The 123,349-nt window shown below is 40.0% G+C and overlaps 1 protein-coding gene and 1 non-coding gene across 10 annotated transcripts; one reads left to right on the top strand and one right to left on the bottom strand.

Moving 5' to 3' along the window:
• Window positions 1–44,351: 44,351 nt before the first annotated feature.
• On the bottom strand, window positions 44,352–116,618 carry Ino80d (INO80 complex subunit D). Of its 9 annotated transcripts, none has more exons than XM_020181144.2 (13): window positions 115,708–115,885; window positions 114,746–114,896; window positions 104,370–104,420; window positions 103,167–103,259; window positions 102,816–103,062; window positions 96,161–96,906; window positions 86,212–86,320; window positions 74,660–74,884; window positions 68,988–69,097; window positions 66,590–66,723; window positions 59,114–59,331; window positions 58,022–58,179; window positions 44,352–55,948 (listed from the first exon to the last, which is right to left on the bottom strand). In XM_020181144.2, the coding sequence occupies exons 5-13, from the start codon at window positions 103,031–103,033 to the stop codon at window positions 54,783–54,785; spliced, it is 3,084 nt and encodes a 1,027-aa protein (XP_020036733.2). In that variant the 5' UTR covers window positions 103,034–103,062; window positions 103,167–103,259; window positions 104,370–104,420; window positions 114,746–114,896; window positions 115,708–115,885; the 3' UTR covers window positions 44,352–54,782. The 9 variants fall into 9 exon arrangements, with proteins under 9 accessions (XP_020036733.2, XP_073927638.1, XP_020036738.2 ...); XM_074071537.1 differs by lacking the exon at window positions 115,708–115,885 and adding an exon at window positions 108,365–108,493 and having other exon boundaries at window positions 114,746–115,701; XM_020181149.2 differs by lacking the exons at window positions 114,746–114,896; window positions 115,708–115,885 and adding an exon at window positions 116,535–116,618.
• Window positions 78,734–78,840, top strand: LOC141422813 (U6 spliceosomal RNA). The gene has a single exon (XR_012447536.1). It is a non-coding gene; the product is annotated as a U6 spliceosomal RNA (small nuclear RNA).
• Window positions 116,619–123,349: the final 6,731 nt, after the last annotated feature.

Genomic DNA, 123,349 nt, shown 5'->3' on the forward strand with positions numbered 1-123,349 from the left:
GTTTCCCATGTTTGAGGAGATAGGCGGATTTCACGGACAGGCTTAGATACCTCTGCTTGGACAGCTGCTGCCCTGCTCCCATGTCTGAGGTCAGATTCGTCCATGGTAGAGCCCTGCAGTTCTCACTCAAGTGGGCTGAATGCATGAAAGAGTTCTCTGTTGACATTATACTGATGCTTCCAGGAGACCCCTTCGCGCCCTGTCTCAGGAAAGATTCCGCCCCTTCCCGGTGGGAGGTGGACACGATTGAAGGAATAGGGTGGATGAAAGGCCTTTCATCTGAGAGTCTGAATACTATAGAATAGTTCAAGGTCAGCCACAAGTACCAAATATGCCCCATGGCTTCCCATTCTCACCTTTATTTTCAGCAATTTGCTCCTTTTGGGTTACCATTGCTTATACAAAATCCGAAGAGAAAACGAAATGCGCTACCTTAAATCCAGCTGGGGAAAGGGAGGGGCAAACACCTTCCACTTTCTCTTTCGGTGTTCTCACAAGGTTTGTCTTTGCCTTCCAACTACACCTACAGTAGTAAAATGCTGAGTGGCCTTCAAGACTGAGCACAATGTTTAGATCCTTTAAGCTTCAATTCCACTTACTATCTTTTATGAAACAATGTATATTTTTAGAAATTATCATTTCTATAATTCATTATCATGAGACAAATATCCAAGTCCCTAATTGTATGCTTATGTGCATCATCTTAACAGTACAATATGGAGTTCCAGTTTTTTCAAAACTGGATTATAAAGAGTTGATATATTTTTAGCAATAGAGTGGATCTTTTTGTCACAACTCAGACCATATCCTCTCTTTCCTTTTTATAAATCCTAAGCTTAGTAAACACTAAAAATAATATGATGCTTAAAGCTTTCCTTGTTTGTTTGTAGTGCTGGGAGTCGAACCTTGGGCCTTAGACTATTAGGCAAGCTCTCTACCACTGAGCTACACCCAGCCTGATGCCTAAAGTTAAAGTTGGCTGCTGAGAGAGTCCTTTGTTCTGGTCTCTCACCATTCTCTAGAATTGACTCTAGGAATTGCTATATATATATATATATATCTATGCCCAAGGTAGGCTAGATCGTAATGGGGACAAAGAGGGCGACTACATGGTGACTGGAGCTGGTCAGCCACAAAGCCGTACTGAGTTGAAAATGAGATGTGTAGCAGTTAAGGAGGCATTGCTACACTTGACACTGAGACAGATCAGAGTCAGGAGCTCTCAGTGTACAAATGGCAGGCTGGTGGGAACAAGCCCAGCCTCGGCCCAGAACTCATGAACAAAAAGAAGGCACCAAATGAACTTGGAAGGAGAAAGGGAGAGAGAACTTGCAAACTTTCACATATATATTCATAAAAAAAAACTAAGGGAGGATGTGACATGGTGGTGACAGCAGTAATCTCTGTACTGGGAAGTCTGAGACAGGAGGACTGAGAGTTCAAGGTCAGCCTGAGCTACATTAGCAAGACCCTATCTCAAAAAAAATTTATGGTTAAAGAGATACCTGAAATGTGGAAAGACTGCCAGTGTCAAGTGAGTTACCTAGATGCTAGTCTTCATTCAGTCACTGCTTGAGTTCCCTAATGCTACCTGTGTCGGTCTATTTGTCCTTTCATAAGAAAATAGCACAGGCTGGGTGGCTTAAACCACAGAAATTCAGTTTTAATAGTTCTGGAATCTGGAAGTCCAAAAACAGGTTGCTAGCATAACTGGTTTCTCCAAGGCTTCCTGCCTTGGAAACTGTCAATGTACCCCTGGGTTATTGCATGGCTTCCACTGCTATTGGAGAAGGACAATAAGAAAGAGTGAGCCCTCTAATCCCTGGACCTGCTCTCTTGACCTCATCCACCCCTAATTTTCCTCAAAAGTCCCATCTTCAAATACTATCACCCTGGGGGGTTAAAGCTTCAAATACAAGTTTGGAGCACAGTCCCCAATATGACCATATGCCATAAAACAGCCAGCCACAAGGCTTCCGTGCTACACACAGCTCCTCATTTCTCAAGCACCCGTGGCTCACTGATCTCACTTAGGCACTGAGCCAGGTCTCCCTCCGCTGGCCCAGCCTTGTTATGGCATGGCAGAGAGAGAGAGAGAGAGAGAGAGATTTTCAAACATCTTGTAGTGTCACATTTGTTCATTTCCCTTTGACTGAAGCCAAGTTACATAGGGAGCCATCCTCAGAATTCACCACAGCCACTAAGTACAATTCAGATGACCGCTTCTCTCTGTAGAACCTTCCATTTCTTCTCTGAGGGGCACTGGAAAATGTATGGAATGTGCTAGGATAATTGCCCTAACATAATATTTAATGTGTAATGTCATCCTACTGATGACACAGTTCAATTGTATTTTAACGATTAAACCAAGACTTTTAGAGGCTGGGGGTGCAACTCAGTGGTAGAGCACTTGCCTAGCATGTGCAAGACCTTGGGTTCAAGCTCCAGCACCACAAAAAAAATAAAATAAACGAAAAAGTCCGAAAGTCATGCTGCTTGCTTGGGCTTCGTCTCTCTCTGCTATTCATTGCAGTCTTTCTCTGATGAGGGCTAGGAGTCAGCTTACGCAAAGCGAAGTATCCAGTGGGGTCTATTTGCAAAACCTTCTAGTTCACAAGAGAAAGACCATACCACATCCTGAAAAGCTACAAGGTGAAGGAAGGAAGAAGACAAAAGAGCTATTGTAGTGACATCCTGAGGAATTTTTTAATCTAGATGGAGATTTAAACAGAAATCTAGGGCTATGAGCTTCTGAGTTGTCAGGATAATTGAGAACAGGCAATTCCCTAAATGATAATGAACTAATGTATGAGGAAGGTAGAAACAGGTTGTACCAAAATATTACATTTAGGGAGATCCCAGAGACAGTTTGACATGTGTCACTATGGAGTGAAAATGGCATCCAACTCTATGGAGCTGAGCACTTTGACGCCTTCCCATTGCTGAGAGAGATGACACGTGGCAGATGCCAGCTGCCCTTTCTGCAGAGGAGCCCAAACTCAGCCCAGAAGGGGCCCCAGGCACAGAGCAGACAGACCTTGTAAAGAGCTGCTAAGGATATGCAGTCTGTCACTGGGGAGATAGACCTCATTATTCCTTTCGAAGTCCCCTCAGGTATGACTGCTGAGATGAGGCCAGGCCCTGTTTTAACCATGGACAAACTCTAGGACCTCCTGGAAATCCCTGACTGTGTTTCTCCATCTGTAAAATGGGGCTGTTGAAGTCAGACCAACAGAAGGCAGGCAGCCCTTCCCACCCACTGACTCTCAGATTGCATGACACAATGCCAAGGCATGGAAAAGAGGACAATATGTGATGAGCAGACTCCGTGTTAGGGTGTTTTAGGGGCAGATGTGATGACCTGGCTCACCCCATCACCTGCTCCTGCCCCACTACAGCAGGATGAGGCTCTTGGCCTGGAATGATGCGAGTGAAACTCCACATTCAGCCTCAGAGTAACTATGGGCAGAGGTCTCCAGCAGTAGGTGCTGAAGAGAAGCACCTCCCAGTCCCTGTGGCAGCCATGGCCATGCCAAATGGTGGAGAAAGTGCTTGAAAACAGAGATGAGAGACTTGAGAAGGCTGGGACTGGGAGATAAAGCAACTGGTGTGAAATCGCTTCCCACTGATGGCAGGACACAGGAGAAATTGAAAATATGCCATCAGTTGACAGGCATTCATAATTTGATTCTACACCTGGATTTCTGAGTAAAACCATGAGGAAGCAAAGGTCTATCTGAATGCAGCCAAACAAAGGTATTCCAATGCTAGGCTCATTGAGTGTTTTGTTTTGTTTTGTTTCCATTTATTTAATACAAAAAAGAAAAGAAACTAAGAAGATGGCCTTTAACTGTATCAGAAAATCACTCCAACCTAGAGGAAAACACACCCCCAGACAGGGGAGAAAAGGGGGGGGGGCCTCTCTTGGAAAGTACTGCTTTCTCCACTGCCACCCAGCATGGCCCATTCTCTCCCTTATCTGCCTGTGGCCCCTCGTCACTCACTCGGTGCATTCCATCAGCAGATGGACCCCGTACTGAACACTACAAAACAGGTTACTTTTCTGCTAAAAGGAATTCAATAAAAGTGGAATACATAAAAGCCCGGTGCTAACAGATTTTTATTATGATTCTTTAAAACCAGCCTTTCAGAAATTCTCTGATGCTGGGAGAAGTATATCCAATGTGTCTTGAAGGATGAGATGAGGTGCCAGGAAACAAAGCTGGCATGTGTACAGGAAGACAATCCCTTCCAGAACCACATTCAAGCTCAGCATCACCCCGTGTGCTTTGGGACAATGTCAACCTACTCAATAGCATCAGATACCAAGGAGGTGGTCCCTGCAAGTGGCATCTTTTTATGAATCTTGCATGGGAGGATTTCTTTTCTTAAGCAGTGGTAATCTGTTTGAAGCTCACAGAGATAGATGAGGGGCCTTGGGTGTCAGCAGAGAACCAGACAGATGGCAATTGTGACAATAAATAATCATAATGCTTTTCACTTTTGTGGCCTTGACAACTCAAGGGTCTCAGAACACAGCAGAAACTTAGAATCATTGAGAGAGAGTAACTCGTCCATCCTTCCGATGGCTTGCCCACAGCTCAGCCTGCGCGAGATGCTCCCATCAGCCCTTGCCTCTGACTGCAATGGGAAAGCCGGATTCCTGGTAAGAACTCACTCAGGGTGCAGGGTTACAGAATGTGGTTTCTTCACTGTCCCCAGGAGGGCAGAGGACACAGTGTACTCAGGAGCCCTCTCAGTGAGCTGAGAAACTGGTGGCCCAGGGCGGTTGAGGGCACAGGGCCCTTGGGCATCATCTGGCAGCCCATGGCCACTTCTGGTTCCAGGAAGAGCAGAGACAGGAGCCCGCTGTTGACACTCACCTGTCACAGCATGGAGCCATGCTGCCCTGCCTTTCCTGGAATCCACATTCTCAATGGCATACCTCTGAGAGGTCAGGCCCGGGCTCTGACACCTCCATTGCTTTTCCTGGGCTGTTAGCTAGAGGCTGGAAGAGGACACGCATGACAGCGATAGCCCCTCACCTCAACTTCCAGAGCACTGAGTGTCCAGCAGGGTGCTGGGCCTTGCATTGTGGGTGGAGACAGACAGGACTCCACGCTCAGTGCTGGACACAAAGGGTGGAGGGGCAGTAGGGAGAGGACACACAGCTGTCCTTTCAAGGACTCACAAACTCCTGTCTTTAACCCGAAAGGACTAGCTTGAGCTTGCGCCTGTAATCCTAGTTACTTGGGAGGTAGAAATCGGGAGATCACAGCTGGAGGCCAGCCCAGGCAAAGAGTTCTCGAGACCTCATCTCAACCAACAAAGCTGGGCATGGAGGCACTCTTCTGCAATCCCAGCTATGTAGGGAAGCATAAACAGGAGGAACGAGGTCCAGGCCAGCTGGGCATAAACGCAAGATCTTCTTCAAAAAATAAAGTAAAAGGGGCTAGAGCACCTGCCTAGCAAGGAGGTGGAGGGACCTGAATTCAAACCCCAGTACTGAAAACAAAACTAGTTTGAGGTGAATGTCCTGTAAACGAGTTGCAGATATTTCATTTGACTGTTCCTCATCTCAAAGGGCTCTGGCCCTTCTTGTGGGCCCGATAATCATACATATTCCAACTAAACAACAGGAGACGGTCTCCTGTTGTCATGTTTTGGCATTACTGGGGTTTGAACGTGGGGCCTTCTGAATGTTAGGCAAGCCCTTTACCATTTGGGTCACTAGCACTTTTTGGTTTAGTTTGTCTTTTAGGTAGGATATCATACTTCTGCCCAGGCTAGCCTTGGACTACAATCCTCCTACCTCTGACTCCCGTGTAGCTGGGATTACAGCTGTGTGCCACCACACCCAGCCTAAGGCTCCCGTTTCCTGTCCCTGCATCGCTCTCTTCCTTCAGGGAAACTCCCATACATTTTACTTTCCTCTTCCTTCATTCTCATCTCCTTTGAAAAAGATCATCCTTTCTTTGACTAGAAAAGCTAAAGCTCTCCCCATCCACACAGATTCTTAATCAGATCCTTCTTCTTGAGATCCAAATAGAAAAGAGGGAGATATCTTAGCATCCAAAATGAGCAATCTGAATTGAAAGAGTTTACAAAGCTCACAAATTTCTTCACTTACTCCTCCTTCAAATTAAGAAAGGAGTTGTCCAATCAGAAATTGATCTGAAACAACAAATGCTGACAAGTAAATAGCAGCAATTAACAAATCATTTGAAAAAAAATAAAGTGTTTTCTATAAAAGTCCTGTTTATGACTCAGATATACTTTCCCTAAACATAAGCATAGAAATCAATCCAGGTTTCATTAAAACAAGACAGAGGGCTGGGCAGTTTGTGCATGCCTATAATCCCAGTGCTTGGGAGGTTGAAGCAGGAAGATCATGAGTTTGAGGCCAGCCTGGGCTACATAGTGAGGCCCTGTCTCAGAAACAAAACAAGGAATAAGAACCCGATGTCCAAAGCATTCCAACACCACAACTGTCCCTGAAAGGCCCCTGCTGTTCTTCTCGCAGTCAGCCACAAGTGCCCACCACAGAGAAAACTCCAAAGATCATAGCACAGCAGTGCTCTGCCATCTGGTGACCAAAAGTGAAATGACCCCGAATGCTCAGTCTAAAGACTGAAAAATAGATGAGTAGCTCGCTGTAAAGTGCTGTGGTCACTAACAAGACAGGATTATCAAGTCTCCTGCCAAAGAGCAATGAAAGTTGGAACCCTAAGAAAACAGATCCAGTTTTGAAGAGTCTTCCCTAAGCCTCACGGGCACTAGTGAAAGGCTTTTCAACTGCTTGCTTGAGTGAGCCTGTCTGGTTTCCAAACAGAGACACAGAAACCAGCAGGTAGTAAGAATGCAAGTCCCTTCAGTCACGTAGCAACCCTGACCCCCTATCTGTGCTCTGCAGATCTCTACTGGTGAGAGATGAGGAAGGGGTGCATGGCCAGGTCACTCCGGGAGCCACTTGTGAGTGATTTAAACCATGGTGTCCCTAACGAGACCCCTGCAAAAGTGGTCACAGGCATTGGGAAAATCAGATCCCCCTTGCCTAGCGAGCACACCTGGCACTTCTCCCTCACCGGGGAATCAGAATGCACGTCAGCATCAGCGTGTTGAAGAGCCACAGTCAGGAGAGCGTGCCTCACTTTGCTTAGCTTAGCAGCTCCCAAATTTCAAGGTCTGAATAGGTTGGAGGGGTTTTTTAGGTAGTTTTTGTTCCAGAGGGGTTTTGTTTATTTTTTTGATGGTTTTGTATTTGGTTTAGATTTTTTTCTGTTTTATTTTGTTTTTGTTTGTGTGTTGTTTTGTTTTGGTTTTGACACAAGGTCTTGCTGTGTAACCCAGGCTGGCCTCGAACTCATGGTCCTCCTGCCTCAGCCTCCCAAGGGCTGCATAAACTGCCACATCTGACTGAGGGGGTTTAAATATAATCCAGAGAACCTGTAAAACACAGTTTCAACATAAATACAGTCCCAGTTCTGCAGCTTACCTGAGTTTCTTCAGACGTAAACCAAGAGGAAAAGGCATGGAGAGAAAAAATATTCTACTTCAGCTATTTCTTTTGTTTGGTTTCATTTCATTTTTGGACAGTCTCGCCATGTAACCCGAACTGACCTTGAACTTGTGATCTTCCTGCTTCAGCCTCCCAAGGGTGGGGATTAGAAGCATGAATGACCATGCCCAGACACATCAGCCATTTCTAAGCTCTGCCATTGTTTTCAACAACCTTGCATTGTAGATTATCTGAGACCACTTATTTTGCTACCCCCTCAAACATAGCCAACTTCAAGTGGTAGAGCACTTGCCCAGCAAGCACGAGGCCCTGAGTTCAAGCCCAGTACCACAAAAAAACAAACAAAAAAATCTAACTGATGGAACACATTTTTCTCCTTTCCCTCCTCAAACCCAATAAAACTGTAAAGGATATAAGGACTGTAAAGAAATAATAAAAAGATATTAACTCATAAGGACCAAAAAGAATAGGAGAAGAAACAGCCAGAGACACTCAACTTCAAAAAATGTTTAAAGACAAAGTAGGTGGACAGACAGGCTGACCTAACAGAATGGAGGAAGTTACAAAGTGAGGCACATGTTTTCACAACTAGCCAAAACACTTCCTCCATCTGTGTTCCTCTGCAGCTTGACTTCGATATTCTCTTATCAAAAAATGTAGTTCACGTCTTCTCCCCTTGAATCTGGGTCGCCTCACTGACTTTCCTATAACACCTAGTAGACTTGTCCGTGTGTCTTGGAAACCTTGTCCTCAGAACATTCTTCTGATGCCGCCTACCATGCTGTGAGGAAGCCCAAGCCAGGTGAGTAGCTGTGCGTACGCACTGGGGTTCACAGGCCTAGAAAGGGGAGCCTTTGAGATATGTCAGTGCAGGAAGCAGACAGGATAATAACGAAGTCTCAGGCAGAGACATCGCCCCTCATCCCGCCTTACTTTCACTCAGAGTCAAAACACCTTCATTCATTCACTCTAATCCTCTCATGCTAGAATATAATACTCACAAGGCAGGCAATTTTAGCTTACTTACCACTACACGGAACCCCAATTCCTAGAGTAATACATGGCACTTAAAAGGAACTCAGGCCAGGCTTGGTTCTGAGACAAGGCCTAGGTTTAATCTCCAGTTCAGATAAATAAATAAACAATTAAAGCAATCAAAAATAGGAAAAAACAGAACGAAACTCCAACAAAGTACTAATAAGAACTGGTGGAGTGGCTCAAGCAGTAGATTACCTGCCTAGCAAATATGAAACCCTTCAAACTCCAGTACTGAAAACAAACCCAAACCCACAATGGTAATTAATATGTTGAGGGAGCTGTTTACCATCCATGCAACAAATTAGAAGGTATTGGGGGGGGGGGGCAGGACAGACAAGAACACAGGGTGGGCTGGGGTAGGATGGCTCAGTGTAGAGTGCTGGCCTAGCTTGCAGGAGGCCCTGGGTTCCATCCCCAGCACAGTAAACACAAACAAGTGAACAACTATGATATAATAAAGAGCTCTCATAAATTAAAAATGGGATAGCTGCAATTAAAAATTCAATAGAAGTCTTGTTAGATAAAGCTGAAAAAAATCTTTCAGAAAGCTGAACCAAGAGAAAACAAGATGGAAAACGGGAGGGGAGGGATTAAAATTGGAGGAACAATCTAGGTCACCTTCCATCTAATGCAAATTCCAGAAAACAAAGGGAAAAAATGGAACATAGATGACCAGCAAAGACAACTCACAGCAAGATGGGTGACCCACAAGCCAGAAAGCCCTGGATCAATAGAGGCAGAGCCTGAGGATGGGGGCGGGGCAACGCAAGGGCAGCATAGAACCAGTGGGTTGTGTGATTTGAGTATTTGGAGGGTCATTACAAGGTAGTTTGTTGAAAAGATCTGTTGAAGAACTTAGAATAAAAACATATTTTTGTGTAGAAGGTCAAACTAAATAAGAGACATTTTTCAAACTTCATGAATTTATTCAGGAATGGACGTTGAATGGGAGAATGTATCCCATGGCAAAGCATAGTCAGGAAGGTGGAGGCGAGGGAGAGTTTTTAAAGGCAAAATGAGGAGGACTATATAAATTGTTGTATAAAGTTGTTTTCAAACCATATCTTGGGCTACAAGGATTAATGACAAGGTGACATCAATCCAAGGTTGCACTGGTAGTTGTTGGGCAAAATCCCAAGCGAATTGTTTTCTCAGTAAGGTGTGGTGCCCTTTGTGCAGGGTTGTGGTCCTGGCAGAGTCTTTTGTGATAGTTCTTGTTATGAGACATATATGCCCAAGATCCCCTCCTTCATTACCTCCTCTCCTTAGGTTTTGTTGTTGTTGTTGTTAGGATTTAATACAAGTGACTCCATTTTGATTCTGACAACTCTCACACTGGTAGGTCCATAGAAAATTACAAAAATTAAAAATAAATATAATTATTGACCCCAGGAAAAGCAAAACATTACACAATTTGACCTTGCAGTAGCAAGCCATGACTATCATTTAATTCCCCAATGGAGAACTCGCCATGTTGGAAGGATGGGGAGGAGAAAGGCAGCATGGAGCTGTGAGTGGTACAGAAGAGCTGAATCCTCAACTACAATGGGAAGCCAGCAGCTCAGGTCCAAAATGGATAACTAAACATATAACAATATAATAACCTCATTGCTTAGAAATATAGAGTAAATACAAAAAAAAAATCCATAAGAGTTCTACTCAACAAGAAGTGTGGGAAGCAGATAGGGAATAGGAAGAAATGGGAGAGGTGATTGTTTTCTTTTATAAACCTTTGGTACTCACTAATTTCTCAGCTATGTGTGTGCATGATTTTGACTTAAAAAAATAAATTGCAAAAGGAACAGAGATGGAGTAAAATAAAAGGGGTACATGAGAAGACACGGCAGGGTTGGACAGTAAGAACTTTGCCATTGTCTGAACTTCTTTCTCCTTTCTCACATTTTCCAAATTTTCTATAATAAAAATACACTATATCTTCAGTCAGGTGTAGTGGGACATGCCTGCCCCAGCACTTAGAAGGTTTGGGCAGGAGGATGGAGCGTTTAAGGCTAGTCTGGGCTGTGTAGTAAGATCTTGTCTCAAAAAACCAATGTGTATGTGTAAAAATTCCCAATAAACATTTTTAAAGAACATCTTTATAAATATCTGTGCTAAAATAATGGTCCCAAATATGCCTAAGAATTATCTTAAAATGTAGAAACTCGGGCCTCACTGGCTCATATTCAGGACCTTCAGAAAGGCCCTAAAAATACCAGAAGTGATTCACCACGACCAAGTAGACTTCATCCCAGGGATGCAGGGGTGGTTCAACATATGAAAATCAATAAACGTAATAAACCACATTAACAGAAGCAAAGACAAAAACCACTTGATCATCTCAATAGATGCAGAAAAAGCCTTTGATAAGATCCAACACCATTTCATGATAAAAGCTCTAAGAAAACTAGGAATAGAAGGAAAGTACCTCAACATTATAAAAGCTATATATGACAAACCTACAGCCAGCATTATACTTAACGGAGAAAAACTAAAACCATTCCCTCTAAAATCAGGAACCAGACAAGGATGCCCACTATCTCCACTCCTATTCAACATAGTACTGGAATTCCTAGCCAGAGCAATTAGGCAAGAAGAAGGAATAAAAGGAATACAAATAGGTAAAGAAACTGTCAAAATATCCCTATTTGCAGATGACATGATCCTATACCTTAAAGACCCAAAAAACTCTACTCAGAAGCTTCTAGACATCATCAATAGCTACAGCAAGGTAGCAGGATATAAAATCAACATAAAAAAAACATTAGCATTTCTATACACTAACAATGAGCAAACTGAAAAAGAATGTATGAAAACAATTCCATTTACAATAGCCTCAAAAAAAATCAAATACCTAGGTGTAAACCTAACAAAAGATGTGAAAGATATGAATAATAAAATAAAAATGAAAAAAAAAAAAAAAGATGTGAAAGATCTCTACAAGGAAAACTATACACTTCTGAAGAAAGAGACTGAGGAAGACTACAGAAAGTGGAGAGATCTCCCATGCTCATGGATTGGTAGAATCAACATAGTAAAAATGTCAATACCCCCAAAAGTAATCTACATATTTAATGTAATTCCCATCAAAATTCCAATGACATTCATTAAAGAGATTGAAAAATCTACTGTGAAATTTATATGGAAACACAAGAGGCCACGAATAGCCAAGGCAATACTCAGTCGAAAGAACAATGCTGGAGGTATCACAATACCTGACTTCAAACTATATTACAAAGCAATAACAATAAAAACAGCATGGTACTGGCACAAAAACAGACATGAAGACCAGTGGAACAGAATAGAGGACCCAGATATGAAGCCACACAACTATAAGCAACTTATCTTTGACAAAGGAGCTAAAAATATACAATGGAGAAATAGCAGCCTCTTCAACAAAAACTGCTGGGAAAACTGGTTAGCAGTCTGCAAAAAACTGAAACTAGATCCATGTATATCACCCTATACCAAGATTAACTCAAAATGGATCAAGGATCTTAATATCAGACCCCAAACTCTTAAGTTGATACAAGAAAGAGTAGGAAATACTCTGGAGTTAGTAGGTATAGGTAAGAACTTTCTCAATGAAACCCCAGCAGCACAGCAACTAAGAGCATAGATAAATGGGACCTCATAAAACTAAAAAGCTTCTGTTCATCAAAAGAAATGGTCTCTAAGCTGAAGAGAACACCCACAGAGTGGGAGAAAATATTTGCCAACTATACATCAGACAAAGGACTGATAACCAGAATATACAGGGAACTTAAAAAACTAAATTCTCCCAAAACTAATGAACCAATAAAGAAATGGGCAAGTGAACTAAACAGAACTTTCTCAAAAGAAGAAATTCAAATGGCCAGAAAACACATGAAAAAATGCTCACCATCTCTAGCAATAAAGGAAATGCAAATTAAAACCACACTAAGATTCCACCTCACCCCTGTTAGAATAGCCATCATCAGCGACACCACCAACAACAGGTGTTGGCGAGGATGCGGGGAAAAAGGAACCCTCTTACACTGTTGGTGGGAATGTAGACTAGTACAACCACTCTGGAAAAAAATTTGGAGGCTACTTAAAAAGATGGACATCGATCTACCATTTGATCCAGCAATACCACTCTTGGGGATATACCCAAAAGACTGTTACTCCAGAGGCACCTGCACATCCATGTTTATTGTGGCACTATTCACAATAGCCAAGTTATGGAAACAGCCAAGATGCCCCAGCACTGACGAATGGATTAAGAAAATGTGGTATTTATACACAATGGAATTTTATGCAGCCATGAAGAATGAAATGTTATCATTCGCTGATAAATGGATGGAATTGGAGAACATCATTCTGAGTGAGGTTAGCCTGGCCCAAAAGACCAAAAATCGTATGTTCTCCCTCATATGTGGACATTAGATCAAGGGCAAACACAACAAGGGGATTGGTCTATGAGCACATGATAAAAGTGAGAGCACACAAGGAAGGGGTGAGGATAGGTAAGACACCTAAAAAACTAGCTAGCATTTGTTGCCCTTAACGCAGAGAAACTAAAGCAGATACCTTAAAGCAACTGAGGCCAATAGGAAAAGGGGAACAGGTACTAGAGAAAAGGTAAGATCAAAAAGAATTAACCTAGAAGGTAACACCCACGCACAGGAAATCAATGTGAGTCAATGCCCTGTATAGCTATCCTTATCTCAACCAGCAAAAACCCTTGTTCCTTCCTATTATTGCTTATACTCTCTCTACAACAAAATTAGAAATAAGGGCAAAATAGTTTCTGCTGGGTATTGAGGGGGTGGGGAGGAGAGGGAGGGGGTGGAGTGGGTGGTAAGGGAGGGGGTGGGGGAGAAATGAACCAAGCCTTGTATGCACATATGAATAATAAAAGAAAAATGAAAAAAAAAATACCAGAAGTGTCATACGATCCCAACCCTTCTGTAACTCAAAATATAAAGCAATACCAAATCAGGAAGGAATTTTTTTAACTTCTTAGGCTAGCCAGTACACAATACATATGCAACAGATAGGAAGCTTACATAGGTGGTTTCTTCACTGGGTCATTTTTGCACACGTGTGTGTGTGTGTGCATGTGTGTGTGTGTGTGTGTGTGTGTGTCTGTGTCTGTTTGTGCCTCTGCATCACTACTGTTCTAAGCAGGCGCCAGGCTTGCCTAGGGGCTCATCCAACTTGGTCAGACCAGGGGACAGAAATTTGTCTTTGTATCATGCTCCCCAGGTGATATGGAAAGCATTCAATGGGGCAGAGCTCCCCCAGTCTGGTCTCCATACCTTCCACTCTACACCAGTCCACTCTAGATCCAGTTCCTTCCTCCACCCACAATTCTGGAGCCACTCCAAAACCATGAGGGCAAGAGAGATCCCTGAGGCTTTCCTGGAAAGTTGGATTTGGTTGAAAGCAGCCATAGCTAGGAAACTAAACTAAAGAAAAGCTGAAGTGACACAAATTGGAGATGTTCAAATGTTATTCCTAAAGCCCACCACCACCACCAAGAGGATGCATACGGGGCTTCCCACTCCCAGGAGGGGCTGGATCTCAACATTCCTTATAACCCTATGACAGTCACCTACAGAGGTTTTACCACCACCACCCCTTCCTCCTCACTCCTCAGAGGTATTTGATAATGTTTGGAAATGTTTTTGCTTGTTTTAATTGGGGACTAGAGGGTGAGGTGCCACAGGAATCTACTGTGGAAAGGCCAGGGTTGCTGCTAAAAGTACCCAGGAAGTTCCCCACCCCTCAATTCCAATAAGCAATTATCCAACCCAAAATGTTAATACCGCTGAGGTTGACAAACTATGTGCTAGAAACCTGTGATACAATTATTCAAATGAGATACAGAGATTACCTTTCCTCTCCTTTCACCACAACAAAGCAAAGCTCTATTATCTATAAATACTCGGCTTGGCAAATGCTTTATAGCAGAAGTGAGGGTCACGTACAGACAGGTGCATTTGCAAGAACACAAATTAACTCCTCCCAAGGAAGACCAACACACACCATTGCCCCCGCTCCTGGGCAGGCACAGATGGAATTTCGTAAAAGATGCTTTTTGATATTGATGTTGTTTCAGACAGGGTCTCACTCTGCAGCCCTGCCTCAGCCTCCCTAGTGCTGGAATTGCAAGTAGGTGCCATCATGCCTGACTATGCTTTTTTTTTTTTTTTTTAAGTTTTATTTCCTACTGGAAGTTGGAGATAGCAAAAATAAATAAATAAAATCTATATACAAAGCTAGCGAGAAACACAATTTGACAAGTGATGTTGAATGCTAAAAATAAAGAAGTGTTAGCTTCCTAGTATTAGGAGAAATCTGAAATACCATATAGCAAATTCAAGATATCAGCCCAACATTGTTAAACAAATGAACATTACATACCATTGAGACATCATGCCAGATCAAAGATCTGGCAGTAGGCTAGAGCAAGGTGTAGCGTTATGTTTCATTATTATTTGGGTAGGTTGAGGCCAAGAGATCAGGAGAGGATTGCCATTGAAATGATAACTTGTTATTCATGGTTCCCAAGAGGAAAGAGCAAGCCACACCATAAAAGGCCATCCGGGTGCTGGTGGCTCACTCCTGTAATCCTAGCTACTCAGGAGGCAGAGATCAGAAGGATCATGGTTCGAAGCCAGCCCAGGCAAATAGTTCATGAGACCCTATCTTGAAAAAACCCATCACAAGAAAAGGGCTGGTGGAGTGGCTCAAGATGTAAGTCCTGAGTTCAAACTCCAATACTGCAAAAAAAAAAAAAAAGCCATGTGAAAGCATCAGAGTGGGAAACAGTGGGCAGGAGTCTTTATTGTGGTTTCTGAGGGGAGGGATGGACAAGGCAAAGTAAGCAGGCTTGGGATTGGCTTGTTTGAATAATCGTAGTGAGCTCTGAGGCATGGCAGCTGTTCCTAGGTGTCTGGTACCTGTCCATGGGTGATAAGGGCAGGCCAACAGTGGCCCAGGGTGTGAGACCTGATAAAGGAAGTGGCTGGGGTTACGGGCTCTGGATTGGTTGGTTGGCAGTAGAAACACACATTGGAAAGCAGCTTGTTTACTACCTCTAGAAATTGGCCCTGGGAGAGGCAATCAAGGGTCACCAAGGCCCCAGCTATCAAAGCATTAAAATACAGAACATAAAAGGTACAGTTAATACACAAGGGGGTATCATCATGAATAACAAAAATATGTGACCCAGTAAACTGATACCTGTGGCCATGGGTCCATGAAAAGGATACACACGCTCAACAAAGGTGAATGGGATGGTTTTACCTAAATGGGTCAAAAATCGGATGAATAAAGTCAACCATACATACAAATGTCTACGAACTCATGAATGAATAAACAAAATATCATCTAGCTATACAATAATGTTATTTAGCAATAAAAAAGAATGAAGTACTGATACATACTACAACAGAGATGAACCTTAAAACATTATGAGATTGAAAGAACCCAGACACAAAGGGCCACATATTATATAATTTTGTTTATATGAAACATGCAGAATAAGCAAATCCACAGAGACAGAAAGTAGATTTGTGCTTTCTAGGGGCTGAGGAGAATGGGGAATAAGAATTGACTGCTAATGCGTATAAAGTTTCTTTTGGGGGTGGTGAAAATATTTTAAGATTAGTGAGTGGTGGGCTAGGTACCAATGGTTCATACCTATAATCCTTGGAAGGCGGACATCAGGAGGATAAAGTTCGAAGGCAGCCCAGGCAAATAGTTTATGAAACCTTATCTTGAAAATACACAACATAAGAAATAAAAAAGGCTGACAGAGTGGCTCAAGTGGTAGAACACCTGCATAGCAAGTGTGAAGCCCTGAGTTCAAGATCCAGTCCTGCCATAAATAAATAAATAAACAAAATTAGTTGTAGTAGTGATCAAAACTGAATATATATTTTTTAAAAACCCCTAAATGGCAGACTTTAAAGGGGTGAACTTCAGGGTATATGAATTATATCTCAACAAACCTATAATAAACAAAAAACAAACTTCTGGAAAAGCTGCTTTGTGAAGAAGGAACACAGTCCTGTGTCAGTGGTTCTCACCTGAACATGTATCAGTAGCAGTGGAAGTCTTGCTAAAACCAACCAACGAGCCTCAGTTGGTCATTTGGGGTGGAACCTAACTCAGTGTCTACATGTCTACAAGTTCCCAGATGGTGCTGAAATCAAGGCTGTCAGACAGCCAGATTTTCAGATAACCCATGTCACCTGTTTTCCAAGGTCACCTAGGCAGATGAGTCATATGAAAGATAAGCACACAAAGAGGTGCAAAAGGAAGGACTCAGAATAAAGCAGGCTGACAGGGTGGGGGCGGGGGAGACACAATAAGAAATCCATTGAAAAATAGGAGTAGAACAACAGCCAACAGTTATTGAGCACTTAGGTAATTTATGATTGATTTCACTCAAGCCAAACAACCCTATGGAGTCCGTACTATGGGTATCCCCAATTTAAATAGTTAGGAAGATAAGTAACTTGATGGTGCCAAGACTCAAGTGCCTGTACCTTTAACCACTGTGTTCTGTTCCAGAGACAGGAAGCCAGGCTGGGAACAGAAAAATCAGAATGTTCTTTCCTTCGTGAATCCTCCTGCCAGGACTTTGGGTATGCACCTCAAATATTTCAGTTAGTTTGTTTGGGAAAGAAGAATATGAAAGGAGAGTGTGTTAGCTTACAAGGGCTCTTAAACAACAGAAATTTAGTATTTCACAGTTCTGGAGGCCAGAAGTTCAAGATCAAGGTGTCAGCAGAGTTCACTGCCTCTGTTGGCTGTGAGGGAGAATCGGTTCCATGCCTCTATCCTGGCTCCTGGTGGTGTCTGAAAATCTGGTGCTCCTTGGCTGGTAGACACATTACCCTGATCTCTGCTTCATGTTCACGTGGCATTCTCTGACATGCGTTCTAGGCCCTGAACATTCTCCTAGGCTTGCCTGCACTTTCTTGCAAAATCCAGTTTTAGTAAGAACCCTGCTAAATCAGTTTAGAAAACCCTCATGCCCTCCATATCTGACCAACTTCAATATCTGATCGAGTTCCTCACCCTCCTCCCAACACCCAAGTAGTGTCTGAGAATCCAGCTTGTCCACCAAGAAAGCTTTTAAGTCAGTTACCCAGAATTCTTTGTACCTCTGATGTTTCTTCTTAGTAATCTTCCATCCTCTGCCCCCTACCTTGCTTCTTGGCTGTAAATTCCCACTTGCCTATGCTGAACTCTGAGTTAAGCCCAAGCTCTCTCCCACACTCCAAGACCCCATTGCAGATGTTTCTAAACCTGTTGTGATGGGCCTCCCTCGAATAAAGTCTTCTGTGTTGTACAAGTGTCATGGAACAGTTTTTAATATCTCCCTGTATACATATATACATGTACTAGGTCCGAATTTCCTCTTTATATAGGGGTACCAGTTATATTGGACTAGGGGCCCACCTATGCCAGTATGACCTCAACTTAACTAATTACATCTGTAATGACCTTATTTTCAAATAAGATCACATTCTGCGACAGGGTTTAGAACTTTAACATAGCAATTTGGTGAGATGGAGGCACAATCCACCCATAACAGGAAGTAAAAATCTTTCAGGAACTAACTAAAGACATAAAAAATACCTCCCTGAGGGCTGATGGCAGGTCTCAGAGGTACAGAATCTGCCCAGTAAGCACAAGGTCCTGAGTTCGAACCCAAGTGTTACCCAAAAAAACACCTCCTTGGACAGGGCCAACTGCCACATAGTATACACAAAGCAAAAAAGGCTCATTTTCATCCAGAACATTAAAAGCATCACCTATGGCATTGGAAAAGTAGGAGCACAATGAGGGTTCTCTTTTTTGCCTTATACTCCACTTCAACTTCAATGTTCCTCTTTCACATTTACCTGCCATCCAATTATAAGGCAGAAATACAGCAAGTCAGGAGAAAATGGTCTGTAGGACCTGCCACTCTTCAGGGTATGAACCTTTTCTCTTTGAACAGCATCCATATAAAAGCTTGGCTCATTTTGAAGAGTAAAGCTGAATTAAAGGAGATGGATATGAAGATTTCTCTGAAGAGAAGTCAGAGAATAAGGGAACTGGTCTCTGGTTTCTGCCTAGGAAAGACATAGCAGTCTACTGATTTCATTTCCAGAGATTTCCACCTCTTTCCATCCCCCTTGTGGGACAGGCCAAAGAGAAAGATGCAGGATCTAAATCATACAAGACTAGGGATGGGAAAAACCTTTCTTTGGGTACAGAATGCTGTGTCCTAATTAATTGGAGGCAATAACAAGGCCATTCTGGAGAATGACAATCCACAATCATTGCAGAATTCAATTTGGTTTCATGTATACTATACTTGCTTAGAAAGAGGCTTGGTTCCAGCCTCAGTTCTAATTACCTCATTCACTCCTTTCATTATTCAGTGGTAACTGAACTCCTATAATATGCCAGGCATTGTCAAGACTAACATGCTCCTCCCCTCACAGAGCTCTGCGACCTTAACTAAGTACTCTTTTTTGGGGTGTGGGGTGGGAGGGTTAAACTCAAGCCCTTATGTTTCCTAGGCAGTTGCTCTACCACTTGAGCCAAGCCTCTAGCCCTTTTTATTTTTTAGTTATTTTTCTAATAGAATCTTTCGTTTATGCCTGGGCAAGGCTGGACCTCAATCCTCCTAGTTATGCTTCCCACTTAGTGGTGTGACAGGTGCACACCATTGAGCCTAGTTTTTATTGGTTAAGATGGGGTCTTGCTATCTGTTTACCCAGGCTGGCCTTGAACCTTGATCCTCCCAATCTACACCTCCCAAGTGGCTAGGATTACAGGTGTGGGCCACCTGCAACTGGAACAAGTACTCTTCTTTATGTGTTGTTTTCTCACCCAATAATATGAAAACAGAAAACTGAATTCTCCTAAAGAGTTAAATTCAATTCAACCAATGTCTAGCCAGCCCTTGGCTTGATGGCAGACAGTATGTTCTGGGATAGATAGCTAGAGAGCTGGAAGAGGCATGGAGTCCAAAGGTGATGTAGATGGACCCCAGCCTTGTAATAAGCCAGAGAAGGTGTGTAAAGCTTGAGATCGATGCTCAACAGAGACACAGGCACCAAACAATTGGGGATTAGCCTGAGAACAGGACAAGGCCCCAAGGGGGTGACATGCATCGTTAACACTGGGTTTTGAAGGAAGACTGACTTCTCTGGTGAAGAACTGAGGAAGGACAGTCCAGGTCAAGGTACAGCATGAGGAAAGATCCAGGCCATGAAACGCTAAGCTGATGAGATGGCAGATGTGGTGATCCTGAGTGACCTGACTCCTATCTCCAGAGCTGTTCACTCTGTTCTCAGGAATTCAAATCTGCCATTCAGCAGAGAGTCAGGGAACAACTGGGTCTCCAAAAGCCACAGAACAACTCAGATAAGTCCATAGCTGAAAGCTAAAATAATAACATGGGTTGGGGTATTACCAGAATTAAAGGTCTGGGCTGTCTGCCACTTAAAGGCCAACATGCAGGAAATCAGAATTGGTGGGAAGTAAGATTTATTCAAGAGCCAGCAATCTTGCAAAGACTGAGGGCTACTGCCTCATCTTAGGGAACTCATGAGTGCAAGGGCTTTTATAGAGAGGGAAAGGAGTTACAGCAAGATGGCAGGAAAGCCATGAGCTGAGTGGGGTCTTCCTCATTTAGGGCGTGTCTCCTTTGTTCTCCAGAACTTTGCATGCACTTCGACCGGAGCTAGCTTCAGTAGCTCTTTTTAGTCAGACATATTCATAGAATATAGGCTATATTCATAGCCTTTTTCAAAGGCTGTAAATTTGAAAAAAGACTTAGCAGTCAACATCTTAGCTATCTAGGTGGGATTTCTCTTCAGCAAAAGAATTAGGGACAGGTAACAACTTTGCAGAACCCCGCTCAGGACAACTCCCCCAAAAAGCTGCCCTGTTACAGGGGGTAGGAACAAAGAGCATGCCAACTAAAAGAGACCCACTGTTCAACTCAGCCTAAGTGTTTCCTTGAAAGAAAGTCACAGCAGCCAAATTTTGGAGATTTTTTTCAGAGAAGGTAAAAATGTAAATAGATATACGCATATATAAATGTGTATTTATTTATTTATTTACATATCCACACATAAATACATAAATATATACATACATTATTTTTAGATAGATAGATAGATAGGATAAGTAACTTGCGTAAGTACATGGCTAGTCAGTGGAGAAGTCATGTTAAAATCTTGGACTGCTGGACTCCAAAGCTGAGCTTTTGAAAGGGCCAGATGGGGAAAAAAGGAATCACTCAGGCTATGGATCTTGAAATACTAGTGTGCTCATCTAGGTAGACATGAGCAACCATGAGGAAATGTTTCAGGCTGTAAGAGTCCCTTCATCTACCAGGAGGTAGAATCACAAAACCCCAGATGGCCCAAACACTGGACCAATGATTACAATAATGGCCCCTGTCCTCCTTATAGAGCCCACACCCCATATCAACTTCAAGAATTCTCCTTGCGAATGGCTGATATGCAACCTTGCATAGATGGCCTTAACCTACTGGGAAGGGTGGAGAGAATCAAATGCTCAAGCATCTACCCTCATCTTCTCAAAAGTGCAAGTGTATGACTTCCCACATCCCTCAGCAGCCACGGAGCAGTTGTCAAACCATTTGGGGAAGGGTCTCAAGGGGAGGGTCCTAGTAACCCCACCCCATTGGATAATAAAATCCCCAAACCCCCTCAGCTTCCTGCAGTGCAGTCAGTCCTTATCCAAACTGCCTGCCTCACCTCTTGAGGTGTACTTTGACTTTAACAGAAAATCCTTCATCTGCCTTCTTACTCTTGGTGATTTGTTTACTGCACCTGGGGAAATGTCAATGTTAGACATTGCACCCAAGGAACACCCCGCCCATCCCCTGGTAACACCCATCCCCTGGAGGGAAGAGGGAAGGAAGCTAGAAAGGCACAAACCAGGATAAGGGTCAGTAATGTACAGATCAGACACTAGCAGAAAATATTTTTAAATGACTATGAAAGTCAAAACACACAGACACACTGACATCTGAAGACTGGCATGAGCACTTGGCAAGATTTGTAATACTTTGGTATGGAAATCAACCAGAGAATAGAAAATGACAGAATACTCAGAGCCACTGCAACTACTGACATGAAATTCTAATGGGTTAGTACTAACCAATGGTGGCTTCAAGTGATAAAATGAAAACTTATTACCAATTGAAGAAAAACACTGACCTGCCCAAAATAAACCCAAACTGAGACACAGAATCCATGCCCAGGCCTTCCTACCAGCCATGTTTCTTTCTATCAATAATTGAAACATCCTCCAGGCATATTAAAGAAGCCAGAAGTCAAGCTCTGCCCTGCAGGGTGCCACAGGTGAACATTTGCATATGTCAAAGTAAAAAGCATTTCCACCAAACCTCCCTTGTTCTCCAGAGAAAAGCCCCAGGGCCTTGCAAGCCTTGGCAGGTTTCTGTGACCTTGTGTGCAAAGCAGAAGGTGAGATGCAAACACTTGCACACTTTCACTGTGTGTGTGTGTGTGTATGTCTGTGACCAGTTGGGTTTACACTACTAAGTAAGGCAATGGTAAGGGGAGAGGCAAGGAGGAAAGAAAGAAAAAGGAGTGTTAAGAGAAAAGAAGACGGAGATTTCTGCACATAATTTTTCAATTATGCTTCTTTTTTGCCAAAGCCATCCAGCTACTGAGTGACACAGCTATTCTTAATGCAGTTACACCTTAAGAGAATTTTTTATTGAAAATATGTGTTCTTTTCAAGAATCAAGAGAAAAGCCCCTATGTAGGTGCATGATACAAAGCCATTAGGCCTAAAGACACAGCAGGATGTACCTTACTGGGTATGAATGTGCCAGGAAAGCCTTGTCCTTGTCAGGTCTTTATAATATTTACACATACCCTGAGTGATTTCAATGGAAATGAAGCCTGGAGGAGTTCATGGGGACAATTCACAACAGCCACAAAGCAAATCTCTTGACTCAGACCAGTAAGTATCAGGTAGTAAGGGACACCCTAGGCTTGATTTATGGGGAATAAAAAGGAAATGACTTAAATTAATCTTCAGTATTTGCAAAAGGAGAATCTTAAGAATCTGCAAAGTCTCCACAGAAACAATCTTCTACAGGTTTTCTGTTCTACAAATGATCAGCTGCAAAGGTTGAGCTGCAGGAAATTTAAAACACAACGAACCATAATTCAAAGCAGTTCCCTGGAGGAGAGAGGGTTAGAAGGAATGAAGCATTTGACCCAGATGAAAAACTAAAGCCCAGCTGTCCATTGCCCACTGTTACAGAGCCTCCCCCACCGAGGCCAGGCTCACAAATACTAAGTTTTCCCCCTGAGATTTCAAGAGGGTTCTTTCATCCCACTTCTTGAAAAAAAAAAAAAATTTCTATCTGATAACTGTTTTTAAAACTTTTTTCTTTTTTCTTATGCACTGAGTGCTTGGGCCAAAAAATTCATTCAGTCCTCTTTCCAAACACCTGTGTGGTACACCTATTTGCATACATGACACAGGTGCTGGTCACTGGGCTGTGGGCCTGCCCAAACTTATTTTGCAATAGCAAGGAATGAGAAAAGACCAATGAGTGATGGATAGCAATGGGCAGGGGGACCAACATGACTTCCTAACAGTGACTATAAGTTCAAGGGATTTGGAACTTCATGGTACTTCTGACAACCACAGTTCAGGCAGAAGCCTGGATGCACAAAATTTAAAGCATACTGGATTACAGGAAGGCTCATTTCCTGGTCTCAGTGATGAAGCACTTGCCTGACATGCTAAGGCCCTGGGGTTGCACTCCCCCAGCAGCTGAAAGGAAGGGCAGGGCAGGGAAGAAGGGAAGGGAAGGGGAAGAGAAGGAAAAGGAAGAAAAGAAAAACCAGGAATATCACTAACCCTTCTGTAGTGGATTTTGGAGCCATGGATTAATAAAAGAATTTACCAAGATGGGAGAGTGGGAAAAAGCAAAGATTTATAAAGATGTCATCAGAAGGGGAAAAAATGGCAAGCAGCTGGGCAACTGAGCATAGTGCACCAAAGACAGGTCAAGAGTAGGTTTTATACCTTGAATAGTTAGGCAACTTTTGATTGACTGTCTCCCTTTTTGATGCCTCTCCTGATTGGTTGTCTCTTCCAGGGATCATGGTTTGAATTTCATAGGCAGGAACATTTTGGGAGCTTGGCCATATTTCCTCATTTCAGTATTCCATGCACTTGGCCAATCCTTTTCCATTCCACCTGACTCTTGGTATTTTACTCCCAACATGCCTCCATATGTGGGGGGCTTTCCTCTACACCTTCCTCCACTCTTTTCTTTTTGCATAGGCTTATGAAAGAGAGACTAAATGTCCTGTCAGGAAACAACTAAGGGACAGAAGACATTTCTACCTAGCCAAGAAGAAAATACACACACATATATAAATGAAAGAAGCATTTGCATACATCAAGCATGTATTTCTTTATTAGGTTATGAAGAAACGGCACAGAGGAAGTGTTAAGTCATATCTCATTTTCCACTGGAAGCACTTATTGGACATGTGCAAGTATGGGTCTGCTCCTTTATGCTTATTAATTTCTCCATTTTCACTTCTGATTTTTATTGCATGTTATTTGTTTTCCTTATCAAACTGTCATTTTGCTTTTGGCAGGGCTGGGTTTAAACTTAGAGCTTCATACTTGTTAAGCAGGTGCTCAATCCACTTGAGTCACACCCCAACCCTCATTTTTTTATACACGGTAACATATCTGTGATTAGTTTGCCTGCAAGTTTCTTAATTCTTTTTTTCTAAATAGCAACAGATGTTTATTTGTTTATTCGATGAAAACTCCATTTTCCAAGTGTAAAATGAAGAGTGTATTATGAGAGGAGTTATTTGGAAAAAGAGAATCTTCAAATCTAGATTCGTGTAATGAGTCTTCTGCTACAGTTTACTCTGAAGAGAAATGGGAAACCTGGAGTAATATCACAGTAACTGAAAAATTCTCTGGGAAAATATTTTTTTGCTCCGAAAGAATGTTGAAAAACAGCATTTCACATTAAGGCTGAATCAAACTATAAGTCAAAAGCAGACATCCACAATTTCTCCTGATTCAATCTGACACAAAAAGACTAAGAAAATATCATTACTTTCATACTTGGTTATAATAAAAATTCCACTCAAATTATACAGTTAAAATGGATGATTTTTATGGCCTGTAAAATATAACTCAATAAAGCTGTTAAGTATTCTACTTGAGTCATTTTTTCATTAGTATTTTCAAAACATAAATCCATAATTTATAGGTGGGATAGCTGTGTTTCTGTGAAGCTAAATGACTCCACTTATCCAAAGAAGGTGAGAAAAATCAGGCCCCAAATGAAAAGCCCAGACCTTTCTGTACTTTCTTCCTCAGGTTTGGGTATAAAAGAACCCAATCTATTTCCAATGTCTGCAATTTTCCAAGACAGGAGGATAATTAAACCAAGTCTGCATGACTTTTTAAGAAAAAGAACCAGAAACTAAAGTCCACAGTCTCAAGCACTCCTTTCTCCACTTCCAGTTAACCATTAACTGGAGTGCACAAACACGGACTTCGGCTTCTTCTCCGCGCTTCCCTATGTCCCATGGCACACCTTTTTCTTCCCCACGTCTACCTCCCAACCCAACCTGCTAAATGTTATCAGATGCCAACCTTTCACAGGAAGTTCAACTCAACTGAACAGTGGGTATTAGAAGATAGAAAAAAATTCTGCAGCAACATTTTGAAAACGCTGTAGCTGTTCAGCAGGCCATTATGCAGTGATTATGCTAGAATGCAGCCCTGGTAGCAGACAGATCTGCTAAACCAAAAGAAAGTCCTCTAATGAGACTGTGCTCAAACTTGTATTCACACTGGAACCCCTTGGGAGCTGGTTAAAATGCAAATTCTGATCCTTTATGTGTGAGGTGGGCTCTGAAGTTCTGCATTGTGTGTGTGTGTGTGTGTCTGTGTGTGTGTGTGTGTGTGTGTCTGTGTGTGTGTGTGTGTGTGTGTGTGTGTCTGTGTGTGTAAAGACAGGGTCTTGCTACGTAGCCTAGGATGGCCTCAAATTCACGATCCCCCTGCCTCCTGAGGAGAGGTTTCAAGCTCTCATAAGGCACTGCTGCTGTCCCTGCTGCAGTGACGATGCCGTAAGTAACAAGGTTCCAGAGTAGACAGAAACATCGGGCAAGGCCACACACGTGATTTAACGTTTCCTGGTCCCCAGCATAAAAAAAAGTAAAAAGAAAAAGGCAAAATTAATTTTAATGATATATTTTCATTTAATATAGTTTCGGTCACTAGTTAAAAATATTATCATTTCAATATGGAAGAACCAACATAAAGAATTTATTCATGAGATATTTTACAATTATTTTTTCATACTAAGTATTCAAAATCTGGCCTGACTTTGCCCTTACAGTACATTGCAGTTCCAACAAGCTATGTCCCGTGGCCTGACTGTCCCCTGAGACCAGGGGGACCAGAACAGCACAGTTCTGGACCTACTCAGCCAACACAAAGGGGAATGATTCTTGTTCTGCTCTGTTCATTCCCACTGAGTCTGCCAAGAAGCCATGGAGTCTCAGAAAGGAAGAGGAGAAACACCATGGCTTTTGAGGTCCACTTACCAGAAGGAGGGAGGGGACAGAGGGTGCCTATCATTGGAGAGCGAGAGGTGGTCAAGCCCTAGGGCTGAGAGAAAGAGGCAGCTCAACAAAGAAGCCCCCAGAACTCCACAATGGCTTCCCCATGCCTGATTCCTTGGAGCCTTTCTAGCCCCTGAGCTATTGGTTTGGTGCCCCAGACCCTTGGTCCCCCACCAAACTCACCAGTCCTGTGGCCTGAATTTAGAGTCAATAGTGAAGACAAAGAGGGAAAGAAAGGGCTTGGGAGTGGCTCAAATGATAGAGGACCTGCCTAGCAAGTTCAAGATCCTAAGTTCAAACCCAAGTCCTGTCCAAAAAATAAATGAGAGAAAGGAAAGGAGAAAAGTAATTAAAAGAAAAAACAAAGAGGAAAGAGAATGTGGACCCCACTATTATGTATAACTAATACCTGGTAATCAAAAATAAAGTCTAAAAAGAAAGAGGAAAAGGTATCTTGCTTTCTCACTGCCTTAAGCTTGGCTTTCCGACTTTACACAGAAGATAAAATTTGGAAACTCAGTTTTCCTACTTAGCCTAGAGACAAGAGGCTTCAAGCTATGACATTTACCCTCATAAAGCCAGCATAAGAGTCACACTAGACTCGTCTACAGAATGTGCTTTTGGACACCAGGAATTACAGTAGCATTTACTGCACACTTCTGAAAGGAGGACCACCAGCCCTTCCTTGAAAATTTCCCCGGAGAATTCCAAGATGGCGGCTAGAGGTAGGAAGCAGAAAGCGAGCCTCCTATAGTGAAATCTTGGAGAGACGCTGGAGACACACTTTGCAGGCATAATCACCGAGAAAAGGCATAACTGTGACCCCTCCACATCTCCAGCCGGCGCAGAGAATCTCCACTTCACGTTAAATGGAGAAACGAGGAGGCCCCCGGGCCGCCAGTGGCCGGCGCCCATATGGCTTGGGAAGACGCGGACCAGGTGAGCTTCGCGGTACCGCGGTAGCCCCACAGACAAGCCTGGGCCAGAGCAGCATAGCCCCCTGGACAGACTGACCTCCACCCGGGAAAAAAAGAGAAACTGAGTACTAAGCAATAAGAACAGTTAAGACGCTGGAAAGAGGGTGGGGCGCCCTGAGCGCTGAAGATTGGGGGAAAGGCATCCTTCCCGGGACTGTAAATAAACGAGCCGGGCGGGCTGGAGAGGCTCTGGCGGGAGCGGGGCGCGCCAGCAACCAGGAGCGGGGACGCTTGTGAGAGGAGGGAAGACCCACTTCCCACGTGAACTGTAAATAAACACGCAGGCCTGACAACGCGGGGCAGTGTCGCCTTTCCCAGTGCTTGGAAAGGGGAAAGGCTGTAGCAGAGGCCGCCGCACAGGAGAACTCTGAGCAAACAAAGCCTGTGGGACCAGGTGAGCGCTAAGCTCACCCCAGAGATCTGCATAAATAACGCCGCCAGCTACAGGCTGAGAGCAGCAGGCAGGCGAGCCACAGTTGCAGATACCACTCTCAGAACTGCCTCCAGACGCTTTTTTTTCTTTTTCTCCCTACCTTTGATGAGAGAACAACCGAATTACACCTGCAAGCCGAAAAACTTACTGAAACTGTATTGCATTTGAACTGGGGACACTTGGTGGGGCTTTTTTTTTTATTTTTTCTTCTGTGTGTGTGTGAGTGTAGTTTTGTTCTACTTTATGCATCCCCTTTGATGAGACAACTACAGAACAACATCTGAGGCACCAACTCCAGGACTGGAGATTAAGACGGACATCCAAGTTATTAAGACTGAAATTGCATTGCATATAAACTTGGAAGTTTTTTGGGTTTTTTTTTTTTTAATTTCCTATTTTCCATTTTATTTTAATTCATTTTTATAAATAGATATTACTTTCATATACTTATTTTTTATTTTTTTTATCTTTGATTTTCAATCCTCTCTCTGTCTCTCTATTGTCTGTTCAGCTTACTGTCGATTAGTACACTAACACTCCCTGTTTATACCTTTGAAACTCTCTTGTCTGATACCTTGTTCTGCTTTCTCCCTCTTGTCTGTATATTTGTTTTCCCCTTTTCTTTAACTTCTTGCTTTCCATCTCAGCTCACTCTTCCATTCTCAATATTACCATTGTTATTATTACAAGCTAGAAAATACTTAATTACACACAGTACAGGGACAGTAACAACACCAAGAACAATGATAGGAAGACAGAAAAAACAAGGAAACCAGTTTCCCCACAGCAAAAAATTAGTACAGGAACCAGAGGGGAATGAAGAGAACAGAAACTCAGAGCCAGACTCCAACAAAATGAAGATAAACTATGCCAAAGGACCCAATGAAGCCTACAAGAATAATTTAAAAGAAGACATACTACAAGAACTCAATGAGAATTTTATAGAGATGATACTGGATAGGGTCAACCAAAATGTACAGGAGACACTCAAGAAATTCCAAGACAATAAAAATAGAGAATTTGAAAAAGCAAAAGAAGAAATAAAGGAAACCATAGAAGCACTGTATAAACACCAAAGTGAAAGAGAGAACACAATGAATAAATGGATAAATGAACTCAGGACAAAAATAGACAACAATAAAGAAGAAAACAGCCAGGATATGGAAAACCTCAGAAAAAAGAACGAAACAGAACTGCAAAACAAAACGGAAGGCCAATCCAGCAGAATAGAACAAACAGAAGACAGAATCTCAGAACTTGAAGATGAAATGGTAATTAAAGGAAAAACCGAAGAACTATTAATTAAACAACTCAAGACCTGTGAAAAGAAAATGCAAGAACTCACCGACTCCATCAAAAGACCAAACTTGAGAATCATGGGCATCGAAGAAGGAGAAGAGGTGCAAGCGAAGGGAATGCGTAATATATTCAACAAAATAATAACGGAAAATTTCCCAAACCTAGAGAAAGATATTCCCATACAAATGCAAGAGGCCTCCAGGACACCAAACAGACCAGATCAAAATAGAACTACTCCACGACATATCATCATTAAAACAACAAGTTCAGAAACTAAGGAAAGAATATTGAAGGCTGCAAGAGAGAAAAAACAAGTAACATACAAAGGTAAACCCATCAAAATCACAGCAGACTTCTCAACAGAAACATTAAAAGCAAGAAGAGCGTGGGGTGAGATCTTCCGGGCACTGAATGAAAATAACTTCAACCCCAGGATACTCTACCCAGCAAAGCTATCATTCAAAATAGATGGAGCAATAAAAGTCTTCCATGATAAGCAGAAACTAAAACAATATGTGACCACAAAGCCACCATTACAAAAGATTCTGCAAGGGATCCTGCACACAGAAAGTGACACCCAACTTAACCATGAAAAGGCAGGCAGCACCAAACCACAGGATAAGAAAAAGCAAGACAGTAGAGAGTAACATCAAGTTAGGTACACACAATCAAACCTTCAAACAACTAAGATAATTAAATGGCAGGAATCACCACATACCTATCAGTACTAACACTTAATGTTAATGGACTTAATTCACCCATCAAAAGACACCGTTTGACAAAATGGATTAAAAAAGAAGATCCAACAATTTGTTGCTTACAGGAGACTCATCTCACCGACAGAAATAAGCATATGCTTAGGATGAAAGGCTGGAAGAAGATTTACCAAGCTAATGGCCCCCGAAAACAAGCAGGAGTAGCAATACTTATCTCTGACAAAGTAGACTTCAAACCTACATTGATCAAACGAGACAAAGAAGGACATTCCATACTAATAAAAGGGGAAATAGACCAAAAGGAAATAATAATCATCAATCTGTACGCACCCAATGTCAACGCACCCAATTTCATCAAACATACCCTGAAAGACCTAAAAGCATATATAAACGCCAACACAGTGGTTGTGGGAGACTTTAACACTCCATTATCATCAATAGATAGGTCATCCAAACAAAAACTCAATAAAGAAATCCAAGATCTAAAATATGCAATAGATCAAGTGGACCTAGTAGATGTCTATAGAACATTTCATCCAACCTCTACACAATATACATTCTTCTCAGCAGCCCATGGAACCTTCTCCAAAATAGATCATATCCTAGGGCACAAAGCAAGCCTCAGCAAATATAAGAAAATAGAAATAATACCATGCATACTATCTGACCACAATGCAGTAAAAGTAGAACTCAACAACAAAAGTAAAGACAAAAAACATGCAAACAGCTGGAAACTAAATAACTCATTACTTAATGAAGAATGGATCATCGATGCAATAAAAGAGGAAATTAAAAAGTTCCTAGAAGTCAATGAAAATGAAAACACAACCTACCGGAACCTATGGGACACAGCTAAGGCAGTCTTGAGAGGAAAGTTTATAGCCATGAGTGCATATATTAAAAAGATTGAAAGATCCCAAATCAATGACCTAATGATACATCTCAAACTCCTAGAAAAACAAGAACAAGCAAATCCCTAAACAAATAGAAGGAGAGAAATAATAAAAATAAGAGCTGAAATCAATGAAATAGAAACCAAAAAAACCATACAAAGAATTAATGAAACAAAAAGTTGGTTCTTTGAAAAAATAAACAAGATCGATAGACCCCTGGCAAACCTGACTAAAATGAGGAGAGAAAAAACCCAAATTAGTAGAATCAGGAATGCAAAAGGGGAGATAACAACAAACACCATGGAAGTCCAGGAAATCATCAGAGACTACTTTGAGAACCTATATTCAAATAAATTTGAAAATCTAAAAGAAATGGACAGATTTCTAGATACATATGATCATCCAAAACTGAACCAAGAGGAAATTAATCACCTGAATAGACCTATAACACAAAATGAAATTGAAGCAGCAATCAAGAGTCTCCCCAAAAAGAAAAGTCCAGGACCTGATGGATTCTCTGCTGAATTCTATCAGACCTTTAAAGAAGAACTGATACCAACCCTCCTTAAACTGTTCCATGAAATAGAAAGGGAAGGAAAACTGCCAAACACATTTTATGAAGCCAGTATTACACTTATCCCAAAACCAGGCAAAGACACCTCCAAAAAGGAGAACTATAGGCCAATCTCCTTAATGAACATTGATGCAAAAATCCTCAACAAAATAATGGCAAATCAAATTCAGCAACACATCAAAAAGATTATCCACCACGACCAGGTAGGCTTCATCCCAGGGATGCAGGGGTGGTTCAACATACGAAAATCAATAAACGTAATAAACCACATTAACAGAAGCAAAGACAAAAACCACTTGATCATCTCAATAGATGCAGAAAAAGCCTTTGATAAGATCCAACATCATTTCATGATAAAAGCTCTAAGAAAACTAGGAATAAAAGGAAAGTTCCTCAACATTATAAAAGCTATATATGACAAACCTACAGCCAGCATTATACTTAACGGAGAAAAATTAAAACCGTTCCCTCTAAAATCAGGAACCAGACAAGGATGCCCACTATCTCCACTCCTATTCAACATAGTACTGGAATTCCTAGCCAGAGCAATTAGGCAAGAAGAAGGAATAAAAGGAATACAAATAGGTAAAGAAACTGTCAAAATATCCCTATTTGCAGACGACATGATCCTATACCTTAAAGACCCAAAAAACTCTACTCAGAAGCTTCTAGACATCATCAATAGCTATAGCAAAGTAGCAGGATATAAAATCAACATAGAAAAATCATTAGCATTTCTATACACTAACAATGAGCAAACGGAAAAAGAATGTATGAAAACAATTCCATTTACAATAGCCTCAAAAAAAATCAAATACCTAGGTGTAAACCTAACAAAAGATGTGAAAGACCTCTACAAGGAAAACTATACACTTCTGAAGAAAGAGATTGAGGAAGACTATAGAAAGTGGAGAGATCTCCCATGCTCATGGATTGGTAGAATCAACATAGTAAAAATGTCGATACTCCCCAAAGTAATCTACATGTTTAATGCAATTCCCATCAAAATTCCAATGACATTCATTAAAGAGATTGAAAAATCTACTGTTAAATTTATATGGAAACACAAGAGGCCACGAATAGCCAAGGCAATACTCAGTCAAAAGAACAATGCAGGAAGTATCACAATACCTGACTTCAAACTATATTACAAAGCAATAACAATAAAAACAGCATGGTACTGGCACAAAAACAGACATGAAGACCAGTGGAACAGAATAGAGGATCCAGATATGAAGCCACACAACTATGAGCAACTTATCTTTGACAAAGGAGCTAAAAATATACGATGGAGAAATAGCAGCCTCTTCAACAAAAACTGCTGGGAAAACTGGTTAGCAGTCTGCAAAAAACTGAAACTAGATCCATGTATATCACCCTATACCAAGATTAACTCAAAATGGGTCAAGGATCTTAATATCAGACCCCAAACTCTTACGTTGATACAAGAAAGAGTAGGAAATACTCTGGAGTTAGTAGGTATAGGTAAAAACTTTCTCAATGAAACCCCAGCAGCACAGCAACTAAGAGATAGCATAGATAAATGGGACCTCATAAAACTAAAAAGCTTCTGTTCATCAAAAGAAATGGTCTCTAAACTGAAGAGAACACCCACAGAGTGGGAGAAAATATTTGCCAATTATACATCAGACAAAGGACTGATAACCAGAATATACAGGGAACTTAAAAAACTAAATTCTCCCAAAACTAATGAACCAATAAAGAAATGGGCATGTGAACTAAACAGAACTTTCTCAAAAGAAGAAATTCAAATGGCCAGAAAACACATGAAAAAATGCTCACCATCTCTAGCAATAAAGGAAATGCAAATTAAAACCACGCTAAGATTCCACCTCACCCCTGTTAGAATAGCCATCATCAGCAACACCACCAACAACAGGTGTTGGCGAGGATGCGGGGAAAAAGGAACCCTTTTACACTGTTGGTGGGAATGTAGACTAGTACAACCACTCTGGAAAAAAATTTGGAGGCTACTTAAAAAGATGGACATCGATCTACCATTTGATCCAGCAATACCACTCTTGGGGATATACCCAAAAGACTGTTACTCCAGAGGCACCTGCACATCCATGTTTATTGCGGCACTATTCACAATAGCCAAGTTATGGAAACAGCCAAGATGTCCCAGCACTGACGAATGGATTAAGAAAATGTGGTATCTATACACAATGGAATTTTATGCAGCCATGAAGAAGAACGAAATGTTATCATTCGCTGGTAAATGGATGGAATTGGAGAACATCATTCTGAGTGAGGTTAGCCTGGCTCAAAAGACCAAAAATCGTATGTTCTCCCTCATATATGGACATTAGATCAAGGGCAAACACAACAAGGGGATTGGACTATGAGCACATGATAAAAGCGAGAGCACACAAGGGAGGGGTGAGGATAGGTAAGACACCTAAAAAACTAGCTAGCATTTGTTGCCCTTAATGCAGAGAAACTAAAGCAGATAACTTAAAGCAACTGAGGCCAATAGGAAAAGGGGACCAGGAACTAGAGAAAAGGTTACATCAAAAAGAATTAACCTAGAAGGTAACACCCACGCACAGGAAATCAATGTGAGTCAATGCCCTGTATAGCTATCCTTATCTCAACCAGCAAAACCCCTTGTTCCTTCCTATTATTGCTTATACTCTCTCTACAACAAAATTAGAGATAAGGGCAAAATAGTTTCTGCTGGGTATTGAGGGGGGGAGCGGGAGGGGGTGGAGTGGGTGGTAAGGGAGGGGGTGGGGGCAGGGGGGAGAAATGAACCAAGCCTTGTATGCACATATGAATAATAAAAGAAAAAAAAAAAAAAAAAGAAAATTTCCCCAAAGAATTCACCACCCCATAAGACAGCCTTATCCATTTGAAAGAAATGTTACAATGTGATTTCTGTCAAGCCAAAGGTTACTTCCATTAAGTGTTCATCCTCTAAACTAAGTCTTATTTTCTAGAACTACACAAAATACATGTTATGCCTATTCTTTAAATAATTGACAAGAGCTGTCCTGGAGGCTTATCCTAGATCCTTTCCTGTTCAAATCTGCCAACACCATTATATCATTTTGAAACACACATACACATAAAATTTTTTTAATATATCACATATATATTATATATAAGTATATATAAAGATACAAGGAGAAAAGTCTAGAAGAATAGAGACTAAAATGTCACAAAAGTTATCTATGGGTAAAGACATTATAGGTTTTTTTTTTTATCTCTTTGCTTAACCACATTTTCTAATTCTTCTATAGGAATACTTCTTCCAGCCGGGTACCTGTGGCTCATGCCTGTAATCCTAGCTACTCCGGAGATAGAGAGCAGTAGGATCACGGTTCGAAGCCAGCCCCAGGCAAATAGTTCATGAGACCCTACCTCGAAAATACTCAACCCAGAAAAGGGTTGACAGAGTGGCTCAAGTGGTAAAGTACCTGCCTAGCAAGTGTGAGGCCCTAAATTCAAGCCCCAGTACCAAAAAAAGAAAAAGAAAAAAAACCTTCTTCCATAAGAATACACAGTAGTTATATAATGCAGTTAAATGATGTTTTATATAAACATATTATAAATTACAACTAGTGTTCATAACAGATAAGGATAACAGATAAGAATCATTCAATGTCCTATCTGCTGAGGACAGAGCAGTGAACAATACAGACAAAAATCCCTGCTCTTCTAAAACTTAGATAATGACAACATAGACATTAAAGAATAAAGAAGTGGGCTAGGGGTGCTGCCCAGCAAGGGTGAGATCCCGAGTTCAAACCCCAATGCTCCCCTCCAAAAAAAAAATTGATTAGAAATGTAGCTTCGTGGTAGTGCTTGCACAGCATGTGCAAAATCCTGGGGTTGAGCCCAGCACTAAAAAAGAAAAAAGGAAAGAAATGAAATAAGCAAGCTATATAATATATTAGTAATGCCACGTGATCAGGAGTTAAAGGAAGGAAAGGGCAGCAAGCTTTGAGGAAGGTTGGAATTTGAGATAAAATTGTCAAGGAAAACTTCACTGAGAATAGTAAGAGTAAGGACCCTAATTAGGTACATGCATAAGCCACATTCGGGGATCACAGGAAAGACATTCTGAGCCAAGAAAGAATAAGTAGAAAGACCCTAAGGCAGGAGCATGGCCCACATTTAAGAAATATCAAAGAACCTAGCAGGACTGGAGTGGAGTCATGGGGGTGGAGAGTAGCCAAGGTCAAAGAGGAAAGGAAGACCAGATCCATCAGCCAGGAAGCACTCTGAGATGGGAAGCCCATGCCCATGAATTTCCCCAGTAGAGGACTCACATGATGTGACTTAAGTTTTAATAGTCACTCTGGCTGCTGTGTTTAGAACAGACTGCTCTCAGAGGCAGGGGCAAGAGCAAAGTGACAAGGCAGCCACTATAATAATCCCAATGAGAGATGACAGGGCCTGAGAACAAATGGAAGTGCCTAACAGAAAGCAATGCATTGTTTGTGCTTGTGTTACTGACTTGTTCTATCTGACCCGAGGTCTTTGTCTCACAATTTCGAAGAATAAAAATCTGACAATGCAAGTGAGTGGGAAAGTTTTATTGAGAAAGAGCAAAGAGCAGAGCTCCCACACTTGTGCCACAGCCGGGAGGGGTCCCAAAGAGAGGGTTGCCACCCGCTGGTCTTTTTCTAATGGCTTATGTAGTTGTAAGAAAAAAGTGCAGACAAAGGCCCTTGTCCTGATTGGCTGGCAACCATTCAAATTGGCTTTTTTGGGCCAACCAGGCATCTGCAATGATCTCCTTATGTGTGTTGCCCTATCAGGTCTCAGATCACATGTCATACAGTAGCTAGGATTTGCTGAAGGGTTTTGTCCAGTTCCTCCAGATGAGGCAGTGAGTCATGTATCATGTACTCTCTGTGCCTGTTACTTTCCCATGGAAACCTTGGAGTCTCCATGCCTGTTGCTTTCTAATGGAAACCTTGGGAGTGCATGCTAGACAGGTGCTCTACCACCTGAGCCACATAAATACATGTGGCTTAGATGTACGTAAACATATTTTTTAAAGATTTTTGAGGAAGGCCAGACATGCACAAATGAAATGCTGACAGTCAGGGTTGGGGCTATAGCGTAGTGGCAGAGCACTTGCAGAAGAAGGGAGGAAGAAGAAATGCCAACAACCTAGCATTTTGAATATCAAGATAACAAAATATGTTTTTGAAGTTTCCTTGTCTTTCCCCACTCAAGGAAATCAGATGTACTATTTGACTTCTACTAGCATTATCGTGAGCAAAAATTTATTCAAGTTCTGCTACATGCATTAGGGCATTATCTCAAGCAATAAGGATTAAAAAATGTGTCTATCTCTTCAAGTGTGGGACATGGATGAATAAAAGTCAGGGTATTTCTTCATGATTCAGTATTGGTGTATATATCCGGAAATCTATTTCTTGTAGGTTATCAAATTTGTTAGCATACAGTTTTCATAATATCCTCTAATGATCCTTGTAGTTTTCTTTTTTTTTTTTTTTTGGTGGTACTGGGGTTTGAACTCAGGGCCTCATGCTTGCTAGGCAGGTGGCTCGCTTTATCATTTGAGCCACTCTGCCAGTCCTTTTTGTTTTGGGTATTTTCAGGACATGATCTTGCAAACTATTTGCCCAGGCTGGCTTCGAACCTCTATCTTCCTGATCTCTACCTCATAAGTAGCTAGGTTTACAGGTGTGAGCCACTGGTGCCCAATTTGGTATTGCTTTTGATGCATCCATAAGTTTTGGTATGTTGTGCCTCCATTTTCATTTGTCTCAAAGAATTCTTTTAACTTCTTTCTTGATTTCTTCCTTGATCATTAGTTGTTAAAAAAAAAAAAAAGATTAGTATTTTCCACACCAAGTGCTCTAAGCAATGAAAAAGTGACTAAGGATTTCTCTGGAGAGGGAAGTCTTCTTGAGGTTCAGATGCCTTAAAATAAGGTTGTTTTTAGCTGGGTGCCAGTGGCTCACATATGTAATTCTAGCTACTCAGGAGGCAGAGATCAGGAGGATCATAGTTTGAAGCCAGCCCCAGGCAAATACTGAGACTCTATCTTGAAAATACCCAACACAAAACAGGTCTGGTTGTGTGGCTTAAGTGGTAGAATGTCTGCCTAGCAAGTGTGAGGCCCTGAGTTCAAACTCCAGTACCACCAAAAAAGGTAGTTTTTAGATGGACAAAGTGTCCATACTGGACACTTAGTGTATACACAGAAGTGTGTACAGGCTAATGTGGCCAAAAGACAGAAGCTGTAAGGGGAAGCCACCTGTGGATGAGGATCACACAATGAAATACGGGCCAATCAGACAAGAAGATACATTATGGACTTTGAAAACCAAACTGTTACGACCTTCTGACAGGAGAATGGAAAGAGAGTGAAGAAAGGAGGTTCAGATCAGTAATCATAAATTACTTTTGCCCAAATTTGGAGTGTCCTGAGGGGATGAATGTGACAGGAGTGTTTATAAAGGATCTGAGGGAACAGAGATTAGAGACAGGCAATCAGTTAGGAAACCGTTGCCCTAGCTTGGTCAGCAAGTGATGAAAATCAGAGACACTCAGAAAAAATAAGATGGCAAACAATACTAGTGTGAGTGACTTAGAGTCTTAATGTCTGCTGAATGAATGAACAAAAGAAAAAAAGAGCGAGGGCAAAAGTTCAGTGAGACCCAGTTTATAAGGGAAATATGTTGGGTTTGGATTTGGACAAGCTAAATTTATAGTGATGGCCAAACATGGAAGTCTTTAGGAAGCAGCAGGGGACACAGATTAAGGTCTTAGAGTAGTTAATATAGGCTTACACTTAATACCCAGCGAGGTAAATATTTAAGCCAGGTCAGGAGAAGGAGCCTAATCTGGGAACTCCAGGTATCAAGTGAAAATAAAACAGAAGATGGAAGAATGATTTCTTTTCAAGAAAGGGAATTAGAACCAAAAAATAACCCAGAGAGGCATCATATGGGAATCAAGTAGAGAAAAAGAACAATGCAATGTTACCAACTTTGATTGGTTCACCAGAGGTTAAAGTGAATGACTGCAGAGGTCAAAGATGGCCGCAGAAAGATCGGTTTCAGGACAAGATAAAGTAAGCTGCCGTGGTCTAACAAATTGTACTTAAAGAAAAAAAGCATGTGCAGTATTCTGCAGTGAAAAGGCAGGACAGCAATTACAGTGAGAAGAGAGGAGGCTTTAGTCTTAAAGAACAGACACAGCACACAGTAGGCACCATACTCAGTTTCCACACACTGTTGAGGTGATATATGGTCTGGCTCCACAGATTTCTAATTTCTAGTTAAGCATTTGCTCTTCCACTGAGCTACATCACAGCCCTTTACATACTAATTCTTTATACTTACAGTCATATTTTATTTCTGAAGTAGTTTTTTAAGCTAAAATACATTTTCCAAGTTAGAATACAATGATAGATTTTGTGTAAATGATGCTTCCTATTATGTAAGATAAAATGTAGGAAATTTTTTAAAAATTATAAAGCAAAGAATGTATATCTCAGTCAACAGGACTTTAAAGTTGAATACATCCTAGAGTATTTTGCAATTTCATTGGGTAACAGTAACCCCATATGTTGGTTACCTATATCCTCTTTTATTAAAAAAAAATTCATCTTGAGCTGGTGGAGTGGCTCAAGTGGTAGAGAACCTGCCAAGCAAGAGTGGGGCCCTAAGTTCAAACCCCAGTACTGCCAAAAAAATGAAAAATCCACCTTGGACTCCCTTAGTAATGGAAGCTCCCGGCCTAAGCTCCCTTCCTATTTCCACCCTCCTCAACAGCTATTCCCTTGCTACTCCTCTGCTCATCCCTTAAACATTTGTTTTAGGGGCAGAGGTAGATGTTGATATTTGTCTTCAATCTCTATTGTCATAAAATGAACATAACTAAAGTTTACCAGGTGCTATCCTCAGAGCTTTATCTGGGTTTCTGTCTTGTAATACTCCCAAGGCATTTTGTAGATGAGGACAATAAAGAAGAGAACAGTAAAATGACTTGACTGAGATTATACAGTTTATAAATAATGCAGTCAAGCTTAGAACCAAAGACAGCTTATTCCAAAGTCCAATATTACTTGTGTTAGTTACTTTTCTTGTCATTGTGTAAAACAACTTAAAGGGAGAAAGATTTATTTTGGCTCATGGTTTAGAGGGTGTAGACCATGGTTGCTTGGCCCCATGGACTTAGATGGAACATCATGGCAGCAGAAGCAGGTGGAAAGGAGGCCTTTCACCTGATGGCAGACAGGAAATGGACAGCATGAAAGGGACCAGGGGCCAGATTATAACCTTCAAAGGCACACCCATTGTGACCTACATCTACCTTCTAAAGTTATAACCTCCCAAAACAGAAACATTAGCTGGGAACCAAGGGGACACTTCAAATTCAAATCATAACATCTGACCCTGCCCCCCAAAGGCTTCTAGCCATCTTATAATGCAAAATTCACTAATAATCTCCAAGAGTCCATAAAGTTTCAACAATTTCAACATTGTTCAAATGTCCAAATTCAAAGTCTTCTCTGAAACCCAAAGCAAACTCTTAGCTGTGACTCTGTGTAAAATAAAAAAGAAAGTTACATACTTCCAAGATACAACAGCACAGAGAAAACATTCCCATTCCAAAAGGGAGAGCTAGGAGACTACCATAGGCTCTGTCCAAAGCAAAACCAAAACCTAGTAGGGCAAACACTAAATCCTATAGTTCCATGATTAGCATTCAGGGTACATGGTGGTGATGTGAATTCCAGTGGGCTTAGGTAGCCCTGCCCCTTTGGTCTTGTCATTTGTAGCCCATGTGGTCTCTTTCTTAGACTGGCTCTACTTATCACCTGTGGTTTTCCTTGGCAGATGTTCCACATTCCTGGCATCTCCAATGTCTTGGAGTATCCATTGTAGCTTAGGCTTCACCCTCACAGCTTCACACGTTGCTCTCTCAGAGGCTCCTTCACTGACCCTACCACACACTGCCTGGCCTCCCAGGTTTTCCTATGACATCTGGATGGAAGCTTCCACAAACCCCATAATTCTTGCATTTTGCATGCCTGCAAAACCAGCATCATGTGAACAATGCTAAAGTCTGCTGCTAGCCCCAGCAGTAGCCCGGTGCCCCTTGCACCATGGCCACATTGGCCTTTAAGTGCCTAGACAGCTGAGTAGGGAAATAACTTCCTAGGCAACCCCATGTGAGCAGGGTGTCAGTGGCTCTCTCTTCGCAAAAGGAAGTCTTTTAAGTGACTTTCAAATGGGGTCTGGCCAATCCCTGAGATGCTCCCAAGACATCTTTCCTATTATCCTGATGCAAAGTACTTGATTTCTTTCTAATGGTGCTAATCTCTTTAACAACCATACCCTCCTGTCCACAACTTTAAATGCACTCCTTTTCTGGCCAAACTGCCAATCTTTCTGCTCTGCTCTGCGTTCCCAATTGTCACCATTAACCTGGCTAAAAGCAGTCAGCATAATCCATGCCATAGCCTGAATACTGTCTTGAAATTTCTCCCACCAAATTAATTAGTCCATTACTCTTAAATTCAGCCTCAAAGTCTCAGGACATGAACACAATGTACACAAATTCTTTGCCAGAGTGTAATATGAATAACCTCTAGTTCAATTACCAATTGGAGTCCTCATTTCCACCTGAAACCTTGTAAGTAGTCTTTACTGTCTCCATTCTTATGAACATTCTGATCTTCTGAGCTCTTCCCAGAATTACCCATTAACCTCCACTTTCAGCATCCAAGGCATATCTAGTCTGTTTCTTCAAACTCTTCCAAATTCCTCCCGTGAGCAGTTCCAAAGGCTTATAAACTATGTTGTCAGGTAGTCACAGCAATGACCCACTCGCTGTACCAACTTTCTGTATTAGTTACCTTTGTGTAACTGTGACCAAAATCCCTGAGAGAACAACTTAAGGAGGGAATGATTTATTTAGCTCATGATTTCTGAGGGTTCAGACAATGGTTGCTTGGCCCCACGCACTTGAGGAGATCCTGGTGGTTGGGAACATGTGGTGGTCACCTCATGGGAGACAGGAAGCAGAGAGCAAGGAAAGGACCTCAGACCAGGTATAACCTTCAAAGGCACACCCCTTGGGACCTATTTCTCTAGCTAGGTCCCATTGCCTAAAGTTTCTACAACTTCCCAAAGTAGCACCACCAATTGGGGACCAAGCACTGAATACATGGAACGTGTGGACACTTCATATTCAAACCATAACACCACTATTCTACCTCTCACCAGATCTCCCCGGTTTCTTCAAATCTGCATTCCTTCTATTCACCAACTTCTTTGGGGTATGACTTTTGTTCAGTAACATTTATTGTATACTGATGGTAGGCAAACTGAGGTTTCAGGAGTTAACGACGTAGACACCGGAGCATATAGTCTAGAAGGCAAGGTAAACAAGAGGTCACTGCAATGGTATCGGGGGAAGAGTAAGTAGTAGCCACCCTCGGGTCTGCAATAGATGAGGACTGGGGGAGCAGACGATGGGCTCCTCAATACCATCACTCCTAGGGGAGTTCTAAGGGAAGGGAACTAGCCTGGTAGAATTTGAACACCAGCTCCACAACGTACTGGTTGGGAGACTCTAGGGAAATCATTCAAGATCTCTTTTAGGTCTTTAAATGAAATAAAATAATAAAACAGAGCTGTCCTTAATCTTTATTCCTTGATCATTTATAGCTGACTTCGACATTCAACTCCATGACCACCACTCCCATATTTATCTTAGGCCCCTCTACAGAGTGCTAATTGCACCAACCAGTTGGCCATCTACACTTGGCCCCTAGTCCCAGCTCCAGCTGTATACTCAAACCCACTGGTTCCCACAACTGTTGAGTGTTCAGAGTGCTGCAGTCCACTTCTGCTGCTAGCTCCCACATTCTTCCAGAAATCCAGGGGTGAAAAAATCTTTTGATATTGCCTCTTCCTTGCCTTCCCCTCCACCCCACCCCGCCTTTTTTGAGACAGGGTCTCACTATATATTCCAGGCTGGCTTTGAACTCTCAATCCTCCTGCCTCCATCCCCTCCCCTGGGTGTTGGGATCACAGGCATGCACCACCACACCCGACTCTCAAGTCCATTTGAATTCCCATTTCCTTTACATTACTATTTCTAACTAGGTTCAGTTTCATTATCTAGCCTGACTATTGCAGTTGCCTCCTCCTAACTCATCTCTCTGCAATGAAGCTCCCACTCCTAAGTCATGACACCAGATGAGTCTTTGGGAATCACAGCTAATTACCACTCACACTCTAGCTTTCCATGCTCACTATGCTCTCAGCTCATTACCTCTCCCCTCTAATCCTTACCTCTTCCTCATACATTTACACTTTAGTCAGTTGACTATCACTGTCCTCACCTTGACTGCTATGCTGTTCTCACCATCTGCAACATGATCTCCATCTCAGAATGTCCAAGTGCTGCCCATCTTTGAATGCTCGGTTCAGATGCACTCTCCTCCAGAAACCCCCATTCTTTGGTTGGAAGTCATATCCTGACGTGAACAGTAGTGTGTCACTCCTCTAAGCATTTGACAGTTTCTACTGTTTGTATACATTATGCATCTCCCACTGATGACAAAGTCACTGAGTGTAGGATATGGTTGACTAATTCTCATATATTTCACTGTTCCTACCACAAACTGCTGAAAGAAATGAGTGGAAGACCAGGAAGACAGGGGACCGAAAGATGGACAGCAATAGCATAGCAGTGATTGAAATTTCATAGTGCTAAGTACGAACCATCTCTCCATCACAGGGATTTAAGTAGGAAAAATAACATCATGGTCAAGTTTTCCAGGATGAGGGTCCTACAAGAGGGACAAAATGATATCACCTTAATGTGCACATATTGCTGAAGTATAAGTTAAGGCAAATAAGCAGGGTTTTAAAGAATTACTACTCATCTTGAGGCAGAAGAACAAGGAGGTAGAGATATGCTAAAGAACAGCTAACAAAAATATATTCTCTTCAAAACTCTAGTTTGTCTTGTTTTTTTTTGAGTCAGGGTCTCACTATATAGTCCAGGCTGGCTTCAAACTTGCAATCCTCCTGCTTCAGCTTCCTAAGTGCTGGTATTATAAGTGTGTACCATTACACCCAGCTAAGCTATAATTTTTGCTTTCACTTATCAATCCACAGGTTCTCAGAACTACCCCTTTATAAAGATGTTGCCTCATTAAGATTACACTAATAGGCTTGTCTCCTAAGGCTACAATTTTTAAAAAATCAAATCAAGAACAGGGTCACCATAACCGCAAAGTTTATACAGAGTTAGAAAAGCAGCTTGCAGGACTGGGAATGCAGCATACAGCATCACAAAAGGGGGGGAAAGTAACAGAAGCATTAAAATCAACCATACAATTGAAAACTAGGCATATCAATTTGAGTATAATTCTCCATGCCTGGTGATTTCAAAAGCAAAGAAAATGATGAAGTCCTATTAGTGATGGCCATTGTACTAGTACTATGGGTATCTGCTTCCTCTCAAAATGTTCATTTCTTTTAGGGAAGCAAAGTACAACACAAAGTAAAATGCCACACAACACAAAACAGTGTAACCCTATGAAATTAACACGAGTAGGTAGTCATTAACTGTTTGGAAATTTTGTTCTGGCTTTTATGTGTACCACAAAAACTTACACTAGAACTTCCCTCAGCAACAAGATAGTACAAGAAATGAAAAGTTCCAACCTATGCAAAAAAAAAAAATCAATTCCAAGGTGATATAAGCTTTGTGGGGTGTTTTGTTTCTTGTTTTTCATGGTGTTGGGGATTGAACACAGTGGCTCATGCATGCTAGGCAAGCATGCTACTACTGAGCTATCCCAATCTATTTTTGTTGGTTTTTAATCTTTGCTTACTTAGCATAAAATTATTCTTGTATTTTAAAGCTATGAAAATTAAGAGAGAAGGGGCTTCTGGTAAAATGAAACAGAAATTTGTTAGTAAGACTTCCATTATAGCACATAACAACTTCAAATGCAACTTCTGGTTGAACTTCGAGATTGGAGAGTATAATTAAAGTCACCTTAGATACAACTTAACTCATCCACAGATACTATAATTCTCAATCACTGTTAGTCTAATCATAAAGACCATGAGTACATCTGTGTAAGATAAAACATAAAAAATACAAAATAATAAAGGGAAAAAAATACCTACCCTAGATTAGCAGCTTCCATCAACATCCAGGCAAAGGAAATTATACTAAAAGCAAGACTACTTCACAGCAAGATTTATTAATACATCCAAAAGAAAGAAAGAAAAATCATTTTGTCACACTATATACAGATAATACATACAATGTTTTATACACATATTACATCAGTTTTTACACAAGAAAAATATACATAAAAATGTAAACCTTTGTATACAAAAACCCTTAAACAAATTAAACAAGGACCAGATAACAAAAGGAGACCAATCCATTATTATTTCATCAAATTTTTAAAACAGTAATACAGTACATTCATTGATAGATATATGGAAAATGTGAGCCATCTCTTCTTGCTTAAAGGGAAATTACAAACCAAAGTCCATCATCTCCCAAAATGTATTCTCCCCCAGCAACACCACACTCCATGCCATAAATGCCTTTTTATTAGACATGGGGCTTCTGCCAAAAACTGCCTACCTCCTTCTACTGTCTGTGCCGAAACAAGTGAGTCCCAGTTTTTGTACATATATCTTAAGCTTACAGCCACTCTTAACACAAATATAGAGAAGATTCTTCATTTGTAATTTCCCTTTAAGCAACTTTGTTTTCTATGTATTTTTTATGTATGACATATTAAACATACTTGTGTGCCAAGGTGAATGAGAACACTGAAAAAGAAGGGCTTTGAGAACTGCTAGTCCTTGCTACCGTGCAGTTACTTTGTTAGAAGACATTGTAAAACTGTCCAACCTCTCCATCATTTACTGGTTTCAAATAACATACCTCACCTTTGATTTCCCACTGCAACTTGGTTTCAACTTACACTTCAATACTCTGGTTAGAACCATACAAAGCCTAGTTGGCTTTTTGTTAAAGGCTGCTCCTGATATCAAGTTCCAGCTAAACTACTATGTAAAACCATTCAAACCTCAATCCCTCTCTGTTTCAGTCTTTAGGGGTACCCTTACTCCAATTTCCCCGACATCTTACAATTTAGTATTGTCCATCTACCCTCCTCTCTGTAAGTTCTTGAGATATAACCTGCTGCAAATTCATTATAAAATTAAATGATATTTAACAGCTTTTTCTTAATGTTCGTGCATTTGGAGTGTCAGTATACTAATGAAAAACACCTGAAGCTGTGAGGAAAAAGAATTCAATCTGTGTCAATTACATGCAACTTGGAGTTCTTTCAAAAAGAAAAGAAAAGGAAGGGGAAAGGAAAAGGGAAAGAAAAGAAAAGAAAAAACAGACTGGGAAGACCTTTAACTAAATAAATGCAAAATGTGCTTAAAAACAGTTCCATGAAAGAAATGTCTTCTTTAAAGTTGAATTTTGAACAAGGTAAGATAACAATTAGGTGATGTATTTCCCTGCAGCGAGAGTAGTTAACTTCCCCCAAAGTGATCTCAATGATCATTATTTATTAATGAAAGGAAGAGGCAAATTGGTGAATTAAGTTGATCTAGAAGATGGTGGATGACACATACTAATGGAAATATTAATTGCTTTATAACTGAAATAAACAGGCTGGGTTGTGGTACACATCTCTATTCCACAGTGGAAAATGAGAAAGTTCCTCAAATGAATCTTGTCTCTCATGGGACAGATGGTATTTTTAAAAAAATGACAGTCTCCCTCTCAGATAAACAAACATAAAATAAAAGGAAAAGGAAGATAAATAAATAATGTGTGGATGTCTTTAGATGAGACTTTTACATGTTCTTTAAATAATTTTTGAAAATGTATCTTAAATCATTACATACAACTGCCTTTGCAGTGACAATATTCCAGTAAGGGCAGCATTTTGCTAAATGTAAAAGATTGCCATTTAGAACTCATACATATACATGTGTATATACAGATATATTAACACTATTTATATACATATATATCTAGAGGGCAACATTTCATTGCCTTTGAATATCTTGTATGTCCACTCCCACAATATATACTGGAGACATACTGTGTGAGTATATACGAAAGTATATGTACACATGCTCCAACATGTATATATACACTTTTGACTGTGTGTGCATAAGAGCTTAAAGGCACAATATATAGGGATGCAAGTTTTCTAGAGCTGCAGCTAAGTTAAAACAATGTTACAACTGTGAGAAAAGTCAAAAGGAAATATAGCAGATTTCATTACACAAGATTCATTAAACTAGTTCCATCATGAGTGAGATGGGTCAAGAGGCTTACATATGACTTTATACACTTTCCATTAAAATACAAATGGAAAATTTGTTATTAAACCTCAAAGCAAATCAAACTATTTAAGGTCAAGTAAGTGTGGGAATAAACCTAACACTAGTATTAGTCACAAAATCATAATTATGTGTTTCCAATTTAAGTAAACTATCCCAAAATTCTCTGGGTAAAACTCTCCAAATTATTTTAGTTTGAATGTTGGCATTTTGTTTGCTTTTAAGGACTACCTAACTTTCAAGATTAGTACCAAAAATATCATTAAAAGTTGTGGCAAATTTTCAGAGATAAAGATCTTTAAAAGAAACTAAGAAGTTAATGCCAAATGCTTCTAGATAGAAAGGACACTAACTGAGGGGGAAAAAACTCAATGCGGGATGGGGGGACTGTAGCTCAGAGGTAGAGCACTTCCCCAGCATGCACAAAGCCCTGGGTTCAAACCCCCCAGCACTGCAAAAAAAAAAAAAAAAACTAAGTCCCACAATAACGTGTGATTTATTTTAAGTGATGAGAGAATAACTAGTAGAAGGTAGCAGAGATGAAGAGTTGTGGAACTGGTGAGTGAGAACAGTTCCTTTATGATAGGCGTAAGTAAGATTATTGGATGCTTTGAAGATGTACTCTAGACTATCACCTCTTAGGGCTTAAAGAATAATCTACAATTCTCCATAGATGCATAATTTTGCTTAACAAAGGCTGTTTACCTATTACACACACACATTTTTTAGGGAAATATATGTATATAGCTTTATCTATACACACACATATACATACGTGTATATATAGATTTATACAAATGTATAAATAAACATAATACTTTTCAATCTTCCATTGACAAGGCAAGTTCACATTCAGCAAAGTGCCACCACATCCCATATACACATCTCTGTACAGATATACACAAAGGGGTGTTTTCACCCTTCAATCAGGGAGAATTTATTCTAGCAAATCCCATTAACCAGCAACTGAAGGGAGAAATGGCACCAATACAAACTCCCTTCTTTCATTTGCATGCATATGTACAAGAAATTGCAGATTTCTTAAAATCCAGAAGCATGAGTGAATGAAACTGGGAGGTGCTACAAAAATACAACATAAAAATACAACAAAAAAGAACAACATATAAAGCTTTCCTAGGTCTTGACTATATCTAAGATGAAATAAAGGAGGCCTCAAAGACAACTACAAAGTCAGATGTATTATCAGAAGTTGTTCTGACATATTTCAAAGTACATGATTTTTTATATTAAAAACAAATTGGAGCACTTAATAACTCTAATTTTGACTATTGTAGACCACCATAAACTCCAGTAAAAAATGTAGGACAAAATGTCAACTTAAAACTCAAAATACAGGAATGTTTTTTTAAATCAATAGTAGCATAATTTGGGAGCAGGGGCACTCTAATTTATTACTAATAGCACAACTGAATAACTTTTTAAAAAGTGTCTTGAAAATAACTGAAATCACACAGCTTTGAAATATGCACGGTCAAACAATCCCTTCAACTCCTTAAACAAAGCAGCCCCTTCAAAACACTCTTTATAAAATGTCTATAAGGTTTCTTTAACTTTACCAACATCATCAATAATATTTTATTACTCAGAATATGAAGTTATTATTAACATAAAAAAGGTTCAACAGAACTCTGGTCCCATCACCCCAATAGATAAACAGCTCCTATCTGGGTCTGTCTGTCTGTCTGTCTCTCCCTCTCTTTGTTTTTATGCTCAAAAGTAAGAGGCTGGTCTTAGAACCTGCTATTTCTCATGTTACTTTAAAAGCATAGCATAAGTTAATCCAAAGGTTAATATAAAATGCACATGATATCAGAGCTAGCCTTTTAACATAAGAAGAATTTGGTGTACTCATATAACAGAGACAGTGAGAACGTAACTTTAAAACCCTCAACTAAATAAATCTTATTTCTACAATACATTCAGTTCCCTCTATCTTTACACAAGCACACATTCATCTCTCTCACACACGTGCCTCCAATATATATTTCTGCATGTGTGTAAAAACACGGACATATACATGCACACAAGTAATTTAATTCTATTTTTAAGTCACAGTGGGAATTCCTTAGTGAGGAGGGATAAAAAAAGTTCCTGAATAAGACATTGAGAACATCTATATTTATTATTTTCTCTATTTTTACTTCCCAACTTACAGAATAAACTGTAAATTAAAGAATAAATCCATAGGAAATAAAAGAGGTCTTAAAAACTTAGTTTACAAATTCCAGCTACAGTAGTTGGAGTTTTACTTGATCTATGTATTATTTACCCTGTAACTAAGCTTCTAGCCATCTTAAGTGTAAACCACAGATCATTTACTAAAGAGCATGATTCTCAACAGTTCTATGAACAATAATAAATGGTCTAAGGGTGTTCTACATTTTGAGGCCCCAGGATATCCTTTTATTTTATATACTGCAAGGTAGCAAAGGATAGCTATGCACCTTGACACGGCAGAGATCCAGTGTAAAAAGGTGCTTCACTAGTTTGTTTTGTCAAAAAAATTTAAAAAAAAAAAGCTCATATATAATTTTTTAGCTATTAAACACATAGGCAACATAATTCATTACACTCAATACAGCTTTAGTATAAAACTTATAATTTATGAGGTGATGTTAATAGCATAAATTAATATACCTTTTCTCTTAAAATCTACAATAAGTATTCTGAAAGCTCATTGGGAAGGAAATTTTTAAATAAAAGTTTTAAAGCTGTGCGTGATGGGAAAGGTTATGTATGCTGAAGCTGAGATGAGAGCCTGAAGTAGAAAGGAAAAGAGTCCTAGGCGAGATACCATGGGCTAAGAAACCAAATGTTTTCTCTTTCTTGCGCTCTCTTCAATGATGAGTCACCTTTAGTTTCTTTTAAAATTATTTTCTTATTTTAAAAACTGCCCTAATTTCCGCAAGGAATCCCTGAGACATACTCAATACTATATAGCAAAAAGAGCTATCACTGTTGAGAGGAACAGACACAACCCTTCTGGACAGATGCAAACAATGTCAACAAGGGTCAAGCCTTCCACCATTTTAACACTAACCCACTGGAGTCGACTGTACCTTAATGACGCAGGTTGGAGTTGTTATGGGGCAAGTCAGTCAAGAAAAATCAATAGTGTGGACTTTAGCCGCATTGAAGCCTTCTGCACTGCATGTTGAAAAATTTTCCATGGGGAAATTTGGGTGCATATAGAGCATACTTCAGTTGTCCCCAGCTTAAAAAAAAAAAAAAAATGAAAGAAAGGGATTCTATTACTGTTTATCCAAGATCGGGTAGATCATGTGTGTGCACGTGCATTCAGTACTGGGGTGGGCAGGGGTGAGCAGGCAGAAGGGAGAAAGGAAGCTATGCTGCTCAGAGTAGCTTGCTAGAAGTCAAACAGATTTTTCTTTTAGAAAGAAGACTATTTTGCAGACAAAACTTTAGATTACTCAAAGATCTTTTTAGATCTGTTCTTTAAATTACCCAAACATTTCAGATATTTGAGAACACAGGGTAAATAAAGTCATTCCAAATTTACTCTCTCTCCCTGAAATGCCACGTCTTTTATTAGCTCTATATTACAGTGCAGAGGGGAACGCTAATCAAAACTAAGAGCTGGTGAACAAAAAAGAAAAGGATCCCTGTCTGACCTACAAAGAGACATAACTATTCTTGGAGGTTTTGTGTTTTCTTTCTTAACTCACTGTAGAAGGGAAAATGTTAAACAGATATCCATATAAGTTCTTCATTGATATCTTATTATAAATCTTTTGAAAGACTGCATTTAAAATGTTACTTTAATCTATTAAACATGATTTTGGTTCCCTCCAGAATATGATATAGGAAAGCTTAAAAAGATCAGACTACTAAATCATTAAATTGCTTTTCTAAAGCAGGCCAGTAAAGATTCCATTATTTCTAATTTACTGAGAGGGGGAAAAAAAAAAATCTATGGTCATTCATGATATGTTCCTCATGAAATGTATTTTTAGACAGGAAAAAAAATCTTTAGATCAATGTAGGGATTAGTGGTGAAAGGAATTCACCACTGCTCAATGTGACTAAATTTTCTTTCAAGGAATCCTCTAAGTTGTCTCATTAAACTGGAGCGTTCTGTTAACTATTCAGCAAACCATTCTATTATTCTACATATACCAGATTAATAATAAAACTTAATAGAAATTTTAGAAAGGCTAAAAAGGATGAAGAAGCTGAAAAACTAGACACACCTAAGAAATTTTAAAGAATTTCAAACCTATTAAATAATTAGTGTATAAACATCCTCCTGGTTTTGCAATACCAACCCACAACATCCTTTTTGAACTAAGTTAGAGAAAAGGGACACAGCTGATGAAGTCCATCACCCATCACCACCCACCATGATGCCAGAGCACAGGAAGGAGGACAGGCAGGATCAATGAACTGACAGGAAGAGACTTACGTGTGTTCAAATTCTAATGTCAATTTATAAAAAGTCCAGGTTAAAGGTCAAAAGAAATGTAACTTCTTTCATGTAACTAGAAACTGTATGGACAGGGCACTGGTGCATAGCATAGATATGGTTTCCTTCCTAACCAAAGAATTGAGGACAAGCCTTGGTAAGGAAAAACCTTAGTGTTAAGTCATAGAAAATGATGATTCCTAACCTTCCAGTAAGATTGTTTCTTACTTAAGAAACAAATCTTATAAATAGTTATTTGGCAAAGATAAAATATTTTTTCTTTAGCCTTAAACCATAAAGAAGGTACTATCAATTTTAAGGAAAAACAAATCACTTTCCAACCTGATCTCCATACCTACTATTTGTTCCTCATTAAATTACAATCTTCTCACAGAGGGACGCTAGATGCACCACAATGCCTGTGAACATGAAATTGCTCAGGAAGTCATTTATAAAGCAGGAGTATTCCACAAGGTAGGTTTACTGGAGAAAATAATCTTTTGCTCTATAAGCTACGTGATGATAATCAGAAAATTTTTCCATTGCATAGTCTGTTAAGTGGTGGGTTAAGTGTAATTGCTATTTACTATCCTGAATTGTTTGCTAGCTACATAACCTACTCAGACGTGAAAATTGCTAAGCCATTTTTACAGAGGAAAAAACAATGTCTTAAGCACTTTCATTAAAATGGCATTAACAGTTGAAGGAGAGAAAGCCCATCTTTTTCTTCAGATGCTACAGATAACAGACCATGAATATCAGATCCTCAGAGCACAAAACTCATCTGTTTACTGCAGCAATTTTGAAAACTGAATCATGGTAACACAATCTAACTGGCCTTTACAAATGGTCCCAAAGAACTGCAGAAACAGTGAAATTTCCTTGTCACTGTTTCTCATGCATTGAGCACTAGAATAAAAAACTAGTTTCCACTAGTTGTAGGACCTTATATAAGATTTATTTTCAATTCCAGTATTGCCTTGCAATAAGTGCTATTTTAAAAGACAAATTTTTGTATTTCTGGAGTAAAAATATTTTATTCCTTTCTTTGCATATTAATAGCCCACTACTACTAATAGACTAAAATTGCTCCAATAACTAGAAGAAAAACATATGGATATCTCTGGGCTTATCTATGTTCTCCTCTCTTCCAACAAGGACTCACAAGAAACAGCAAGGTCAAAGCAAATTGCAAGCTTGGATAGCTGTCTTGAAGTGTGTTTTTGCTAATTATTCCACCCTATACTGGTACTTTCTAAGACTGCCCTTTGCTCAGCTATCATTATGGGCATTTAAACAAAAGGGAGTTTACTCAATGTTTTTGGTGTGAAGCTGTAACTGGCAACATTCCTGATCACTTCATGCCTCCTTACTAGAAAGCAGAGAAGGGCTTTTAAATGCACATAAAACAGAAAAATTGCAAACAATAAAATGTGCAACTTACTGCAAACTCAGTTTTGACAACTAAAGAATTTTAAGCAGCTAGCACTAAGAGACAAATAACCAGAAAAAGTTCAAATCGACTACCCAGGACTTTCCCTTAGCTGTCAAAGAAGAGTTGATGGGAAGTCCATGTGCTACTCTGCTACAACCTTTAATTAGTACACAATGGAGACAAAACAAAATCACTGGAAATGCAGTTATCTGGTGATGACTATAATGGGATGTGAAAACAGCTTAGCAAACGAAATGACACTTTGGAGCAGAGGAAACTACTCATCATCATTTCATTACAGTGCACTAAAATTAAAAAAGCTTACTGACATAGGTTCACAGGTGAGAAATGCTCAAATTATCTGTTCTCAGAATAGAGATTTATGGTGATACCAAATATAACTGCTTTGTGACATAATTTATAATTTAGAAATTTCTCAATCTGCAAAAAAGGCAAAGCTATTAAAAATAAATCTTCCAATTAATTAACATGATATTAAAAAAAGTAAATATATTACAAACATATTTTTGGACCCCCCCTGCAAAAAAAACGTCAATAAATACAAAATAGGGCATATCATGATTTCATACAGTCATGCGACACTTCCCTCCTTAATCTCAGGCACGTGATATCTGCATAATGCCTGCTGATCACCATCATTCCTTTAAAAAGCAGAGAAAGAAAAGCTTTCAAAAGAAGGGACTGGTTAGAACTAGCATGGCATAAAAAAATCACATAGAAGAAATACGAAAATACTTAACAAACCTTTACCTATTAGGAAGGAATTATGATCAAACAGTCCCTGACAAATGAATTACTGTACCACATCATTAATAGATATGTTCTCTTTACTTGTCTTTTAAAATATATATGTATGTAAATTGTACTTGACTCAGGTATGAACAGCCAATGGTGTCTTAAGGGACAGTGAAACCTCTCAGCAAAAGCAGAGTAGAAATGCCTTTAAAATCTAGCTCAACCTTTCTCATGGAGGGAAAGGCAAGCAAGAAGAAACTTCACATATCACTTCATAGTCACCAACCTACTAAACTACCCAACATGATTTTTAACCCTAAAATCCTGGTACTTTTAAGAGAATTTCCCAAAACTATTTCAAAATGTACTTAAACCTAAGTACTTAAATTACTTTAAAGTACCAAAGGTAAGTAAAATTTTTGTCAATTTCCATATTCTGCTTTGAAAGAAACTTTAAAATGTGTATCCTTCAGATATTACACATCACTTCACAACTGGCACACTGATTCTACAAGTATCTTCAACAGTTTACAAATCTTAACCAAAGAATCACTACTGTAAACATGAAAAAGCAAAAGCAAAAGGTGGACCAAGGAGCTCACAAATTTCATCTTTCAAACCTATCTGACCTATCCTGCTTTTTCACATCAAAATATTTTCTTCGATTACATCTTGCAAATGTGTTCCATGAGTGGGGGACTTAGGAAAAATGCATGTGTGAAAAGGCAAAGTGACTACCAGGCCCCGGAGCCTTGGCAGCTCTGCAGTCACTCCAAGCAAGCTTTTAAAGGCATTCCCCATCACTGACAAGGATGCAGCTTCCGTGTCTCGTCTCGTTTCTGTGTGGGCTTCCCTTTATCAGAACAGAGTTGTGCTAGTCACACAACCAGACCACCACCACCACCACCACACCCTCCCCCCATTCAGGAAACTTTAGTTTTCAATGGGAATGACAAACCTTACTAGGGTGTGAGATGTAGGAAAGGAGAAAAGAGCCTATGTTCATTCTGGGGGGGAAAGAACAAAGCAATGAAACAGCTACTTCCTGCACTGCACAAAACACACAATGGGAGCACACACACTCACAGGCGGTCAAAAGACAACTGTTTTCTTCTTAGTTAACCATATCACAATTAGGAATGGCATCCTGGCCTCACTGTGGTGTTTGGCAGTTGGTGCTAAGTCAGAGCTTTGACCTGCCTCGACACACCACCTGCTATCTCCTACACAGGAACTCAGTTAATAGGATCATTGTATCGAGAACCATCTATGGAAAAACCTGGCTATAGAATGGAAAGCACTGATCTGCACACTAGGAAATAGTAAAGGGCACTGGTAATCTGAGGTATCTTCCACTTCTAGGACTTCCTGCAAAAAAAATCAATCCTATCCAGTCACTGTGCTGAACCACCAAGAAAACTACCGGGCCAAGAGGACCTGCCAGGAGAAAATGAGCACCAGTGCTAAGGAGCACACGTGAACACTGAAGCGAGGTCCACTGCACGGCCACTTGTTGAACTGGAAGGGGGAGCCCCTCTAATCCCCATCCATCCTTTTTAAATCTTCTTTAGGAATAGGGTGGAGGGGTGAAAGAGGAAACAAAGATAGAAAACACGGGTTTCCCCACCTGCCTGCCAGCACAGGTCTGCTCATTTTGGGGAGGGGAAGGGAGGAGATGCATTATTGGTACTTGTAGCCGTGGCACCTGTTACTGTGAAGCCTGTAGGAGGGGCTATGGAGCTGTGGCTGGGCTGCAGGTCCTTAGGAATGCCACTGTGAGAACTCAGCTGGTGGCCAAAGGCTGCGCTGAACTGAGGGAGTTGCTGCTTGGGAGAGGTGGAGGCCATTAGTTCAGCAGAAGGCCCCATGCCACTGAAGCTGGTCTGTGGTAACCCCGGAAGCACGCTGGAGCTACTGGGGGTCACTGTGGCGAAGGCAGGCTGTGTGGTCTCTGAGTTCGATGTGGTGGGTGGCGTGGATAGGGAAGTGGAAAGAAGATGTCCATCTGCGCCAAGAAGGTTGCTAAATGGAGAGGGGTCTCCAAGGTTGACAGGGAGATTACCCCAGTGAGTTCTAGGGTTTACCACTCCTCCAAGTGGCACCTCAAGTTGGGTTGGGAGCAAATGCTGTGCCATGATGGGCATCTCTGCTGAAAAGGTAGCTGCCATATTATCACCAGAGTAAGATGTCGTATGGGGAGAGGTGATATGGTCACTGTAGGGAGACGGCACGTGCTCACTATCATAATGGCTTCCATGGGGTGAGGAGTGTGAATGATCACTGCTGTATTGCTGTCGGGAGGTGATTAGGTCATCTGCCTTGCTCAGCAGCTGGGCAGGAAGTGGCCTCTGGGAGGCATGGCTGCCATCATGAAGTCCATGAAACTGTCCTGGGAAGGCTCTCTCCCCAAGTGCACTCTGGCTGATCAGAGTGGCAGAAGTAAGGCCAACGCTGGCTGGGGCAGAGAACTGCCCCTGGATCTGCCCTGCCAGGGGTGTAGGTGGGTTAGACAAGGTAGCAGAACGGAGCAGGTTCTCGTCCAGCTCTAGGTTAGAAAAGTTATCATGTACTATACGCCCATTCAGTAGCTCCCCTAGGTCCGTGCTCACTTCTCGGCTCAAGGACTGGATTCCTGAAGCTCCAGTACCTGTGGAGAACACCCCCATTCCTCTGTCTGACAACTCCTGGACTGGCACACCATCTGACTGGGTAAGTACCCCAATGGTACTCAGGCACTCAAGAGAGGTTACAGCCTGCAAGGCCCGTTCAAGTTCCTCGGCCTCTTCAGTCGTCGGGAGGAGATCTCCATTCTTCCCTGGGTCAACAAAAGCAATCAAGAATCAGTACACCTCATGCTTGATCTAAATCACAAGAACCAGACATCTGAATTATTTTAAATATTCTATCAAAAGAGAGTCCCTCTTCTTTTTTTTGGTGGCACTTGGGTTTCAACTCAGGGACTCATGTTTGCTAGGCAGGCCTTCTACCACTTGAGCCACTCCACCAGTCATGTTTAGTGTTGGGTTTTTTCAAGATAGGGTCTCGAGAACTATTTGCTTAGGCTGGCTTCAAACCGCTATCTTCCTGATCTCTATCTCCAAAGTAGGATGGGCCTCAAAATGTGAACTGTCCTGGAGTTTGAGCCACAATCTTTAGTTTATTTACAATATTCTCAAAAACTGTCTTATAAACTATTAAATTCTTACAAAATCTAAGGATTACCAATTTAAAAATCATGGCAGCCATTTGATTATCCATGTTTGTACCTAAAATTATGTAGTCATTAAAGTAGAAAACAAAGGCTATGTATGTAGGATACATGTACCTTGCCTTGTCTACACCTAAGTTCTTCATGTTGGAAGTAAGCTGGGGAATGCTAGAACACAGATATTCATGTATACATTTTAGCACAAGAAACACTCCCTGTTGTGAGATATCTTTCAAAATGCTCTTGCCTATGCTGGGCACGAGTGGTTCACACCTGTGATCCTAGTTTCTTGGGAGGCAGAGATTGGGAGGATGTGGGCACAGTTCTCAGGACTCCTCAAGACTCCAACTCCAAAATAACCTAGGCAAAATAGACTAGAGGTGTGGCTCAAGCAGTAGAATCCCTGCTTTGCAAGCATGAAGCCCTGAGTTCAAACCAACCACAGTGACACACACACACACAAAACAACAAAAATGTTCATGCCTCACTCTCTAGTAACTTCCCCCTCATCCTAATTTACTTTTTTTTTTTTGGTGGTACTGGGGGTTTGAGCACAGGATCTATACCTTAAGCCACCCCGCCAGCCCTTTTTGTGATGGGTTTTTTAAGATATGGTCTCTCAACTATTTTTCTGGGCTCACTTGGAACTGAGATCCTCCTGATCTCTGCCTCCTGAATAGCTAAGATTACAGGCATGAGTCACTGGTGCCTGGCTCTAATTTACTAATTTATAATGGAAGCCCAGGAACCTACTTTGATTTCATTTCCAATATTTAAAATATATAGGGCTGGTGGAATAACTCAAATGGTTTAGTGCCTGCCTAGCAGGCATGAGGCCCTGAGTTCAAACCCCAGTACTGCCAAACAAACAAAAACCTATTATTAAGAATTTGATCAATCACATGCAGATATCCAATTTTTGGTAGTGAAAAAAATTCTAAAAAGTAAGATTTCCCCTGAAAGCACTGGGGAATTAATGAGTCTCAACAAACTCTGTTTTGGAAGAGCAAATTTTAAGTATAGGGTAGGGTATTAAAATTAGGGCAAGTTCTAAAAGACCTCAATAAATAAATGTTTTAAATGTCTTTGTCAAAAAATAAACTGAAGTAAAATTACTCATTTTAAAGGATAAAAGGAATCTGGAGGTGTGGCTCAAGCAGTAGAGTGCCTGCTTTGCAAGCACAAAGCCCAAAGTTCAACCCCAGTTCCACCCTTCTCCTGCCTGCCCCCCACCAAAAAAGTAGTGAAGAAGGGCTGAAGGAGTGCCTCAAGTGGTAGAGGACCTACCTCACAAGCATAAGGCCCTGAGTTTAAACCAATAAAGGCCCTGAGTATTGCCAAAAAAGGAAAGAACTTACAAATTTAGCTATTTACTAGGTCTATAATATAGTTAAACAAATTAAATATTTTTCACCTTCTGAAAAGGGTAAAATAACTTTATTGGTGTTACATTTTCTACTTACAGTGAAACAGGGGCAACATTTCAGATGCACTTCAAAAAACTACTTCCCAGGCCAGGTATGGGAGTACATGTCTATAATACCAGCATGTGGGAGGCTGAGGCAGAAGCATAGCAAGTTTGAGGCAAGACCTTATCTCAAAATCAAAACAACAAAAAAACCTCCAAAAACTTATTTCCCTTCTTCCAGCCAGTTTTCTTAATCAAAATATTAACCATACCTTCAAAAAAATCGAAATCTTGTAAGTCATCAGGTAGCCGTGGCAGGACATCTGAAAAGTCCTCCTGGTTCAGTTCCAAGTCATGTGGAATGTCGGTGATGTCATTGGCAATGTCATCCGGCAACTCATCGGCACTCAGCTCGGGCGTGGACGGGCTCCTGGAAGATAAAGAAGTTGGTTGCCAGACTCCCCTTTAACCTGTACTTCAATGTGGCCAAGACAAGTTCATGCAATATGAAAAGCTAATGTCCGTTAGGTTTCTATATTCAACACAAGCATAAGAAATCCTAACATAAAATGTCTCCTTCCCTACTTTGAGAAAGAAATGTAAAATTAAGAGATTGCCAAAAAGGCAGACCTCACTGTATGCAGTCACTTACTTCTGCAACAATCAAAACAAGACAATTATTACTAGATAATATTTTTACTTCAGATTAGTAGGATGAACCTCAATTTGATATATCAAGTGTGTTCTTAATGTTTTTCACAATTTCAGATCTAGTCAAATAATTTTTTTAAATGAGACAGATAAAATTAAAAAGCTTAGCTAAAACAGAAGCTTCATTCATGTGCTCAAAATGCCTGAGTCTGACAAAATTAATGCATATTCCCGATGGAATATTTCTATTGGAGCACACTTCTGTTAAAACACAAAAAAAAGCCTGGAATGGTGGTTCACTGCTGTAATTCCAGAACCCACAGGCTGAAGTAGAAAGATTGGAAGTTTGAGACCAGCCTGGTATACCCAGTGAGTTCCATGCCAGCCTGGGCTACATAGTGAGATCGTGTCTCAAAACAAAACGGATTTTTAAAAAATTCACAAAAAACTGAAAGTATACATTTTCAGCATCTACTCTCTTTGCAATAATCAAAAAGCTTTGGCAAAATGTGTACCCCAAGTTCAGCCAGACAATGGTAACATTTGTATATGAAACTGTACAAAAAAAAGGTGGAGGAGACAGTGCCAGTCCTGGCCTGATATATTACATGGCTTTATGGGCTAATCCCAGCATTACAATCACTACACGAAGACAGATGTTCTGAGAACAATCAGAAAGCCAAAGGAAAAGCAAATCCGACACTCTTACTGACCGGATCTGGGAGGTCTCCACTGGCAGTGAGACGCTGGTGGGCATGCTGAGGTTCCCCTGGGGGACTGCAGGGGGAATGGGCTTTTGGGGCCGCCGAGGTCCACGCCTTCTCTTCTTCTTGTGTTTTTTGGTAAGTGCAGGAGGCTTGGTTTTTTTCCTGGGTTTCCTCTGCTGCTGGTGCTGAACTTTACGGGAGTTATCTCCTCTCAAGAAATTATCCTTTGGAATGAATAAGTAGTTTTTTTACAACTGAGATTATCCATTGGTCAACCTACCTCATCCCTCCTGCTTTGTGTGCACAGTAAGGTGATAATAGCAATAATCTTTTGTACCTTTCAAAAAACTAGAAGAAAGGATGTTAAGTTTTACCATAAAGAAATGATAAGTAGGCAGGGCACTGGGGGCTCACACACTAGCTACTCAGGAGATAGAGATCAGGAGAACTGCAGTTCAAAGCCAGCCTGGGCAAATAGTTTGAGAGGCCCTATCTCAAAAACAGGGCTGGTGAAGTGGCTCAAGGTGTAGGCCCTGACTTCAAACCCCAGCACCGGAAAAAAAAAAAAATGATAAATATTTGAGGAGACAGTTATGTTTAACCTGATTTAAATATTACACAATGTATAAACTATCCCATTAATATGTACAATTCTATAGTTTTATGTGCCAGATGAGTTTAAATATAAAAACATCAGATTATCTGGAAAAAACCTAACAGCTATCTAAAATATACTTACATGTCTTACTAGTCCATAAAATGCCTAAGACAGAATATATGTCTAAAACTCTGCACAATAATAAGTAGGTGGGTAAAAAAATAAATTTAACTCACGTCAATTCAACAGGGGTGTGTGTGTGTGTGTGTGTGTGTGTGTTATCCTGCATTTATAGACATTATAAAGGCTGTGTGTATCTTGGTGACAGAGTGCTTGCCTAGCATGTGCAAGGCCCTGGGTTTAATCCCCAACACTGGAGAAGTAAAATAAAAAAGACATGGTGATAAACAATTTAATTTGTACTACCCAAGAATTTACACTCTTTTGGGGAAAACATGAATAAAAATAGACATAAATACAGTGCACAAAAAATTGAATAATGATATAAATACTTGTTATGGACACATAACAGGAAAATTAATTATTTTTAGTTTTGTAGGATTAAATGGGAAACAGGATTTTAAATGACGAGAGTAAGAGAGATCATTCTAGTAAAGGAGATGGCACAAATGACAAAAAGTAACTGAGTATGACTGTTCTTAGGGCGGAATGAGGGATAAAATACAAAAGTAAGCCATGAAGAACTTGGGACCAGAGCATGTGTAACTCTGGATATCCTGTTAAAAGGTTTTAAACTTTATTTACTACAGTGAGGAGTCATTTTTTATCAGAGCCTGATGAACATTTATTTTTAAAGCATTAACTGCCCTGGTAGCAGTGTAAAGGGGTAAGTAGAAGGGACAATCGACAAAGGTCATGGTTCCAATCATAGGGCTAAATTAACAGTCACTACAAGATAAACAGGGACAATGGGGGGTGGGAATAGAAAAGGCAAGGGTCTACCAAGACACAATTCTTTGTTTTGTGGTTTGTTTTTTTAAATTGTTCTGTTGCCAGGGATTGAACCTAGGACTTTGACATGCTAAGCACTTGCTGTACCACTGATCTACACCCCTAGTCCCTAGAGAGAACTCTAAAGATTTGACAGCTCCTTGAATGTGGTGAGGATGAAGGAAATACAAAACTCTAAAATGTCTCAAGGATTTCTAGTTTGGGTGCTTGTTAGATGAAATACCATTAATTATACAGAAAACACTGCAGAAGAAGCAGAGAAGTGAAGGAATTCAGTTTGGCTCATAGTTTGAGATCTGCAGATGTAAAGAAAACCATATCTAGTGAGCAAGAATAAATAAAGGGATGGAGATGCAGAATTGGAAATTCATGACAGAGTAAAAGAACTTAAAGTATTTACAAAGGCAAGGAGATAAGAAAACAGAGGGGACAGTAAGGGCACAGCTGTATAAAACTGCTGTAGTTCTGTAAACAAAGGAAGGAGAGCAAATAATGAAGAATAAGAAACTGACAATTAGCCAGACAGCAGTGCCTCACACCTATAATCCTAGCTACTCAGGAGGCAGAGATCAGGAGGATCATGGTTTGAAACCAGACTACAAATAGATCAAGAGACTCTATCTCGAAAAAAACTATCACAAAAAAGGGCTGGTGGAGTGGCTCAAGGTGTAGGCCCTGAGATCAAACCCTAGTACTGCAAAGAAAAAAAGAAAAAAGATACTAACAATTCAACCAGCTTTCTGCAGCTAGTATCCTTAATTCTAACTACCACCTGTTATGTTCTGAATACTTATGTCAAGCCAAAGTGCTTGTATGTTAAGCTCCTAACTCCCAATATGTGTTAAAAGAGGCTCTTTTAATAGGTATAAAACAAAAATGTAGGAGATTGAGATCAGGAAGATCACAGTTCCAAGGCCACCCTGGAAAAAAATCTTTGCAAGACCCCATCTTTATGGGAAAAAGCTGAGGATGGTGGTACATGTCTGTTGTCCCAGCAATAGCAGCCGGAAGCATATAATAGGAGGACTGTGGTCCTGGCCAGCTTGGATGAAAAAACAAGACCCTATCTCCAAATTAACCAGAGCAAAAGAGCTGAAGGTGTGCCTCAAGATAGTAAACAAAAAACCTAGTAGTAGCAGGGAGGTAGAAGACTTGTTTGATGGCGTATTATGTGATAAGAAACTTGAATAAAATGAAGGAGTAAGCAACACAGAAATCTGGGAAAAGACATTCTAGGAAAAATTAAAAGTAACTGTAAAGTCCTGGGGATAGCAGCATATTTAAGAGTGTCCAAGAAACAGCACAAGGTCAATTTTATTGAAACCTGGGGATTAAGGAGGACACGAATAGGAGATGAAGCTGAAGAGGTGGCAAGGCTCAGATTGGAAAGTACCTCACAGGCCATGGTAAGAATTTTGATTCGATTCTGTATATGATGGGAAGTCATTAGAAAGGTGTGATCACTAGATTAAAATCATTAGATGTCTATTTTTAAAGACTTGCTCTACAGGCTGCATACTACATGAGTCCATCCCTACAACATTCTAGACCACTCAAAGTTGCAGGCACTGCAACTAGATCAATGGGATGGAATAAAGGGCTGACTACAAGAGAATGTGGAGAGGAGAGGGGGGGTGGGACTATTCTGCAACTTGATTAGGGTGGTAGTTACACAACAACTGAGTGTCAGTTACAGAAGTGTGAATTTAATTCAAAGGAAGCAGAACACACACACATAGCCTACACCAGCTTCTACATGAACGTGCATATGTTAGGAGTGGGTATAGTAAGAAGATTACAATTCCAGGCAAAAATTACAGTAGTTTAGGCTAAGATAGTAACAGTAAAAGTGGTAAAATGTGTTTGGATGCAGGATATAATATGAGGACTGGAGACGTGGCTCAAGCAGTAGAGTGCCTGTTTTCCAAGCGCAAAGCCCTGAGGTCAAATCCCAGTTCCACAAAAAGAAGAAAAATAAATAAATAAAAGAGGATATAATATGAAAGTAGATCCAATAGATTTACAGTTTTTGTCTAACCTAGAGTAAGATTCTCACTGGGGTACTGATAGGGTACGAGTGTTTGTTATAGTCTCTTAAGTAATTTCTATCTTAAAACAAAGATAGTTCAGACCAATGTCAGAGAAAAAAATCAGTTCTAAAATTTGTATTGCAAATGCTTTTCTAAAACCTGATGAATAATTATTTATTTATATACTTTAACTGTATGTCATTGTTTAAAATATGTATTATTTTCTTGTTTGCATAAGTAGAAATGTTTAACCAAATGAAAAGAATAAACTGCTTTGAATTTCTTGAAAAGTATTCACATAATGGCTATACAAATAAAAAACTACCCATTACATCATTAAGGCAGACTCTGAAGCGCAGTTTCCCTACTTTGATATATGCTGGAATGTAGAACTTTAATATACAGCTGAGATTCTGCAATGGTTTCAAACCTGCAGGGACCCCACTGCCAAAAGTCTGTGAAATCATCAATGAAGGGACACAAAAATTAGTTTGAAAGACAGAAATCATTCCTTACCTACTTCTCCTTAACCACTTACCCAATAACAAAAATGCCCATATTGTATATTTTTAATTAAAATGGGAAAATAAATCCAACTTTTGTATATATAGTTTAGTTTTTAAATTTTTCAAAACATATGATCCCACAAAAGAAACTAAACACAAAAGTTCTTGGTGAAGAAACCAGTGAATTATTTACATAGAAACAAAAGGCCAGAATGGCTGAGCCATCAATCCCTAGTTACTCACTGAACTGGTGGCAAAGCTAGAATCACAAACCCAATGCTGATCCCTTATCCTGATGCACCCATGAAACTGGAAAGCATTTATGGAGAGCAGGAAGTATCTTACTTGCCTTTTGGTACATAAGGCACCAAGCATAATAGCTTGCAATGACTGTCTGATGTGTGAAAATAAATAAACTTTGCTCCCCAGTGCTGGGTCTTGCTTATGCTAGGCAAGGACTCTACCACTGAGCTACATCCCTAGCACCAAAATGAGCTTATTTTAAATAATATATAATTTACATATTATATATTATCTAAACATATAAAATACTGTTAAATGGTACAAATAATATAGTAATTCTGGTAGTTTACTAATTCAAACATGTCTCTCTTCCTAACTATTCTGAATTAATTAGAGTTTATGACACTAGCATTAAGTAAAGCAATAATTAAGCTCAACAAAATTACAGAAAGGCTTGGCATTTGGTCAAAATTTTATTAAATATTCAATATATTCACAGAACCATATGTAAGAAAGTAAAACCAATCAGATGCCCATGGCTCATGTCTGTAAATCCTAGCTATTCAGGAAGCAGAGATCAGAAAGACTGAGGGCAAACAGTTCACAAAACTCTATCTCAAAAACACCCATCACATACAGGAAAGAGTAGGAAATACTCTGGAGTTAGTAGGTATAGGTAAGAACTTTCTCAATGGAACCCCAACAGCACAGCAACTAAGAGATAGCATAGATAAATGGGACCTCATAAAACTAAAAAGCTTCTGCTCAACAAAAGAAATGGTCTCTAAACTGAAGAGACCACCCACAGAGTGGGAGAAAATATTGCCAGCTACACATCAGACAAAGGACTGATAACCAGAATATACAGGGAACTTAAAAAACTAAATTCTCCCAAAATTAATGAATAAAGAAATGGGTAAGGGAACTAAACAGAACTTTCTCAAAAGAAGAAATTCAAATGGCCTAAAAACACATGAAAAAATGCTCACCATCTCTAGCAATAAAGGAAATGCAAATTAAAACCACACTAAGATTCCACCTCACCCCTGTTAGAATAGCCATCATTAGCAACACCACCACCAACAGGTATTGGCGAGGATTCAGGGAAAAAGGAGCCCTCTTACACTGTTGGTGGGAATGTAAACTAGTACAACCACTCTGGAAAAAAATTTGGAGGCTACTCAAAAAGCTAAACATTGATCTACCATTTGATCCAGCAATACCACTCTTGGGGATATACCCAAAAAGACTGTGACACAGGTTACTCCAGAGGCACCTGCACACCCATGTTTATTGCGGCACTATTCACAATAGCCAAATTATGGAAACAGCCAAGATGCCTCACTACTGATGAATGGATCAAGAAAATGTGGTATCCATACACAATGGAATTTTATGCAGCCATGAAGAACGAAATGTTATCATTCGCTGGTAAATGGATGGAACTGGAGAACATCATTCTGAGTGAGGTTAGCCTGGCCCAAAAGACCAAAAATCATATGTTCTCCCTCATATGCGGACATTAGATCAAGGGCAAACACAACAAGGGGATTGGACTTTGATCACAAGATAAAAGCGAGAGCACACAAGGGAGATATGAGGATAGGTAAGACACCTAAAAAATTAGATAGCATTTGTTGCCCTCAATGCAGAGAAACTAAAGCAGATACCTTAAAAGCAACTGAGGCCAATAGGAGAAGGGGACCAGGAACTAGAGAAAAGGTGAGATCAAAAAGAATTAACCTAGAAGGTAACACACATGCACAGGAAATTAATGTGTCAACTCCCTGTATAGCTATCCTTATCTCAACTAGCAAAAACCCTTGTTCCTTCCTATTATTGCTTATACTCTCTCTTCAACAAAATTAGAGATAAGGGCAAAATAGTTTCTGCCGGGTATTGAGAGGGTAGGGGTGGGGGGAGAGGGAGGGGGCAGGGGAGTAATGGAGGGGGTGGGGGGAGTAATGGAGGGGGTGGGGGGAGGCGGGAGAAATGACCCAGGCATTGTATGCACATATGAATAATAAAAGAAAGAAAGAAAATATATTGGGGTGGGAGAGGGGGGCAGAGAGGAGAAGTGACCCAAACAATGTACATACATGTGAATAAATGAGTAATAAAAAGAAAATATATTGGTTAAATAAAAAAAGGGTTGGTGGAATGGTTCAAGCAGTAAGAGTACCTGCCTAGCAAGCATGAGGCCAAGTTCAAACCCCAGTGCCACCAAAAAAAAAAAAAAAAAAGTAAAAACCTGGAGAAATAGGGCAAAGAAAGAGTTTGGGAAATCTGCTGTATCTTAAGAAAAAGAGGGCTGGAGGTCTGGCTCAAGTGGTAGAGTGCCTGGCTAGCAAGCAGGAAGCCCCAAGTTCAAACCCCAGAATCACCATAAAAAGAAAGAAGAGCGGTCTAGAACAAGGACAGATTATCTTACCCAAGTAACAAGTTGCATATCCCTGACCTGAAATGCTTAAGGACCAGAAGTGTTACAGACTTTGGAGTTTACACATTTCTGAATATCTGATTAGAGTTCACCAGATGAGCATTTTTAATCTAGAAATCTGAAATCCCAAATCTGGAAGGCTCCAAAATCTGAAACTTTTTGAGCATCATACCACCTTGGAACGTTACAGATTTTGGATTTTTGGATTAAGGATGCTCAACCTATGCCAAATATCTTCCAAAACAGTAATATTTTGGGGGGGAGAGGGGTTTTTTTTGGTGGAACTGAGGTATGATCTCAGGGCCTCACACTTGCTAGGCAGGAGTGCTATCACTTGATCTACTCCACCAGCCCTCAGCTTTTTTTTTTTTATTTTTAATGAGGGTCTGAAATTAACTCAATGAGTTATCTGTAGCATTTAAAAAAGAGAGCACACTGAAATACTTCAGGTTCTAAAAACACTATTTTACAAGACTTGTTTCAGGGATTTACATATACCCATAGTTTGTATTATGTCACATGGTATCCCCACTGGGGAGAGCCATCAAAGGTTTACAAGCTGGGTTGGAGGTGTGGCTCCAGTGGAACAGCATGCCTATATATAACACAATCACAAAGTTCATAGTTCATATCCCAGTACTGCCAAAAAAAAGTTTGAAAGCCTGTACTGCAGAAAATAAAATCCAAACTTACCATTTTTTTGGCATGTTCTTCACACAGAGGTGTCTGGTGTGTAATGTCAAAAACTGGCACAGAGCACTGCTGCCCATCTGCAAACTTGGCGGTGCAACTAGAGAAGAGCTGCTGAGAGCGGTTCAAGAGGATATCTGGGTGTGTCAAGTCAAGAATAAAACACACTGTAACTCTCTATTCTTCAGCATCAGTATAAAAGTTGCCACTTTACTTATATTTCATGAGTATGAATTTTATTATCTATAAAAGCTAATGTACCGATCCAACTACTGATATGGGAAAACGATAACAGCTGAATTTATCATCATTATTTATTGGATGCAGATTTATACTTCTGCAGGAGTCTATTTTGCTAATGGACTCCTAAGGCAAGTCTCCATTATGGCCATTTTGAACCAATTTTGTTTATTTGGGGAAAATAAAAAATGCTGGAGGAATGGCTCAAGCAGTAAGAGTGCCTGCTTAGCAAGAGAGAGGCCCTAAGTTCAAAGCCTAGTGTCATTAGGGAAAAAATAATAATAATAATTTAAATATATAAAACACTATTTGTCCAAAGTTGAATTTTTCATTTCACATTTGTATCACCAAATTCAAGTTCACAACTATGAAGAAATTACTTTTACACCACAGCTTTATTTAAAATTGAATTGGCAGTTGTACCTCATCAATGTTGCTAAGAATTCACACTCTTAGCCACTGCATTTCCACAAGATTTGCCTTCTGGGCTGGAGCAGATCAGCAGAAAACCCTGTACTCAGCATGTGCGAGAACCTGGATTCAATTTCCAGTACCAAAAGAAATTACTTCCTATCTGTTATTTCCCTTTTTGGTTTATACTTACTTGTTTTTAAAGGGTGTCTGTATGTGTATTACTTGGGGTTTGAAACTTTACCACTTGAGCCATTCCCACAGTCTATTTTGCTCTGGTTTATTTTGGAGATTTAGTCTCTTCAACTATTTACATAGGCTGGCCTCAAACCTTGATCCTCCAGATCTCAGCCTTCCAAGTAGAGAGCATTTAGACACAAGCCACCAGAACGTGGCCCTGTTTGCAGTTATTTATAAAGCCATTACTATGTACAAACTGCTGCAGAAAAAACTGAAAATACAACTCAAAGAAAAGAAAGAAGGGCAAAACTCAGAGCACAGTAGCCAGGTATGCTAGTGTGCCTACAATCTCAGCTGCTGGAGGCTGACACAGGAAGACCCCTTCAGTCCATGAGTTCGAAACCAACCTCAACAGTATGGTTAAGATCCAGTTTCAAAAAAAAATAAAACAGCCAAGTACTGAGGTACACAGCTATAATCCCAACACCTGGGAGGTTAAATCAGGAGACTTCAGAGTTCAAGGCCAACCTGGGCTAAATAGCAACACTGTTTCAAACAAACAAAGCAAGCCCAGAGTGTGGAGAAAAATAATTACAAATATAGAAATTTTTAAAATGCTACTCGGTTTTAAATATTTAATTAAAGTGAGTGAGAGCACTAAGAGTTCATGGCTAGCCTAAAGCTCATTACATAGACTTTTCCTCAGGTATAGTATCTCAAGACACCTTCATCCCTAGCCAGCATTGTCTGTTACCTTTATTTTATTTCAAATCAGTAAAGTACTCACAATAAAAGGCAAATTAGTTCTACAGCAATAGGCACACTATAAAACTATATGACTGTTTTAAATAATGTGATTTGAAGCTGGAGGCAGTGATGCATGCCCATAATCTCAGCACTGAGTAGTTGGGAGGCTGAGTCAGAAAGATTGCAAGTTCAAGGCCAGCCTGGTTTACAAAGCAAGACCCTGTCTCCAAAAAAAAAAAAAAGAAAAGCCAAGCACAGTGGCTAACACCTATAAGTAATCTAGTTCTGGCTATTTGGAAGGTGGAGACGAGGAGGATCATGGACTAAGGCCAGTCCCAGCAAAAAGTTTTTTGAGACCCCCCAGCTCAATCAATAAAAGCTGTATATGGTAGCCAAGAGAGTTACCTGTCATCCTAGTTCTGTGGGACATATAAATAGAAGGACTGAAGTCCAAGAAAACCCAGGCATAGATGTGAGACCCTTCAAAAAATAAAGCAAAAAGGGCTCCGAGTGTGGCGCTACCTGCCTAGCAAGTGTGTGGCCCTGAATTCAAAGCATAGTACCACAAAAGAGAGAGAGAGAGAGAGAGAGAGAGAGAGAGAGAAACATCACCATTTGATTTAAAAATGAAGTACAGCAATCTTCAGTGGTAGAGCACTTGCCTAGCACGCCCTGGGGACGGACGGACAGACACACACACACACACACACACACACACACACACACACACACACACACACACACACACACACACACACACAATGTACAGGCCCACATGAGTTAATATTTTTCCAGTGCCTGCTCAATTCAGTTAAAAGGATACGTTGGAAACAATGTCTGGTGAATGGAAGGACTTTGTTAGTGCATTGTTCACCCTTCACGGTCCCACTGCATGCTGCTGGCTCCACCTCCCTCATCTTGGTCCGCCTGATGCTAAGGAAGGAAAAACACAAAATTCATGCTCTTTAAATACTCTAACAATCCAAGGTAATACTCTGGCACACCCATACTGTAACTATGTATAGTATCTACAGCTATTAAAATGCAAATGAGTTAAAAAAAGCAATTATTACAATTACCAAATGTGTTATTCTTCTGGTCTACCAACATTCAAAGAAACAACTATATCACAAACAGGTTATCAATATATCTGTTTTTGTTTTGTTTTGGTTTTGGTCTTTTCAGACACAGTCTTGCTATGTAGCTAAGACTGGCTTCATATTACTTTTGAACCTTTTTTTTTTTTTTTTTTTGCAGTACTGGAACTCAGGACCTATACCTTGAGCTATTTCAACAGCCCTTTTTTGTGATGAGTATTTTTGAGAGAAGGTCTGGCAAACTATCTGCCCAGGGATGGCTTCAAACCAAGACTCTCCTGATCTCTGCCTCCTGAATAGCTGGGATTACAGATGTGAGCCACTGGCACTTGGCCTACTTTTGAACTTATGATCCTTCTGCTTCAGCCTTCCAAGTGCTGGGATTACAGGCATGGGCCTCCACACCTGGCATGTTTTTGTTTTTCACATGATTTTTGGTATCTTTTTACTTTACAAAAAGGCAGTAAAGAAAAGTATGAAGAACATGAAGCTAGAGTCAGCCAGACCTGGTTCTGAATTTCATCTCTGCCTCTTACTTGCTGTGTGACAAGTTACTTAAGACTCACTCAGCCTCAACTTTCTCACTTGTAAAGTACAGCCAATAAGCATGTCAGCAGGCAGGATTGTTGTGAGCAGAAAGATGCAAGACACAAGACATAGTGCACATTCAATGGTAGCTACACCATTAGGAGGGAGGTGGTCCTCTAGGGCTGCTGAACAGTGAATCTGCAAAAAGCCTGGCTTTACAAATGGGACAGGGGACATTAGCAGAAATGGTCAAAATGTTCTCACCCTTCAAAATGTACTCACTTTGGACTTTCTTTTAAAAGTTTCTACTATGTGTACAACTCCACATTTCATTATTTAAATGCTATCTACATTTTCTTCAATTAATATTTAAATATTTTAACTTATTTTTAAATTCTGTAAATAGGCAATGCATTCACATTGCTCCAAAAATAACAGTAACAATTCTATAAAGCATTACAAACTATTAGGCCTTTACTCATGTCTGAGTGTGGAAAAACTTTTTTCCTTAATGCACTGAGTCACACTAAGGCACTGAAACTAAAAAAAAAATCTTAAAGCCAGGCACCAGTGGCTCACACCTGTAATCCTAACTGCTCAGGAGGCAGAGATCAGGAGGATCACAGTTCTAAACCAGCCCGGGCAAACAACTCACGAGATCCTATCTCAAAAAAACTCATCACAAAAAAAAGGGCTAGTGGAGTGGCTCAAGGTGAAGGCCCTGACTTCAAACCCCAGTACTGTACCCCCCCACCAAAAAAAAAAAGTCTTGAGCCATTTCTTCCATTTTCTAAGTTTCAATGAAATGACTTACACTAATTAGATGAAGGTCATCCTGAATCTAAATTCTGTATGAATTTACATAAAATCTAAATAAAACAATACTTCTTTTATAATTATTACTTTTATAGAAAAGCAATAATGCAAACAGATAATCCAGTGCTGTCATAGAATTTGCTTTATAAGAGCTCTGCAACATTCATGAGGGTCACAAAGGTGGGAAAGTAGTCATTACAGAATTAAATCATTTATATTCTAAATACTTTCATACTTTTACACTCTGACCCTAAAAAAATTTATCTTATAAATTTTTTATTAGGATATATTCATTATACAGGGGAGATTCATAGTGACAATTCTGATTAGATTTATATTGTACATTAGCTACATTGCCCCCACCGTCTTTCCTCCTCAACCCTGACCCCGCCTCTCTGCCCCTAAAAAACTGTTAACACTATTAACTTTATGGCCCTGCAAAAAGAAGACATAATTTCAACTACACAAATCTTTGCTATTTTGGCAGCTAAGCCCAAATGCTCTTGGTCTAGATTTTAACAGAATGCAGCTCTGTATCTTGATAGAACACTTTAATAACTTACTTGGCTATCCACTCAGCCTACTGTGCAACACAATTTGTTATTTTCTTTCTAGATTTTCCCAGAAATCACTGATTTCATTTTTAAAAATCACCTTATGTTCCAGTTTTCTAATCTATCTCTGAAAATAAATACAAAGTCAGAATTTCAATATCCTTACATATTTTATGTATATTATATGTTGCATATACAATATTATATTATATATAACATATATCTACATATATGTGTATATATATTGTTTTGCTTTGATGGGGGAGGGTAACTCGGGCTTAAACTCAGGACCTTGCACTTGCTAGACAGGTTCTCCACCATGCCTCCAGCCCTAGATGTATTTTATCATCCAAATAATTCCAACAAAATAAAAGGAATTAATAAAATTTATTTATTTATTTATTTATTTTTTGGGTTCTAGAGACAGGGTCTCGCTATGTATCCCAGCCTGACTCTTACCTCTGCCTCCCATGTGCTGAGATTACAGCAGTGTCCCAAACGCCCAGCCTTGACATTTTTTATACCAAAACCTCTTCCACCACTTGAGGAAGGCACCCAGCCACAGGCTTCCCTTTTGTATACCATAGTAACCCCCATAATCATGTTTCCTTACAAACAATACCCAAATAACTAGTCACTGTAGGATTGTGGGTTACCAGATATTCAGATTTAGGTTTATGTATTTTAAGCTATCTCATTGTCTTATTCTACTTAACAGTAAGAATGAGAAAGTTATTAGATAAGGAAGAATACCTTAACATTATTCAGCTTGCATACAAACTATATTTTAAAGGGCAGATATTTGAAGGTAGCTACTAAAGTTTTAATTTCTAAAATATTAATTTAAATGTCTATTGTAGGGGCTGGGAGCATAGCTCAAGTGGTAGAGTGCCTGCCTAGCAAGCACAAGGCCCTGAGTTCAAATCCTGATACCACCAAAAAAAAAGGTTAAATGTCTATTGTAGAAATAGGACTGATACTAAAAATATCAAATACACAGAGGTCATCATGCAACTAATAACTAATTTTTCGTGAACATGAAATACAATGTACTATATAATAAGCTACCAATGACCAAGGGAAAATTATGACACACTGTTATACAATTATAATAGAACTATTATTCTACTTAAATTTTTACCACCTAAGCTTCAAAATGGCAATATGCCAAAATTTCTGCATCAAAAAGTAGCTAACACATTTCCAATATACAGATTTTCATTCAATGGAATATTATGCACACATCATAAATCATGCTTTCAAGAAAAACCTTTAAGAACATAGGAAAAGATTGGGGGCATGGCTCAAGTGGTAGAGAACTTACCTAGCAAGCACAAGGCCCTGAACTCATTCCCAGCATCAAAAGAAAAAAAGAAAACTATAAGAGAATAGCTATGATAAATATTGGACACAGAACTTTCAGTTTTGTGATTTTTTTTTTTTTTTTAAGCAGGGTCTTGCTAAACCCCGGGCTGACTTCAAACTCACGACCCTACTGTCCCAGCCTCCCCAGTGCTGGGATTAATAACATGCACCACCATGCCTAGCTGACATGTGTTGGAACAGTATAGATCCAGTTTTGCTTGAATACATAAATGAAATAAAAAATGTGCTAAGGACTAACACTTGAATTACGTAGTCACTAAAAGTCACATTTTAGCACCAGTGGCTCATACCTATAGTCCTGGCTACTTGGGAGGATGAGATCAGGAAGATCTCAATTTAAGGTCAGCCCGAAGAAATGGTTTAAAGGACCCAATCTCCAAAATAACCAAAGCATAATGGACTAGAGGTGTGGCTCAAGCAGAAGAACACCTCCTATGCCAAGTATGAAGCCCTGAGTTCAAACCCCAGTCCCACCAAAAAGAAAAAAAAAAGGGCAGGTGTGGTGGTGCAAGCCTATAATTCTCACACTTAGAAGGCTGAGGCAGAAGGAACTCCAGTTCAAGGCCAGCTTAGACTACAAAATGAGTAAGACCCAGTCTCAAAAGTCATGATTTAGGGCTGGGGATGTGGCTCAAATGATTAAGCACCTACACACTGAGTTCAAACCCTAGTATGGCAAAAAAAAAAAAAAAAGTTAAAAGCCAGGCATGATGGCACATGCCTGTAATCTCAATACCTGAAAAGAAGCCTGAGGCAGGAGGCCAGCCTGAGCTACATTACAAGACTGTCTCAAAAATTAATATATAGGGTGGAGGACATGACTTAAGTGGTAAAGCACCTTCCTAATAAGCAAGTGAAAGACCCTGACTTCAAACCCCAGTACTGCCATAAATAAATAAAACAGAAGCGATTTTTTTTTTCCCCAAAAGAAATTCAATGTAACAAAATAAACAGATGATTTACGGGGTAATACACATATGAAAAGAAAAAACATGGAGGCCAGGCACAGTGGCTCAAGCCTGTAATCTTAGAAACTGGGGAGGCAGAGATCAGGAGGACTGCAGTTAGACGTCAGTCAGGACAAAAGTTTGTGAGATCCCCATCTCAAGCAATGGCTAAGTGTGGTGGCATGCCTACCATCCCAGCTATACAGGGAAGGATAAATGGGTGGATCTTGGCCGATGGCAGCCCAGGCATAAAGTAAGTCTTATCTCAGAAATAACTGGTGAGAGGCTCAAGTGGTAGGGCACCTGCTTAGCAAGCATGAGGCCTTGAGTTCAAGCCCCAGTATGTAATATAAGTAGACACCTATTTTAATTTAATACAAAAATAAAATATTTTTTAAAAAATTTTTCTGATTTAAAAGCTACAAATAAGCCAGGCACTGGTGGCTCAAGCCTGTAATCCTATCAGGAGGCAAAGATCAGGAGGATAGCGGTTCGAAACCAGCCCAGGCAAATGGTTTGTGAGACCCTTCACAAAAAACTGTCTGGTGGAATGGCTCAAGGTGAAGGTCCTGAGTTCAACCCCCAGGACTGCAAAAAAAAAAAACAACTACAAATGTTACTTCTAAATAGCATACACACAAATATTTTTTTGGCAGTGCTGAGGAATCAAACCCAGAGCCTTTGCATGCTAGGCAAGTGCTCTACCACTAAGCTATATCCCCAGCTCTAACAAAAAATTTTCCAGCATTGTCTTTTTCTTTTTTTTTTTTAAGACAGGTAACATTCTCAGCTGGGCATGGTGTTACATGGCTATAATCCCAGCACTTAGAAGGCTGTAGGAAGATCATGAGTTTAAGGCAAGCCTGGGCTACACTGAGACCCTGTCTCCAAAAAAAATGGCTGCTGGTAACATTCTCAAATCTTCAATGAATAAATTCTAATCCAACTGTAGCAAACACTCAGTAATGCTTTAATTTTACTGTTAGCTCGTGGCAGTCTTCTTTTTCCACCTGTATAGCACTTTTTCTAAGCAACAAAACCAAATACAACGCTCAACTATCTGGAGCTTAAGTGGTCATCTCACAGTGTGCCTCAATATCCTCTCAAAGAATCTGATAAATGCAAACTGACACAAGGCCCTGAGAAGTGGCTGCAGAGGGCTCCCACCTGGTCCGGCTGCATGCAGCTCTCCGAAGCTCCTGCATCAGCTGGCCGGTGCACTCAGGTTCCCTGCTGGCCGCCTGCAGCAGCGCCTTCCTAAACGTATGCCGGCATTTCTTTTGACGAGACTCTGCCCGCTCCAGGCGGCAGAGGTGCTTGTATTTCTGCTGAAAGTAAGTGCAAAGCTGGGTCACCCTGGAGCTCCTACTCTCCGCATCATCGTCACCTGACCTGGAAAGGGCAGGAAGAGGGTAAAGCACACATTAGAAAGGAGACAAGGATGAGGACGGTGGTTGCATGCACAGGTTTAAAGCTTCTGGGTGTGGGAGTACATACTCAATATGAGTGTAAGAGACTCTGACCCAATGAGCCAAAAATGAGTGCTGTACTTCAACTAAGAGCAAGGCAGCAGAGACGAGCCAGGGTTTTAGGAAGCTTAACTTTCCTAGCCTGTCACCATTAGATGCTTGGTGTACCAGGGCCTTCTAACTTTTAAACTGGTACAGATTCCTGGAGAGAAAGATCATTTCTACATCTCATTCAAAAGTCTGAGTAAATGATATGGCAGTCAGAGGAAAACACACATTATCCTTTCATAAAAGACAGGCGGGTCATTCCAGAGGCAAATCAGTAAGTTCTGACAATACTTACCTAAGAGCTGCCCCTTTCGACATTCTAGTTTTAACCACACTTTCCTAGCTAAACACTGTGATTGTACAGATTACGTTAACTTTGCTATTGTTTCTTTTGTTTGCACTATAAAGGCATCCTATAAGGAACTTTCACAGAGCACAGGTTGCACACAGGTTTTCCCATCACATGCTAATGTGATTTATTGGTGGTATCTGTTCAAGTATTAAGTAGAAAAGGTGTTGAGGGTACATCCAGACTAACAAGAAACAGGTTATGTATGGTTAGTTAGCATTTTGTACCATCAACAAAGTTAAATGTCCACTTTCCTATGAAACAAACATTCTCTCATTTTTTATTGCTAGGAATAATGTATATGACTTGAAAACTAACCCATGTTATCTTATCTTCTTCCTCTTCTATTAAAACATAAGCAAATATCACAAATGTGATACCACAGTCTATATATTAGCTTACTAATCTTCTGTAAATCATTGCCTGGTTTCTTTTTTCTAACATATTATTCCTCTCTCCTTCAGGATAGTCTATAGCAGACTACTCTGTAAACTTCCACTTAGAATCTCTCCTAGAAATATGTCCTTAAACACTATAACTGAAGGATTTTTTTTTTTTTTTGGGTGGGACTGGGTTTGAACTCAGAGCTTCGAGTTTGCAAAGCAGATGCTCTACTGTTTGAGCCACACCTCCAGTCCATTTTGCTCTGGTTAGTTTGGAGATGGGGTCTCACTATTTGCCTGGGCTGACCTTGAACTGCAATCCTCCCAAGTGGCTAGGATTATAGGTGTAAGTCACTGGTGCCTGGTTAAACTGAAGGATCTTACTTCTTTCTTTTCATTTAGTCAAAACATCTACTATTGGGCTGGCAGAATGGCTCAAGTAGTATAGCGCCAACCTAGCAAACTTCAGTACTGCCAAAAAAAAAAAACCCCATCTACTATGTGTCTACTATGTTCAGCATTATAGGAAAGCAAAGTTTCAAAGATTTTGAAATACAATTTAGGCAAAATAAACACATTCCAAAATTAAATAATTCAAAACAGGATAGAATCTAAAAACAAAGGTTGTGGGAGGTAGGGGAGACAGATAGGCCAATGATTCAAATATCTAAATTCAAATTAGAAATACCTACAACCATTTTAAAATTTCAGATTCCCAGGACCTCCCCTAGAGTCTTTATGAGATGGGAATCTTTTTTGGGGGAGGTATGTGGGTTGAGTTTTTCAAGATAGGGTCTCACAAACTATTTGCCTGAGCTGGCTTTGAATCTCGATCCTCCTGATGTCTACCTCCTGAGTAGTTAGGATTACAGTCGTGAACCACTAGTGTCTGGCTTGGGGCTCAGGAATCTTTAGTTTGAATTGTTCCTCAAAGTCTCATAGCAGATCTACACTTGGGAGTTGTAACAGGGTCATTAAGCACTATAAATATTTTGAATACAAGGGGAAGTTCACTAGGATACCTGCTGGATGAAAGGCTCTGGAGAGGAGATGACAACAGAACTGAACCCTGAAGAAAGGGCAGAAGGTAAAGATGAGGGGAAAAAAGGATATATAAAATACTACAAGTCAAGATAAAGAGATAGAATTGCAAAATACAAGTATTGAGTAGCTTGGTTTGGCTAAGGTATGGTGTATATACAGGAGTGATGACAGGTAAACTTTCTAAACTTAAGTGCCAGGCAAAATAGTTTAACCTTTATTCCACAGACAATGCAGAAATCTTTGTACATTTTAAAGAAGACAGGTAACAATTCTAGAGGTGTGGATGAAAAAGATCACACTGTCAGCAGATTAGCGAATAAACACAGGAAGAGAGGGAAGAGAGCAATTAGAAAACTATTAGCAAACTACAGGTAGGAGATAATATGGACTCATGCCAGGTAGAAGCAGCAGGAATGCAGAATGAGAGGCAATATGCATGTAGAAAAGACAGACTTTATCAACTGGGAAAGGAGCATGGAAAGGACAATAACTGCTCAGCAGTTTCCATCAGCAAAGACTAGGGAAGGACATTAGTACCATTTATAAAAAAGGAGTTACAGTAAGAATAGATAATAAATCCCATTTCAGACAAAAGGGATTTTCTTTTTTTCTGTTTTTTTCCTCACTGCTGGGATGGAACCCAGGCCTGGAACTTACTCTGCAAGTGCTCTACCACTGAGCTACAATCCAACCCCCAAAAAGGGAGCTATTCAAAAACTGTTAGAAAAGATAAACTGGAGTATACTTAAGGGAGAAAAACAGATTTTAGAGTTAACAACCGCAAACGAAAGACAAGGGAGTGATTAAAGAAAGAGCTCACTGAGATAACAAGAAGAAGAGTACATATAGGGACCATTATCAGGAAAGAATTCAATGGCAACTATATATGAAGAATAAGTCACAAATAACTCAACAGCCTTGAATCTGCACAACTAGGATAATGGAAGCACCATTAATAGAAAAGGAAAGAGGAGAAGAAGAAGAGATAAAGTCAAACTTAGGTAGATAATCACTTGTCAAAATTGTTATTTGAAAATGAGAATTTGGGCAGGATGGACTAGATAGTTCCTCTCAAGCTAACTGTGCAAGGACGTAATAGATGGCAAGGCACATTACATAATTATAAGTTTCTAAACCTTACTCATAATTTCCATACTTATTCTGTCACAGACTCATAATAAGCAGTTTGCTTCCTGGCACAGGCCCACAGACCATCACTAGCATGAACTTAATCAAGAAAATCAAGGTGCTTCCCACTAAGATCTGTGACATTAACATTTGAAAACTAGTTGCTGTGTACTCAGAGTGGTGAACTGGAGAGAGACCAGTTCCCAATCATTCACTATCAGTGACAGGGCCTGGCACCAAGGGCGTTGTATCACTAGTGTTCTTCAACTTTCCTCATCTGTGAGGTGAGAAATATAGCTAGTCTGCCTGTTTCCCACAGAGAAGAGAATGAAAATATCTGCGAAATCACAATAAGTACAGCTATTACTAGATAACAAAAGTTACTGAAAACCCAAATACCGAGCAACAAATTCCAAATTTGACATTCTATAATCTCAAGGCATAACATGAAATTTTCCAAATAAAATTCAAATTTCAAGACAACAAAATAGCAAAATAGTTACACCACTCATAAAAATAGGGAAATCAGAAAGAACTAAGAAAGTAATTTAATTCTAGAAATGCTGAATCCAAAGTAGTGACAGAATACTTGATGAAAAATATCAACAGGCAGATCAAACTAGAAAGAATGATCAGAAGCCAGAAGTGGTAGTGCACACCTGTCAGCACTCAGGAGGCAGAGGCAGGAAGATGAAGCGCTCAAGGCCAGCTTGGGCTACATAAAGAGACCCTGCCTCAAAAAACAGGAATAGTCAGACTGAAGAAAAGGCTTTGAGAGTTTTTCATATAGAGGTAATAGGTGAAACAACAACAGTTTAGAGTGCTTGCTTCAGCAGCACATATACTAAAATTGGAACGATACAGAGAAGATTAGCATGGCTCCTGCGCGAAGATAACATGCAAATTCGTGAAGCGTTCCATAAAAAAAAAAAAAAAAAAAAAGTTTAGATACTCCAAGGGAACCTGCCACTCTAAAGCAACTACCACACTTGCTTGTTGTGTGCTACTCACCTATGGTTGCATCATTGGCCTCAAAAGAAGTGAAGGAAATTTCTTCCCAAACGGCTTGGTCAAAAAAAGAAATAAATAATAACAGAAATAACTCAGAACTGAAGCTAAAGTTGGACACAGGGAACAAAAGGAGGGAAATGGACTGCTATCAGGGCATTGGCTGAAACAAAGTGCTGATACAGTTTGGTTGTAAAAAAATGAAATAGCTGAAACTTAGATCCAGAAGTCCAGACCTACAAAGCGAAATGTATTATGCAAATGAGGAAGTAAGCCACTTTGCATGACAAAAAGAAAAATTGAATAAATGACATATTTAGACTTGCGAGGACTCCAAAGGTTGGAATTATGAATATAAATTTGTTACGTATGAGATATATAAAGGATGGATTTGCAAAGATAAAAAAGCAATAAAAAAAAAAAAAAACTAACAAGAATGGTAAAGTAGACCAGAAAAGAAAATAAAGGGAACCCCTATAAATACAACATACAGATATGTGTTGGGGGGACTATACTAGGGTTTGAATTCAGGGGATTTGTGCTTTCTGGGCAGGTGCTCCGCCACTCAAACCATGCCTTCAGTCCTTAAGAAAAGTATTTTAAGTGAAAATTCCATATAAATTTTACCCCAAATCATGTCCATCTTCACTAGTTCTATTCAATATTTTACTGAAGATTGTAGTTGGTACAATTAGGCCAGATACAATAAAAAGGGAAGTAAAACTGCCATACTTGCAAATGACGTAATTGTTTACAAAGAAAATCATGACTGCAGTTGTGGCTCAAGTGGTAGAGCACCTGCTTTGCAAGTGCAAAGCCCTGAGTTAAAACCAGGTCCACCAAAAAAAAAAAAAAAAATCAGGCACCTATGACTCATGCCTATAATCCAAACTACTTGGGAGGCTGAGATCAGGAAGACTGTAGTTTAAGGACAAATAGTTCACAAAACCCCATACCCAAAATAACCAGATCTAAATGGACTAGCAGTGTGGCTCAAGCAGTAGAGTACCTGCTTTGCAAGTGTGAAGTCCTAAGTTCAAACCCCAGTCCCACCAGAAAAAAAAAAAAAATTGTAAAGTTTATCAAAAAAAAAAAAATCTGTAAGTAAGGTCAAAGTAACTCTAGACGTGGGGAGAGTACAGGAGAAGGAAGGACAGGGAAAGGCTGATCAACAGCTCCCATGTTGCAGTTATACAGGAGCCAGAAGTTCTGGTGCTGTGCTGTGCAATACCATGACTAGAGATAATCAAATCCATATCTCACAAAGCTAGAAGACAGGATTTTGAAGGTTTCCATCATAAAGAAATAATAAATGTTTGAAGACAAAGAAATCTATAAGTACTAAATAAATTTATCAAAACTGCAGTATATACTAGGCACGGGGATGCATACATGTAATTCTACACTCAGAAAGCTGAGGCAAGAGGATAGCCAGTAAGTGGCAAGTCTGGGTTATACCCTGTCTCAAAAAAATTTCTTGTTAAATTGCCATTTGTATTGATGATTGTAAGTCAACTAACAACAAACTACTAGCAAATACTAGCAATAATCTCCTGATAAATATTTGGAGCCTCATCACCCCCAAAAAAATTGTGAAAAAAGAAATAAGTTGCAAGGCTGAAATCTCTGAATTTCTAGACTTACTCTATAACCACAGAAATTAAGTAATTAAGTCTAGAAGTAGCCTAAAAGTTTTTAAAAAATTATCCAATGGAACAGAATAGAAAGTTCAAAAATAAGTTAATACACCAATGTGGTCACACAAACATACCAAGGCAAAATGAATGGGAAGTGAAAGATGACTCTTGACCCCAACCACACCATGTGAAAAAGTTAGATGACATGAGCCAAAGATCTAATTGTTTTTTTTTGAAGACAGGGTCTTATTATGTAGCCCAGACTGCCCTTGAACTTGCAATCCTCACCTCAGTCTCCTGAGTGCTAGGATTACAGTTATAGACCATCATGCTTGGCTCACAGATCCAAACTTTAAACCTAAAGTTAAGCCTACTAAGTTCCTAAATTTTTCTCAAAAGGAGAAAAATTCTTACAACTTTTGAATAGTCAAAGACATTTAAAAACAGTACACAGAAAGTATTAACCATAAAAAAGAAATGCAGTAAATTAAGACTTTCTAATATTCAAACCTTGCACTCATCAAGAGATATCCGTAAGAGGGAGGGGGAAGAGATTAAGAAAGAGTAATACAAAGGGTGAGTTTGATCAAAGGCTGGTGAGATGGCTCAAGTAGTAGAATGCCTGCCTAGCAAGAGGCCCTGAGTTCAAGCCTCCCTCTCCCTCAACCGCCCCCCCCCGCCAAAAAAAAACAAGAGTCCTAATCACATGTCTGCTCATCCCATCTACTGATGTATCGAAAAGGAGGTGGGGCTGGGGTAGAAGTTTAATAGTACGAGGCCCAGGTTTCAAGCCCTAGCACTGGGCGGGAAGAAGAGTCAAAAGACATACTTCCAGAAAAGCAAACTTTCAAAAAAAGATTTTGAATGTCCAATAGTAAGTCTATGCAAAAGAGAGCAACATCATCAATTATCAAAGAAATGCAGAGTCAAATGGCAATGAGATAGATACCACTTCACACCTCATAAGAACAAGTAGGGTTTGAAGGGCCAGGGGTTCAGCGCAGTGGTAGAATGCTTGCCTAGCACTCAGGGGGAGGCCCTGGGTTTCATGGTTTCAATGTGTTCCCTAATTCATTGATCTCAATGCCAAGGTGTAGGGAGGTGGAGCAGTTAGGAGGTCTTTAGGTCCTTAAAAGAGAACAATGTCTTCCTCTCAGGGTGTATTAATTCTTGCAGGACTGGACTGGTTACTGTGAGAGGTGGTAGTTACAAAGCAAGACCACTCGTCGGGTTGTGTTTCCTCTGCAGTGTCCACCTGCTCTTCTGCCATGGTATGACACACATGTGGCTCTCACCAAAAGGCAAGCAGATTGCCAGCAGCAGCCTCCAGAAATGTATGCAAAAATAAACCTCATTCATTATAATTCAGTCAGTCAACAGAAAACAAACTAAGATAAATACCTAAAACTAAACAACTGATACCTCCAAATGTTGGAAAGGATATTGAGCAATGAAAATGCTCATATGCTCTGGTAGGAGTGTAAAATGGTACAAACACTTCAGAAAACAAACCTCTTGTAAAACTGAATACTCATCTGGAGTATGCTCCTTGTTGCAGTTGGGAAACAGACACAAATAGACTGAAAGTAAATAGATAGAAAGGATTGATATGCAAACAGCAACAGTGAAAGTATGAAAGTAGATATATTAATGTAAGACAAAATATACCTCAGTTTGGGCACAGTGATGCACACCTATAATCACAGCACTCAAGGGGCTAAGGCATCATGAGGATCTCAAGTTCAAGGCTAGCCTGGGCAAGACACTATCTCAAAATAAAAGCAAAAAAAAAAAAGGATAAACTATACATCAAAAGGCCATATACTGTACAATTCCATTTATTTAATAGCAAGAACCAATACATCTATAGACAAAGAAAACAGATCTGTGGTTGATGAGGTCAGGAAAAAAGATAATGAAGAATGACTAATGAATACTTCATGGGTATGAGGTTTCCTTTTGGGAAGATGAAAAGGTTCTGGAACTACATATAGTGATGATTACACAATATTATGAATGTACTAAATGCCTATAAGCTATACCCTTTATAAAAGTTAAAATTGTGGATTTTGTTATGTGTATTTACCATAAAAATATTGATCCGCTCAAAAAGAATGAAATTTGAGAAATTTATAAATATGTAATTAAGCATACTCCTATATAATCAATGGGCCAAAAATATAAATCACAAAGAAAATAAGAGCTGGGTATGGTGATGCATGCCTGTAATCCTAGTACTTGGGAGACTAGGCAGGAGGATCAAGAGTTTGAGCCCAACCTGGGCTACACACTGAGTTCAAGACCTGCCTTAGCCACATGGCAAGGCTGTGGATCAAAAAACCCAAAATATGCCAAGTGCCAGTGGCTCACGCCTATAATCCTAGCTACACAGGAGGCAGAGATCAGGAGGATCATGGTACAAAAACAACCTGGGCAAACAGTTCAAGAGACCCTACCTCAAACAACAACAACAACAAAATCACAAAAAAGGGCTGGTAGAGTGACTCAAAGCGTAGGCCCTGAGTTTAAATCCCAGTACCGCAAAAAAATACAGCAGGCAGAGTGGCTCAAATTAGTAAAAATGGCTTGAGTGGTAAGAGTGGCTGCCTAGCAAGTGCGAGGCCCTGAGTTCAAACCCCAGTGCTGCCAAAAGAAGAAAGAAAAAAAGAGTAAGGTGAGAAAGCTCCAAATACAAAAATAAAAGTAAAATATTTTGAGATAACCAAAAATGAAGCACAGATACCATAACTTACTGATGAAGTTTATCAAGAAACTTCATCCTCTTCAGCTCTAAACATCTATGTTTAAAAAGAAAGATGCCAAACCATTCTATAATTTAAGAAACTAGGTGGTATGGCTCAAGCAACAGAGCGCCTAATTTGCAAGTGAGAAGCCCTAAGTTCAAACGCCAGTTCACATACATGCACACATACACACACAACCCCCCCCAAAAAAAAAACTAGAAAAAAACAGAAGAAATAAATACATGAAAAAAAAAAAAAGAAACTATGGTAGCAAAAAAAATCAGTGATACAGACATTGGTTCTCAGAAATGATAAACAAAATTTCAAGCTAGATGGGGGGGGAATTAGGACTAAAAAAATTAGGAATGAAAAAGTAGATTTGATCTACCTATGTTAAAGAAAAGAAAAAAAGCCAGGTGCTGGTGGCTCACTCCTGTAATCCTAGCTATTCAGAAGGCAGAGATCAAGAAGATCTCTGTTCAAAGTCAGCCCAGGCAAATAATTTAAGAGACCCTATCTCAAAAAAATACCCAACACACACACACAAAAAAAAAACAAGGCTGGAGGAGTGGCTCAAGTGGTATAGTGCCTGCTACCCCAGTACCAAAAGAAAAGAAAAAAGACTATAAGGAATATTAATTTTGAAAAGTACGGCAATATAGCTGGGGATGGTAAGTAGATGCCTGTAGCCTCAGCTACTTGGGAGACTAAGGAAGGAGAATCACAAGTTCAAAACCAGTGCCTGCCTGGAATGTGCAAGGACCTGGGTTTGACCCTCAGTACTGCCAAAAGAAAAAAAAGGCATCAATAAATTAGATAATGAAGATGAAATAGACAAGTTTGTAGATAGACAGAAGCTTCTGAATTTAACTGAAAAAGAAAATGAAAATGTAAATAAATTTAAAACAAGAGACTATATTAGTAACAAAAAACTTCCCACAAAGAAAAAAAAGCCCACACCACCAAATGGCTTCACTGGTTAGTTAAAATAAGAATTTAAAGAACTACCATATTAGATTTAAACACAAAAATATCAATGATCACACTAAATTTAAATGATCTGAACACTACAAATTAAATACACATACACATAACACAACACGGCTGGGAGTATAGCTCAGTGGCAGAGTATATGCTCAACACATACAGGATCTTGGGTTCAATGCACAGCCTTTTTCTTCCAAAAACTCAATAAAATCAATGAGTAATTTTAAATGGCAAAACATTCTGGAAGATATAATGTACAGGCTAAGTAGGGCCAATCTTCTACAGCTCTCCATGTTCTTTTACATTTAAACACAGTAAGGTACATTAAAGGTAGGTGGCTGCAATAAAAAATCGGAAATAAAGATTTCCATGGATAGTTTAAAACACAGAACAAGGTTTCCTAGGAGAGGGCAGGGAAGCACATACAGATGTGTTGTAGGCGTAAGGGATGGTAAACCAGCTGAATCTCAGATCCACCCAACTGAAGAAACATAGCGTACTCCAAGACTAGCACCTAAGAGTCCAACAAGAGTAAGCTGAAAAATGAATGAACCAAGGGGGAGGAACCTATAGCCAGGCAAGAAGAGAATTACTTGTAAAAGAGAAGAAAAATAAACTGAAGGAAAAGAAGAACCAGGAAAGTCGACTACCATGGTAGACAAGGTAGAGTGGCCAAGGGAGAAAACTGCTACAGATGAAGAAAACTGAGGATGGTCTTAAGTGTAAACAACAAAAGTGTGTGTGTGTTTGTATGTGTGTGTGTTTGTATGTATGTGTGTGTAAAATTAAATCCGCCTTTCTTTGCTCTAATTCCATGCCCAAGTAAATTTCTTTTTTTCCATGTAAATTTCTGATTATAACTTGCTTCTCTTATAGTTTTAATTTATAGATTAGTTTCTAGAGAATGAGTTTTCTAAGCCTAATCATCTTCTGGTATATTAACAAATTACACTTTTATGTTTTGTTTTGTTTTTGCAGTACTGGGGTTTGAACTCAGGGCCTCAAGCTTGCTAGGCAGGCATTCTACCACTTGAGCCACTCTACCAGCCCACAAATGACACTTTTAATCCTACGAATTCAAGAACCATAGCCTAAATTGTAAATCCATATGGTGATACTATGAATTTCTAGAGGGTGCCTGGAGCAGAGAAGTGGTCTCTCCTCTATCTTGCTGGGCATCATTGCTTAAATGAATAAAGAGCCAAGTCTGAGTCATCTTCTGGCCTCCAACATAAGGACTTCTCTTGATTTTATTACGCTGCAGCAAGTGAATTCCTACATTGCTAAAGCAGCCACCTAAAAGAAAAGTTGTCTCACTATTTCTTACTGAAGAAAATGTGCACTAATATACTATAACCTTACACAAACATCTTCCCAGGAAAATTTGGAAAAACATTTAAGAGGGCTATCTGAATACTGAAACTCCATTCTGAAAAAGGCAGGTAGAACTCCTAAAGGAGATTTAACTTATAAACATTTCAGCACAGCAGAAATATTAAAAAATGGATTGATGTTGCAGAAGACAGGTAAGGTAAAATGTATTATTTCTAGCTACTGAAGGGATAGGGCCAAAGAAGCATACAGTGGGACTCCCAAGTAGCCTGCAAACTTACCATGGGCAAGTTCCCTAACCTGCTTTCCTTCTCTGAAAGATGAGGACATTGATTCAGTAATCTCTACGGTCCCTTTCAACTCTAAAGTCTATTATATTGGTTCCTTCAGTGGTGAATGGGAAAGGTGTAGAAACAAACTTACCAAGAAAATTAGCTTTGTTCAAACAACAGGGTTCATTTCTTCACAAATGGAATCTAATTTACCTTTATTATAATAAAACTAGACCCAGCAAAATAAAAATATTAGCATCAATAGGAAAAAGTTTATCTGCTACAAATCTAAGGGAAAAACTCAAAAGAAAGGCTTACATGTTTCTTTCGTATCTGAGGGTTTCTCGGATGGACCATGCAACCTGATATGGTGAGGCCTGCTCTGAGTCCTCCAGTTCTTCTCCGCTTTCTTCAGACCAGTCCAACCCTATGGCAGATGGGATATTGCAAGTTAGGAAAATTTTACTTTTATTTAAAATTTAGATTAAAAAGCTATTCAAAATACATAAGCCAACCCCACAGCAAGTACTATTGTATTATGAATAAATGCCTCCTGATAAATCACATCTCTATTCTTACAAAAACAATGTATGACATACACTCAGGTTTTAAAAAGATGGCCTTATAAAGAGCCAGTGGGGTGCAATGGCTCACACCTATAATCCTAGCTACTTGGGAGGCAAAGAGCAGGAGGATCAAGGTTTGAGGCCAGCCTGGGCAAAAAGCTGAACACTGTGGTAAACACCTGCCATTCCAGCTACATAAAGAAGAATAAATGAAGAGGATTGTGATCCAGGCCAGCTCAGGCATAGAGCGAGACCCTATCGCAAAAATAACTACATGAAAAATGACTGGAGGTATGGCTCAAGTGGTAGAGCACCTGCCTAGCAAAGCAGGAGGCCCTGAGTTCAACCCCTGGTACCACAATCAACCAATCAATCAATCAATAAATAAACAGACAGATTAGATGGCCTTATAACAAGAAGGACATATGCTATGTTACAAGAATGAACCTCTTTCTTTCTTTCTTTCTTTACTTATTTATTTTTGGGTGGGACTGAGGGTTGAACTCAGGACTTCATGCTTGCAAAGCAAGGTGTTCTACCACTTACGCCACACTTCCAGCCCATTTTGCTGTGGTTATTTTGAAGTTGGGGTCTTGACTTCAACTAGGATTATAGGCATGAGCCATCAGCTCCTGGCAAGGATGGACTTCTTTTGTCAGACACTTCAGTAATGGAGTAAAAACAACACAAGGCAAAGAGAGAGAGTCCAGGACACATAAAAGGTGAAACCTGTCAAGTATCAAAACATCATACACAAACAATGACGGCAAAACAAATCCAAGAGGGTCAGAAAGGCAGTTCAGGCAAGGAAAAGGTACCAAGGGAGACACTCTATACTTCAACAAGGGGTCCTGGAATAAAATATCAAAGGTAGACATGCTCCATCCCCTCTCCAATACCTCTGGAGGAAAGGGCTCATCCATTACAGTCATTCCCATGGGAAGAGGGGGTGAGATGGCAGTGTCTATCACTAACGAGGTTTGGGATTCTTTTAATTCTTTTAAACAAAAGCTGCAACATTTTGCACTCCATTTTGCAAAACAAGCTTAGAGGAGAATGTGTAGAAATATGGTATCGAACAATGCTTATTTTGTTAAGTGCAATAATTCTTTTTCTTTTATTTTTTTTCTTTTTGGCAGTAATGGGGTTTAAATTCAAGGATCTCCCCACTTGCTAGGCAGGCACTCTACCACTTGGTCCACTCCATCAGTCTTTTTTTGTATTGGATATTTTCAAGATAGGGTCTCATGACCTATTTTCCCAGGCTGGCTTTGAACCTCGAGCCTCCTGATCTCTGCATTCTGACTAGCTACTATTATGAGCTTTTATTTGAGATAGTCTCACTTTAAGCCCAGGTGGCCTATACTGAAATCCTCCTATTTATACTTCTCATGTAGATGGGACAATGGATATACCACTGGGCCCAGTCACTGATGGAGATGGGGGTCTCTTGAATTTTTTTTAAGGGGCTGGCCTTGGACTGTGCTCTACCTCCCAAGTAGCTAGGATTACAGACTTGGGTCACCTCACTCAACTTAAATGCTATAATTTTTAATGATAAGATAATAATTAGCTGGAGTAGAGGTATGGCTCAAGAGGTACAGCACCTTGCTTGGCAAGCACAAAGCCCTGTGTTCCAACCCCAATCTCACAAAAAAAGAAAAGAAAAAAATAATTAGCTTCTGACATAAAGGTTTCCCCCTTTTAAATGTTTATATCCTGAAGAGGTCTTGATAAAAAGATGCTACTTGCTTCAAGTATTGTAACAGTATGCCACGCCACTTAACTTTAACACGCTCAGACCCCTGTGAAACCTATTAGACCCTTTGATAACTGGTATTATTTGATGTGTATCTTCCTTCTGAAGACCTCAAAAATCAAGACTGTCCTAATTAGACAGTTATATTTCCAAAGACCTCACAGATTTCTTCCAGGGTTCAAATGAGTTTACATGCGCCAAATAAGGAAATTAAGAAAAGGTTAACTGAAATGCAAGTTACAAATGCTTAAAGTTAAATTACATATTGCCACTAGCATAAGGAAACTTCACATGTAGTTCCAAGATGACCATTTAAAGTGTTGGGTCACCTTAACAACTTAATTAAAATTAAAAATTTCAATTAAAATGGCAAATTTGTAGGGAGGAAAACAAAAGCAAGAAACAAGTGCTTAAAGCACTTCAATATGCTGAAAGGCAAGGTCCTTAAAAATGATACTTAAGTCACCTTTAAAACACAAGTTATCTTTTAATTGTTTCTATAGCAGTAATAATAATAATTTCTACTCAGACAGCTATATTTTCTTTTAAAATGTCAAGATCTAAGATGGAAGTGTTTCTCCTGCCATGAAATTAACTATCCAATAAAGCAAACCTTTGATCTTGGCATCATTATCACCAGTTCTAATGCAGCTAACTGATACAACCAGTTCAGACAGGACTGTAAAAGCTAATTACAAGACTGACTCTTGTTTAAGTACTCCTTGCTAAAATGAATACAGACCACAAATACAGACTATGCTTAATCAAAAGAATGCATTAAAATTTCTGATTTCTACAAAATAACCTTTGTTCTGAAATTTTAAGTCTCTAATATGACTGGACTTAAAAAGGCCAAGCCAGGTGTAGGGATACATGCCTAGAACTCCAGCCTAAGGCTAAGGCAGGAAGACCAAGAGTTCAAGGCCAGCCTTGAACCTGTCCTAAAAAAAAAAAAAAAAAAAAAAAAAAGAAAAATCAGCTCCCAACATAAAATTTCAGTTTCAAAAACAAAAAGGTAATCAACAACCACAAATGAATGAAATTATAAATAAAAATGTGGTAGATTATATAGGTCTATATATGGTACAATCGGGGGCAAACATTTAGAAAAAAATAGTTAACCAGGCACCAGTGGCTCACACCTGTAATCCTAGCTACTCAGGTAGAGATCAGAAGGATTTCAATTAGAAACCAGCCTGGGCAAACAGCTCAAGAGACCCTATCTGGAAAATATCCAACACAAAAAAGGGCTGGCAGAGTGTCTCAAACCCAAGTTCTACCTAACCAAAAAAAAAAAAAAAAAATTTCTGCCTCAAAATTAACACCTAAAAATTTCAGACAGGTAAGTAAATGATAAAAATTAAAAAACCAAAAGGATATGAGTGAGTATATTTACATACTCTTGGAATGAAGAAAGGACCAAACAAGGAAACAAACAAAAAACCTCCAACGCAAAAGGAAGAAATCCTAAAAGAATAATAATAATAAAGATAATATATAAAATTTGTAAGTTCTAAATTCTAAAATCATGCCAGTAATGATGGTTCACATCTATAATCCCAGACTTGATAGGGTTGAGACCGGAGGATTGAGAGTTCAAGGTCAGCCTGGGCTACATAGCCAAAAAAAAAACTTTGTAGTAGATATTTGGACAAGATCGGGGGCATTCAGGGTGGTATGGCTGTAGACTGTAATAGATATTTGGAAACAAATAACAAATGAGAAGGAGAGAAGTTTTGGAACAAATATGAAACACATATAAAAAGCTCTTAGCGATTAGTAAAGAAACACTTCAATAAAAACAGATGAACAAAATAATAAATATGAAATAAGTATTTGTTCATAAAGTATGCAAACAAATATTCAACTATATTATTAATCAAAAATAGCAGTCATCAAAGTATGCTCTACCGAGCCCTAGGGGTCCCTGAAATCTTCCCAGGAGGTACCGTAGGTTAACACTTTTCAAAATAACACTATTAAAAATAACACTATGACATTATTTGCTTTTCTCACTGTGTTAACATTTTTTAATATCCACTTTTTACACCCACCACCATTCTACTTCCCTCTCCCACCTCTCCCTAGTGAGTAGACATTTACACCAAAAGGTATAAAAGCAATGGTAGGTAACTCTGCCAGCTCCTTAACACGAATCAAGGCGGTAGCACCAAGCTTCACTTGTAGTCACTGTATTATTCACACCATGCCTCTCAGTGTTGAAAAGAAAAGCAAGGAAGGAGGGACGGAGGGAGGAGGAGAGAGACTGGTGGGGGGGAGATAGTTTCACTTATATAAGAGTGTTCTTGTCTATTAAAGAAAGACTAGGCATGACTAAATATGAAGTACATGTAAAGCCCTCTGCTGTACAGACGAACGGATGATGTGGGACTGTTTTAAGTGAAGCCTGAAGTTGCTGCTTTTGTTTCATTTGACACTGTTTTTATTTGAAAGCAGGAAGCCCCTCTGCTGGAGGCATGGCTAAAATGGCAGATTACATGCAAGCACTAGGCCTTGAGTTCAAACCCCAGCAATGCCCAAAAAACAAAAGCAAAACCAAACAAAAAACGTCTGCGAGACAACTGTGGAGTCAAGAAGACAGCCAAGGGGATTCACTGTTGCTGTGTGAGTCACTGTTCGTCCTGTAACAAAATCAACATAAAAGACAGGAAACATTTATTTTGGCTCATGGTTTCAAAGGCTTCAGTCCATCATGGCAGAAAGATGTGAGGCAGCAAAGTTGCTCACCTCATGGCCCCAGAAGCAGAGAAAGGGAGGGATTACGGATGTGGAACGCCCTGCAAAGACACACCTCCAGTGACCAACTTCCTCCACCTCCTACCTTCACCACCTCCCAATAATGCCATCAAATTAAGAATCTATCAATGGCCTGGCACTGGTGGTTCACACCTGTAACCCTAGCTACTCAGGAGGCAGAGATCAGGAGGATCTTGGTTCAAAGACAGACAGGGCAAATAGTTCAGCGAGACCCTATCTTGAAAAACGCTTCACAAAAATAGGGCTGTGGAGTGGCTGAAAGTGAAGGCCCTGAGTTCAAGCCCCAGTACCAGCAAAAAATAAAAAAGAATCTATCAATGAATGGTTAATCCACTGATGAAATTAGAACCCTCATGATCCAGTCACTTCCCAAAAGCTCATCAGCGGGCAACCAAGCCTTTACAATATAGGACTCTTTTTCGGGGAAGGGAAAACTTCATGTCAAGCCACAACAGTTGCCAATGATAAAAATCTGAATTTTCATTTGAAAGCTTGATTTTGAAAAAACTTAAATTCATCATTGAGAGCTTGATAACTTCCAGCAGTTAGACTTTTCTGATAAGACTGGTGATAGTATTAACAAAGGTGACTTTTATTTTGTATAATGAAATATGTCAACATTTGGAACACCTATGTAACTCAGTAAACCAATATATTCCATGGTGTTTAAAAAAAAAAAAACAGGTAAAAGGTTCATCAGAAGTACAAGGCAGACCAATGGGTATTAATCTAACGGTACCACAAGTTCCCTGAGATGGTTTCAGATGCCACACTGCAACTAATTTCTAGAGTACTACCACAGGTCAAGTTTTGGTATAAATTCAAATATCCCCAATTATTTGAAAAGGGCTATTAAAATATTCCTCCCTTTCCACCTAGCTATGTGTGAGGTCACATTTTTATCTACAAACCAAAATCACGTATCACAGCAGACTGAGCACACAAGCAGACACAACAACCCTGTTGTGCTCAAATAAACTAGACAGTGAGACAATGAAAGCAATGCCATTCTTTCCTGTTATTTTGTTGTTGTTGTTGCTATTTTTATTTTGTAAGACAGTTATTTAAACAAACAACAGGTTAACATACAGTCCATTTATTATCATTATTTTTGAATGAACTAACATCTTTTTATTTCCACTGGTACCAGGGATAGAAACCAGGTCCTAATGCATGCTAAGCAAGTGCTCTAACACTGAGCTTACATCCTGAACTCAAATTATCTTTTTTCAGTTTTGATTTCTCATATACTAAATACCAACAGCTAAAACTCGTACACAAAACCCTCCAGTGTCCTCAATAATGTTTTGGGGCTGTATTCAAGTTCAAACTAAGGGCCCTGCACTCGCTGAGCAGGCACTTCACCATTTAAACTACACCCACAGTCCTTTCACTTCAGTTGTGTTTCAAATAGGGTCTCACATTTATGACCAGGGCCAGCCTGGACTGCGATTCTCCTATTTATGCCTCTTGAATAGCTAGGATGACAGGAGGACACCACCGTGCCCAGCTTTATTAGTTGTGATAGAGTCTGACAACTATTTCCAAGGGCTGGTCTCAAACCACAATCCTCCCCATGTCTACCTCCTGAGTAACTGGGATTACAGCTATGAGCCACTATACCCAGCCGCTCAATAACTTTTTTTTTTTTTGGTGGGACTGGGGTTTGAACTCAGGGTTTTGCACTTGCAAAGCAGGTGTTCTACCACTTAAGCCACACTACCAGTCCATTTTGCTCTGGTTATTTTGGAGATGGAGTCTCATGAACTATTTGCCCAAGCTGGCCTCAAACTATGATCCTCCTGATCTCAGCCTCCCAAGGACCTAGATTACAGGCATGTACCACCAGCACTCATCTAACTTTTAAATGTAAAAGATTCTGAGGCCAAAAGTTTTGAGATCTACTCATCTAAGGTATGCATATTAAAGCCGATTTTCTATTAAATTTGCAGAGGCAAAATAATAATCAGGGTTAATAGAGATGTGAAGAAACTGTCATTCTCTCACACTGCTAAAAAGAGTAAATTGACAAAATAATTTTTAAAAATTGTCAACTCATAACAAAAACTATTTGAGGGGATACTTAGGATTGAACCCAGGGTCTCACACATGCTTAAGCGCAAGCTCTACCACTGAGCTGCTATAACAGCAACCCTTCAAAACTTTTTTTCAAAGTGCAGAGAACCAGGTTTGGTGGCATGTTCTATAATCCCAGCACCTGAGGCTGAGGCAGAAGGATGGTGAGTTTGGGGCTGGATGGTGTGGGGGCTGGGGGTATATGTAGCTCAGTGGTAGAGCGCTTGCCTAGCATTGGTGAAGCCCAATCCCCCCACACCACAAAAAAAAAAAGTAAAGGCTTGAAACTGGCAATTCTACTTCTGCTTAAGGATAGGACAGAAATTACTTTGCTATAAAAATTTATAATGATAGAAACTGGAAGTGACAAATTGGAGACAGAATTCACCATAAAATATTATATTGTATATGTGAAAATTTATTACTTGAAAATATATTACTATTAAAATTTTTTGCCAAGCTGACCACCAGTGGCTCACGACTGTAATCCTAGCTGATCAGGATGATCATGTTTTTTTTTTTTTTTTTTTTTTACTATTACTGTCATTCATTCATTCATTCATTTATTTATTTTATTCATATGTGCATATGATGTTTGGGTCATTTCTCCCCACTTCCCTATGGTTTGAATCCAGCCCTGCAAATAGTTTGCAAGACCCTATCTTGAAAAAAAAAATCAATGAAAAAAAAAGATTAAAAAATAAAACAAAATAATCACCAAAAAGGGCTGGTGGGGTGGCTCAAGATGTAGGCCCTGAGTACCATCAAAAAAAATATATTTTTAAAACTGATTACAAATCAGTATGTATGCATGGTAGGAACTTAATTTTATATTTGAAAGAATATACCAAGATATTAATGAATGAGTACTTAACAGGCTTGGGGCATTTTATTTTTGCTACATATATATATATATACGTATATATATATGTGTATATATATATTTATAAATAGCATGAACACATGTATATTTTAATTTTTATTAGTTTTTTAAACTAACAAAAGTCAAACCTGGCTTAACAACAGATGAAGTAGTACTGAACGCGTCCTCTCCAATGCCATCCTTCCTGAGGATGTCAATTAAGAGTCTGGTTGTGTACATCCCTTCACTCTCATCTATGCTCACACCAAAAAGGCAACCATCCATATATGTAAGTAATTGATGTGTATACTATTGTGCTTATTTATGTCCTTTGCCTATTTATTTTTACAAAAATTGAATTAGGCTGGCAGAGTGGCTCAAGAGGTAGAGCTCCTGCTTAGCAAGTATGAAGCTCTGACTTCAAACCCCAATACCATCAAAAAAAAAAAAATGAGTAACATGATACCTCTTGATCTTTCTCCACCTGGTAAATCATGGGTACATTCCAGTGAAAAGACTCATTCATTCTTTTTAATAGCTGCCTAATATTTCGTAAAAACATGTAAGAACCATAATCTATCAAGGTTTTCCATTGGTTATTCAGGACTTTGCAGATTTTTAATGCAGAAAATTATGTAAGCAATACTTCAAGAAGCATCCTTGCACACATATTCTTACATTTTGGTATTTATTCATACAATTCCAAAAGGGCATTTGCTGGCCATATATATGTATTTTTTTTTTAGTAGATATTGCTACACCACTCACCAGCAATGTATAAAATACTATATCCCCACCAACAATGGATATAATTTTCACCAACTCCTTGTTGTATTGATCTCTATTTCCCTGCCTGCTATGGGCACTGAGATTTCCACTAGTTTGCCGACCATTCAGACTTTTTCCATTCGTACCCTTTGCTCACACTGCCACTGCTACCATATCATGAATGATTTGTCTTGAAGTTAGAATGATAGCTCATATCATATACCAGTATAATTCTAAATGAATAAAGAATTTAAATGGTCAAAACAAAACCAAGCTAGGCACAGTGGTACATGCTTGTGACCCCAGCACTTAAAGGGCTGAGACAGGAGGATCACAAATTTGATGCCAGTCTGCCTGAGCTACACAGTAAGACCCTGCCTAAAAAAACAAAACAAAACAAAAAAAACTTGAGAAAAAAACAAAAAAAACCCTGGATTTAGAAGCAACAAAGGAAAGAGACATTTGATTACAATAAATTTTTATCTGTGCTTTTCTTTGGTGGTACTGAGGTTTGAACTTAGGGCTTTGCACCTACTAGACAGACACTCTACCATTTGAGGCACACCTCTAGCCCCATATATATGTTTTTCTTGCTTTTCAATCATGAATAGAAATTACTTAGGGAATTTTTCTTAAATGAAGGTTAAAGAAAAAAAAACTATCAGCAGACATTAACAATGCTATCATTATGACAAAGTCCTATAATATAAAACATAGAGCACCTATAATCCCAGAGACTACTCCAGAGACTGAAGTAAGAGTTCAAGGCCAGCTTAGGCAACACAATGAGACCCTGTCTCAAAAAACAAACAAAAAAACTACACACACACACACACGCGTAGAAACTTCATAAAATACACAAGTCCTAAACTCATAGAGACATACAAGCCAACACAGTCACCTTTTAAACTGGCATTACTACTAATAAAAGATACAACTAGAGCCAGGCACCAGTGGCTCACACCTATAATTCTAGCTAGTTGGGAAGCTGAGATCATGAGGATCATAGTTTGAAGCCAACTCAGGCAAAAAGTTCAAGAGACCCTATCTCCAAAATAACCAGAGGAAGATGGACTGGAGGTGTGGTTCAAGTAGCACAGCAATTGCTTTGAAAGCACGAAGCCCTGAGTTCAACCCCTAGTTGCATCTGAAAAAAAAAAAAACTACAACTGGATTTCTAAATTGGTAATACGCACTTGGGAGGCTGAGGCAGGAGGACCTCAAGTTGAAGGCAGTCTAATCTAAATAATGAGCTTAAGGCCAGCCTGAGCTACACAGTGCAACCCTGTCTCATAGAACCATAAATACATATGTACAGAGTCTTACACTATGTCACTCTGCACAGGTATCCTATGCCAATCAGGTGCATGGTAGTTGCGAGAATAAAGCTTCACGTGACAAGAACACATTTTATATCATACATGTATGATATGTATGATATGGTAATGCATAACTCACCTAAATGGGGAAACAGATCAGTGTCCAACTGATGTTTTTGAGTGCACAGTTTCACCAGTCTCTGCAGTCGACTTATGCAAGAGAAATGTGGAGAGAAGGCGGTGGCTTTCATGAGGACCCGGTCAGTCCTGGGTGGGTCTGAGATGGGAGCCCTACTGGATGGCAGAAGGGGCAGAGGTCTCTTGTGAGACAACTGCCTTGCTTGTGCTATAGTGTGTGTGGTGAGGGCCACTCCCTGCACTGGTAGGCTGGTGTTCTGAGGTTGAGGTGACTTGCAGACTGAACCCTGCAGTGGCGCTGGAGGTTTTAAAGAAGTGGATAAAGGTGACAGGTGGGAGTGCTGCTGCGGAGGCTGCTGCTGTGAAGGTGCAGTAGGGGGACTAAAGTGCTCTTGCCGAATTTTTAAAATCTCTGTCTCTCTCTGACGCTGCCGATTCTGGGCCAACTTGCTCTGCAACTTCTTTCTCACAGTTGCCCCTTTCTTTAGGTCATCATCTTCCTCATTAAAAGCAAATGGGTCTTCCAGCTCAGTTTCCAGGTAGTGGAGAGGGACCCTTGCCCCAGGTGGAGAGAGGGACATGCCATCCAGTCCATTAGGCATCTTCAAAGCCAACGTGGGCACTGTCAGGCTAAAGGCCATGGTATCCATCTGGTGCCTGACCTTCACCTCATCTATAGGATCATTCTTTTTCTTCCTCTCTTTTTTCGGGATAAAGCCAAGTACCTGCAAGTGGCTGTTGCAGTACCTGTAAAAATACACAAAGACATAGGGAAAGGTTCATCAAACATATGAAGAAAAGTAGAATATAAAACTATAAACTATAAAATATGAATCTGCCAGGTGCTGGTGGCTCATGCCTATAATCCTAGCTACTTGGGAGGCTGAAATTGGGAAGATAGTGGTTTGAGGTCAGTTCAGGCAAACAGTTCTTGAGACCCATCTCCAAAACAACCAGAGCAAAATGGACTGGAGTTGTGGCTCAAGTAGTAGAGCACCTGCTTTTGCAAGCATAAAGCTCTGACCACAAAATTTAAAAAAAAAAGTGAATCCTAATACATTAAAATTACATGGCACAGAGAACTTGTCTAGTTAATGCAATGACCTGAATTTAATCCCTAGTATCACCAAACAACGACAGATTGCATGGCCTTAGTAATTCTTGGCATTAGTCAATTTAATATGCAGCTTTTATGTTGGGCACTGTAGTGCACAGTTGTAATTACAGCACTGGAGAAGCTGAGGAAGAAGGATTTCAAGTTCAAGGACAGCCTGAGCTACATAGCAAGAGGCTATAGCAAAAAAAACAAAAACCAAAAAAGCAACTTCCATTTCCATTACTCTCAAGCAATCCCTAAAGTCTGTGCAATTTTGCTGAGGCAAATATAGGAATTGTACATGTACAGAGGTGGTCACAGAGTACCAAGTCAGTCTGCTGACAAGTGGCCTGGGCAACAGCTCTGTTGTTCCTCACACAGCTTTATTACTCCCTATTCACAGTATTCAAAGCAACTTGTCAAGAGACTGAGGACCACTGAAAATTCTCTTATGGAACCAGGCGCCAGTGGTTCACATCTGTAACCCTACCTACACAGGAGGCAGAGATCAGGAGGATCGCAGTTTAAAGCTAGCCCAGACAAGTAGTTCTGTGAGACCCTAATCTCAAAAAAACCCTTCACATAAAAGGGCTGGTGGAGTGGCTCAAGGTGTAGACCCTGAGTTCAAACCCCAGTACTGAAAAAAAAAAAATTCTCTTATGGAGAAAAATGTATGTTCCAACACTATTTGAATACCTGGCGAATGATGATCTTGATATAATCCTAAAGAATGTCAAGTGTCTGCTCTGTGCTTCACACATGGGGATGGGGGTGAAGTAGGGAGAATGGAAGAAGAAAGTGAAAGAATAAAAGTTGTTAGTGGAATTGCAAGGAATGAGTTTCTCAATAGTCAAAAATACAAACACATGGAATATATCTTCTCTAGTACCAATGTAGAGTAGGTACTGACATAATGTCCTCTATGTAGACAAGAAAACCACATTTTATAGAAATGAACTTGCCCCAAACCACGTTCCATGTGGAAAGTGACAGGGCTGAGACTTGAACTAAAAACAGACCTTACAAAACTCTAATTAGTCTTCAACAATAAGAAGTCTATCTTTGCAATGTAAATGCTATTTTTAAAATACTATGAAAGGACAGAGTTAATAAGAAAATAGAATACCTGCTATGTCAATTAACCACACTGAGACCTTGTGGAGGCATTTGACCAGCAGAACAGCCTTCTCCAAACTCATATTCTTCATATAGTTCCACAATATGTTAACAAGTATGCCACAAAAACAGTATCCCATGCTTAAATAAACTGGAAAACTTCTAGCTTAAACAAAACTATGCAATAATTTTGTTTTTGCTTGTCTGTGCTGAAAAATTCTCAAAACATTAGAAACATCAGAAAGCTTTAAGAGAGGACTGGAGGTGTTGCTCAAGTGACAGAATTCCTGTCTAGAAAGCATGAAGCCCTGAGTTCAAACCCCAGTCCCACCAAAAAAGAACAATGTTCCAAGAGGGGCATGTACCCCTCTGACAGTGGTTCCCAGTCATCTGAAAATGGAACATATTGCCAGGAGCCTATAGCTCATGTCTGTACCTGTGCTACTTGGGAAGCTGAGATCGGAGGATATCGGTTCTAGACAAATACTCAGCAAGACCCTATCTCCAAAAATAACCAGAACACAATGGACTGGAGGTGTGACTCAAGCAATACAGCACTTGCTTTGCAACCACAAGGACCTGAGTTCAACCCCAGTTCCACCAAAAAAAAAAGGAACTTATTATAGCACAAGTGACATCTCTACAGAGCACACCTAGCAGGTTACAGTTAGGTCCCAGGTATAGTTTAAACAAAATATTCAGAAGACAATGGGAAGCAAAGAAAAGGGTAGGGGGAATAGCCAAGAAGTGAAAAAAAATGTAATAAATAGTAAATGGTAGCCAGGTGTGGTGGGCATATCTATAATCACAGCTACTCTTCAGGCTGAGGCAGGAGGATCAAAAGTTCAAGGCCAGTCTGAGCAACTTAATAAAACCCTGTCTCAAAATAAAATTGTAAAGTATTGGGGGCTAGCTCAGTGGTAGGGTACTTGCCTACCATGTGAGCACTAGGATCAAGCCTCAGTACACAAGGGAAAAAGAAAAGACAAAAAAAAGAAACAAATGAATTAGGTTTTTTATTAGTAGGGAAAGGTAAAGTTCAGTTGTTTTTGGTTTCAATTTACAAATCAAACATCCCTGCTCATCTACACAGGGGCAGCCCCAGTTGGTAAATGAGGCTGCTGTGAGCTGCCCCTGGAAGGCCACATAGGCTAATCTGCATATGCAGCCCTCCCTCCCTCTTCCACAGCGTAGGCACCATCTCAACATGTAGTCTGATGTGATGGCCATATCTGTAATCCCAGCACTTGAGAAGCTGAGGCAGGAAAATACTCAGTTTGAGGTCAGTCTGAGCTTCATAGCCAGTTCTAGGCCAGCCTGCCCTACAGGTTGAGGCCCAATCTCAAAAAAACAAAAAAAGAAAGAGCAAATCCTTGCTTCTTCTGAGAGGGTAAATTCTTCATGAGTAGACTAGAAGGGTTTACTTAATTATGAGAAGCATTTAAAATAAGTACACAAATATGCATTTCTATTCTAAAGGAACAAGGATGGGGAAAATGACTCCTAATGCGTATAGGAGTCCATTGGGGAGGATAAAATGTCCTAAAATTACATTGTGGTGATGATTATATAATCTTGTGAAATAGTAAAATATACTGCATGGCACCCTTTAAATGAATGAACTATATAGCATGTGAATCATATCTCAAGATACTTCTAAAAATAAATGTACAGGAAATAAGAAAATGTCTTGACATATATGTACTATTAAATTTATATACCATAGCAAATTTAAGTTCAAAACATCTATTAAAGGGTCAGGTATGGTGGTATATTCCTGTAATCCCAGCAACAGGAACAATGAGGCAGAATTGTGAGTTCAAGGGCAGCCCAGATTCCAGAGTGAGTTTGAAGCCAGCCTGGGCTAACTAGTGAGGACCTGTCTCAAAAATCGTCTTAAAATTAAAAAAAAAAGAAAAATATTTATTGCTAAACACCAGTGGCTCATGCCTGCAATCTTAGCTACTCGGCAGGCAGAGATCTGGAGGATCGAGGTTCAAAGCCAGTCCAGACAAATAGTTCATGCATTCCTATCTCAAAAAAACCAACACAAAAAAGGGCTCACAGAGAGGGTCAAGTGGTACAGTGCCTGTGGGACCATGAGTTCAAGCCCCAGTACCATAAATAAATAATATATATTATTATTATTATTATTACATAAAATAGCTGATTTGCCAAGCACCAGTGGCTCATGCCTGTAATCCTAGCTACTCAGGAGGCAGAGATCAGGAGAACTATTTCAGAGACCTATTTAAAAAAACACCCATCACAAAAAAGGGTGGGTGGAATGGCTCAAGTGGTAAAAGTGCCTGCCTAGCAAGCATGAGGCCCTGAGTTCAAACCACAGTACAGTCAAAAAAAAGAATATTACCTCCTCTGATTTCACTTTAACCTATTCGCAGATAATCCTATAAACAACAAAAATCATTTGCATTCAGTGGTCATGGAATAATTTTGAAAAAACTGTACAATACTTTTTTTTTTTTTGAGACAGGGTCTACTATTGTAGCCCAAGCCAGTCTTGAACTCTCAGTCCTCTTCCCTCCACCAAGTGCTGGGATTACAGGCATGAACCATTATCTCCTGTCAGCTTAGTACTTACAAAACACAGCTACTCTGGACACAGAACACAAAAGCCCTTTCCTTTCTTAACTTGTTCTAAAGAGAAAAAGCTACTTCAAAGACAAATATGAAGACAGATGCTTAAGAGAATTAGTATTTTAAAAATATTCAGGACTCTCCATTCAGTTCTTGATGCCAACTACTAAGACAACACTTGCTATAGCTCAAATGGAAAAAATAAATCCCAGGTTGACAACTGCAACTGTGATAAACTGAATTTAAGACAAAATCACAGAGCTGTGTTTACACTGGAACTTGAGGTAAAAAATTAACACAAGCCCAGCAATTCTTCATGTTAAAAGAGGCAAGGGTAAAAAAAAATCATCATTTCCAGTCAGCTAAAACCAGCTAGACAGATACGTTTAACCTAACACGCAGGTCCCTTTCTCACCTGAGATTAAAATTTTATTCCTTGCCTCACTAAGCAGCTGTTTCTAACTTTCAGATATTGTAATTTGAAGCCTTAAGTGCTCATTAGGAATTCTAAAGGAGTATTCCCAAATCACCACATTTATATGTACTCATTTTGGTGGGACCTCTACCAATACAAACTATTTATTTCATATGAAAGTAAAAAAAGTGCTTATCGTGACATAAAAACACATGACTCTTTTTCATCCAATTTATGCAGATGCATTTGTATTTCAGGAACATGGATGTGTGTGTGTGTGTGTGTGTGTGTGTGTGTGTGTGTGTGCACGAGTGTGGTTAACATAGAAGTAAAAGGTTTAAATTTTCTACCTAAAGATAACAAGAATCTAAAACTTTTGGAAAACAAGCATGCATCTCCCTATAAAGAGGATTAAAGAAAAAGGCAAGAAGAGATTATACGTGAAAGCATTCATTTTCCTAAAAATATGAAAGACAGCCAATGTAAGACTCCTTCCTTAAAAATAACCCAACTATTTTTTAAATTCAGCATAGCATAAATTCATAATACTGAGGATAAAGCCTACTCTTCAAGTGAAAATACAGTTTCTAAATTATGGTAAACATAATCTATTCAGAACACTTTTTAACCAAAAAAGGCAAGATTATAAAACAATGCCAGATACTACTTAAAAGTATGTTTGCAAATGCATCTTCTGAATGATTTAAATAACATCTTAAATTCTTTTTCAACTAAGTACATATCCTTTATTACCTTTCAAGCACAGATTTAAAAAACCCAAATTATTACCAATCATGACACTTAATCAGTTCCTATAATTTCTATCGGTAGGCAGATGATAGAGAAGTCAGAAGCTACTTTTTATGGCCGCAACCAAACAAATCAGCACCAAGGATTCAAGCAGCAATTTTCAGGGAAAAAGTATTTTTTTAGTAATTCTAGAAAAGTATGAAATCAATAAAAAGAAGAAAACACTCGAACATACTTTGGCATAAACCCTCATATTTGCTAATCATTTAAAGGAAACTGTTATATTGAACTACATTGTACATGTATGTATGAAAACAGCATAACGAAACTGACTAAAAACTGCTCAGAAAAGATTAGTGGGAGAAGGCTAGATGAGAAAAGAGAGTAACAGAGGGCTTTAATTTGACCAAAGTAAAATAAATGCATGAATGGAAATGCTACTGGTGAAACTTCTTTATACAACTAACATATAGTTCAAAAGAAAAGTTTTTTAAAAGGAAAAAAAGAAATTGCCATCTCTCATCTTAGAAATATTCCAGCGTTTACTTAGATTACCCACAGAACTCAACACTTTAATTCACCACATCAGAAGAAAGAGAGAACAAGGATGAGGGGAGAAGACACAGAAAAATCCCAAGACTGCTAACAAAATGAAGAACTGATTCTACTGGTAACTCTTACCTGCGATCCTCTGATTTGGGGATGGGGTTGGTGCAGCGCTGGCTGTTATACTTGGCCACATATTCACATTGCTTGAAGGGGGCAGTCTTGTCCTCCAGAACGTGTCTGATACAGAAAGCGTAGCCGTTGAGACGCCGTTGCTTGCACAGTTTGGGACTATATGAGCACAAGGGCTTATTGTCAACCTCAGAGAAGTGTATATGTTTCCCTTCATACATCACGTGACTCTATTCCTTGTGAACATCAGCTATAAGCCATGGAAAAAAAAAAAACACAAATGATAGATCAGAGAGTGTAAGGTAAGTTCAAATTGAGAATTTCACTGAGGGGCTTCTGGCCCCACAGCCATACCTGATTTTAAATCTTCTGCACCATAGCAACGTTAAGAGAACCCCAAAAATACCACAGTTTGGAATGCTGCTGAATCAAGATGAAGCAGATTGTCTACAAAAACATCAAAAGGCCTAGTTAACGAATAGACATAAGCAAAGCCAGTTCACCCAGAACATAAAATATTGCGGCATCACCCTTTCTAATATGATGAATTCTTCATTATAATCCAACATCCCAATAAAGAGGTCAACTAAGAAAATAAGAGGCATTATAAAACATGTTGCCTTATCTCCTCCATTGAACCAAATTATGCTCTGGTTAGGTTTTGTGAATACCTCAAAGCAGCAGAGTTCTTCCACCAAATGAACGTCACAGGTGCAGGGTTTTTCATTTCTCTACTGTTGTTTGCATGCTATGCTTACTTTCAGAACCCAGATCCCTTTATCATACCAATGGAATGAACTGTAGAAATTCTACATTTTTTTGATACGTTGTCAGAATATTTGACAATTTGTGACAAACGTTTTTGTGACATACAAAATAGAACAAATCTCTGCTTCTAAAAAATATATCACTTTCCTTCTAATATTCCATCACATCTATCCCGTCCAAGTTCTAAGCTTCTTGAACCCAAAGACTGGCCACTCAACCATATTTATATCATTTGGTCAATGCTTTGCACCACATGGAGCTCCTAATCACTCAAAATAGAATAATTACAGTTTGACTCTTTTGAGATTCCCTAAGAACATAGAAAGAAGAAATCATACAATATTCGCTGCCCTTCTACACACAAAAGGACCAAGGGTAGCATTTATATAACATACAATCTATAACATGGAATCAACTTTGTGAATTCAGAAGGGTCTTAGTGAACGAATGTAGCCTAACCCACCCTCCCAAAACCACCCAGTTAGCTAACTGAAACAGCTTAGATACCAGGTACCAAAAAACTCAAGAAATATCCTTTAAGAAAGTGAGTATCGCTGGGAAGTAACTCCATGGGAAGAGTGCATGCTTAGCATGTGCAAAGCCCTGCGTTCAACCCCAACAAGAACGAAAGAGAGAGGGAGGGAAAGAGAGAGAATCAGTGAGAGGAAGAGAGGGAGGGAGGGAGGAAGGAAAAAGAAACGAAATTTCCTACAACAATGAATAACACGATACTTAAATGCTTGAGGTTTCAGAAGACATGGTTAGTCAAGTCCAAAATCAGCCACTTACTGTGTTATCTTGAACAAATCATTTAACCTTTCTGAATCTCAGTTTTCTCATCTGCAAAACAAGGATAACAGTAGCTATGTTATTGCTAGGTTGTTCTAAGGAGCAAATAATAAAACATGCAGCAAACTAGTATCATGCCTAGCACATGGTAATCCCTGGACAAATGGAAGTTACTCATAAACGTTAATGTCATATTACACATTCCATCTGCCAGGGATAATGGTGGAGCATTTCTATTGTTCTTCAGAAAATATTTCACTTACATTAGTATTAAAAAAAATCTAAAATATTAATTTAGTTAATAGAAATCGCATGCACTAGCAAACAAATCTAATCACAGACCAATGTAAAACAAAGTGTTTTCTCTTTTCACCCTATTAGGATGCAAAAAAGAAAAGTTGGACTAAAATTTAAATTTAGCTGCCCTAGAGGTCTGACTATTCAGGACAGGAAATATATCAAAGCAAAACCATGATGTTTTTTATTGTTACAGTCTTTATACTACTCACCCACCTGACAAACACTTCACAAAATTCGTTCAAGTCCATATGAAGTTCAATAAAAAATTTTTTTTAAATGCCCTGAATATAAGTTTAAAAAGTCATTTACAGGACCAATTTGATTGCTTTGGAGAAAAAAGAAAAAAGCAGCTTACATGTAACAAGTACAAGAATATTTTAGACTCATAGAAGGAAGTCTGAGGGCAGGGATGGAGGGATATGAAGAGCAACATTTGCTTTTTATTGACATATTGTAGGCATGTAATCATATTCTCTGTCTCCCCTTCTAATAGCATCTTAATAAATCTAAGCTTTCAAAAAAGAATTTGCTATCAATGTAAAACTTCATTTCAAAATGTTGTTTCAAACTTTTTTCTTATCCTAGCTACTCAGGAAGCAGATATCAGGAGAATCATGGTTCAAAGCCAGCCTGGGCAAATAGTTCTTGAGACCCTATCTCGAATATACCCATCACAGCCAGGTGCTGGTGACTCACACCTGCAATCCTGCTATTCAGGAGGCAGAGATGAGGATGGCGGTTTAAAGCCAGCCCAGGCAAAATAGTTTGAGAGACCCTGTCTCAAAAACCCCTTCACAAAAACAGGGCTGGTTGAGTGGCTCAAGGTGAAGGCCTTGAGTTCAAGCCCCTATACCACAAAAACAATAAATAAATAACAATTTTTTTTCTAAGTTCTTTACAGTGCTAAGAATTGAAAAGTTTTGTTTTGTTGGTTTTTGAGACAGGGTCTTCCTATGTATTTCAGGTTTGCCTTAAACTCACCATGTAGCTCAGGCTGGCCTTGAACTTGGGATCACCTTGCCTCTGCTTCCCTGAGATTACAGCCATGTACCAACAGGCCAGGTTTTTTTGTTATTTTGGGTGATTTTTTTTTTTTTTTTGGTGGTACTACAGATTGATCCCAAGGTCTTGCACTTGCTAGCAAGTATTTTTGCTTGTTTGTTTGTTTTTATGGTGCTGGGATACAAAGATTACTATGAATGTTTGTCTAACTATAAGCACTCTTACCAGTGAGCCACACCCCATTACCTCCCCCCACAAAAAAAAAAAAGAAAGAAAGAAGCCGGGTGTGAGTGGCTCTGCCTATAATCCTAGTTAATCAGAAGGCAGAGAAGAGAAGGACCACAGTTTGAAGCTAGACTGGCAAATAGTTTGAGAGGCCTATCTCCAAAAAAACCATCACAAAAAGGACTGGCAGAGTGGCTCAAGGTATAGGCCCTGAGTTCAAGCCCCAGGACTGCCAAAAAAAAAAAAAAGAAAGGAAATGTATAAAGGGGTGGAGGAGGCCTTACTCACAGCTCTGGACACCCAAGTTTCTCTACTTTCACTGAACCTAAGAACAGACTGTACCATCTGCCCTGAATAATGGACCTCTTCCTTCTTTATTTTCAACACAGTGCTCCACTCCTCAAATCAGCCACAGTCTAGTCCTTAAAAATACAGGTTACTCATCACCACAGGCAGAACCCCCCAAACTCAGTTAGTTACATACTACTCTGAGGCGCTTTGTGTACTTCCCCATTTGGGCACTCATATCAGCACAATCTATTTTAACTGCCTGCTCTTCTGCTGTCTTCCCTGCTAAAAAACAAGCTCCCACAGAGACCACCGGCCTTCTGTGCATTATTATATCCCTAGGCCGAGCACAGGAACCAGAAGGTAATGGGTGCTCAGTAAGTACATACTGAATGCATAAAAGATTCTGTTACACTAACTCTTTTTTGGGGGAATTGGGCTTGAACTTAGGGCCTACATCTTGAGTCATTCCACCAGCTCTTTTTTGTGATAAACTTTTTCAAGATAGGGTCTTCACAACTATTCGCCCAGGCTGGCTTCAAACCTCCATCCTCCTGAATAGCTGGGATTATAGACAAGAGCCACTGGCGCCTAGCTGTTAACAGTAATTCTTATTTCCATGTTGTCTATTCAAAGATTACTACATTTATTCCTGATTGTATAATTCTTTTTGTTTGTTCTTGGTGCTAGGAATTGAACCCAAGGCCTCACTCATGCTAGGTAAGAGCTCTAGCATTTAAGTAATTCTTTTTTAAAAAAAACACTATAGTACTTCAGTCTACACAATGATTTCTAACAGCTACAGACATACACCAAGAGAAGTTAGTATAATTTACAAGATTTAAAATTTTTTAATAGTCTGGGGTATAGCACAGTGGTAGCCAAACCATCCTGAAAAAAAGGAAGGGAGAAAAAGGGAGGGAGGGGAGTGAAAATGGCCCTGTGTTTTGAACTCCAACTTCCTTCTAAATGATTATTTTAATATCAAAAGCACTTTTTTTTATAAGCTGGAAACAACTACCCATGTGCTCATGTGGTCTTTTCTATATAAGTAAATAATTTTTTTTTTTTTTGGTGGTACCGAGGTTTAAACTCAGGGCTTCACACTTGTTACCTTTTTAAATTAAGAAATTATGACAAAAGCACTAGGGCATAGTTGATGAAATGGCTCAAGTGGCAAGAGCTTGGCTAGCAAGTGTGAGGCCCTGAGTTCAAGCCCCAGCACAGCAAAAAAAAAAAAAAAAAAGCACTAGGGCAATTCTCAAGAGAAAAAAAACCTCTGGAGTGTTTTGTTTTGTTTTTCATTCTTTACCTCTAGCCTTCCACAACTGGACCTTTTTCCCCCTACCCGTTACCAAAGGTAAAATTCACATCACCTTCATTCTGGCATTCAATGTGAGATACAACAAAGAAACATATGAACATATATGTGTGTGTGTGTGTGTGTGTGTGTGTGTATATATATATATACATAGTCCACATAATATTAATTAAATGTCTTATAGGCCCTAAGACTTAAAAAATACCATTTTCTGGGCTGGGGTGTAGCTCAGTAGTAGAGTGCTTGCCTAGCATGTGTAAGGCACTGAGATTAATTATATTTTCTAATCCATGACAACAAATAGGTAAAACTAAGCTTTGCCTTTTAATAGCTGATGAAAATCACTTTAACAAGGAAGAAAAAAATCATAAGACTAAATTTACTATAGTTATCATCTTTAGCTGTGAAGACAACTTGCTTAGAATTTATAGAATCTCTGCCCTCTTAAAAGGGAAAATACAGGCAATTAAGCACTTCAGAGCAACAGCAAAATAAACACATTTATGTAGTATTACCAAAATGTAGAAATAAGTATTACTGAACAGACAACATTCAAGGCCCATAGAAAGAATATACCCATAGCAAACAGATCTATGTCCTGCAGCTCAAAAGAAGGAAATATGATAAGATGTAAAATCTTTAAAAAAAATCCTTCTTTATACTGTATGCTGAGTTTAACTGGTAAACAATTTTTATAGTTTCTCTCTTTTTACAAATACAGAGGACAAAATATTAGCAGTGAGAAAAGGAAGCTAAGCTTTTACAAAAGCAACCAATGGCCCTTTCAGCCTTGCAGTAGCAACCGCAGAACAATCTGGCACAACATAACAATTACTCTCTGTGGACCACCCCGTATCACCTCCACGTGGAGTCTCTGCATGCCATTACTGTTCTTTGATTCTTGTTTCAGAAAGATGCTCATTTCACTGCCACGGCGTCTAATTGCCATCTGTAATTTCATACTCCACACCTTTAAAGAGCATAAACCCTACAAAATACTTAAAATTATTTTTTAAACTAGAATGAATTCAAACTGTCAGAACATTATATTTAATGCAGATATAAAGAATTCTCACTTATCCCAGGAGGGGCTACTGTTACAATCACATTTAGAGTTTCAATGCTATAAAGTCTTTTTTCAATTTTTTTTTTTTTTTTTGCAGTACTGGGGTTTGAACTCAGGGCCTCACACTTGCTAGGCAGATGACGTTCTATCACTTAAGCTATTTCACCAGCTCCCATGCTTTACAGTCTTAAAAAGGTTCTTCCCTCATGTTCTCTCTTTTTTTTCCATTACTAGAGTTTGAACTCAGGGCTTACACCTTGAGCCACTCCACAAGTCCTTTTTTGTGATGGGTTTTTTTCGGGTTAGGGTCTCGAGAACTGTTTGCCTGGGCTAGCTTCAAACTGCCTCCTGAGTAGTTAGGATTACAGGCATGTGCCAATGGTGCCCAGCCATGTTCTCGTTTTTAAAATGAGAGGTAATTCAACATGATAGAGCAAAAAATTAAAAAAGTAAATGTAGCTAAAAAGGTGAATACACTAATTAAAAAACTTAACATTCACACTATCAAGACAAACAGTAGTGAAATTTGAAGAATGATGAAAATCCATAACTGAAAGAGAAAAAAAAGTGAGAAAACTGCCTGTCACCCAAAAATATAAACATGCATAATAATTAAAGTTCAAAATAGATTATTTAAAAATAAATGCTTATTAAATGTCTGTTACATGCCAAAGACTGGCCAAACAGCACCAGGAAAGTTGCATTACTTATTTAAATTAAAATATTTTAAAGGACCTTCACACTAGCTCCTTTTCTGATAGATCAGAAAGGTAAGGATGACTGATGCAGCAGTGGAGATCATTCATGGGCTCTGGTGGGAATCAGGGATGGGGCTCAAATCTGGTAAATTCTCTCATCTGTATGTACCTCACTGAATTGCTCAGGAGAATTAAATTAGGTATTTCATGAACCATGCTTAGCATGGTATCCAGCATATAGTAATCACTTAGTGTTAACTACTATTAGAAACAGTAAGTAGTAGCTTATTAGTACTATCATTTTAATCTAGAATCTGCAGGGCTAAAATGCCCTCTGCAGCTGCTTATCGTTTTGTGAATGCAGCAGTATAATCTCCATTAATTCAGGCCCTCCCACCTTCTTGGGGCTAGCTTCACAGACTCTACAGAGAATTCTTTCCTGTGATCTATATTAAAATGTTTTTTTAGGGCCAGAGGCGTGGTTCAAGTGGTAGAACACCTGCTTTATAAGCATGAAGTCCTGAGTTCAAACTCCAGTTCCACCAAAAAAAAAATAAAAACCACTTCACATTCTATAGAACTTTTACATTCTGATGTTCTTGTGATGGTAGTATTAGAAGTGTACTAGCACACATGAGGCCCTAAGTTCCAAAAAAAACAGTCTTTGAGAGCATTTATTAGCTCCAGTTAATAACCCTTTTCAACCAAATGCTTTCTAAATTCCTATCAGTGTCACAATCACTATTGTTGCAAAAATCCTACATTACAGGACAAGAATGGAGAAAAACTAAGTTGTAGCTACACTCCTCAAAGTTCTTTTGTTCTAAGAATCTGAAACTAATGGCCTCTTTGTTACCAAATTCCACATAAACTTTTCCCTCTTCTTTACTCTATGTCTCTGAAGCAGGACCCTTGACAACTTTCTCTTCTTGAAAATCCCTCCAGGGTGCTCAGTCATTGGCTTCCTTTTTTTTTTTTCTTTTGGCAGTATTGGGAATTGAACAGGGCCCAGTGACTTTCTTTCTGCCCTTCTCTTGCCCCTACACTTACATGTCAATATTCCAAAGTTCTTTTAGTTTATAGGGGCACAAGACTGAAATGCTTACAGGAGTCACCAGAGTGGGTCAGGGAAAAACTAGCAAACTTAGCTCATCTAAAGGCACTGACTCACAGGGAGCCAGTAATCCTAGCTACTCAGGAAGCAGAAATCAGGAGAATCGAGGTTCAAACCCAGCCCAGGCAAATAGTTCTTGAGACCCTATTGCAAAAATATCCAATACAAAACAGAGCTGGCAGAGTGGCTCAAGTGGTAGAGCACCTGCCTACCAAGCGTGAGGCCCTGAGTTCAAACCCCAGTACCACAAAAAAAAAAAAAAAAAAAAATCCAAAATTTGCTAGCACATGGATAATGCCTATAATTCTAGCTACTTGGGAAGATAAAATCAGGAAGATAGACACTCAAGGGCGGCCCAGGAAAATAGTTCACAAGATCCGTTTTCCAAAATAACCAAAGCAAAATGAACAGAAAGTGTGGCTCAAGCCATGAAGTGTCTGCTTTGTAAGCTTGAAGCCCTGAGTTCAAACCCCAGTCCCACCAAAAAAAAATCCAAAATTTCCCACAAGCCTCTTCTATAAAACAGCAGTAATTAAGACACGCACAAACACAAAAAGCCTGACAAAACATCTCTAAAGGCTTTTATTATCATTTTCACTCTGCATCTTCCCTAAGTCTTGAGGTTATTACCTGAGGTAAACAAGAAACATACAGTTGTCAATGCACAAAGGTGCACTTCCCTTTTCTTACACCCTACTGTCTAAACCCATTTACCTCCGACTACCACCTAGTACCAGCTGAGCGTGATACCCGCGTCTCCACGTGGCCATCCTCTGCAGCCTGCTTACCTTCTCAGCCTGCCTCTGTCACTCTTCCTCTCCATCTTACTGCCAGCCACCTTAGTTCAAACCCTCTTCACTCTCTTCTCAGCAGCTGCCTCACAGGCCTAATTCCAGTGTTGCCCTCCTCATTCCACTCTTTATACAACCCAAATCCTCTAAATTCTAAATAATTTATTTGGCCAAAGGCCTTCAGGGTCTGCTTATAAATTTAAAAGAAATCTAAACTCATTAACCTAGCACAGAAACTTGTTTTGCCCAGACCAGGCTGACCTCTCCTCTCACCATTTATTCTCCTACTCTCTATGTTCCAGGGCCACAGAGAAACAAAATTTGCAACACAGAACACTCTTTTGTCACTAAGCGTTTATGAATACCTAACTCCTCCCATTCACTTAGGACTAAAACCTCTTCAGCAAAGCCTTAGGGCCTGCCCCTAGGCCAGAGGAGAAAACTAGGTTTCTTCCTGTGCCAGCCCATCCTTATCACTCAATGTTGTAAATATGGGCTTATTTTTCTTCTCCAATGACTAAAAACTCCTCATGGGCAGGGAATGGGTCTTTGCAATTCCCTGCAAAGGTTCGTCCAATCTTCTCTGTAAACACTCCTAAGTGAGCCTAACTGAGGCCAGCAGCTACTCAGACCTCCAGAGCCATATAAATAACTGCAAAATCTTAAAGGGCAAGGCTAGGATTAAACTAAACCCACCTCCTCCTTTACCTATGGTGTACTTACTTACCACTCCTGACTCACAGAATTCCACAGCACAGACTAGGCTGAAACTCTATGAATATACTGTACAATTTCTTAGTATTATTAATATATAGTGAGTCAAGAACATGTTAAAAATTCCCATCAAGAGTATTAAAAATCTTTAGAGGAAAACATGATGTGAAGGTTACGCAACAGAACCACTGGAGAGAAAGGCTTGATACCCCATTCCTCTTCATTTTCACAGCAATCCTATGACGTAGATACCTACTACCACCCTCTTCACAGATGAAGAAACTGAGACCTAATGAGACTAATTTTACTTATCCAACGTCACATAACTAGGATTCAAAGTCAATATAACTTCAGAGCCCAAGATTTTCATCAAAACAAAACTACACAACTACTGTTGCCTGGAGGAACCTCAGCTTATGTTTATGCTGTGTGCACACACTCACACAAACACAGAAAGAAAGCGCATTAAAATGTTAACAGTTAGTGTCCCCTGAGTAGGACAAACAGGTCTATTCTCCAAATATAGTATAAGCATGTATTATTTTTCATTAGAAAAGAAGCAAACAGCGGGTGCTGGTGGCTCATGCCTATAATCCTAACTACTTGAAAGGCTGAGATCCAAAAGATCGCTGTTTAGGCCAGCCAGATCAGACAGTTTGTGAGACCCCCATCTCCAAACTAACCAGAGCAAAATGGACTGGCGGTGTGATTCAACTGGTAGACTGCCTGCTTTGCAAGTACAAAGCCCTGAGTTCAAACCCTAGTTGAAAAATAAGAGAAACAGTATTTAGATGATGCTACTACAAAGAGGGTGGGCTAGGGGAACTAACGTTACATGAGTACCCGTGATCAGTCAAATATATGGAGCGGTCACCTAATCTTTACGTTATAGAATTATATTTCCACTTCCAGATAAACAAACCAAAGATTAAGTAACCTGCCCAGTGGAAGACCTGGGACCAGAACTCAAAGCCTAGTCTAACCATATATGACTGTGGGAAGTCACAACAGAAAGACTTCATCAAAATCAGTCCTAACAGCCGGTTGCAGTGGCTCCCGCCTGTAATCCTAGCTACTTAGAAGGCAGAGATCAGGGCTGGTGGAATGACTCAAACAGTAAGAGCGCCTGCCTAGCAAGTGTGAGGCCCTGAGTTCAAACCCTAGTGCTGCCAAAAGAAAGAAAGAAAATCAGCCCTAAAAACAAGCCACGTTTGTAAAAGAAAAAGAACCAAGTAGTCTGTCACTTAAGTGAAGGAGGGAAAAGAGGGGAGCCTAAAATTTTAACTTTGAGTTTCTCCACAAGAATCTCAAAATAGCCAGGAACATTGTCTAAAATCAGCCTGTACAGTCAGGGCCTCTCTATTGCTGTTTTAAGGAACACAATTACATTAGCGTAAGTTAAAGGGACTTAGACATGACTCCATTATATTTACAGTGGAGTATCTGCTTTAGTGATAATTTGCACTCATTTATTCACCTACTGTTTACAAGTGATCAGAGTGAGGGTTTTTACAAGGGTGGGGTTACTAGTCTGAGAATGCAACTGCATTCTGATATAAACAGCCAATGGTCTTTTGCTATCTATAACCAGTGCATCAAACCTGGGTAGGGAGAGGTGCTAACCCCGGGGAACATCTCACATACGAATGAACGGTAGGCATTTTTTTGAAATGACATTTTCAATTTTGAGTACTCAGACTTTGAAATTTTTAAATCTATGTAAACTCAATTTTTCATTTCTCTAAAGACAGCAATATGATTTGCTGAGAAAAATAATTGGAATAGCACATACAAATTCCTTTATAAAATCTTCCAGAGAAAAGAAAACTTGATTACTTCAGACTTACAAATTAAACACCTACTTTTTAAACTAAACCTTTAAAACTGAAAGAGTACATTGCCTTCCAACTTATTTATGTGGGTTTTGGGACAGGCTCTTGCTGCTTAGCCCAAACTGGCCTCAAACTCACAACCCTGCCTCTGCCTCCCTTGTGCTGGGTTTGACGGATACGCCCACCACACAGCTATGGTACAGATGCAGTTTTTGAAAACTGAGGAATACGCCAGGCACCGGGGGCTCACACCTGTAATCCTAGCTACTTGGCAGGCTGAGATCGGGAGGATCAGAGTTCAAGGCCAGCCCCAACATCCCTAAAATAACCACAGCAAAATAGTCTGGGGGTGTGGCTGGAGAGGTTTGCAAGTGTGAAGCCCTGAGTTGAAACCCCAGTTCCATCAAAAAATAAAAAATAAAAAATAAAGTTTAGGAATATGAAGATAAAAATATGTATTTAAAATATCAAATTATGAGGCAACAACAAAATTTCTTTCAACTCTTAAAGCATTCTGGGAAAAGGGACTCAGAAAGACTTTTTTCTAGGCAGTATCCTCTAAAAATAATAAACTATAACAGAAGTAATGATTTTTGTACACATTTTTATGAAAATGCCCAAGTCAAAAAGCAATTTCAATTAATCAATAAAGTTAAAACAACCATTAATGTAATTTGCATTTTGGTATCAAATCCAAACAATCTTCCACAAACAAGACTTTCTGAAGCACGATGCTCAAAGGCTGATTATCCATCATTATATGAGAACAGTTTCAGGAGGACAAAAGGAAAAGTCAGACAGACATACTTGGTAAGAATGACATAAGGAGTCTCAGCTGGATAGGTACCTGACAGAAATCAGGGCTGACAAAGTCATGGGTTACCACTGCTCAAGTGCCCTACAGGTTAAAAGGTCAGAGTGTACAACACCTCTGTCAGCAATGTCCACCCTGCCACCAAGCAGGATACACACACACAAGCTCACTGGAAAGAGGAGAAAGGACAAATGAAAAAGTAAAAAATTACCAGCCCACACTGAGGATGGGGGTGGAAGGCTCCATTAACATTTCAACTTGAACACTAAAGGACAAACAGGAGGAGGTTAAGCCATAGCCACAGGAAACATCCTATCCTTGAAAAGCGGGAAATTGAGATTTGGAAACTTCAGTTTACTACACTGCAAAAAAAGAAAAAGGAAAATTTCAGAGTTTGTAGCACCAAAATAGAACTAAAACTGAATCCATTTACACAGAAAATAAAAGCTCAAAACCAATGTGTAGTTCTCAAAGGGCTCTTCCACAAATCCTGAGTTGTGGCAATCACAAGTTTAAGTTTCCTCAAAAAAAAAAAAATCTATTTCTAGGGTGAAATATAAAAATATCACATAAATCTAAATAATCATTACCAGAATAAAGAAGTGACTGACTCTTGCACTGCAGGTAGACCTGGCTGAGGAGCTGCCTGCCCACCTCCCCTTCCTCCCTGTCCCCAATTCTGAATGCTCCCAGGCAACCTGACAAGCAGTGTCCCCATGGCTTTGGTTCCAGGACAGTGACCAAGGAAGAAGGAAAACTCCTTCATCTGGGGGCTGCCCCAGCCATCCCGCCCGGTCCTGCCCCTCTAGTGACAGTCTCCTTCATCTTTCTCCCGGCCAGGGGGCCTGAGGACCCCAAAAGAGTCGGAGTGGGGGGAATGGGGCGTAAAAATCTGAAAACAACACTCCGGGTTTGTGGGGTTAGGGCTAAAACAGGCGCTGGGCGAAGGCTGTGCCGCAGAAACACCACCTGAAGCCACCTCCTCCCTCCCCACCCCAAAAAGCCCAGTCACTAACTAATAACGCTAAGGAAAACCCCTGGAAAACTTTTCCAAACCGGAAGAGAAGGCTTCTCCCCGGCCCGCGGCTCCGGGGACCGGCTGGAGTTTGCAACCCCGAAAGGGCTTGGCGGGGAGCGGGGTGCGGCGGGGGCGAGGGGCGCAGGGCGGAGTACCTTCAATGGACGGAACTGGCCAAGAGTTTCAAAATAGCCGAGTGCTCTCCCCCGCGCCCTCCGGGGGCCCGGGACCCAGAGCCGGGGCTCCCCACGCACAGGGCAGCCCCCAATTCGGGCCTAAAAGGAAACTTTCCGGGCCGCGGCTGCACCTGACTCCTCACCGCCCTCCACCCCACCCCACGCCCGCCAGCCTGCCCGCCCCGCCCCGGCCTGGCCGCCCCGAGCGCGAAGGAGGGGGAGAAATAAATTCAAGGGTTACCAGAATCCGGGGGGCGTCTACGAGACACCCACGGAAAGCGGGGGCGGCCGCCCATGCTCCTCCGAGGCCCTGACTCCCCTGTCCCGGCAGCCCGGGCCTGCCGCCCCACCGGAGGGCCTCGGAGCCCGCGCCGAAGTCGGCCCGCGGCGCCGCCGTCCCGCGCCGACGCCCCCAGGGGACCCCGGGGGGCGCCGAGGCCCGGGTGCGGGGGCAGGGCGCGGCCACCTCAGGGCCCGCCGGCCCGAGGCCTAGCCGGCGCCCCCCTCTCGCCGCACAACCCCCGACCCTGGCCCGCGTAGGCCGCGCCGCTCGCCCCGCTCTCGTCCCGGCTTGGCCGGACCCCCGCCGTCGGGAGCTGCCGGCTCAGGCCTCCGAGGCCCCCGGCCCTCGCCACCCCAGCGCCGGCCCCACTCACCCTTTCATTCTCCGCCCAGGGCCTGGCGTGGGCCGGCGAATCCCCGGCCTCACGTAAGCGCGCTCGCCGCCCGCCCTGCCTGCGCGGCCCAGCCCGCCGCCCTACGGGAGCCCGGGGATGTGGGCCGGGCCTGGGGCCGCCTCTGCTTACCTTTCAGCAGCTTTTTTTTTTTTTTTTTTTTTTTTTTTTTTCTCCTTCCCCCCTTTTCCCTGGGCTGACAGATCAGAGTGAGAGGCGCTGGCAATGGACTAGGGAAGCTCGGTTACTGCTGCTACTGCTCCCCCCTGGGCTTCGGCGAGAGCCTTTCCCTGTCAAGCAAGAGGGGTGAGGACCATATTTTTATTTTGGAAACTAAAAAAGTGCTCCCAGGGTCGGTGATTATTAAGGGGAAATCCCTGAATATACTCTCCAGCCAAGAAGGCAGGGCTGCCGGGGCTGCACAAGAAGAGGCAGCAGCCTCCTACAGCACCACTACAGGCACTGCGAGGACATAACACCAGAGCGGCTCCTCTGCCCTCCTAAACGACAACTTTCCTACCATCTTGGAGGCAGGCAGAGGGGCCGGGGGACCGTGCACTCTGCTCCCCAAAAAGTGCAAACTTGCACGCCTCATCTCTGCAAAAGCAAGGCCACCTGGGCCGTCTGCACCCGGCCCGGGGCCAAGAGCAGGGAAGAACTTGAGGGTGCATTTGTTTGCTCCGGGGGGAAAAGTGTCTCTGTACCTTCTGCAGAAATCTTTGCAAGACACAGGTTCTCCGGTATTGCTCTTTTCTACTTTGTTTTCCCGTGTTGATGACAGTGGTGTTTTCGTTTTGTTTCTCAGCCTCATGATGGTGTTCCTCCACACGGGTCTTAACTTCTGGGTCTGGTGGTCAGTTTGTAAATCTGTACTTCAGGAGACTTCACCGTCACTTTATTTATCTGCCAATTTATTTGTATCATTATATAGATAAGTGTGTTTTCATATATTTAAGTTTTCGTGTTGCTGTAAGTTGATTATAAAGATAGATGTCTTTTGTCTTCTCTCAAAGCAATGTAAATAAAGCCTATTGACTGCCGAGAGGCACGTAATATAATAGCTGTTTATTTTTCACAGTGCAAATAAAAGCACTGTGTATTTAAACCCCCATTGTATAGCTGACCACGCTCCTGGATATAATCCTAATTCTGTTATGGACTGACCATGAAGAGAGGTTGCTGTAAACCTGTAAGTAGATTTCAAGATGCTTTGGATTTTCTTTAAGTAACATTGTTTATTAAGAATGACATCTAAGCACTTAGAATTTTTTTATTTGTATAGATTTCTTAAAATTTAGATCGTTGGTACATTAAACAGGTTGTTGTCTGCTTCCTGAAAGACAGAACTGAGAAGTGTGTTTATTTTTACTAGAGTTGAAATATTAGCTCTGAACTTCCAATGTGCTGCCAGCCTGTGGAGTGACTTTTCAGAGATTGCAGTGGGTGCATGGACTTCCTTTTTTTTTTTTTTAATTTATTTATTTTTGCAGTACTGGGGCTTGAACTCAGGGCCTTCACCTTGAGCCACTCTACCAGCCCTATTTTTGTGAAGGGTTTTTCAAGAGAGGGTCTCATGGAAGTATTTCCCCCGGCTGGCTTTGAACCACTAATCTCCTGATCTGTGCTTCCTGAGTATCTAGGATTACAGGAGTAAGCCACCGGGTGCCTGCCTGGACTTCCTATTTTTAATGAGCAAAGGTGAGTAGATGAATGGGATCAAAGTTACGCCACATGGAAGTGGTACAGAGGTGACAAAGGAGTGCTGCCAAGTGCAGCGATTCCAGCAGAAGTCATACTGGAGGAGAATGAACTGCAGAGACATTTTTCTATTTTTATGAAGAAAGAGAACAATAATAGAGAATAACTATTCTTTTTGTATACTGTACAGAGAATGAGGAATTGAGTCTTGTACTAAAAGTTATTTTTTGACAGATGTTGGCTAACCACGTGACAATGAATTTGTAATATGAGTGTCTTAAATCAGTAGATTATTTAATTTCTTTTGCCTAAAATTTATTACAAAGCACTTAGAAATAACTGATGACTCCACTTAAAAATGTGTATTTGGGGGACTGGGGGTGTGGTTCAAATAATACAGCAATCTGCCTGACAAGTGCAGGCCTTTAGTTCAAACCCCAGTACCACCAAAAAAAAAAAAAGTGTATTTTTTGAGCTTCCTAATTTAGTGATTGTCTCAACTTTAAGATGAGTTCAGGTAAAGCATATACCAGATTTTTTTTTTTTTTTTTTGCAGTACTGGTGCTTGAACTCAGGGCCTACACCTTGAGCCACCCTTCCAAAGGGATTTTTTGAGATAGGGTCTTTCGAATTATTTGCTGGTGCTGGCTTTGAACAACAATCTTCCTGACCTCTGCCTCCTGAGAAACTAGGATTACAGGCATGAGTCACCAGCAGCCAGTTTACAGCATTTGTTTTTTTAGTATTTGGAGATAAACAGTGAAAATCACTTCCCTTAACTTAAATCTCCAGTGGACTTGAAAAGTGTGCTTGCTACCAAGCACACTGTTTTGCCTTATATGTGGTGTAACATTGTGGATGTGCTTTGAATGTTTCAAGAAATTAAGGTGTATTTGTTTGCATTAAGCTGGTTGTATCTTTTTATGCAGTCCCTCTTGTCACCAAAGAAACATGTTTGCATGTCTGTGGGGTAAGGCTTTCCATTAAGATTGTAAATTCTCCTGCTCAGTAGTTTCTGAGGTGGCTACCACAGCAAGGCTGCCCTGTGTCTACAAGTGCTAGGTTCCTTCTCTTTGCCAAAACATTTTTTTTTTTCATCAGTGTTTGGGATTGAATCCTGGGCCTCCAGCATGCTAGGCAAGTGCCTTTACTCTGACCTACGTTCTCCATCCCCCAAAACAAATTTTAATAGTCAGGTTTTGGGCCCTCTTTATTCATTAGTGATAACTCTAGTGACTTATTTTATTTTAGTGAAGTTGTTTGGAAGAATGCAAATAGAGAAATAAACATTTGTCGATGGAAATGCACTGTGACTTCAGAGGGCTCTTCCAGATACTAAAGATGAATAGTTTGGCCTTTAGTTAAAATAAGAAATGTTTGTCTTAGTATTTTTCCTGTCTAAATATTTAGTTGATCTGCCATTCTTGTTGGGGTTTTTTGTGTGTTGTAAGGTCGCACTGTGTGGCCCAGGCTAGCCTGGAACTTCAGGTCCTCCTGCATCTGCCCCCCAAGTGCTGAGATTATTGGCATATACTTCTGTGTCCAACTGGATCTACTTTTTGGTATTGACTTGAGTTTTGTAAAAAGTGACCACCTTGTTGTGAATACTACAGTGAATTATTAAGAAAATACCATATATGGCCTATACTTAAAAGGTTTCATTCACGGGGATTGCGAGGATTTAAAGTGAAAGATAGTGCATGTTAATATATTAGAATTTGTCTTTAAGCATAAAAGCCAAGCCTTTATTGGCAAATGTTTACTGACAAAAATCACCATTTCTTAAAAAAAAACAAAAAGCAACACTGACAGCAGACATGGTTATACAAATTTAGTGGGTTTTGAGGAGGGTAGTGGTTGGGATGTGAACCTTCCCTAAACATACAAATGTTTTTTCTGCAACTTCTAAAAGCAGACTCTAAAGTATACCAAATCGGGCAAGGTGCCTGCCTATAATTCCAGCTGAGGCTAAGGCTGAGGCAGGAGGATCATAAGTGCAAGGCCAGCCTGACTACCTATACCCTGAATGAATATGAATGTCAACCAAGAGTCTCTGGCTAGTATGAAAACCCCAAAGAGTCAAGCACAATGGCACACAACTATAGTCCCAACCATAGAGGAGGCTGAGGAGGGAGGATTGCTGCTGTATTCACTATACTGATCTGGTGTCCACACTGAGTTCAGCATCAAAATGGTGACCTCTCTGGAGGTTTTATTGTGCTGATCGGTAGTGGCTACCTGTGAGTAGCCACTGCTCTCCGTCTGGGCAACAAAAGTGGGGAAGACCCCAGAAGTAAGTAGGTAGAAATGAGTTTGTACATAGGCTAAAAGTTTTCCATACCACACTAGTACAATTGGCCACAGACAACTTTCTTTTTCACTTTAATCATTTCTGTTTTGGAAACATTTGTTGGTAGCTTGTCTATCTAAACGAGAGATTTTGGTTTCATTGTGTTACTGTGCCCTTCGAGAAACTATTTTCTGAGATAAGCGTTGTATTCGCAAACACGTCATAGCTTTAGATTATTTAAGTGTGAAATTTCTGTAAGGAAGATTCAACTATGGTCAAAATATATAAGAACATTCATCAGGTAATCTCCCAAATTTTAACATCTCAGACTAGAGATGTGGCTCAAGTGGTAGAGCACCTGCCTAGCAAGTGCAAAGCCCTGAGTTCAAAACCCCAGTACCACCTCCAAAAAAAAAAACCCATCTCACCCAGGGACCCTCAGACTTGGGAACTATTATCTGATTACCTGCCAAAATCCAAGAAAGGAGTTGGGAGGGAGGAGCAAGGGGGTGGTTGTTTTTGTTTGTTTGTTTTAAATCCCCACAAAGGCAAAACATACCTCCAAGAACTAGATGGTCAGTGACAGCTGGACAGTCAAGACATGTCCCTCCTACCGTTTTACTACCTTCTTATCAAGCTACAGGCAGAGAAGGTGACACTGTAGCCTGTAGGCATATTGATTCCTGATGTTAGAAAAAGGAAAATAACTCTCCAACAGAAGTCATGTTTTAAGTAATGATTAGTAAAAAGAAACATCCCCAAAGCAGTATTAAAAATGAATTTGAATCAGCCTTTACTATGATTTATAATGGAAAAAAAAACTGTCCCCAAAGTGTTGGTTAGCTAAAACAGTATAGTAAAGAGAGAACTCCATAGAGACTTCAGGATAATAAGCAGAGGTTTGCACAAAGGTGACAGTGTTCATTTCTGCGACATTCCTGGTTAAACAAGCTGTTGTAGACCCTCTGGGAATGTAACCACTATTTCCATGGGAAAATAAATTCCAGGTTTCAAACAACTAATTTACAATGATGTTGTGGAACACAGCTCACTAATAAGTTTGGATTTCCTGTGCTCTAACATCCTTGCCATATTATAGATGGCTAGAAGTCAGCTAGTAAGAGTGGCAAGGTAAGGGGAAAAATCATCTTGTTCAAATAAATTGAGAAAAAACTAAATAAGTTAATTATTAATGTAGCCCAAATAGCATGATTAAAATTCAGATAGGGAAGATTTATCAAAGATATAACATGGTGAAGCCTGTTATAATACAGAGGAAAAAGAAAGAAGAAAAAAAAACCCTCAGTAATTGAAAATTGTACTGTTTAACTTCACTCTGTGTTCTTTGGCATTTCTATTTATGTGTACCTGGGTGCCATGTGATCTTGTACACATTTTTCCGGTATTGGCATTTGAACTCAGCCTACACTTTGAGCCACTCACTCTACCAGCCCTTTTTTGTGAAGGGTTTTTTCAAGATAGGGTCTCTTGAAAGAAGATTAGACTAGAATTGGCATCAGATGAGTTTTAGGGACAAGACTTTAAGCAAGGCATCAAAGTGGAGTGGGGCTTAACTGGAACAGAGAAGAGCATCAAGACGAACAGAGACATCAAAGCAAAGCTGCCATGGCTTCCAGTGTGGGCAAAGCAGAAGGACCAGGTAGAATAATTAGGGGAATCTTCATCTGCTTTTGTAAAGGCATTTCTCTTTCTGGTTTGAAGAATAAAACAAGGGCTGTGCACTTATGGCTCACTTCTGTAATCCTAGCTACTCAGGAGGCAGAGATCAGGTGGATCAATGTTTGAAGACAGCCAGGGCAAATAGTTCCGAAAGACCCTATCTCAAAAAAATCCTTCACAAAAAAGAGCTGGTGGAGTGGTTGAAGGTGTAGGCCTTGAGTTCAAGCCCTAGTACCATAAATAAATAAATAACAAATAAATAAAACACTACTTAGCCAGTGTACTCAGTAGCAATTGAACACAAAGAAAGATGAAGAAAAAAGGATTATGATTATGGCATACCAAATATCTGCATCAAAACAAATAGTCTGTTGGTTTTTACGTTTAAACCAGGCGCCGGTGGCTCACACCTATAATCCTAGCTACTTGGTAGGCTGAGATTAAGAGGAGCACAGTTTGAGACCAGCCTGGGCAAATAGTTTTTGAGACCTCATCTCCAAAAATATCCAGAGCAAAAATAGGCATGAAGCCCTGAGTTCAAACCCCACTCCCAAATAATAATAAGTTTAGCTGAGAGTTTGGTGTCCTTCAGGCTCAATCAAGATCTTAAAATATAGCAGGGCATGGTGGTACACAGCTTTAATCCAGTATGTGCAGGCTGAGGCAAGGAAGATAGTAAGTTTGAGGCCAGCCTGGGCTACATAGTGAGCCCCTATCTCAATAAAAGAAAAAAATACTAAATATAAAATGGGGTACAGAAAAAATAAAAGTCAGGCACCGGTGGTTCATGCCTGAATCCTGGCAACTCAGGAGGATTGAGGTTTGAGACCAACCTAGGCAAATAGTTCTCGAGACCCTATGTCAAAAAGGGACTGGCAGAGTGGCTCAAGTGGTAGAGCACCTGCCTAGCAAGCCCATGTCCCTGAGTTCAAACCCCAGTGCCACCAAAACAACAAAAAAAGTGTGTGAATTCACTTACTCGCTGTGCAAACCAGGGCAAGTTCCCTTGGCTCTCAAACCTCAGTGCCCTCAGTCTTACCACACATTATTTGAAAAAGGTGATTAATAGGACCGAATGTACTATAATACCTAGAATATAACAGCTCCTCCATGACCATCAATTCCTATTCATCTTCTCTTCATTGAACTCGTAGAATGTAGAATCAAGTAGAAATTTTTTTTTTAATTTACTTTGTGGTGCTGGGAATCCAACACATGCTAGCCAAGTGCTCTACCACTAAGCTATATCCCTGGCCCTTCAAGTAGAATTTTACCTTGA

Source organism: Castor canadensis, chromosome 4, assembly GCF_047511655.1.
Source record: "Castor canadensis chromosome 4, mCasCan1.hap1v2, whole genome shotgun sequence".
Classification (NCBI taxonomy): Eukaryota; Metazoa; Chordata; class Mammalia; order Rodentia; family Castoridae; genus Castor; species Castor canadensis.

What these genes read in the sequence shown, in the direction of transcription:
- Ino80d (XM_020181149.2), bottom strand. Translation starts at nt 103,033, where the DNA reads ATGTATGAAGGGAAACATATACACTTCTCTGAGGTTGACAATAAGCCC. An exon ending in CCCAAATCAGAGGATCGCAG is followed by an intron (nt 96,907 to 102,815) that starts GTAAGAGTTACC and finishes GTATTTTTACAG; the next exon opens with GTACTGCAACAGCCACTTGC. An exon ending in GTGGAGACCTCCCAGATCCG is followed by an intron (nt 58,180 to 59,113) that starts GTCAGTAAGAGT and finishes TTTATCTTCCAG; the next exon opens with GAGCCCGTCCACGCCCGAGC.